General features: G+C 32.6%; 2 protein-coding genes and 1 pseudogene across 4 annotated transcripts in view; all 3 read left to right on the top strand.

The window, feature by feature from the left end:
* Window positions 1-21417: 21417 nt before the first annotated feature.
* Window positions 21418-59268, top strand: LOC129221208 (putative sodium-dependent multivitamin transporter). 3 transcript variants are annotated; one of them, XM_054855664.1, is made up of 12 exons: window positions 21418-21665; window positions 30935-31304; window positions 34768-34833; window positions 35941-36060; window positions 38275-38429; window positions 40527-40667; window positions 42331-42466; window positions 45015-45225; window positions 48020-48174; window positions 51195-51430; window positions 53825-53934; window positions 59132-59268. In XM_054855664.1, exons 2-8 carry the CDS (start codon window positions 30960-30962, stop codon window positions 45123-45125), a joined length of 1074 nt encoding a protein of 357 aa, XP_054711639.1. In that variant the 5' UTR covers window positions 21418-21665; window positions 30935-30959; the 3' UTR covers window positions 45126-45225; window positions 48020-48174; window positions 51195-51430; window positions 53825-53934; window positions 59132-59268. The 3 variants fall into 3 exon arrangements, with proteins under 3 accessions (XP_054711639.1, XP_054711637.1, XP_054711638.1); XM_054855662.1 differs by lacking the exon at window positions 21418-21665 and adding an exon at window positions 27070-27195; XM_054855663.1 differs by lacking the exons at window positions 21418-21665; window positions 48020-48174; window positions 51195-51430 and adding an exon at window positions 27070-27195.
* Window positions 59269-70652: 11384 nt separating this feature from the next.
* LOC129220889 (putative sodium-dependent multivitamin transporter) lies at window positions 70653-112249 on the top strand (annotated as a pseudogene).
* A 13791-nt stretch (window positions 112250-126040) lies between these two features.
* Window positions 126041-144179, top strand: part of LOC129221098 (putative sodium-dependent multivitamin transporter) — a gene marked incomplete in the record, with an annotated part of 32421 nt that continues 14282 nt past the window's right edge. Inside the window, 7 exon segments of the mRNA XM_054855544.1 lie at window positions 126041-126267; window positions 133772-134122; window positions 136403-136468; window positions 138333-138452; window positions 138612-138766; window positions 141306-141446; window positions 143406-143541. Coding sequence (XP_054711519.1) covers window positions 133778-134122; window positions 136403-136468; window positions 138333-138452; window positions 138612-138766; window positions 141306-141446; window positions 143406-143541 — 963 coding nt within the window.

Below are 144179 nucleotides of genomic sequence, written 5' to 3' on the forward strand. Positions count from 1 at the left end.
GGGGCACTATTTTAGTGGTCATCATAAACAAGTGGTCAACTTATAGAGGTTGAATTATATGATATAGATCTAATTCTGTGCCTGAAAATAGCGGTCAACTTAGAGAGGTGGTCAATTTACAAGGGTGGTCAACTTTACAGGTTTTACTGAAACTGAATTTTTGATAGATGAATGTTACTGGCAGAAATTATGCACCATAGCTGCCTAATGTTTCCAAGGAGCATTTCTAATTCATTTTTTTTAGATTGCATTTATTAAATCCTAGGAATTTCAAGATACTCCTTTAATTATACGTATATCATCATACAGGGGGTTCCGTTTTAACCTACAAGATCTAAATTTTAGCAACCGTTAGTCCTAGATGCATACTTCCCATTGCAAAAATGTTCAAAATCAGATGCAAGGTTAAGATGTTGAAAGTTTGAGGCAAATATAAAAATGAGTCAAACAAATACAAAATGTAACTTTTTATACGGAATCTATGTCCCGTACCTTATACTCAGGAAAGTAATATCCATTGAAAAATAATTCCAACAGAAAAAGTTTGACATTAGTATGACCAATATTCACCGAGATGTGAAACGCAGCGTTTTGTAACTTACACCATTTTACACTCGCTGTCGTCAATAACACCTTTTGGGGGAAAATATAGCGGTTAACAAGAGTTTAAATTATATGTGTGTATAGAGTGGTTTTACAAATTCTTCAAGGTTTTGTAATGAGTTTTTGACTATCATGGCATAACATTTGCATTTATTTTTGAATAGCAATGAAAAATATAAATACTTTGGTTTTTTGCTTCGACAACCTGTCCGTCTTCAGAAAGGACGATAAGTTCCAATTTCATCTTCTGTATGGTTGCTTAAAACTTCGAGCTCGAATATCTCCTTGAGCTTTGGTCGCACAAGTGGCAAGTTTTTTGTGTCAGTAATATTTTTCAGTGAAGATCATTTCCCTAACTATAAATAAGGGGACCTGCTGTCCGTATAAAAGTGAAATTTTGTATTTTTTGACTGATTTTTATTTTTGCTTCAAACTTTCAATATCTAAACTCTGCATCTGATTTTGAAAATTTTTGAAAACGGTAGCATGCATCTAGTACTAAAGGTTGTGAAAATAAAGGTCTTGCAGGTTGAAGCGGAGCGCCTTGAATATAAAATGTATCATAGAAATCATGCATCACTACCAAAGACTTCAATGATACTACGCGGAACAAAATATAGTTTTGAATTGAAGATTGATAAAGACGTTGCTTTTGGAGAACTATTCTACTCTTCTAATAAAGAATGGCTTATCTCAAAACAATATTTTTTTTTCTGACGAAAAAACAATATCCTGATTAGTTTTTTTTACGCTTTTAACAGTTATTTTGGCCTAGCAGTAAATGTTTTTTTACATTTAATGCATTTAGCTCTAATTTGATTTGTTTATAATTACATAATATGTTTATATTTTTAGATTAAATCTACCAAACAACCCTAAATGGTAAAGAAATATTTTTAGAAAATGATGAGATACGCTCATCTCGTTTAAAAGTCAATATTGATTCTCTTATGTCATTTAAATACATTTTGTATGCATTGTGATAAATAAAATTTTGCCTAAAAAATTAGGTGTTTGAATTCCTTGTTGCTCGATAAACACTGAAGATTTTTCATTCAATGCATTGGAAAGATTCATTCATGCAAAGTGAAATATTTGTAAACTATGTTATTAAAATTTTCTCAGCAAATTATAAGCAAAGATATGCTCATACAGTATGCTTATAACTTTTCACAGTAAAATCAGGTGCTTCCTTACTTACATTTGTTCTACATATCACAATATACAGCGCATAAGTACGCTACACTTATATTCGAGTGCTCCGTATGATCTTATGTATCACAACAGAGCAAATTTGCACCAACTTCTCTAGCAATTTATTATAAAACCGTACAGTAAACGCTAATAGCGTATAATGAAAATATTGATTGCTATACACTAAAACTTTGTTACTAAACCCTTGTCCCTTGAAGCCTTCCTTGAAGTTTTCCTTTGAAATTATAACAAAGATTTTTCAAATTTGACGAAGAAAGTATAATTACGTATTTAAAAAGTTAATACCAACTGAAAGAACAAATTATTCTTCATAAGATGAAATATATTCTGAGTTTCTTAGTTCCTAAAACTGAAATTAAACTTTTTTCTTTCAACACATATTTTGAGGCTATAATTATATTGCAAATTTTAAATCGTTTAGCTGCTTGGTGATCATTTCATTTTCTCAGACAATCGAAAAATGGGCTGTTTTGGGCAAAAGTACGTCGATTTCAATTTTATCTGTTGCCACTTTGTTCAATTGTTCATAAATAAAAGTAAAATTTGTTAATAGCACACAGTAACACAATTATTCAGGAAACACATGATTTAAAAAAAAAAATCTGATTTTTATCTTTTTTCGTGGGTTCACCGAAGAAAAAATTGTTTTAGAACAAAGTATTTAAGCTTTAGGTATTTTTCTTTTCAAGGAAAGAAAGAGAAAGTTTCACTATGTAAAGTTTCCTTCTTTTTATTTTATATGAGTCACATTCTGTTTTCAAAAGATGTTATAGCTCCTTAAAAGGTATGTTCGAAATAATTTAAAGCCTAAGACAGTAAAGAGATAGATTGAGACAGCTGCTGTCCAAAAATCGATGTAACATCCGAGAACGTAGGATCGTTTCAGACTAGTTAAACTTTTTGATTATTTACATAACACTAAAAACTATCAAATTTTAATAAAAACACTTGGCTGCTTTGTAAGTTACAAAGGAACTGAAAGAAATCAAATTTTAAATATTTTCAAACTCAGGACCTGACTAATGGTTTGTTTATTTATAGCGTAGTTGTAAATTGGTTCTCCATCCATCCCTTAGCTGGCACCCTTTCTTTCAGTTGACATTGCTACTTACAAATGGCCATTGCCGCTTGAAAATTTTGACGTTAAGTTATTCACCAGAGGAGGTTTTACCATGTTACATTTGACACCCCCCTCCCCCGTGCCGTAGAAAACTCAAAAGGGGATACGAAAATGTGTATAATAAACGTTTCACATAGTTCTGTGACTGATAAAGGAGCCTTAAAATTCGCCATTGAGCCTCACCAGATCTATTTGTCTGATGGGAATTCAGAAATTGGTACACAAATTTAATGTGGAGATGATATTTTAAAAGTACTTGTGATTTGAAGCCAAATGTGTTCTACAACACATTTGGACCTAAAATCACTAACCCTTTAAAATATTAGTTTATCATAAAACGAAAAATTAATCTGCTATTGTGGTTTCGGATTTTGTAAAACTTTAACATTTAAGCCTATTTTGTTCTGCCGACCTCTTGCAAATTTTTTTTTGTTTTTCGCGAAACCACTTCGTTCGAAAATCAGTTTGGCGCTGTAAAATAATTATATATGAACGTTCCAAAACTGAGTGAATTTGATGGTAACATTTTGTCCAAGGTGTCATAAAACGAAAGCAGAATACATGAAAATCAAAACCGTCTTTAAGTGTGACCGAATAAAAATTTTCCCCCTGCAAAGAGAAAGAGAGATTTCTTTTCCTCAAGTTTTAAACACATTTTTGAGATTTTTTCGGGGGGTTCGGTGGGAGGGGGATTTCGTTTTTCTGTGGTGTAAAAACTTGCAATGTTAAAAAAATAAGTATTATGTAAGTGAATCTATACATATAATAAGTAATAATTTTGTATGATACTTGTAAAGCACATATAAAATGCATAAATATGTTAATAATAACTTGCTGATGAAGGATTCAGGCTCGTTCAATCTTTTTTTTTTTTTGGTTTGACGTTTGAGATCAGAAATATCCATTAGGATGGTCCTTTAAATGAATTTTTGAAATTTGAACGGGCCACCCTCCCATTTTTGTTTACGGCCTAAATTAAGACTTCCACAAAAATTTCAGACAAAAAAAAATGTATTTTAGGGATCGCTACCAAACTTCAAAGTTGTGAAAAATCAGCATTCCCCCCAAAATTCAAATAAACTTTACTGTAAACTGAAAAATCCATAAATAAAATTCAATAACCTGTTGTTTACACAAGAAGACTACCTTCCCCCTTACATTATTTCTGCCTTAGCCCTGGCTTTAGGGCGGTAATTTACTACAAAATACCTTCCCCCTTGTACAAAGAAGAAGGGAGTAAAATTCAAGTTTAATGTTTTGATGTGAGATTTCGCGACCGTATATTCAGAGTATTTCTTTTCTTTCATTGGGGAGTAATACTAATAATTGCGCCGCTTTTTTTTTTTGGTAAAATGGGTAAAGTAGATGCAAACCAGGAAGCAATGCTCATTAAAAAAGGGATAAGTTTCGAAAACGTGAGGAAGAAAATACAAGACTGCTGTTTGAACGAGTACCGTAAAACGGTACAACTTTGTGCCAAGGAGGGGGGACAACAATGGGCCACTGTTGCCATGGCGATGATTTTGCTCTCTAGTGGTATATTTTTCAACTTTCGAGCTAAAACAAATCACCAGTTAGTGTAACCATTTAGGTAGTTAAAAACGCTTTATCAGAGAATGCCATTGATTTTGCATGTCTCAGATAATTTAGTCGTTCTTAGTGCGTGATTCGACTCACTCGTGGAAGAGACAAAAGTTTCCTTTGGCCAGACCACTAAAACTTTTTTCCAAGAGTTGGTAAGTTCAGATTTGCTTTACTAATTTCTCGGTTATGAATTAAGCCACTTGTTGACTAAAAATGTTTCGTTATTTTCACAAACTCTCAACATTTATCGAAAATGGGAGTGTTGGGGTACAACAATGGGCCACCTTTTTTTCACTGTTTTTAGTGGCTTGGAGCTTCATTTTATTCTTTGTAGGGATGCTTTCGTCATATTTTGTGTTATTTATTGTAAAAAATGGCAAGAAAAGAAAAAAGAAGGCTTAGGGTTCGCCGTATTGCCCGTATTTATGATCCCGTACTAGGAGTTTTTGAAGAAGGTGCTGACTAAAAGCAGGACTAAATACAAACTGAGATAATTTTTAACAATTATTTATTTTGATGAGATTTGGAATAAAAAATGTGATTTCGCATTTTGGTTTTCAAAATTTTTTTTGATCTCGTTTAAAATTTATTAGACCTACGTATTTTCTGAGACCTATGTATAGGTACCTAGCCTATAGTTGGTGAGATTTTTCTAGTTTTCAAATGTTTCTATGTTAAAACTGAGGCAGATAATAAAGAACGTTTCCTACGTTTACCATGTTGAACTTAATTAATCACTCAAAACTACAAGTGATGATTAAGTCTTAAAAAACTGAAAAAAAAAGGTAATTGACGGGACAAAAATTTTTTTTATAGTTTCAAGCAGAGGACAATATGTAGTCTCAGACAACAATAGGTCAGATCACGTTTTCACTGTGTTTTCTAAGTTAAAATGAGGTGGCCCATAGTTGTACCCAATAGGGGTACAACTATGGGCCACGGGGAAAAAATTCCACTTCCTCGTCTTTCCAACTTAGATATTTTTTAAATCTTTCATTCGAAATACGAGATGTATAGTTACCATTGCTAAAGTCCTCAAATTTATAAATCAAAGATATACACGGAATTTTCATTGAAAACATCGAAAAGTGACCCATAGTTGGATCATTTTACGGTACCAACTCCTTTAGAGGAAAATGAAGGTAAATGTGGTAAATGTAAAGGCAGCGAAACTTTTAACCGAATACCAATCACGAAAAGGCTATTGAGTAATTACTTTCGGTACCGAAAATCCAATCGAGAATAGGAGAAGCAATAACTTCGGTTGTTTGCGAGACCCTATAACCCTGTGAAATCAGTGACCTAGTCAAATGCCTGTGTTTTGATATGACTTCGACAAACACAGTACCACGAAAGGAAGCATGTGTCCTCCTTGAGAAAAAACTTAAAAGAGAATCACTCTGGATGGCTTGTTGCTGTCATGTTCTTGAAATAATGCTTGAGGCTGTTGTTTTTAAATCTATTGGATCATCCACAGGGCCTGAAATACTGATATTCAAAAGATTTAAACATTTTTGAAGCTCCATCGGTCACAGTAGTTTTTAAACTGCAATATCTGATGTTTTTATCCACGAGAAAGTAATCCAAAATGCACCAGATATTATCGAGTTTGCCAAGAATAAACTTGACCAGTTCCAACCTCAAGACCACTGCAAAGAACTTTTAAATTTGACCATCATATTTCTTGGAGCTCCGTAGTGGTTACATCGTGCTTGATAGATGGCAAAGGCAATTTACGCTGTTGAAATTTATTTATTTAGAAATCAATTGGAACTTTCCGAACAAGAAAATGCTGGCATTAGCTATGTAATATGCGTTCGTAGTAAAATGCTATGTAAAGAGCTGGTTTCATGCAGCAACAGCCTGTTTTGCCCCCAAAAAATAATTTGCAACTCTTAAAAAGCTTAAAGAAGTGTGAAAGAAATAATTATGGGGTTTCAAAATGTAATAAGTTTGTTCGCCATTTGTGATATCTATCAGAGGAGCTCGTCACTGTTGCGTTTTTCGACGATTGTGTTCCTCAAAAAATGAAAGGGAAGATGGTGGACGCTGTAAAAAGAAAAGGAGATGATAAAATCTTAAAGAGAGCCCAAATAGATCCAGTCCTTAGAAAGGGTTTGAATGAATTTGCACGAAGCAACACAATGCGGTTTTTTAAACCTTAGAGTATATCTTCAGAATTTTTACAAAATGATGTGACAAAATGGAAAGACGAATCCTAGAAGCACTGTAAAGAAATTTTTAGTTTATTATATATATATATATATATATATATATATATATATATATATATATATATATATATATATATATATATATATATATATATATATATATATATATATATATATATATATATATATATATATATATATATATATATATATATATATATATATATATATATATATATATATATATATATATATATATATATATATTAGGGTGGTCCTTACTTATATGGGAATTTTTTTTTTTTTTTCAGAATTCAACAAGTGACGCCCCCTAGTTTTGTGACACTATAATAAAAAGTAACGTGTGCAAAATTTGAACTCGATTGGTCAATAATAACACGTGCCCCTAGGCCGTTGAACTTTAACACTTTTGATAATTTTCTCACAAATCTTCGGGTTTTTACTTCAGACCCAGTACATCGTTTCTCCTAGGTTTAAAAAATATTTTTACAGTGAAGTAGAGCTAAATTTAATCTTTTTAATTACTTTATATCATCTAAATATTTTACGTTGAATAAGAATGAAATAATGCTTTAGAAACTTTCTTTAATCGTACGCTTTTCTCAAAGTATCTCGATAGTGAGTATTTTTTTCCTATAGTCTTGGACGGTCTGTAAAATAAATTGTTTTTGTGACTCATATTTGGTAAATTAGTTGTGAAATTCTTCGTTTAATATTGTGCTCCTCTTTCAATTGTATCATTCACAATTTTCAGCATTTTAACGATCTCTCTTCCCTTTAAATAGTTTCCTTCATTTTGCCGTGAATCAGGATCAAATAGGAAAAAACTTATCAAACAGTTTTATTGACAAGTAATTGATTCTATAAAGAGGAAGATCTTTACTAAAAAAGTATTCCAATCATCTACTGTTATCTGAAATTTGTTAAACAGTCGTCAGACACGTCTTCCTTACCACAAGCATTTTTTTGGATTAGTCATTTCCTATCTTCAAAGTTAATTCCTTCATCTATTATCGACAAAGCTACTAGTTTAACCTCCTAAAATACCATAAGTGATTTATGAATTTTAAAATCACTGCTTCTGCTGCATTTTTTGTCACTATTATGTACCCTGCTAGTTTTTTAGACATATTATATTATTCAAAGGAGCCTCGATTGGATTGCTGCAAAAAACCATATCTTCATATAGCATTTAATTGTAAAACAGCTTTGTAAAACAGCATTGAAGGGCTTTCTTTTCATGTAAGGTCAATTTAAATTGTTTCCTAACTATAAAAATTTTCAAACAAAAATTCCTTTTGCCACCCATGTGGCTCAGGGATAAGCTCCAGTTTTCCGAAAACAAATCCCTGTAGGAGAAAATTCGCCAGGAAATATTATTACAAGTTACAAGAATTCTCTGTAATCTTTCTCAATTCCGCTTTTTACAAACAATAATATGTCATCAACTCCGTCTTTTAGAATTTAAGTGGTATGTGTACTTGAATGAAATGTTATAAGTTCTGAATGATGGAGATCTTTCCACAAAGTTTTGAAGCGCTTAAATAATTGAATATCTGATCTAGAACTATGAAAGGCAAGAACTTCTTAAAAGACACACTCTGCAGTACGATTTCAAGCAATAAAGAACTATTATCTAAGATATCATATACAACTGAAGAAATATCTAAGGAATTTCGAGTAGCTGTTCAATATTAGGACCTGAAGCTATCACTGTAATCCTGTCGGCGTTCTTTTTCCAGTTACATCTGGATGTAACTTTGCATCCCAGTGAATAACAACAAAATCTAAATTTAAATTCATGAAATTTAATTTTACCTCTCGAAGAATTTCTCTTGCTCTCATAAGGAATATACCATTGATCACTAGGTTATTTGGATTTAAATTTACTGCATCTACATAGGCTGTAAATAAATGAACAACATCTTTATCCCCAATATGGCATTTGTCTAACAATGTTGAAAGGCGAGCATATATCAATAGTTGTCAAGCTTTTTTGCATTGTTGTAGACCAGCTGCAGAAAACAAAAGTTCAACAGGTTAGGATAGATACCCATTTCGGTTTCTAAATCTTGTGAATCGCAAGAATTTGATGATAATAAAGGACTATGTACTGAAACAGAAGAAAATTAATTTAAAGCATAGATTTCTATATTGTTCCGATCTGAATATTTTTTTTAATTTATATTTTAGCTATGGAAAATAGAGTATATTTTTATGTTAGGAGTAATCGAGGATTTTTCGAAATTTATATTTTAAAAATTAAAAATTGCGTAAGCATTTAGGTATGTTTATAACTAAAGAACAGCGAATTAAAATATGATTGCAATTACTTATATTTATAGCATTGAAACTTTGCAACTCTATTTGCCACACCTATTACATACACACGGAATTTTGTAAATACACCCCCCACAGCCTGGAGAAGGCAATTTGTTGTTGTCAAAGATCATTCTTTAATGGCCTATAGAACCCCTTGTGTTCATCTTGGTGGGAGGAAACGTTCCCCTGCCGCTTGGTTGGAACAAGCGCAGAAAAGCGGTTCGATTGACCCAAGGTCATTGGTGTACATGTACCCTCTGTAACATGTTAAATTTTACAGAATGAAAGTGAGAGAAAGGTCAGTTTGGAAGTAGCAGCACCTATTGAGGTTCAAAATTACTTTAAATGTAAAACGTTATAATATTTTTACATAAAAATGAGAAAATTCACAATTTTTTCTTCGAAACTCAAAAAAGGGGGCCCTAGGGGCACGTGTTAATATTCGTGGATTTACTTAACATTTTGCAAGGATCATTTATTTGTATAATGGAACAAATTGAAGGGTCGTCGCGTAAAATATCTGATATATATATATATATATATATATATATATATATATATATATATATATATATAAAGAAAAAAACAAATATCCGGACTCTAAATGCACTTATTGTCTTAAAAGGCAATATACTGTGATTTGGTTTTTTATTTATGTTAATTGAAAGAGTTCTTTAAAATCTTAATAGATGTGCTTAGTTATGAATTGTAAGAAATGTTCAATGAATACTGTTTTTTTTTTAAACTAAAAATGCGAAAATTCGAAATTGTTTCTAAAAATTCAAAAATCTGAGTTACGGTAGCGACCATTAAAATTTGTCTTAAAAATCTCAAAAAAATTACTGCAATTCTTTTGTATATACTCGATCAAAACTAGGGAGTGGCCCGTTGAAAATTCACAATTTTATTTTTTAACCTCATATAAGGACCATCATCCCATGTTGGACCACTTTGGGAACCGCTGTTCAACACGATGGTTTTCGTGGCGCCATCTGTTATACTTTCCTGATGGCAGAAAATAAACTATTATCTGCTGTAAATATTTTGCCTTTAAGGTTCGAAAGGAACGATGGAACTTAAGAAATTAACTCAAATGTCAGTATTCCCCTTCTTTTAAGAACAGTGGTTAACCACACTCAAGTGCTACGCAGTATCCCCCAGAATGAGAACTCCCCCCAAATGAGACGGCAACCTCTCTAAAAGTAGTATCCCCCTCACCTTAAAATGTAAATGGCGCATCCTGTGCTATGAATTCCTCTTCGTAGGTACCCTTGCTATTAAGGAGATAGAAAAGAGCTAAAACTATTTTTCAATAAAAAAAACTTCTTGCTCTAAATTTAAAAACATCTGAACGCTTTTACTTCGGTGTCGCCATCTGTCGTCAAAAAGAAAAGAAGAAACAAAATATAGCTTGTTCTTTGCAATTTTTTGAAACCGAGTTTAGTTACTCGTTAACTGACATTCACATCAGCAATGGAATGTGATATGAATGCAGTTTAAAAGTAACATTAAGATTTTTTGAATTTCCAGCAGACATCGAAATTTTTGAGTCTTCTTTCAACTTGCGCTTTACTCAAGAAATCTTTTTTAATTTTATTTTATCAATAATTTTAATAGATTAAGAGAACTAAAAGAATTATAAACTAATCAAAATTTTGGAGACAACTATATCAGAGGAGAAAATGATATTGTATGTAGAGAGGGAGTTATGGTGATCTTTCGATCGTTTGAAACCATGGACAACACGCATTTTGGTGATTATATCAATTTTTAGCTTCTCACACTCCAAAATTAAGAAAGACCATTTACGAAATAAAACAAAATTAAGCAAATAAAATAAAAATAATATAAACGAAACGAAATAAAATTTAAAACAAAATAAAATTGCGTTTTTTTTTTGCATTGACACAAAGAAAATACCACCAGTAGTTCACTTTAAGGATTTTATTTTTTGTTTCTTAACATAGCTTGGGGTGAATTCACCCTAAGGTGAACTTTCAATAAGTGATAGCTGCACCAACTATTCCCCTATTATAATGCCACAAAAGTTCAATAAATAAACTGATTGTGAACATTTTTTTTTTTTTTGAAGAAAAAAAAAGCATTGTGTCAGAAATTGACACCAGACAAAAGAAAGAATATCTAGTAGTTGCCACTCTTTGTTTTTAGTAGTTAACCCGTACTTTGAGCCTAAAAAAAAAAAAAAAAAAAAAAAAAAAAAAAAAAAAAAACAGAAATTTTTTTATAAATGAATTTGTGCCTGCTTGGTATGAATAAACCGAAGTAGTGCCTGGTCATCATCTGCCCGATCCAGAGGAAGTAAACCGGAGTCCTTGGCTTGTTGTCCCCCTAGTTGCCCTGGCGGCAACTCATCTTTAGTTGCCGCCAGGGCAACTAAATCCATCCTATTTCACCCGTATTTAAGTCAGAACTGTCTTCGCAACGAAGCAATCATTTGCAGTCTTTTTCATACTATATTTGGCATCCACTGAATTATGGCGTATTTAACAAAGTTATTATTAAAGAAACATTGATAATCCCGTGGGATCTAGTAGTCAGGAGCGCTTCGATGAGAAGCCACAGAAGGACAGTGTAACCTCTCCAAAAAATTCTCATTTGAAAAATTTGGAGAAAATATTGCAATATTGAGATTTTTTTTCAAAATTTTTAAAATTGTTTATAATGATGCATAATGATGCTTCTCATTAGATGTTATGTTTGTATGATATAATGTGAATGCTTATGTTTATCATTCGGTAAAAGTAGAACTTCATTCGAAAATTTAAGAAATGACCTCCCCCCCCCCTCTTATTTTATTTCGGAGTGCCCCTGCTAGTAGCTAAGACCTAAAGTGATCGAGCTAGGTATCAAATCAAAGTTAAGAAAACACAATTAAAACATAAAATAGTAAACAACGAAATACTTTTCAATTATAGTGGTAAAAAAAGTAGCAGCAAAAAGTTGTTAAAATAATTTTACTAATTTTCATCCCAGTAAAAGGTTTGTTAATTAGTATAAGGCACGAATTATGTATTCAGATTGCCTACAAAAATTACGACCTGTAAATCACAGTTATTGAAAAAATGCCTGTATTTTGCCATTTTATGCATTTTAAGATTTTTTTTTTGTTATTTTATGTTTAATATTTATTTATTTATTCTGATAAGATTTAAAAATAAAAATCAAAAAGATTGATTTGTGAACAAAGATTGGGAGATGAACGAAGAGGTTAACTAAAATCCATGTTTTATTCCGAAAACTTCAAAAACTAAAAACTATGTTTTTCATTACAGTACCTGACACTAAGCTAAAGGGCTCCTTCCCTCTCTCTCTCTCTCTCATATCAAATGATTCCTGATATGAATTTCGTTCTAATTTCAGAATAATATAGGGGACACGTGCTCCCCCCCCCCCCCTTCGACGCTGCGCCTATATTGATCACTCACTCAGGGACTTATCCGAAAAGGAGAGGTACTCGATATTATTTTTCCCCTCCCTGAAACTTAGAAAAGTTTCTTTTTTGACCACATAGAAAAGGACTGAAATTTCTCAAATTCCTCCTCCCTAAATTTAAGCGATGTCTCCCGCCCCCACTTTTTTATTTTTATGACTACGCTAGTGCGACTCACTTGAGCATATATACATGTTAATTTCAAGTATGATTACAAATGTACTTGTACTATGAATATATTTTTTTCAAACTTCAATTGCAGTAATACTTTATTTTGTTATTATTATTATTATTATTATTATTATTATTATTATTATTATTATTATTATTATTATTATTATTATTATTATTATTATTATTATTTTATTTTTTAAAATTTTATCTCTCTATATACTCAACTATCTATATCTGACTATATTTATCAATCCATATCCATCTATACATATAAATATGAAATTCAAGAAAACATAGTATCCAAAACAGTTTGAGAACTTAAATTCCTACGCCAGTTGTGTGTAGTAAATAGATACTCTATAAAGTAACACGGAATTCGCATGGGCTACGAAGCAAAAAATGCTTTCATTGTAGAAATACTGTAACAGAAGTAAAAGCACTAAAATGCAGACATGCAACTCAAAAAAAAAGCTTTTATTACCAAAAACAGTGTAGATAAAACTCTCTATTAAAAGTACAAACACAAATTTTCTGTACATCCACACCATCTCTAGTTCTTTGTTGAGTTCTGTGCTGTTTAACCGTAATTTTGATCGCAGCTGCACAAAGTTTTCGAATAGCACATTTCAAATTTAAAATTTTATACGCAATAATTAGTTAATTTATGACACACCACGCATCTAAAAATGCATTACATGTGATAAAACTACATAATTATGGCAGAAAAATATGGTGAAAACAAAATTTTCACTATTTAAGAAAATTTATTAAAAACGTTAAAAAACTGCAAATTGTCAAAACTTCTACTTATTTGTGGCAAAGGAAAGAATTATACCACACATCTCAAAATTTTTATGGGAATTTAGTACCACCAATGCAATTTTTTCCACGCAACTCATCATCGAAAATAAAGCACATACTATTTTTACTAATTTTGGCAAAAAACATGAAAAAACAGCATTTTTTCGAAATTTCAACCCAATGACGGCAGATCGAGAAATCGTCAAAAAAAAAAAAAAAAAAAAAAAAAAAATAAATAAAATAAAATAAAATAAATTTTTTGTGTGCACTTTGCTCCACCAATGGCACCTTTTCCGCACTACCCATCATCGAAAAGGAAAAAAAAAAGTTGTCTTTCGGTCCACCCTAATATGGAGGGCCCCGTAATTCACAACGTTAAATGTAGGCGGTGCACTAGCGGGGATAATCTTACTATCTCCTTTAGTATATTGATATTAGGAAGAGAAAAAGAATGAAGTTCCATATGATTCTGGACAAAGAAATATACTATCCTTCTACAAATGTCTTTTAGAAGTACAATGCCAGAATGGGCATGCATTTTGTAGGTTTTTTCACTAACCGTAAATAAAATATGTCCTTGAAGCTATCGAAGGCAAAAGCTCTTTTTTGTAAAACTTCCAGATAAATGCCATGAGTGTAGTACAATATGTTTTTGGAATAGAATTTCTGCTTGATTTTTTTCCGTTGGTTACACGATTTTCTTTTTTTTTCAACATAGCCATTATTATTTCATTACTATCATTTGTTAATCTTTTTATTTTTTGATCGTTTAAAATTTTGCTAAAAAAATTGGTCTCAGAGATTTCTCTTTGATATTTATTACGAAAAATAATAATTAAATAAAAGCGTTTAAATTGAGCTAAAAAAAAAGTCAAATCACATGGTTAACAAACGCGGTCACTTTATCACGCTTGTTGGAAAAGAAGCAAAATATATAAGTCAAAAAAAAAAAAAAAAAAAAAACTGAAAAATATGGTCACTTTTCTATTTCGATTTTCTCCGTTTATCTTTCAATTTTCATTAGACTGATGAAAAGCGCAGGTCGCGTCTAAACGCGCGATATAATAAAAGTTCCATAAAATTTTTAGAAAAATCTGCCAGATCAATAAAAAAAAATATAAAAAAAAACACACACACACTTATCACAAGAAAAATTCTATTGAAATGTAAAATATTCCCCCAAATCAACTATTTATCGCTTTTTTCGCTAAGAGACCCATTTACCGGAATGCAATTTTATTCATAACTACTACGTATCTAAGCGCTCAAAGTTGAGTAAAATGTCTCATCTTTGAAAAATCCAAATTCTATAATAAACTGCAGAGTAAACTGAGATATATTTGGATGTGTTGTGTTGTGTGTGGAGGGGGGGGGGGGGGGGAGGGGGTTCCACATTTTGCAAACCTTTTCAATTATCAACACGCAATCATATTTCTGGACTGATTTATAATGAAAAGATGTCTTGATGGTAGCTAACTTTTATTGCAATGGCATTGAAGATTTTCTTATGTCAAAGTGTAGAAGATGGTTAATTTTTCAAAATAATTGAACTTTTTGAGAAAATTTAAATTTTATCAATCAAAAATTATGACTGAATTTCCGATGAATTTTTCTATAAAAATCAAGGTAGTATAGTTATTTTTGCATAAGTTGTTCCAAGGAATTGAAAGATCATATGATTAAACAGTGATTTGAAATCAATATCACGCTTTGGGCAAAGTGAGATCAATGAGCATTCTGGATTGCTTAATAAAGTACAAATAGCTAAGCTATACTGAAGTTTTATTTTAATTATGTAACGGTTTAAACTTTTACGTATTTTTCTCTATTTATTATTATTGATTTTTTTAATGTAACAAATAGTTTTAAATTCACACTTAACCTTTTCCCCATTTCCATCTTCCTACAAAATACTGTAGATCTCAAGCAACTCCATAGAAATTTCCTTTACTAAGAGTCAGGTCCCATTCTTCTGAATTTCTTCCCCTCCCAATGAAAATAATTCCGAGGCGCTCTATTTTTTATTGAAAAAAAAGAGCTACAAACGATTTGATTTTTGAATTCTTTTTTTTTTTTTGAAAACTATTCATTTTCATATGCTTTTCCATTTTTAATAATAATAAAAATGAAAATAATTATTATTGTTCTTTGTTATTAATTGAAGTTTTTTTTTTTTTTTTTTTTGTATAAAAGTTAACACAATAACTGCCTTGTGTTGTGCAAAATTTTTGCTCTTAGTTTTTTTTTTACTTGGTTTAGCTTTTTTTACTTATACAGAATTGAAATTGTATGCTAAATGATATTTTTTTTTTGTGTGTGTGTGATTAAAATAATTATAAGCATAAGTATCATGCAGAATCGCTGAATTTAAAATGTTTCTGATATTAACGATTGAAATTTGCGACAAAACTAAGACCGATCAGTCGGAGTAAATGAATTTGATAAAATATTTATACCATTTTTTTAAAATTTTTTACAATGTTTCGAGTACAACATTTGCCTAAATGTGTGCGTAAAACGCGACGTAAGTGCACATAAGGTTTAAAATTGATCGTTCGCTTTTTCTTTGCTTTTCTTCACAGCATTGTGATTTTATAACATTAAAAATTAATAAATTATATGTTAGTAGCGAATAAAGCCGTAGCTTTATAAATTTATTTCCAAAAGAATACTTAGTTTATTTTCGTTCAATTTAAAATCTCAGGGCTTTTATTTATTTGAAATGTAATTGAAAGCCATTGCTTTCGATTAAATAATGTTGCATCCATTTACAACACAATCATTAATCAAATGTAAATTTTAAGCTTAGAAGAAAGAGAAGTGAATATTTCATTCTTGGAATAAAGTTTTGCTTTTAGCAGTTGTTTACAATAAATAGCAAGAAGGTTTGCATAGAAATCTTTGCATTGATAAGAAGGATGCACTGAACCTTGAAACCCCAACCTGATGAATGGGCATTGTTTGCATCTGTGAATACAGGAGGTGGAGCCCTGCGCTCCGGGATGCCGCTCTCAGGAGGGGGGGAAGGAAAGGCAGGATTCTACGCTTTGGACCGTTTGACAACAAACATTTAGTGTCAGAAAAAACCGTGTAAAACCCTTTCGACGCGTGCTTGCTACGGCATGATAAGACGTGCAAAACAGCCGGTAAGTTAATGTCGTACTCTACCCCATGAACCTTCCTTTGTGGGTGTCTCTAATTTTAGGGTATTTTAAACTATCATTTTTACTACATATTTCTTACTATGTTTGACTTCAAAAAAAAAAAAAAAAAACTGTACCCACTGTTATCAGGGTAATTTTCCCTGTTTTTTTACTTTTTTTTTTTTTGGAAAATAAGATGACAACATTTCACACAGTTTTTAATAAAGTTCATTAGTTTGGAAGCTACTGTTTAGAAGTCATTCTTGTATGTTGATTTGAGGTTGCTAAAATATTTTATCCTGCATTGCAATGCTCTGTGCAAAAAATAAATGGTAGAAATCTTGTTAGGCCATGCAATAAGAATGCGAATCTTTTCAAAATTTATAAATTTTATTTTTTCTAGATCAAAGTTGCATAACTTGGAAAAAAAAAAGAAAAGAAAAAGAAAAGAAAAAAATCATTCTTCTAACATGATTCAAAGATAACCTAAGTGGCGTGATAGTTTTAAGCCAGGCCGATAGTTATATTTTTAAATGATATGTAAAATTATTAATGTTGTATGTTTGTTAACCTTACAATAGGCAGGCTGTAGGGGTTCTTCTATAGATAATGGATGCAATAAGTAGCTTTGATCGACTGTGGATCAAACCTACTTTGAAGGACGATACACACAGAATTTTTTTTTAAAGAAACGCCGTAAAAAAAAAAAAAAAAAAAAAAAAAAACAAACAAACAAACAAACAATCGTTAACAAATAAAATTTGGAATTGCGCTATCGATAGAAATCGCCTAAACATGTCTTTAAGTTACGAAAGGATTTTTCAATAAAAGTGTAAATATAATACAGCGGTTCCCAACCTTCCCCCCCCCCCTTGCGAACCCCTTCCAAATCCGAATGAAGTCCGTGCTAATCCCTTGGGTACTAAGTTACAAGGAAAAAAAAACGCACGCACACAATCACACAAACAATTTATATTTTGGAGATTTTTTTTAGTTTGATGCTGCTCCATAGTTTATTACAAGAACGGAAAGATAATTGCAAAATATATAATTACAAATAATTGCTACGAGCTAAAACGATAGCTAAAAATATATGTATGCAAAACAAATTCACCAAAAAATGTACCCAGTGAATACTTTTTTCGAGCTTCTGTCAACTTTGAAAAAGCTTTTGAATTAGTATATTTGGAAAACAAAGAAGTTTAAAATTTGGCTCAAATATCTGACATTTTCAATCTTACCTTAGTTTCAGCACTAAATTTGTTTCAGTATTTATCTCTGAATGATGAAAATCCTTCTTCACATAAAAACGTAGTCCAAAAGGTAATACAATTTAAAGTATCTTTTTCCGACATAGGATACACTTCTCTCTATCGCTAAATCAAAAGTCAATTAAAAAATTATTTTTAGAAATACCTTCAAAGAAATTTCTCAGATTAACCAAATGGTCGTATTTCTTCCATTAAAATCAGAAAGGTTTCTAAATGTATGTCTTCTTGAAAAAGACTACGAGTTCCGCTGTTTTATAAGTATATATTGCCTACAACAATTATTTGATTGCTGAAGAAATTTCTTGTCCCATTGTTGCTATAAGTGAGGAATAAAATGCGTGTATTGAAAAATAATAGAAACGCCTATAATCAATTCTAATTAATTACAGAAAAGTAATTTTTACGAAAGCAAATATTTTTAAACTCCACTTACTACAGGAAGAAATTTATGCACAATTTTTATGAATTCTTTATTTATATATAAGTTATTATTTATATAATAGTAACTGTTCAGCTGTAAAAAATAATAATGAAAAAACTACCCGCATTACAAAAGAAAATCACACTTACAAAAAAATATATTTTTTTTTCAAAACCAACAAGTTAAATACCGAATTATTTGAAGATGAAGGACTTCCGGGCCACTACAGGAGTTGTATCACGTATTACCATCGGGCTACGTGAATTCAGAAAGAATATTTTCAACTGTGGGAATTTTTTTTCACTTAAATAAGTTCCACGCTTAGTGACAATTAAATAGGTGCATTGTGTTTCTCGCTATTATTGATTTTTCATTGCGATATTTGTTCCTTCATTTTATATTTGAGGGTGAAAAAAGCAAAGGGGTGTAAGTGGTTTTTTTCTAGTTTTGAGTAAAATGCGTTTAAAGATAACTTCATAGGTAGGCTTCAATTAAATTTTTTTTTCTAAATCATGCTATGCAGCAGCACCCTAGAAAAACTACTAGTACCATCTCTTTTCCCAAGACAGAGGATAGGTCCAGCTGCCATTTGTACTGGTTAGCTCTATTTTTTTACTTTTGGCGCTTACATCCCTTTGTTTCTTACTATACCTCATTTGTTCACAATAGCCGCGTTTATAACGCACTTTTCGACCCGATAAATCCCCGCTCTGACTCCACAAAAAAAGATTGAAAAATTCCCCGTTTCCATGTAAAAAGAGGTTCTCTCATTATACCAGAGAAAGCTGTTTTTACCCAGCATCCTTAGCGGCTAGTAGACAAACTTGTTTCGCGTAATGCATTCTGGGTAAAAACACCGCTTTCACTCCAGAAGTTAGTAGGAGTAGAAAGATTCCACATAAACCCCGCAAAAATAACCGGAATGCGGTGCAAAGCAGGTTTTTTCCGGGGTCGAAAGTGTCCATGGAAACGGTCCTAATAAGTAAACAATGCACGTTTTGCACAAAATAATAAAATATGGCAACGAGACATTGGGTTTTTTGAATGTTTTTTTTTTGGAAATTTCTAATACCGGTATTAATACCGGTATACCGGTACAATGTTAAAAATGTACCGAATACCGGTATTGAATTTTTGGTACGGTATTGCAATCCCTATTTAGGACTATTTAAAGGCAGTACCAGCTGGTTAAAAATAAACGATTTTTAAACGTTAAATCTATTTAGAACTAATTAACCCGATCTTGACTGGCACAACATTTAGTATAATTACTTTTTTCAGCATAGAATGCTTTGGTAAGTTATTTCTGTGCCATTTCAGGGAAAAAATGGACATTGTTTCCCGAACGCGATCAACGCTGTGGAGAAGAAGGAAAAATGGAGGACTCCGACTCCTAGTTCTGGAACTGAAGAGTTCTCGACTCCGACTCTTTTCCCCTAAAATCAGTAGGACCGACTCCAACTGATGAAATCTTAACCTTTTAACATCTGACTCCGGCTCATTTACCCCGAAATTAACCTAGAACTCCACGACTCGGCAGCACTGCAAGCGACAGTTCATATTATTCATTAAAACAAAAAATTCAAAATCGTAATGAAAAAAAAATGTTATTTTTTGAAATTATTACTTTTTAAATAAAATATATATGAGCTGTCTTGTGCGTGACCAGATGATGGCAGTTTCGTGAAATGGCCGTTCAGATAAATTTTAATAAACTAAATAGTGAAGAAAATAATACTATATTTTTCACTAGCACTAGATTTGAAATAAGAAATAATGCCATTTGTTTATTCCGGAAGAAAGACGTTTCATTATTTTTTAAAAATGCTTGGCTATTTCTTTTACTGAAAATATAAAGGATATTAAAGTTTCAGAAATAAATATAAATACTTAACTACCCATTCAGCATTCAAATTGACTATTTCTATTGCGTGGAGCACGAGATTTCACATTACATATCATTTAATTAGCTACGTCGCTCGGCTTTGCACGGTCCAACTCGAAAATAAAAGTTACGTCAAGTGACGCATGTTCAACAATCAGGATTGAACGAAAAAAAAAAAAAAACAGAAAAAACCATAAACATTAAAATTTTGCGGCAGATTGCGTAAAAAAAACCAAAAGGGAAACATTTTAAATCCCCCGATTATAGGAGAAGCTTTTAAAACAAAACCGAGAATTTTATTTGCTCATATTCGAGACAAAAAATGGCGACAGATCTTTCGTCTCAATGATTTTCTTCACGCTATAAATTTTAATAAAAGCATTGTCGCGGAAAGTTGAGGTGAAGCACTGAATAATAATTTGAATTTAGGAAAGCCTTCGATAAATAGGGATTTTATGTCGAAATCTAAGTGTCATTAATTAAATCTAAGTGTCATTAGTTTTTCGTTGATATCTCCACTAATTATTATCGGAGGATTATGTTAAGTAGCCAAGCATAAAGACGGGAAGATTACGAATCCATCGATACCTGGTTCGATGATCAGTTCATTGTCGTTTGGGAGAAGGAACTTGGATATAAATGACTACATAGATACATAGGTACATACATAGATACATACGCTCAGTTTTTAATTATATAAGATTGTTCTGAAAAGTTAAAGACTAAGAAACGCTGCACTTCACAACACTTCATTTTATCCTGGGGGAAAAAAACTGCTTTATTAGGATGGAGAAAATAATGAGCTGATTCTTCTTCTTTAAAAATATGCTTCCTCTACTTTGTGGGCGATGAGATATGTCAGAGAAGATTTATATTATCCGCACAACAAAGGATGTAGTAAATTGATAACAGAGATTATCTTTAAATTATCCATATCACAGGACAAAAATATCTTGCTGGTCTTCATTTGTATCTAGCCTGCATTTTTTTTTGTTATTGCACAAAACGTATGAACGTATTTCCTTTTATAATATTGTTCATGATTAAGGATGAATATTTCATGCTATGAGGTCAAAAATGACAAACTAAATTTATGGATCTTTTTTGTTGTGTTTTACTACGGCTTATTTCAAGATAAAAATGTCATGAGAACTTACAGTTATTATTTCTTTCGGTTTATCGAAAAACTTCAAATTTTATAACGACGTTGCAGAGTGGTATTTATTGGATTGGTGAAGGATTGTGTCGAGCAATTTTTTCTCTTTTTGAGCAATCAAGATTGCGTCTAGTCGTCATTTTGTCCAACTCCTGACGTTTCCCAAAATCTTCTCTTTGTGATTGGTAGAAAAAGAGGGACGCGGTTTATGACTCGGTTTCTGATAGGTAAATAACTAGTCACGTGATCCATTGCTCGCTTTTTGATTGGTAAATTGCTATTGCTTCATGTGGTGAGCGGATGTTGTAACTGTTCTGCGACAAGGTAAGCTATAAATTATGATTTTTCAAATCATTTCTGAATTTTGTTTATAGAGAGTTTGCATAAAAAAATATCCTGGCATTAAAAATTTATATTTCATAAACTATTACATTCAGCACTATAAATGATACATAAAAATAAAGATAAACTGTTAAAGTTTTTTTTCACGCACAAATGTTCAATGAGTGTGCCTTTCGTAACGCGACACTTATCTAACATACATTTTGAAATGTTTAACTGTCAATTTTTCGTAATGCTACACACATGCGATTTTTCAGTTCTTGCAATGTTCTAGGCAACGGTGGTGTATAACCACTTTGACGAAACCCCATAAAAAAATCTCATGGGGTTAGGTTTGGGGATCTGGCTGGGCAAAGAATAAAGAGTAAATCATCCTCACCTGCACGACCCATCCAGCGTTGCGGAGCGTCAGAAGCGCAGCGAAGGGGGGGGGGGAGGTCGGGGGATATCCCCTCGCTCCAGAGGTCTTGGTTTTAATATTGTTGACAATCCTAATATAGTAGTTAATGCACGAGTAAGGCCTGTTATGACGAACCCCCTCCCCCAGAAGGGATTTCTGGATGCGCCAGTGCGGAACGTACACGTTTTCGTACGTTAAAAAAAAATTGGACATTTTATCTCTATTTTTATGTATTATCTATAGTTTCTTAGCGTAATAGTTTATGAATTATAATGTTTTAAAACCCGGCTATTCTTTCATGTTAACCCTGTATTATATATTTTTGTTACTGAACTCTATTTGCGTGTGTGTGTGTCATTTATAGTTTGTGTGCTTAAAAAAAACGCATTTTTAAAATATTTTTACAGTTTTTTTAAAATCTTTTATTTCTTAAAATTTCAATTGCGGTAATTTCTTACTGCTTAGCTAATTTAATTTTTGATCATTGTTTCATTTTTTAGGTAGAACAGCTAAAACACGGCAATATATGTTTGTACTTTTAGAATGATATTAAATATGAACAAAATATATCAAAGCATAAACTAAACTTTATGCAAAATTTATCTTTTATAAACGTGAAATAGAGCACAGAAATTCGAAAAGAAAAGAAGAATGTCGAAAAATAAATAAAATAAATATATAAATAAAAAAGTCCTTTAAAACCTGGTTGCAATTCTTAATTGCGAAAATTTTAGTTTGTGAGAAATAATATTCCTTTTCTCTTTTCCACCCCCTCCCCCTTATTTCATTCTTTCTCTTCCTTTTTATGGAGAATTAGAGGATTAGCAGTAAAAACATTTTAAATCTGAGCTTTCAGAAGCTTTGTTTTACTTTGGTATAAGCTGCCTGATAAAAAAAAATAGTCTTTGTATAGTAAGGGAATGTGGAGCAAAGTGAAATAGTTAGGATAACTTTGCTTTTTCAAAATGATCAAATCAAAAATTTGCTTTGAAAACAACAGTACACAGTGAACCCCCCCCGGTTAATGAATTTTAAAACAATATCATCATTAAAACATTATTTTTACTCTTTCAGTTAGTTTTCACCTTAAAAAAGAGCGAAAAAATCCCTTCTCTTCTAATGGAGCAAAGAAAAAAAAAATATATTTCCTGCGAAATATTTTCTATTTGATTATTAAAAAAAATGATCAAATGAAGGAGTAAGTAAAAGAATGAATGAATAAATATATTAATAATTAAACAATAAATACAGTCGAACTTCTTATAACGAGCGCAAAGAAACCACGATATTTTCTCGTAATAACCAAGTGCTCGTAAAAAGCGAGTTCATGATAAAAAACATAAAAATTCAGTATAGTTGCTTTTTTCTTATATTTAATCGCCGTACAGTACCAAACAAGTTGGTTACTTTGCTTTGAACTGTCTGGATGTTTGTTTCTAATGAGTAGGGTAAGTGCTCCAGTAGTCGCTCACAAGGACATAAAACTGCTTATAAATATTATATAAATAATTAAAAATCGGATATGACGCGTTCCCACATTCATTTACCTGTCCGCAATTATCATCCAATAACAGTTAAGTTGTGGGTACATTTTCTTAAGTAGTAACGAGTCATTTTATTTTGAATGATGTGCCCGTCATCCTAGTTTACGATTCTGCTTATTTCTTTGTTAAGAAGACACATCATCGTAAAAAGCGAGTTCGTGATAAAAACCATAAAAATTCAGTATAGTTGCTTTTTTCTTATTTTTAATCGCTGTACAGTACCAAACAAGTTGGTTACTTTGCTTTGAACTGTCTGAATGTTTGTTTCTTACGAGTAGGGTAAGGGTTCCAGTAATCGGCCAGGCTCCAATAGTCGGCCACAAGGACATAAAACTGCTTATAAATATTATATGAATAATGGAAAATCGGATATGACGCATTCCCATATTCATTTACCTGCCCTCAATTATCATTTAATAACAGTTAAGTTGTGGGTACATTTTCTTAAGTAGTAACGATTCATTTTTTGTTAAGAAGACACATCATCTTTAAACGTTAAGTACCCTTCATTTTTTCGTTCTACTGTAAATTTGCTTTTGCTTTAATGGATTGTCAAACATAACGTTTTAATTTAAAAATAAACTCAAAGTTAGACTCAATGGTTTTTAGAGGGGTGGCCGACCATTGGGTACTGAATTCTTACGCATTTCCAACAGTCGGCCATGGCAGATTGATCACTGGTTCTATATTGTTTGGTTGATATACCCAGAAGTCGGCTACGTCCTTAATATGGATTTTCTAATGTTCATCAAATAGTAATTAAAATAAAGTATTGACACAGCGACAATTTAGTTGTTTTGAGTAGAAATTCCTTTTTTATCGTTATTTCTTCTAAAGAAAATGCTTAAATTTTCTGCTTTAACTTTTTTCGACAAAAATTATTTTCAAATAAAAAAAGAACCAACTTCAAAAAACAAAGAGGAACTAAAAAGCAAAAAATAATGGGTCATACTTACATATGATTTCTTATCCAAACGTATAAATCAAATTTATTTTACAATTCCAGTATAAAAATCAACTAAACTAAACATCCAATTATAAAATAAACACTGCTTTTAATTATTAAATGATGTATTAATTTTAAAACCAAACTAATTGTATACGATCTCTTAATTTTTAATAACATTTTGAAGTCGGGGCCTCCTGTAAACTACTACCTAACGTAACTGACAACCCACCTGAGTTGAACACTAATTTAAACTAAACGCGACATTAGTCTTTAAATCTAAACCTATTCAGTTACGTTAGGAGGCCCCGACTTCAAAACGTTATTAAAAATTAAGAGATCGTATATAATTAGTTAGGTATTAAAATAATTCATCGTATAGTAATTAAAATCAGTGTTTATTTTATAATTGGGTGTTTAGTTTACTTGATTTTTGTACTGGAATTGTAAAATAAATTTGATTTATACGTTTGGTTAAGAAATCGTATGTAAGTATACCCATTGTTTTTTACTTTTAAGTTCCTCTTTATTTTTTGAAGTCGGTTCTTTTTTATTTGAAAATAATTTATTCTTTGCTTTTTATTGGTGTAAATATAAAATAAGTACGTAGAGTAGAGTACGTGGTGCACACTTTACGTACATCTCGAGTGAGAAAGCGTCGAGCACAGGAATCTGAAAACAGCTAAGATGAGCAAAATAGGACATACAAAAAGATTCCGACGAATTGAGAACGTCTTTTTTGAAGTCGGTTAAAAAAAGAAATAATCTTAATGCGCATAGCATTTTATACGATTGGCAATTGCCATCAAAAACTGATCTTTGTTCCTCTCAAGAATTTATTTGTGCGCTAATTTAGGAGCATTTAAGAGTCAAAGGTTTTCCTAACTATTTTATATTTCACAATAATACGTGTCACGTAACTAAGATGAAATGTGAAAAAAGTCACATTTCTCTTTACTTGGCTCCGATAAAGATCACCACCACACTAGTAACAGAGTATCTACTGTGATGTTGTATCTATGAAGATCAAAATACTACTACAGCAATGATACTAAATGAATTTCCTGTTTGCTTCAAAGGAGATTTTATTCAAAATTTGCGATATGACTATTAATGATTAATGTAGAGGAAATATTTAGGGGGGGAGGTACTCCTAAAGCAAGAATCCACATAAGAAGGAAAAATGTCCCTCAAAACACCCCCCTCCGCTCTTAAGGAGCACCCCTAATTAATATTAATCTTTTATGGTACTTTCTTTAACACTGAGTAAAGAAAGTAATTTTGTTTTACGGGGCACTTTCTTTGACAATGGATTTTATATTGAATCGTTTGATATTGAAATTAAATGAAGTTTATTGTTTTTTGCCCATAGCTTTTTTCTAAAGAAAAAATATAGGGAAGCAAAGGTTTAGGTCCTAAGTTAGATCACTCCTACCCATTAAAAAAAAAAAAAAAACATAAAAATCTTTTCTTTAAGTGAAACGCTATGAATTTACAAACAACAAAGCGCGAGTATGAAATTTGAAGAGTTCCCTCGATTTTTCCAGGATTCCTTATACTCGGACTTGAAGACCATTAGACGACCGGAAGAAGTATACCGTTTCAAACAGAAAAAGAATTTTTTTAATCGGTCCATGCATCTTCTAGTAATCGGGGAGCATAATACATAAAAAAATTTCCAACGAAGTCTGTTAATTAGTATTGCCATAACTGTAAATTGAACTGACGGCATCATGAAATATTGAATCAAGAATACTTGTCAAACTTCAGAAATCGGACACCAGTTACGATATATTTATTAAGGAATGTAAATTTAATCGTCGGAGGGGGGATTTTTGTCTTCAATTCCCCTTGAATTAAATACTTGTATATATTTCAAAACTGAAATATTTATATATTAAAAAAAAAAAACTTTTATGAGTAAATGAAGTTATTTATTAGCAAAAAGAACTTTATATTAAATTAATTATTTCAACTATTTTCGTAGCAAAATACATTTAATTTATTGATTTGCTACATGAGTAATAAATACATTAGTGAGACTATAATTAAAATTAACAGGCGGTGCCGTGAAAATCAAATATTCCGCTGCGTGAGAATTAAATATTGTACAAAACAAGATTCCTCCGTTGAAAAAAATGCACCGTTCACGCTAAAACCACGTGACCTCCAGTGACGTATCGCGCAGCTGACGAAATCTTGTCTACATAGCCACAACGTATGAAATTTAAAGTTTCTTAGATTTCTCCGAGACCCCTCATTAGATCCAGACAAAATTAACATGGGACCATCTGGAAAGCATACCCTTCCAAACAAAAAAAAGAATTTTTAAAATCGGTCCAGTATTCTTGAAATAATACGAAAAATGCATAAAAAGCCGCAAGACAAAATCATAATCTCCTTTTTTGAAGTCGGTTAATAAAAAGAGTCGTTTCCTCATTTTATTGCTTCTAATGTGGATTTTAGTTTAGAGTTCTTGAAAACAGGTGTTGTACATGTACATTCAGGCCATCGTAGCGTTTAGAATAAAAGTTCTATTACCTAACGTGTCAAATGGTGATTTATCGTCTTTCTTATCAAACCATCTTACGTTGATCATACTAAAGACTAATTATTTCAAATGTTGGTAACACTTTTTATTACTTCTTTTATAACCAAATATTTAATTCCTCGGGTTTCCTTCTCTACGAAATCAAAATTTATTAGTTGTTGAAAATAATGGTGACTGTGCTTCAAAATTGCATTACGTAGATAGATACTAATTCCATTTTAGTTTATTCATCGTTTACTAATATTCTTGTTGAACGCATCTTCATGACACCACAAATTTCTCAAATTCAATTTACTTACATACAGGCCCGTAATTTGAGCAATCATGGGGCGTGGGGAGGGCAATTGACCGCTCTGGATTTTCAAAACATAATGCAATTATATATTTTTGCTTGTATTTTGATGCTTTTTTCCTATAAAATGAATTGGATTCATACCCTTTGCCCCTCCCCCTTGAAAATTTTTGAAAATACGGACGAGCCTATATAATTCATCTTACTGCAGTTCGTTCACAACAAAGTGCGATTGTTTTTATGATAAATTTTGCTTTAGACGTGACTTTGATTGCTAATCTTTAAAGTAAAACGGATTTTTACTTGCATCGTTTTGTACTAGTATTCAATAGAAATTTCACAGATCACAAAAATATTGCTCGCTTTAAGCGAGGTTTGCTCGTTAAAAGCGAGTTATGCTCCCATAGACTTAACATTGTACTAACCAAGTATTTCTGATTTCCTCGCCAAATCCGGGACCTCGTTAAATCAAGGTTCTTTATAAGCGAGTTCGACTGTGCACTTATTACGAGGGTTTTTTTTTTCAAGGTCCGATCGATAGCGAAATGGAGATCACAAAGACAATGGAATTTCTTTTGTTTGAAATATGTACATGCACCTTCCAACTACTTCTCGACATAGTCACTGTATATTTGTCGTAGCATGGTACCAATTTTTCGATACCCTCGTCATGGAAGGCAGCCGCCTAAGCTTTCAGCCAATTCTGTACACTGATCAGCAGCTCGGCATCGGAGCCAAACGTCTGTCCTCCTAGCCAGCGTTTCATGAGGCCAAAGAGATGGTAATTGGAAGGAGCGCCAAGTCTTGACTGTATAGAGTTATGGTCAAACGCTGTCCAGCGAAACTGTTGCAGGAGATTTTTGGTTAAAGCAGCAGTGTTCGGGCGCGCATTGTCGTGCAGAATGACAATGCCTGATGACAACATTCCTTTACGTTTGTTCTGAGTTGCCATTTTTTTCAGCATTCAGAAATCGAACTACAGCACTCACTTCACACTTGGCGGGAGACGCAATTGTTCGAGGCATGTTTCTTCGTTCACTGCGTACTCCGAAATTACCACAGCAACCTGATACCCTGCACAATCTTGAGAGACTGCGCAACAAATCTATCCACAGCGTAATCGGCTTGACTTTCTGGTTTTCACTCCGCGATCGATCGGACCTTGAAAAAAAAAAAAAAAAAAACCCTGGTATTAAATGAGAAAACATAAGTGAGAATAAAAGAATGAATAAAAAAGTAAACATGCGAGTCAATGGATAAATAAGTGAATTAATAAATGAAAGAATCAAAATGAGTTAATTAATGAATGAATATATTTCATTAAAAACAAAAAATTTAAATCGTACTTATAAATGTCGGGGAATGTGGAGCAAAGTAAAAGAGTTAAACTGACTAAGCTTTTTAATAATGAACAAATTTTAAATTTGTTTGAAAAATTACAGTATGTAAAGAAACAACATTGTATTTTATTATAAAAATTGCATTGATACATTATTTCTGGGTAGTAAAATTGTTCCTTCAAAAAAAAAAAAAAAAAAAAAAGTGGAAAATTTTCACTTTTTTTATTGGGCGAAGGGAAAAATGAAATATTTTTCGAATGAAATACGTTCTAATTGATTGTGAAAATTTTTTTTTCACATGACTGAGTAAATAAAAGAATGATTGAATCAATGAAAAGATAATGAAACGATAAACTAATAAAATAAATTAATTAATTCACATATACATGAGAGAAAATAAAGGAGCGAATGAATTAATTAATAAGATAATTGTTAAATGAAACAATGTAAATAAATTAGCTTATAATTGAATGCGTGAGAGTTTTATCAAATGATTGAATGATTATACGAAATAAACAATTTTACTTTGCCCCGGATGCACTTAACTACTGGTGAAAAATATTAAAAATAGAAATAAGTTAAATATTAACTACATAAATACTGCACCGAATATTAGAGGGTCCCAATTAATATTTAAAATGTTAACACCAAGAACTTTACCATTTAATAAGATTAAAATTGCTTTTGACATAACCCTACGAAATCTGAGTATTAATTTTTGAAAATTACTTGTATTATCATATTATTCGATTTTAAAGGTAATATTTTCTTGACTGGACTGGACTACTCATGTTACTACACATGTTAGTTAAAATATTGCTAGGTAAGTAGCGCTAAAAGCGGAGCAAATATTTCATCATTTCACATTGCCCCACATTCTCCTACTGGTATTGTCTTAAATCTGAATTTGTCGCAATGTCAAACAATTGTTTAAAAAATGTACAACATTTTAATACGTTTTAAATTTTTGCTTTCATTTTTATTTAATACCCATTTTATTATGGGTTCAGGAAAGGTAAATCCTGTTCTACTAATTAATTGCATGTCTACGACAAGATTACCTTGGTTTTAGATAACAATAGTGTGTGGATGTTGTTTATATTGATTTTTAAAAAGCTTTTGATAAGGTACCCCATGTTGCTCTTCTCAGCGAACTAACTGATATTGGAATAGGGGGAAAAACTTGACTTGGGGCTAGAAATTGGCTGACTGGAAGGACTTGACTGACATCAATGAAAATATTTCCAGAAGCATGAATTGTTTTGCTGATGATGTAAAAGTTATGGGGATTGTAGAAAATGAAGAGCAAATAAAACAACTTCAAGAGGATTTTGGTCATATTACTAAGTGGGCGGATAGGTGGGGTATGGCAGTTAATGTAGGAAAATGTCAAGTGCTACACTTAACTCATGGAAATAAGCGTACGAGTTATCGTTTACATGGTTCAATCATTTGTCAGGCAGAAAATGTTATTGATCTGGGTATCTTAATAAATCAGGACTTCAAGTTTAGTCAACAGTGCAGCATTGCAAGTAACAAAACCAACAGAAAGCTTGGGTTTATCAATAGATCTATTTCAAACAAATCAAAGAAGGTTCTTCTGCCTTTATGTAGGAGTTTAGTAAGATCCCGTTGGGACTATGCTGTGCAGCCTTACATGAGGAAAGATATTTCTGTATTGGAAAGGGTTCAAAGGAGGATAACTAGACTAGAAGGGGACTCTCAGATTTAGATTATGATATCAGACTTAATAGGCTTAATATGTATAGGCTGGAGCAAAGAAGGGTCAGAAGGGACATGATTGACTTGTTTAAGTTTATCAAAATGAATGATGTTAACGGATTAAATGCTTGCACGGAAAGCAGGACAATTGATCATTGTTTTAAGCTATTTAAATCCCAGGCAAACCTGGAAATTAGGAAAACTACTACTTTAGTTGGGTTGTGTGCACTTGGAGCAGCTTACCGGAGGAAGTGGTAGTGAGCAAGGGGGTGGATAGCTTTAAGAGAGCCATTGATCTTCATTGGGGACTAATAAATTGACTAAGACCAGCCTAGCTGGGTAAAGAGCCTGTTGCTGGTCGTCATATTTGTATTTGTATTTTTCAGCCAAATCTTGGACAAAAAGTTAGAATTAGATTTGAAACGCAATTGACAGAAACAAAATATCTTCTTTTAGGTACTTTGACTGGCATCAAATAACAATGAGAGAACACAAAGCCATGTTAGGAATAGTTGATTACATCGTCATCCTCGTCATGCTTCTAATGTCAGGCGGTATCGGTGTCTATTTCCGTTTTGCAGGACGAAAGCAAAAAACGGCAGTGGAATATTTGCTAGCGGGAAAGAATATGGCCATCTTCCCTGTGACATTTTCTTTGATGGCCTCTTTCTTATCATCTGCTACAATTCTTGGGATGCCGGCCGAGATGTACCGGTATGGAACTCAGTACGCATTGAAAATCGTTGGTGTCGCAATTGGAATACTTCTCTCATCCTTTCTTTTCTTACCAGTGTTCTTCCAGATTCAAGTTCCAACCGCATATGAGGTAAGAAATTGCTCTTTTTTATGTCGTGTTTTAATTTGCAGAAATTGGAACTCATTCTCGCTGCTCTACTTCGATTGGAGTAATAAGCATACATGCAACATCACACACACACGCATATAGAGTGTCTACCATTTGCCTGGAGGACCTCTATTTTTGTAGCCACTAGGTATGCACTGCTAAATGCAAACTCCTTACTGCAAAAACGGTCAAATTCTAATTCGGAAATCTGGAGTGTCATTTATGCAGGGTCGATCAGGTCTCTCCTCGATATGCACTCAAGTGCTTAAACTTCACAGTGTTTGAGATTTTAGGATCCAAAAATTTATTTCTGGACTTTTTGGAGTTTTATGGTTTCATGGAGATTTTGTAGCTAAGTTACGCCACCCGGGATTAGTTACAACAACAGAAGCAATATATTATTTTATGGTAATACATTTTCTTTTTATTCTCTCTACAAAACTGTTTTGTAATTGTCTTGCTTCATTTCATTAAACAAAGCATTTCATTGCATTTTAGCGTACAATAACTCAAATCAAAAAACAAAACGTAGGAAGATATTTTAAAGAGTTTCAGGATTAGGAATAATACTTTTTACCATGTAATACTGCTATAAAAGTCTTACGTAGGATCAATTTTTTTTTGGCTCCAAAGAATAATATTTGTACAGGTTTAGAAAAAATATATTATAATAAAAATGAAAAAAAAATAAAACACGTGAAATTAAATTGTCCACATTTAAATAAACTCTCTTGATAATACTAATCCTCAGAATCTAACTTAAAAGATTGCCTTTTCAAGTACAATTTCCCATGTTTCATCATGATTCGTCACAATAGTAACACCTATAAGAATAATCAAAATGACGCAGTTGCTATCATTGGACCGCTAGGTGTTTTCACGAATGGACAAAGTGGTTCTCCTGACAAGTAGTTCATTCATAGAAAATCTCAAATATTGTTGTAACTTCAGCTCAATTACCTTAAAAAATTGCTCAACTGCTTTAAAGCAAAGATGAGAATGAAAAAAAGTATCTCAGTAATTCATGAAAACTCTTATACTTTATTATAATTTCAAGTCAAAGTTTTTAATAAAATTGATTAAAAATGTAAAACATAATAATACAGTTTCAAATACTTTTGCTGTTCCAGAAAAATGCAAAAAATGATAAAATAAGGCCAATGGACAAGTGAGAGCATGTAACGTGCTACAGTAGTAGAGTAAATTTAGGAGATAAGACCTCCAAAAGAGGGATGGGATTAGTGAATCAAATTTTGAAACTAGAGAAGACGTTTTTGGAATTACTTACGAAAAATTGCGGGAATTGGCCTTTCAAGAGGCTGAGAAAAATAACATGTCCCACTAGTTTTATTCAGACAAAAGGTTTGCTGTGTAAGTTGACCACTTGCGGTGCAGTAATTTGGTGGTCAACTTAGACAGGTGGTCAACTTATAAAGGGGGTAATGATTTTTTTTTTGTCATTTTTTGCACTATGTATTCATTTTTTGACTAATTGACACTTACTATTTCTGTTCAACTCACTTTCATTGTTTAGTATTACTTCGAAACAATAATTTAAAATGTTATTCAAATATTTTTAGAGATTATTTTCCCAGAATGACGTATAATGTGTCACGCAAATTTAAAATTTCAGTAAATTGATCAAAAAAAAATCTTATTGTTTATGAAAAGTTACTCATTTGACATTAATAGTTCCTAAAAATTCATAGGTAATCAAAAATTACAAATTTTTCGCTTTATTTTTTTCTCATATACATTTATAACCCCATGATGATATAATTTTCAACAAAATAACTCCTTATTGAAGTTTGGCGCACTTATTAGACCAGTTTTGGAAATTCCATATGTCTCCCAGCTAATTTTCTCTGGATTTCTCCCTTTTCAATTAATTTTAATATTTCATACTTTTTATCAATCTCAAGTTCAACTAACTTTCTTTTTGAAGCCATTTTATGTAAAACTATAACACAAAGAGCAACAAGTTGGACTCTCATAGTTCAAAAAGGCAGTTGAAAATGAAAATGTCCTATCTCTTAATCCCTTGCACCAAAAATACTGCAATGCAAGTAACTTTATTCTTTAGCACAATTCCATTGTTGCCAAAATATTGCAACTAGAAAAAAATACTTTGTGTTTTTCTATTGACACATGTTTTCATTGAACATAGAATACAAAAGTCAGTCTCAAATAAAGCAACAAAAGAAAAACAAGTTTGGAGAAAAAAAGGGGTCTTAGTAGTTTTTACATGTGGTTAAACTCAAAAGGAGGTTTAGTTATGCTGCTGTTTCATTTAGTTGGTTAAATGTTGGTCTGGTATCAAAAATATTCTTGGAAAGCTATAAAAAAATAATAATGAAATAATAATTTGCTAAATAAAATTTTAAAAAATAAATCAAGTGGTCAACTTATAAAGGGTATTTTACAATACTCCAAACCAAATTTGGTGTTCATTAATGGTCAAGATAGACAGGTGGTCAAGATAGAGAGGTGGTCAAGTTACAGAGGTTTTCCTTCATTATATAAGATAGGACTAATTCCGTTCCTAACAAAAGCGGTCAACATAGACAGGTGGTCAACTTACAAAGGTGGTCAACTTTACAGGTTTTACTGTACTATAATTCTCCGGTAGTTTGAGACTTCTGGTTTCAGTATTAAAATGGTCAATAAGTTCTCTGACATTTTAGAGAGCAAATACAATCTTGCGTCGAACGATAATTTTCGAAATCGATTTAACAAAATTCTCAACAGTTCAAAAGAGGTTGAAAAGATATTAGCTAAGAACAGTGTTGCAAATTTTGGGAATATATCAAGTGGTGAACGAAGTGTGATGACAACAGCTGTGTGTTGTGTGAGTGCTGGGTTTTTTTATGTTCCTCTTATCCGAAAATAAAATATTTTATAAAATAAATCTATTTTTCTATAACTTATTGTTATTTTTAGTGTTTATTGATCACTTGTTATAAATTCTTGTAAGTTACGTATTCATTTTTTTAATTTGAGAATGTGGTCCACCAATGGAAACTCGATGGTACATCCATAATAACCGGTAGCCAGGAATGGACCACATGCTAAAATATTTATTTTTAATTGTCATTATTTATTGTGTGTATTTATTATGAAAGTGAGTACTATTATTAAAAGAGAAATATACTGAGAAATCGTTCCTTTAATTACGTGAAATTTGAGTTGGATTTCCTTTCTAAAAAAAAACGAAAGCTGTTATGTGGTTTATTGACCGCAACCTTCCCCTAAATAAATAAATACATGTTAACTTCTCGACATTTCACAGCAAAAATCATACACTTTCTTGAAGTATTAATAAAAAACAACATTCTTTTGATTTGAGCACATTTTAATTTGGGGATTTTTGTAATTTATTCATTTTTATTTCTTGTCTGTCATTATTTTTTGTCTGTCAACTATATATCTGTGTTGTTTTTTATAGTACATACAGAGGCGCTTTGGAAAACTAACAAGAAATGTGTGCTCTTTTTTCTTTGTACTGCAATCGGTAAGTACCAACTGAAAAAAGTATGTACATAATGTCATTGACCAATTGTTTTTTTTCTGGTTAAGGAGTAAGCAATCTCCCTACTATTTTTTTAAATTTTATGTAGAGAAAATTCACATTTTGTGAATCAGCATTAATTTTTCCAATGAGCAAAAATTGGTTACTGAAATATTTTTCATGCGCAGGAATAGCTATGATTTCACTTCAAAAGAAGCATTGCTGTAGACCGATGAAACGTTTATGAAGATATTTGTCAAAAATTAAAAATAAATTGAATAAGTAAATTATAAAAAAATGGTATTTCAGGTAAATAGTTCTGAACTTTTCAAATTGATTGATAACAGAAAAAAAACCGTAGCTATTATGCATAGCAGCTTACTTTTTAACATTTACAAAGAACCCTGTACTAAAATAACGAAACGCTACTGATTACTTACTTGGAACGATGTCACAAGCTTTCATCCTCTTACTGAGAAATTGAATCGCTGCAAGTTGCACGAATGCAGACATCTCACTGTTGTGAAAAATACTTTTAGTTTTAAGTTCAAAGATTAACTGAGCTTATTTATGAAGTGTATCGGCTCCAGTTCGATTGTGGCCCGTTTAGACTGATAAGCTCTCAAAGAGAGCAAATAAGTTTCTGGATTCCGCAGCTTTGCAAGAACTGCAAGCGAGTTAAATTCCTAAAACTCACCTGGACTTTTGACTTACCTTTGGCCACGTTTGCAATAACGCTTCGGGTGCTTCCTTGGTAAATCAGGAAGATGCTAAGCTTTTATATGAAACAAACCTAAGTTTTCTCTGAAGGTTCCAGAGACACGACTGGCTTTAAGAAGAGATTTCTATAATTCTTCATAAAGCTTCCAGGATAACTTTAGGAAGGTTATGAATATTAGGGGAAAACATTCCGGTTTTTTTTAGCAGAAATTGTGCACATTAGCTGCCCATCATTTTCCAGAAACGTTTCTCTATTTATTTTGCAGTAAATAATATAAATTATTCTTTATTTTTGATTATGGATTTTGTAGCAGTTTCACAAAACATTGTTGAATTTAGTTAACTAGAGGTTTACAATAATACGAAGCGATTTGTTACTATTTTTTTCAGATTCTGTACCTGGCTGTCGTACTTTATGGTCCGGGTCTTGCTTTAAGTGCAGTTACAAATCTGTCCGTCTGGGTGTCTGTGATTTCCATAGGAACAGTTTGTACGTTCTATTGCACGCTAGTAAGTACCTTTTACCTTATTCTAAGCTTGTTGAAAGATTAAATTTAAATATGTTTTGTAAATTAGAGGATCAGACCTCGTCAATTTGTCTTGTTAATGCAAGCAGTCATGGACCGGAGACATATTATTTCAAGTTGAGGGTTTCAAAACGCCAGACGTTTTGAGCAATCACGATTGCTTATTGTTCTCATTTGACTTTTTTCGGCGTGCTATGATTTTATTCCCCCCCCCCGCCTCCCACTGCAGCTCCACCCGTCGACCGGCCTCAGGATGCTGCTCCTCTAGTGAAAACCATCTCCAGATTGCGTCCATATCCTACACGCATACATACACACACGCATGCCTACACACTCACACACACATACACACATATACACAAACACACATACCCACACACTCATGCCTGCACACAGACACAAACACACACCTACACACACACTCACACACATACCCACACACATACACACACACATGCCTGCACACACGCAAAAAAAAACACGTGATTGCGAAAAACATAATTTGAATTCAAGATGCCAAAATTCAAATTAATTATTATTTTATTATTATTATTTATTTATTTTTTGCAAGAATTGAGGCGAAGTAAAATCTTAATGTTAATTCAGTTCGAAATGGAAGAATCATATTTGTATGACAAGAGAAAGAAAAGAAAACACATTGTTTAATTTTGCTGGAAGAAAATCAAACTGTCTTCTGATCAAACTGCATGAACAAGAACAATGCTTATGTATGGTAACATTAAAATTGAAGGGATTGGGGCAAGAATGTGGTATGCCACATGATTCGAATTTTTCAGTAGTCAAATTTCCAACTATAAAAAATATTTGTAGAATTTTTCAAGAGTATTATACATTCTATATCCTGCAATACTGAAATCAGATATGTTTTTATCCAAATGCATTATCTGCTGTTATGTTTATTTCAATTTTAGTTATAAGAAACAAACTTTTTGATCAAGAAATCACTTCTTGTGGTTTGTAACATTTTTGCCCCGAGACCTTCAATTGTATCAATGTAATGATACGAGGCTGAAATGATAGTACAGCTTGATCCTATGTTTTACTGGATATTCACTTCAATTCGAAAGTGGCTAAGTTTGGCTTTAAAGACCAGTTTTGTCTCTGGTTAAATTAGTGTTTAATTCAGGATTCGGTGGGTAGTCAGTAGTTAGGTTAGGTAGTAGTTTATAGGAGGCATACACTTCCAAAGTCGTGCATAATTAGTTTGGGATTAAAATAATTTGTCGGACAGTTAAAATGAGTGTTTATTTTATGATTATATTTTTAGTTTAGTTTTATTTTTGTACTGGGATTGTAAAATAAATTTGATTTGTAGGTTTGAGTAAGTAATCGCATGTAAATAAGTATGATCAATTAATTTTTGCTTTTTAGTTCCCGGGTGTTTATTCAAGGCGTTTTATTTTTGTTTAAAATTAGTTGAAAAATCAAAAGCTTTTTAAATTCAATTCTATCTGAGGTTAAATAACACGTTGAGTCACTTATGTAGATATTATTATTTTAAACTTGACTTTGGGACGGAATTGAATATTATCTTTTAAAATGTAAAATTATTTAACAAATAAATAAATAAATAAATGAAAATGCAGTTTTTTCGTCATCGAAAAGTTTTTAATTTTTCTAAAAGAAGCAATAAAACTTTAGAATGTGCAAAAAACTTTATATTCATGCCTTTTCCCAACATTTAAAAAGTATTGTACTATATTTTTCATTAGGGTATTCCGTCCAGGTATGGGACATAACATAATTAAATATTCAAATTAGTGTAAATTTGAATATATAATTAAATAATAAATATTCAAATTTACACTAATGTAATTAGTGTAAATTTGAAAAAAAAAATCGACAACGGAAATCAAGACAAGCACAAAAACACTATTCCATGATATAGCCTTGATTGCAAATGACAGCTGGAAAAAATTTAAATTCGTAAACAACTATTTACAAAATGAGTGCAACTAACAATTTATCGGGTACCTTACTATGAATGTTTACAGATATTATACAAATTACATTATCTCGCTAAAATTGTATTTTGTATTTCATTTACTATTGTTTAGTCGATGACATTAAATAACGTAAGTACTAATCTCACAAATATACTGTGACTCTAATGTGTAAACTAAACCAATTTCAGAAATAGCTGAACAAAATAATAATTTCCATTTTTATTTTTTAGGGCGGTATGAAAGCTGTATTGTGGACAGATGTTTTCCAAAGCGTGTTAATGTTTTTTACTATGTTTGCTGTTATTATCAAAGGTTGCATCGACTTGGGAGGAGTCCCAGAAGTTGTAAATATTGCTAATGAAGGAGGAAGGCTTCTGTGGCCAGGGTATGGATAAACGAAACAAAATAATTGAAGTTTAATTCTTTTGCAATTCATTTGATTCAATTGTCTATAATATTATTCTTTATTATTTATTAATATTTATTATAAGTATTGCACACTACAGAAAAATCCAATTACAGTAGCAAAAATAGTATAAAAATAGCAATTAAAACAAATTATACATTTAAAATATTAAAACATATATATTTAAAATTGTAAAATGACATGTTAAAAATATCTAAATCACGACAGTAAATGTTAAAAAGCTTGTAAAATTTAGACAAAGTTTTGTAAATATTAGACAAAGGATACTACGGCGAATAATTTAACGCCCGATCAACTAAACGGAACCATAATGTCGCTGACTCTTTTCAACGACGTCATATTAAAAAACTTGATTTTTCTGGAGAGTGGTTTTAAACATTAAATGTAAGATATCATGTAGTAGGGCGATTCTTGAAAAAAATGCCCCGTGTCCAATTTATTGTCATTTCCTCATTATTGACAATTTTAATGTGATTCAATTGTTTACTCTCTAAATATCACCAACAATGGCCATATTAAAACCAAATTTTAAAATTAAAAAAAAAAATCGCAAAATTTGTCGCCAAGTTGGCGACAAAATTTGGCGACCAAAAGACTGGCGATGTATCGCCAAGTGTCTGACAAATTATAACACCACTTGAGTTTACATCAAAATTAATAATGATTTCCCCCCAAAAAGGGGCAAAAGACCCCCTTAGGAACATCCGAATGCAAACAAAATTGAAGGTGTACAACTAGACCCCACTTGGAATCTACATATCAAATTTCAACTTTCTAGGGCATGCCGTTTTTGAGTTATTCGAGATACATACACACATACACACATACGCACATACATTCGTACATGCAGACGTCACGAGAAATTTCGTTGTAATTAACTCGGGGGTCGTCAAAATGGATATTTTCGGTGTCTGTAGGTTCCAGGTTTCTAGGCATATATCCACGTGTGGTGAGGTCGAAAATAAAACTTAACATTCATTCGAGGGTGAGAAAAATGGAAATTAAGGCCGATTTTTGAGTGAATTTTTTTTCGAGAATACAATACTTCCTTTTTTGTAAAAGGAAGTAAAAAGTGTACCGCAAGTGGTCAACTTACACAGGTTTCACTGTACTATCATAGCATAACAGTTAATCCCATATTTAATTAATAGTTACTTGAATAAAATAAAACACTTAACGCTGCGCACGTCACATTTTTTCGAGAATCGTCGAGTAAAATTATGTTTCAAGCCACTGATTGAACTGTTTCTTACGCATAAGGTCTTTTTCAAGAAAAGGTGTTACTTCTCTGATTCATGAAGAAGTGTGAAAAGTGTAACCTTTTAAAAGATGCGTTTTATTTATGACATTCTTACACTAAAGTTCAAATATGCTGTATGAAATATCTCAAAATATGTCATTATTGTTAATAATTGTTCTCCTTAGAATACCGACAATACCGACACAAATGCTAATAGTGCATTTTTGGTCAAAAATTAAGACTGAAATTTTTGTGAGCAATACTGTTTTCGGAATAATTATTGGCTTCAATCAGTCATCTCCCCCCCCCCCCCCCCCCAAATGCTTGTAATAAAATTATAAATGTTGTTTCCTTGCCTCAAATCATAAAAGAAGCAAAGCCAGATAAAACATTTATAGCATTGCGAGCTGGTAACAAAACAATTGCAGTATTTTATTTTTGCCCAAAATAACTTTTACCTTTACTTACAAAATTTTACTTTTTTCCCAAAATTAGGAAATTCGGCATAGAAACAATTTTTTTTGATCATTTTCTAAGAATTTCCTATTACCGGAATTAATACCGTTATTCCAGTATCGAGTTTTTAAAGATAGCGAGTATCGGTATTGCAATCCCCATGCCCAACCCCTTAGTTTTAAATGTTTTACATCATTTATGGACAATCCCAAATGTAAAAATTTTGAAATTTCATGGAAATATTTAAATGGCTTAAGTCTGCCTATTGAGCTAGTTTTTACAAATATCAATCTTTGGATGCACCTGGTTTTTTTTTAAATATAAGTGCTAAAATATTAGCATATTTCATTTTTGTTTAGAGTGGAATTGGATCCCAAAGTTCGCTATACCATATTCAATCTTCTTCTTCAAGGTGCAATCAGTGGTCTAGCTGGCTACGGTACAAGCCAAGTTCAAGTTCAAAGATTGTTGACGGTTAAAAGTCTTGCACGATCAAGAATGTACGTATACGGCGAATCCTTTGTTCATTCTTAAATGTCAAGGAGAAATAATTTTTGGAAACTGCTGTTTTGAATGAAAATGTACTTGATAAAAACCTTTATACATCTACAAAAAATCTGATGTAGACACTATGTAAAGGCTTTGCACCCTTATGATTATTATATATTCCCAAATTAATTTCATCAGATAAATATTTTTTCCCCCGAGTGTAAAAAATCGAATTTTAAATGTGAAAATAAATATTTCAGAACGAACACATACTTGTTATCGCTATTATTTAATCTCTTTATACTTAAAAAACACAGACAATGTCATGTCTTTAATAGATTATTTACTTAGCAAGCTTTATAAGTAGATATACATTGATAAGTTAAGAGATATTTCGATGAACAAACACGAGGAAAAAAAAAATGACACAAAATCATTTTTTACAAATTACACTTGCGTCTATAGAAAGAGATGGATAAATATAGAAAATTGAGATAAATAGCAAGAAATATAAATAAAAAGCTCACTTTTCGCTTTTGAGACAAAACATGATAGCCGAAGTCTGCTAGTACTCTGAGTATAAGCAACAAATATACCTTCAGTTTTCTTCATAAATGAACTATTATGATTAAGAAAGATACATGTGGTTATCAAAATAATGGAAACACCTGTGAATAAAACTGACATTTTTGAATGCGCTTTGTAAGTAATAAAGAATAAAACTAGATATCTATTTTTTTTTATAAATAGCAATGTATATGATCTGGTAGTATTTGGTAGTTTAACGGAATTTCTGGAAGTTTTGGATTTTTTTTCAAGCGCGTAAAATGTCGGACCTCTCAAATTTTTTAAGAGGCCAAATTGTTGGAACGCGTCTAGCTGAAGCAAATGTAACTGAAACATCTCGATTTTTTGGCGTTTCTAGAGGTACCGTATTTAAAGTCATGCTGGTTTACACACATCACGGTAAGACAAGCTTGGCAAAGCAAAACAGTGGAAGGAAAGAGAAGCTCACTAAAAGAAACCGACGTATGTTGAAGTGGATTGTAGCGTCTAAAAAGTGAACAACAGCAGCAAAAGTGACCACAGAACTCAATCACGATCTGGGTTCACCGGTGTGAGTGATTATAGTTAGCAGGCTCTTTTATAAACAGAACATTTACGGCGAGTAGCTATTCCGAAATTTTTTTTCCAAGTGTTTTCATTCTTTTGATAACTACCTGTATACTGTTGTGCTTAAAATGAAATTAAGGATTCCTGGATTGGAAACGTAACACAATTTGTTAACTGCCTTTTTGATTGCTAATAACTGGCGAAATTATTAATCCCTACTATCCCTACTGCTTAAAAAAAGGTACATACACATTTTCATATTTTAAAGATTATTTGCGTAATGCATAGATTGATAAACATGTTGAGATTTGATAAATAAGAGGAAGATATATTGTGTTTTAAAGAATGTTCTCTTATTGCTAATATCCTTGAAAATCTCCTACATGGTTTAAAAAAGTTTAAACTTGCCCATAAATGGATATTAGTATAAATATATGAAGATTTATGGGGTTAGAAGCATAATGCTCTTTTGATAAATATTTAATTTTGTTCATTAGATGTACTTCATATCAGTACTTTTTCATAATGTGATTCCATTTTCTGGAATATCTATATTTTTAGGGCGTTGTATTTGAGTATTCCTCTGTGTTGTGCTTTTATGTTCCTGAACTGTTTTACTGGTATTGTTATCTACGCTTATTATGCCAAATGTAATCCGATGACGTCTCCCAGTAAGCCTATATCATCTGCGGATCAGGTGAGTAGAATTTATGCTCTATTTATTACCTTAAACGTAATGGCTGTCGAATTTTTGCATGTACTTTTCCGCATTGTTAGTTTTAAACCTTGAATAGTTTATGAAGGTTAGAAATGGATGGATGGCTCCTTCATTTATGCTCAAAATTATGGAAAGAAACTTTTGTACTTTAAATACCTAAACTGAACAATTAGCGCAAAATGAGAATCTTGTAAATTAAAGTGAAATATATAAATGAAGTATTTTCCGAGCGTAATGCGCTATTATAGAAATTATTAAATTAGTCGTAAATTTAACTATTAAGTATTAGGTTATTTTACGAATGAACTGAAAAAAAAATAATCAAAGTTTTTAGATTTTACGCTGCAATACGGAAAAGGCCTAGAGATAGAAACAAAACGGAATAAAATATACTAAATCCTACAGATGATTAAACTTGTATCGATGAAAAAACAATCACGTCATAAAGATACGGGATAGAAGTGAAAATTTTATCTATACTTTATTTTTTTTCACTCTGAACTGTCACTTCACCCGCACGTTTTCTTTCATGCCACGTTCTTCTTGCTTCTGCACATAACGTGCTTATTTACTACAAATTTGTATATTTTAATGAAGAAAAATATATTATAAACAACAAGAAAACCATAGAGTAAAGAAATATACATAGAGAGGTCCCGTCTATGGTAAAAAAGAGATGAAATTGAAGCCTTAAATTATGGGATACAGCAGCGGTGCAATGATGAGCGGGGTTATGATTACATGATCGCTTCGCGAGAATAGTTTTTACCAATCTCGAAAAGGGGACCGTATAAAGTAGCTGGCGGATTGGTTTGCATTTCAATTCATGTTTTAATGCAATTTCGAAAACGTGCTTCATAAACTCGCAACGATATCTAAGATTAAATTAACAACCAATTGAGATTCAGCAATGCAGTGTTTTTGAATCAAGATGTATCTCAAGAAGCTAATTATCTTGGGATACAGCTGTGCAAATTCCGGCTTCAATTTCTTAGTATAGCGGGGCCTCTCTATGTAATTTCTTTACTCTATAAAGAAAACTAAGCACTGCTCCAAATCCGCTTTTTAACTATTGCCAAAAAACAATTTAAAAAAAAAATAGTATTTATAAAGTAAATTTCGTTAAAATGAAAGTTAACCAACTAATTTCAAGGCTGAACCTAAGCAATATGGATTACGCTTTAAACTGATAACTTGACTTGAATTATATGTTGCTTCATTTTTGTCTTGATATCGATTTGTTAAATTTATTAACAAAACTAAGTTCATAATTACTATTATTTTTTAATTTTTATCAGCAATAAAAACACTAAATCACTGCCGCTATACAAAAAGCTTGTGGATCAGAATTTCGAAGCCATCGCAGAAGATGTTTCACTTCAAAAGTAGAAAACATTTTATGAAAGTTTTCAAAATATATTTCAATTGCTAGGAATTTATTCCTTGAAAAATGCTTCTGAGAAAATTGAAAGTGAACTTTATGTTACTCGTTTCTTCTCGGAGATCATTGCTTGACTTCTGGTCACCGCAGAAAAAAAAAAAAAAAAAAAAAAAAAAAAAAAAAAAAAACGACAAGCTATTCCTAATGAGAAACATTAGGAGCTATTTTCGGGGTAAGAAAAACATTTTGGGGACATTCACTGAGGCGGTGTGTTTTACCTCAAAATCAGCTTAGGGAGAAACAAATTTACATTACAATCTGATCAATATTGACTTACAATTGCAGCAGAGGAAAAAAATTGTATTATGCATTTACTTACATAACTGCGTTAAAGCTTACAGTGGTGGTAAAAAAAAAAATTGCATCACCCGCGCCGCAAAGGTGAGGAATATCATCCCGACTGCATTCAACACACGGTCAAGCATCCCGTATCCCAGATGATTTTGGGTATGTAATTCTAGTCAAGGAGTTGGTGCGCTTCATTTTGTGCAAGGAATAGTAAACGCTCAGGTGTATATTGGCATTTTGGAGGAGAAATTGTTTCCTTCTATCCGGGATCACTTTACTTCAGTCCCAAACGTCATTTTCCAGAATGATTCTGCTCCGTACCATAGGGCAAAACTGGTAAGTAACAATTTAAAAACCTTTATCCTGCCATTAGACTTAAATTGACATAGGGTTAAGTAATTTTTTTTCTCTAAACTCATACGCAGGTTCAGAAATGGAAAAATGAGCATACAATCAGCAGTTTGCCTTGGCCCGGAAACAGCTCCGATCTACCTAAACAATTATCGGATTCCGGCTGTTAAATGTTCATTTCATAAGTTTGCAGAATTTCATACATTCATCGTTAATCGGTCGACCAAAACTTCTCACATAATCCCATTGTTGTGAAAATTTGAGGATGAAGCAATTTCTTTTACCAGCACTGTAAAAAAGTGTCTTAGTGTTAATAATGAAGCAAATTTTAGTGAGGATGACAAATAAAAATTTGGAAAAAATTAATAAAAAAATGCAATCTACTTTTAAAAATTTTTCTTTAAATGTTTTTACGAATAAAAAAAAAAACACATTGTTTATTTTCAGTTACTTCCATACTTCATTATGTCTACTCTGAGCAATTATCCAGGTTTGGCAGGATTGTGCATCTGTGGAATTTTTAGTGCTGCACTAAGCACTTTGGTCTTCCGGGATTAACTCTTTAGAGTGCTGTAACAACAGAAGACCTAATTCGTCCTTTCTGCATATCTCGGAAAAATTTCAGAAGCAAAGATAGCTGTTTCTGCAAAAGTTGCTAGTGAGTTTTGAACAATAACTACACAATTCAATATCCTCATGTAATAAGTAATTCGAAGAAGAGAGGTATACAATGATTGTTTTTTTTTTTTTTGAGAGAGAAATAAAAGTAGCATAATATTTTTATTACCAATTTCTTTTTCCTTAACTTAGCTTTTAAAGAAGAAAATATCAATATACTTTTAATGAAAGTAACGTAAAGTCAATCGCTGAATTTCAAAAGCGAACAAATGCTACATGTCTCCTACTCCCAATTAGTAATTAGATTCTCTCTCTTCAAACTGCTTTTCCATCTATGATTCCTCCCTCCATAAATATTTCAAGTTTCAGAAACACACAAATGACGAATTCATAGTTAAAAAAAATATTTACACGCTCTTTCCTAAATGAGTCGTAGCATGTTATTCCTAGAGCGAACACTAAGTGAAACTAGTGTGAGGCAAATGTGACAGCAATAACTGTGTCAATAAGATAAAAAAACATTTTCCGTTAACTGTCCATTATTTTTTCTTAATCATCCCTTCCAATTTGTTAAATATAATAAAGAATATTTTTAAAAATACGTAATTCGTTTAATTACACTGATAAGACAAAAAAAAAAAGAAAAGTTTCGGCAGATATCTTGGTATCCCAACACTTGTTTTAAGACGATTGAGACAAGCTGATTAAAATGTGCAAACCGTTTGTCTTTATCACCCATCGTTTCTGACATATATTTCATTAACCATTTATTTATGTTTAACAATGTATCAAGGCAAACATCTACATAGCATCATCAAGGTTTAAAGTATAATACACATATAAAATACATAGCTGTGCATAAAGTTCCTTAATTCAAAGTTAGTTTGGTTTGAATTTCTTTGCTGTAGACTTGCGTTTGTGCTGAGTATTTGGCATGTTGCGCTGAATGATTTAGCAGTAGTCAGCCAACATTACTGCACTCTATCGACTCTGATAGCGTGACTCCATAACCGATGTGTCCCTGATGAAAACGTTCGTCATGTTCATCAATTACAGAACCTAGGTTCTCGGGAAAGAAGTCAAGACGGGAGTCGAGAAGATAAATCTTGAGGGACACGTTGCAACCCATCAAGCTGTACGCACTAATGCACTTATGCACAATATTTACATACATGAAATACACCGCCAGCTCAGTCAATTCAGCCGAGGACTAGAGTTTCGTGCTTATTAGCACTCATCAGCCCGGCATAGGAAAGTGATTGAGGTGGAGATGGAAAACCTCTTAGGAAGTCAAGAGTGTCAATTCAGGAAATTTTTTATTTAAAAGAAAATTGACTGTTACAGACTTGAATGCCAATTATGCTTCTTTTTCAGTAAGTACTGCTGAGTAAGTTTTCGAAGTGACTGCCTACAATGATCTTCCTTATTTGTAAACCTATGAACACATCTTCTTTACTTTCGCATAGCTCAACTTTGGAAAATTGTTGGATAGGTGCCTAAAAGCATCTGAGTTGCTGTCTAGTGCCTACACGAAGTTCTTGATGAGTCCCAGCTTTATATGAAGTGGAGACATAATATTGGAAATGTGAAGGGGGACTAAACATTTTTAAATATCATAGTAGCTTATAACATTTTTATTGGGGCATTAACATTTTCGGGTTTCTCTGAAGAGTACTCACAATCAAAGGGAAAATTCGGCTTTGCATTAAAAAAAAAATCCAATGAAAGTGGAGCAAAAAATGTATGTTTTTTGCTGATAGCTTGAAAACCTGACATGATAGAGCAAAATAGTTTTCATATTTGTAATCAGCATGAAAAACTGCATGAGAGAAAGTATGCATCATACCAGGTATTATATTTAGAAGAAGCATAATTTTGTAATTCAGCAGCAATACTATGTAGAGCAGAAGCATACTTTTGTAAATATGTATTACGCTGCAAGCAACGTCGTATTATACGGCAATATTATGATGCTGCAACGTAATTTACTTGTTGATTTCTAATTCTTAAGAAAATCAAACCTGGAATATTGATTTGATTATGTATTTTTTAATGCCTTCGGTAAAACTGCAAACAGAAATGTTATTTTTACATTAATTTTAAGCTGCATACCGTACAGATGTTCAAGAAGACCAACAAATTATATAATATTAAACCGTGACTAATTTTCATTCGATAGCTGAAAGAAAGAGAGTCAGTAAATTTCTTATTGTAAGCATGAAAGCAATGGGGTGATTTCCTTCAGTCAAAAGTGCTACTTTTAGTCACTGAAATTGATAGAATGAGTAAAAAAATAACATGGACCTAGAAAATACTTTCATTTTCCCAACAGTTATTTTTTAACAAATTTTTTGAACTGTCCGATTTTGAAAAGAAGGCGTGGTCTTCATGACGTCACAAATGATGCAATTTGGCGCATCTTTCTACCTCGTTTCCACGTTATGATAATCAAGAAGCGAATGAAATATTGCGCTCTACACTTGCTATCAACCATATCGTTGCCAATTCACGTGAGTAAAGATTCGAATTAAATATTTTGTTCTGTGATTGGCAACACTGAATGGCATTTCATCATTTGTGATGCCACACGACACAAGCGTAAACAATGAAAGCGAACCGATTTAAGTAATTTTTAAAAAATATTAAACTTAAACAATTTATTTAAAAAGTGGTCAGATCCTATGTTTTTAAGCATGCTCTTTCATAAAAAAATGCTTTTAAAATTTTGGAAACGACCCCTATTTTCTAAAATGTTATCTTTCGATTATAATAAAATTATTTTGAAAAATAGTTGTTTTTTCTCTGTTTTAAAGATTTTTAAATTTTATTTTCAGCTGTGTTTTATGGTCTTCTATGCTTTTGTTTCACTGCCGTTGTCTCTAAGTTTGGCAATTTAGTTCAAATAACTTTGACAGTTTATAGTTTGATCAATGTGCCAATCATGGGAGTTTTCTTTCTTGGGATGATGACACGAAGATCTAATGAAAAAGTAAGAACAACGATCATTTAAATCCATGGTTTGTTTTCTTATTGTTACCAAATTCTTTCTTATCGTTTGGTGTATAAAAAATTATTCTTACAAATGCATTCGAAATCATTAGCAAAAAACATTTAAAAGTATTTTTTTGTGACATTTCTGTTTGCATGTCAGATAAAATGGCCTTACTTGGTTTCTCCTTTCATCATTAACTAAGTTTCAGCTCTGATAAAAAACACTCGAAGTATTTTTGTTAATACTACGAATGTATTAAAATGAATTTCTTTAAATGTAATAAAAGAAACATGCTTCTTTGGTTTCTACTGCTTAGTGTCGTAAGCTCAAGACTTTTTTTTTCCTTGAGAAAACAGTTCCTTGTTGATAAAGAACATGGTTATGTAACAAGTTTGGTTCCACTTCTAAAAAAAAATTATTTACACATTTTTAAAAATAGGTTATTCCATAACTAATCGAGAAAAATGTATGAATAGTACATATACTAGCTGTACCCACACGGGTGTGCTCCTGCTATAAAGTTTTTAAAAAAAGGTATTTGAATGTACATAAATTTCCCTTCGCACTCCGAAATTTAATTAAAAAAAAAAGTTCTGTTTCGCTAGTTAAAATGACGTAATAAAAAAAAATAATGTCGAAACAATGATGGCAATTTTTTGTCAAATCTTCCTCTTCCAAAGAAAGAAAGAACATCTAATTTCATTATGCTTAGGATCATTCACAACCAACGTGGTTAACAGTTTAAAGTTGAAGAGCAAAATAATAACCCGCAACATCCAATCCGAAAGAAATTGCTAGTTAAAAATTCAATGAATAAAAAATATCAATGAATAAAATAAAGTTAAGATTTATTGGCTAAAAATATTTATAAAAAAATAAAAACAATCAATGAATATAAACACTATTGATGCATGAAAAGAAAAAACAAATGATAATATTTAGTTCGATCGAATGAATTTCATTTACCACACAGAGAAGAATCACGTGGCTCACTATCTACCAATGGGAAATAGAACAGATGTTGACAAATGTCAGGCATTGGGCAAAGAGACGACAATAAGAAATCTTAATTTCTGGATCAGACCATGTGAAAATGTCCCACCAAAAAGAATAAAGAATCCAATTGAAATACTTTGTGCAGTAAGAGCAAAATCAAAATCCGTGTTTACCCTGAAGAATAATAATTTAATTGAAAAATGTGTTAGTTACAACGAATGAAAATCATCCCCAACCATAAGAAAAAATAAAATGCACATCCCGGCTGAACATCGATCAGTTGAAAAATGCGCAGATATTCCTACCAAAAATAATCACGGCAGTTATGAAAAACTGCATTTTCAATGAGCCTCTAATTTCGGTGAAGGGCAATTCCCCGAAAACGAAAACAATTTTTTTTTTGTCATGAACTTGATTGGAATTACTTAATAATTTTTTTCACTTATTATTCAGTAGCGTTATATGAGCTAAGTAAAACACATTTTTTAATTCTGTTAAAAATATGGTGAATTTTATTGCAATAAATACACTTTAAAAATTCATTTCATTTCGCCGGTCATTCCGTCATAACAAATAAACTTGAACTAATCAACACAATGCATGAAAAATTATTCAAATTAACCGTTTCTTATTGTTACTTCCCTAGCTTCTAAGTATTTCACCAGTTGAAAGATTGAATTAACGCATAATTCACAAAAAATTTGTTTTGTGCAGATAAAATAAATATAAGTTTCAATGAATCTAATTTGACTGTAAAAACATAAGCTTTGGTTGTTGTTTTTTTAAATCAAAACTAACATCGTTTTGTAATAATTGGAATACCCTGAGCTAAAAGGAATTCTTTTCTTTGTTATAATCAGTATAGCAGAGCTGAGGATAATTATAAAGTTAAATGCTTTTGAGAATTCAAAATAAGAAAGGAGAAACAAACGAAGAATTTAGTAGACATAACCTTGTCAACACAATTCAACGTTAATAACTTGAATGGAGAAGATATTTTCGAAATTAATTTAAAACGCTGGTAACTTTTCTTCTAATTGATATAGAAGCTTGGATCTTCAACCGTAGTTCTGGTTATATATGGGGTGAAAATAAATCGCTCTTTCTAATGGTGTCAAAACGAAAAGAGTGAAACATTTTGTTCCCTTTTTATTGACTGCTTTAATGAAAAACTAAAATGATTGGATACGGGTGAAGCCTTGGAAAAGTAGAGTTAAAAGTGTAAATTATTCCGACCATAATTAAGTTAGAGAACTGGAACACATTGCATCGAAAGCAGAAAAAATCTGCTTTTTCAAATGATACATAATATTAGTGCGTGCAAGTAATTTTCACCCCCATATTCGGGATGTTGTATGAAAATTGTGTCCTAAATTGGAATAAAAAAAAAACTGTAGATCAAAAATTTTTTGAACTGGTTACCAAACCTCTCCGGTGCTATAACAAATGCTCTGTGAAATCTTCAGTGAACTCGGCCGGGTAGGTCTCGAGTTCTGTGCGTTCAAACAGATAGACACTCTTTGGAGGCTTCATTTTATATTATGTAGATATGTGTATTTTTCAGTCAATTTCTTAACATATTGCTTACGTGTTGCAACTTTTAAACCAAAAAACGAAACTCCGTAGAATTTTCAGGCTTTTACTTTTTGAGTAACAATTTTTTGAAAATGAAAAAAAAATGGCAGAATCCTTTATTTTATTTACATTTAATAATTTTTTTACGTAGATGACATCCATTAGCGTTTAAATCTGTAATTTTGGTGCAATATTATTATTGTTGCAGTCATTCAAACGTTATTATAAACATGTGTAATCATTCTAGTAACATGTGTATGTATGCATGAATAAAATATTAATAGAGAAAAGAGTGAGTGGAGTCACAAGGGCACAGTTTTATAACAATCAGCCTCGTAAAGTAGACATTTATTTCTTCACATTCTATTGTATTTGTATGATTCATTTATTTCTGAAGAAACTCTTTGCAGTTCTAAATAAAGAAAGGAAAACTTTTCTTATTCTAGGGTGTAATTGTGGGCTTAGTTGTTTCCATCGCTTTAACAACGTGGATTAGTTTTGCATCAGCTGTCAACGGTCCACCATCAAAACCTCTTCCAGTGTCCATAGAAGAATGCAGTTTAAGTGAATTCGTAAATTCAACTGTGTTGGCGTACAATAATCTTTCGAATCCAGAGGATTATGTGACAAAGGAAATGACACTGCCCACGAATGTTACATCAGTATCAGGAAAAGATTTCAAGTAAGTTACTTGTGTTATGCTTCGTCTGCCAACGTGTAGAGATGATGGAACAAATGATGTGGCTAGAGAAATAACATAATGTTGCTTTTGTCGTGTATGACAAAGTGCACAGGCAGAAAATAGATGTAGTTTCTAGATGCACAACGAGAAACCAGTATCGGGGACGAACGAGATAGCCCACTAAACGAACAGGCATCTGAAAACAGTTTTAAAACAAGATAATCTGAGTGAAATTTCAATAAGAAAATTCTTACTGTAAAAATTTCAAAACAAACAAAAGCGAATTGTAATCGACGAGCGCAAGATCTCTTTATCTAATAGGACGCAAACAACTTTTGCCCGTTTACTCCCGAGATTTGCCAATCCCCCCTCTTTCAATGGTGGCCAAGAGAGGGTGATAAAACTTTTTTTTTTATTGAAAAAGCACTTAATTTTACATCATGGGCCTTCATGTATCACAGATACATGAGATTAGAGTTAAAAGCTGAGTTATAGAAACTAAGATAACAAATTTTAAAATGTATAAATCAGTAACATTTTCAACAACAAGGGAAAAAATTAGATAGTGGAATGAACCACGACCTTGGCAATGTCATCGGATTTGTCTGTGTGTAATGTGTCCGTGTTACAGTCAATGCCAATTTAGAAATGGACACGAGCAATGGAAAGAAAGTTAAGAAGGTGTTTGGGATCCTGATTTACTCGTACGGGCGGGCATTGCTTACAGTCTACATTAGGGTGGTTCCAAAAAACTTTTTTTCAGCTAGAGTCCAGGACACCCCCCCCCCTTTTTTTAGACTTGCTAATAGTATTACGCTGTAAAAGTTTTATCTTCTTACTCAAATTTTAAGAGAGTGCTCAATGACCCCTTCATTTAACACCCTACCATAGAAAATGCCCCGAATTTAGAAACATTTAATTTCCTCAGCTGTTTTTTTTTTGTAAATAATTATTTTATTGCAATGTATATGCATATTGCTCGAGTATATTATGATATGTAGCATTGTTTTGTCAGTTTAATGTATTTTTTAAAATCTACTCCCCATATTTAAGACGTTTGATGGAAGGGGTTGATCATCCATTTTCAGTTGAAAAAGGAAGCTGAAATTCTTCGAGTATATTACTATCCACAAGTCGATAAATATTGAGAGATGTCCCGTTATCTAGGAGAAACTTTTTTTTTTACATGTATTTTTGAACCACCCTAGTCGACATATGAGGAAGTGAGAAGCAAAGCGATGTAAGTGCCAAAACTAAAAACATTAAAGAGAACTAGTGCATGCAAATGTTAGGAGAACGTCTTTGTCATGGGGCAAGAGATGGTGTTTGTAATCCGTGTAGGTGCTGCTATACAGCAAAATTTATATAAAAAAATCAATAAAAACCTACCTAAGACCTAATCTTTAAATGCGTTTTACCCAAAACTTTATTAAGTCCACTTACACCCCTTTGCTTCTCACTGCCTAAAATGTTCTTAAGCCATTGGTCAGGATCTTTATGCTTTGAAGTGTTTTGTCCTCGGTGTGGTTATGGTCGTCGTTATCTCTCGATTGTAGTTTAATTCTTTTTTTATGTTAATAATTGGAAATGTAATGTTTGTAAAAAGTAGCCCTAAAGAAATCGGGAATAAATTAAAATGTTTGTTCTCTCTTGATGATTTACTTTCCAATAATTTCTGATTTTTTTAAGCATACAAATGAAAATTGAAATGCTTACAATTGCTATGATTAACTTAAAAAATATTTTCTTAATTATATTTTTGTCTTCCTCTAGCTAGAAAAACTACAACCACCATAACATATTTTTCACATATGAACGTAATGAAGATGAAGAGAGTGGTATTTTGGGTGCAGAGGTGTATAAATCTACAAATAAGTTAAATGTGTTCGCTATTCTTAGAAGAAACTTCAAACGTGCGCTAGAGGTCAAAATGCTTTCGAAACTCAAATAAAACCAATGCATGTATTAACCATATGCTTTAATCTAGGGAGTGTATCGGAAACTGATTATTATTTGAATGCATAAACATTATAGAGCTAATCGAGCAATATTATATTTTAACAAAATTTTGACGCATTTTTTAAAATTGAAATCCACTATTATAGAATAATAAAACGATGAAAAATATTTTAGAACATTTCCTAGAAAACTATTCAAAGGAAGTTTTCATCAGGTATCTGAACGATAAATTTTAAAAATTTTCCTGCAAAAATACAGCGCATATTTAACTTTTTGGCAAATTTACTTACATTGAAAAATAATGCCCTATTGTCTCTCTTTATCAAGTTTAAATCTGGAAAAAGTGTCATATAGTTCTATTTTATAAGTTGAGAAAAAGTTGCTCCAAAGGTGTTTGGAATCTTTAATAAACTATTTTTTTTTAATTTATTTCAGCGATGCATTTTACCTCTATAAAATTTCATTCATGTGGTATCCGCCTATTGCATTTGTGACCTGCATAGCAATAGGTTACTTGTCAAGCATTTTATTAAATTTGTTTACTGGTAAGTATTTTGAAAATTTATTATTAATAGCAATGATATTAGTAAGCATCAATAGATTTATCATTGACGTATAAAAAAATATAGTCGATTTGATTTAATGCATGCATTTATAAAATGAACACAAAACGGACGAAATGAAAGAAAAATGTCATTTAGTTTTAAAGAACATCAGTTTTTCAAAAATAACTAAAGATGGAATAAAATCTTATAAATTGTCTTAAACACCAAGCAAAAATTGCGTCCAAATATTTCCGGTAATAGTAATTATTTGGAATGGAACTAGTAAATGAATGAGGAAGGTCGATGTTTTTTTAAAAATTAAATCTAGTTTTCATGAAAACTTAAAAATCGTAATTTCGTATTATACAATGACATATTATTTTTTCAAACTAAAGTGCCAGTTAAAAAACAATTGTTTGAAAATTTCTAAGTGCATCAATTTTTTAGATTTTCACAACGCTATTTGTTAGCTTTACTATTGTATAAGTGGTGCCCAACCTACTACATCCCTTAGAGCAGGAATTAGTAAATGGAGGGAGAGCAAGTCCAATAATTGGCTTAACAAGCGCTGAGGCAAAAACCCACAATTCACTTAAATCAACGACGACGAGTAGTTGACACATTTTGCGTGAAACTAGCAAAAAAAAAAAAAAAAACCTCACTTCTTACAATGCTTTGCTTTAAAATCTGTCCCGTGATTTGGAGTCTTAGCTTTACGAATCAAAGTCTTCTATCCATTGAGAAGAGATAAAATAGAGGGAGTGAAGAATTTCATTCAGGAAACCAAGACCCCAAGACACGCGATAGATTTTAAAGCAAATTATTGGAAGAAATCTAGTTTCTTTCGCTTGTTTCACGCAAAACGTGCCAATTATTCGTCGTTGTTGAGTCACGTGACTTGGGGTCTTTGGGTCAGCTTTTGCTAAATCAATGATTGGACTTGCTCCCTCAATTTTAATTCCAGCTCTAAGATTCCTCCATTTTACCTTTTCTCAAAGCTACATCCGGGCTACATATGGCCCGCGAAGATGATCCGTGTTGTTCAATATTGTAAATAGAAAATCGTGATTAGTCGCAATGTCACAAATACAGAACTAAATACTCAGAAATTCGTTTCTGGAAAACATATGCAAACTTCGATTTAATAAAATAAACATCTAGTAATGATAGCAAATTCTTAGTATTTAGGTTTTCTGTCCCTTTCAATTTTTTCATATATTATTTTTTAAAAAACTAAATATTTTTAAAACTTTGTGTGTTCTGATTGTGGCCGGCGAGAAAAGTCTGAATTTGAGGTTTGGCCCTCAGGTAAAAAGGTTGAGCACCACTAGGTAGTACATTGGCGATAATGCACCTGAAACAATTTTTTTTTTCAGAATCTCTTCTTTTTGCAACAGTGTTATTCCATAGTGACTAACGTAACATTCGCAGCTGATTTCCAAACTCTTTTTACTTACACCGGGAGTAAAAATAAATGTATTTTGATTTAATATGAAGATTTAAAATATACGAGGTGACTATTTTTCATTTCTACCAAAAATTTGAAGCAAAATAAGCGCTGGCAGGTATTTTTTCACCAAAAAAGGCATCGTGACTAACGTAACATTTTTGCAACCCTGAGAAACAATGCTTATGTTACGAGGCAAATTTTTCTGAAATTTACGCAGGCATTTAAAATTGGTTGATATATTTGTAAAAAGTAAACAATCTATTTTTTAAAATGTACTACAGATTTGTTACAGATGAATCTTTTTTGGCCCTTAGCGGTACCTTTACGAAAAACTGTGTGTGACTAACGTAACGTGACTAACGTAACCATCGAATAACAAGCAATGAATGCATATAAAAAACTTTTTCTAATTAATTTCTTGCTCTTATATTGTTTTTACACTTTTTAGGAACCTTCTTTGTGTTGCATTATGGTTCTTTCTTTACTTTTTTTCTATATTAGTTTAAGGAATTGAATGAAAGGATTCAGTTCAATTAACTCAATTTGAATGTGCGGAAAAAATAAACAAATAAAAAAACTGCTTTTACAAACTGAATAACATCATTTTTGTCATCTAATTAAATCCTAAATATCTCTCTTTTAAAAAATTAACTTTATGCAAAATGATAGTTTCACCGAATACTAGTATTCTGCCGATATACTAGTTATCGTCATAAGAAACTCCGTAATACTTTTCGATGGCAAATTATTTTTTAAGGTTTATTGATTCATCGAACGAATAGTGTTGTGCATGCTTTCGAATTAAAATGTAATATTGAAAAAAAAATTATTCGAATATTTTTGCAGAATGCATTTTAATTTCAGATATCACCGCAAATGTTTGAATTTCTAAATGATCATTCTTGCATTTTCTGAAATATATGGCAGCAGCACTTATTGTCACTGTATCATGTAACATCTTCAAATGTTTTCCAACGAGCAGCCATTACTTCATTTTAATAATAGGTGGAGATGTATTTTCTAAAAAATAGAGACTTTCTCCTTTGTTAAGGCTGTTTTTCTCTAATCTTAATTCTTAAGCTTGGATTCTTGTGTTGAATGCATATTCAGCAGAGTACTCATTTAGCTTTACTCACCTTTTTTTCTTTTTCAATAATTCTTTAAACTGGAAGTATTTTTATAAAGACCTTTAAAAAAGTATTTTTCTAAGTAAACAGAAGGTCTATACAATGTAATTTTACTTGTATTTTTCACCCTTTATATTTTTAATCAATATAGAATGCCTGCATATTCAAAATTGTGCATGAAAATGCACATTAAATTAAATACCTTTTAAATATTAACAGTCATTTTTAAAATGTTACGTTAGTCTTATGCAAACTGTTACGTTAGTCACAGCTCAAATGTTACGTTAGTCACACTAATTATTTTATATCTACTGATACTGAAATAAATGTTTTGCACTTTTTAAGTAGATATGACACAGATGTAAGAAAATAAAAAGTGCTGTTTGGTTCAATCATCTGGTTTAGTTTTTAAGCAGAAAATAGTACATTTTCGTGACTAACGTAACCTAAATATTTTCAGTGAAATAACCAAACTAATTAAAATACTTAACTTATAATGTATGCAAAAAGAACAGTCAATTTTATTGGGCCAACATCTAATCATTTAGAATAAACATAGTTCTTTTAAAGATTTTCAAAAAAAATTATATTATACAAGAAAACTTAGACGCATGTTTTTTGCGTATGCTAAGCCTTTTCTACAACCTTGCACGTTTAGAGCCAGAAGAAAAACACCAAATGAAATTTTTGCAAACTGTTACTGGATTTATGTACTAGAAAGTATGCTGAATGAAATGATAGGTCACAATTGAGACTTTGTAGAAAAAAAAATTCTGAGGTTGAGGTTGACATTTCTATGGAATGACCCAACAGCAAAACTCTCTGTGCTACATGTGTAACTGTGAGTAAAACGACAACAACGTGCATAAACTACAAAGTAATAAAATAAAGTTAAAACTCTGCAAACAGCTGTTTCGGGGCTGTCAAATGCAAGCCCCTTCATCAGTGCATAAAAGAAGAACGAAAAGTCAACACAATGTGAACCGAACGACAAATAAACAAAATTTTTTTTCATTCAGAACCATATTTTTTTTCGATCTGCAACAGGATCATGTCGGCTAAACTAGAAACGAACGTGAATTTCTTGCTGAAGAGAAATAAAAAAACCTTTATTTCGAATATTTTCCTATACAACACACGACGATGCTTACCACTCCATGCGATTGCTGCTCTTCAAATGGCAGGCATACCTAAATCTGTCATTATCATCTTCACCGCCGTATCCGCATCACAACTCACACAACCAACTCCCTTTTCTCACGCGGGAGGTTAATACATACACTGGCTAATGAATTAGAACCTTTGAGATATCAGATTGAGTCTTGAGGAAGTATCATGACAGTATGTTCTGCTGGCATGGAGGTGATGCCCTTGTCTTTCTCGAGGGTAAACAAACAACCGTTCGATACCTAGATGTACTGGTAGATCAAGTGCACCTTGCAATGTTGCATTTTGATCCTGATGGCGACGGATACTTCATGGTCGATAATGCAACTACGATAAAACCTGTCTACAACGATACTGTTGGGACCTAAAAATGATATTGTTATAGACAGGTTATCGTTATAGACAGTTTGATTATTTATTGCTGCCATTCTGCATGAGACGAAGGAAAATATCTTTATAGACAGGTTTCACTGTATACATCGTGCCAGAAGTGTTGAAAATTGGTTTGCTGAGCATCAGTCTGACTTCAAACACCTTTCTTTGCCTCCGCATATCCCGGATCTTTACTCTCTATAAAATGTGTGGGATATGGGGGAAAGACGCATTCGACAGCACTCTCTTTTTCCATCTAATTTACAAGATCTAAAAAGCTGCGCAGCCAAAATGCATGGCATTCTCTAGATGTAACCGCATTCCAGAAGCTTGTAGGTTCAATGCCGGAACGAATCAGAGCAGTTATTTGCGCAAAAGGTGGTCCAATAAATTATTGATCTTCTGTTTCTAACTCATTGGCCTATGAGTGTATGTCCGTCTAACCTGAAATAACGTAAACGCCTCGTGCATTTACGCTAGAGATCACCCAAGCAGGATACAAAAAAACTCCATTCATTTGTGAGTTTTGGTGCATCAAATGAGCATTTAGCTTTAATTTTGAACGTAAGTACTTATAACAACGTTGTGGTACTTACTAAGGCAAAATTTTGTTTCATTATGACAACTCTTTCTTGGTTTGTGCGTTCGACGAGCTCAACCGGTCGCTACCAGTTAACCGATCACGTTACAGCTACTAATCACGTGTTTCAATTAACCAATCAACAGCTCAAAATGGTAACCGGTGAAGTAACCTATAGATGATAGAACGCTGAGGTTAGTAACCGGTTACTCACCGGTCGACCGGCGAGGCTCGTCGAACGCAACCTTGGTGTTCAAGTTTAATGGCAGTTAGTGTACGTGGCATTGAAAACTTTGGGATGGAAAGATAAAAACAATCTTCCCACATGTTAAACACTTTTTTATTTACTTTAACGTTTTAACAAGATTTAAATTAAATGATCTTATTAGACTGAATAGGATTTCTATAGATCATTTATGCACTTGACATTTTAAAAACACTTACACTATTTGCTTTTTTCCACTAAAAATCATTAATTCAAATGCATATACATCTTTTTAGGTGAAACAAAAAGCACTTCTGAAGAACTACTAAGCCCTGTCTTTAAGTTTTTCTCCAAAAAATCTGATGGAGAGGAAAAAGAGCAAATTGAAATGTAACTAAAGAAAAGGAAAAAGAGTGACATCAAAGAAAGTTCTTAGATTCTATGCACAAATTGTGAAATCCATCGTTTGTAGTAAAATATTTTTTAAACACATTGTATTTTTTTCAAAAATAAATAATTGAATTAAAAATCAAAATGTCATTATATGCAATTTCTTTGTCCATTTATCCATATCAATCACATAAAAGTAACCATATTATAATCTAATTATCTTAAGAAATTTAAAAATGTTTTTTGTCGAAGCACTGTATAAATAATTAATACTGTTTTCTAATAATATTGACAACACGTCATACAGTGGAGTATTTTACGGAAAATCTTGGTCGAAAATGGTTTTATATTTTCAATCCTTTGAAGGAAAAAAACCTGCTGTGTGTTTGTGCGCTGTGTAGCAAGTTGTCTGAAAGGTCAGATGTTGCTAGTTGAAACTCTATTTTCAGAATTCAATTTAGCAAATAAAATATCTAAATGTTTTACACTTGTTTTACATTTTTGCAAGTTTACGACACTAAAAACGTTCTTAATTCACCTAGAAAAGAAAAGCATGCATCACCGCGCAGTTAGAATAAATAATTTTCTTTAAAGGTCTAATTGATTGGAGTTGTAACGTAAGTCAACAAATTTCCAGTAATTTACAAAGGGAGGTCACCTTCTCGACTTTTTTTTTATTTATTCATTTAATGCAAAGTAAAATTTCTGCATCCAAGATTCTAATGATGTTGGGGCTCGGAATTTTTTTAAGGAAATAATATCAACACATTAACTTTATTTAAGAAGCCCAATGGCTCAGTGGTAGTGCTTCGCGCTTTCACGTCACCTGTCTGAGTTCTATCCCCGGGTCGGGCATGGTCGACTCAGTCGTTCATCCCTTTAGTGGGTCACCAAGCGTGCTTGGTAGATAAACCCTGGTGATTGCGCGTTAAGCTAACCCTTTAACAAGAACATCTATCTGCTTAGCACCCCAGAGCCGTTCGTCAGGACAACAGAGATGAGCGCAGCAGGCTCACATGGCCTTGGTCCCCACGGGCTGTTGTGCCACTGGGTTTGATTTGGTTTACCTTCAATACAGCAAAAAAAAGTAAGATCTTATTTCACTGATTGAAAATGATTTTTTTACATTGAGTTAAAATAAAAATGTGCACTGATTTCCCCTGTTTCACAATAGTTGACTGCTTGACGAAAAAGTTGGCTGCTAAAGAAAGTAAACTAACAAGTAAAGCGTGTTTGCTGTTAAGTATTTTTTTTTCTTTTGAGGGAATATACGTTCGCTGGCCAATGAATTAGAAACCCAAGATCAATATTTTATTGGACCACTTTTAGCACGGATAACTGCTCTGATTCTTTTGTGAATCGAGTCTTTTTCAGAGCATTTATATCAAGAGAACATAATGAGTCGGCTACGCAGCGTTTTAGATCTTGCAAATTAGATAGAAGAGGAGAGTGCTGAAGGATGCGTCTTTCCCCCATATCCCACACATTTTCTATGGGGTTAAGATCCGGAATTTGCGATGGCCGGAGAAGGTGTTGGAAGTCAGACTCATACTCATCGAACCAATTTTCAACACTTCTGGCACGATGTATAGTTGCATTATTGTACATGAAGTATCCGTCATTATCAGGATAAAAATGCAACATTGCAGTGTGCACTTTATCTGCCAGTATATCTAGGTATTGCATGGCTGTTTGTTCACCCTTGAGGAACACCAGGGCACCACTTCCATGCCAGCAGAGTACGCTTCATATCATGATACACCGTCCAGATCGTTGCACAAAGCACGCATTCAAATGCAAATCTTAAAGGTTTGTGTAATTCATTGGCCAGTCAGTGTAATGAGTATACTTAGTTCCAAAGAAAAAAAAATGCGATTAATTAAATCCCAGTATTCTCAGCAAGACATAAGTTTGAATTGGAGAAAAAAAAATCAGTCATAACACTTGATCATTAGGGTACAATCGTTAAAACACAAAGTGAATCTGGGGCGGATACAGACTACCATTTTAGGGGAGAGGGATATGGCTGAGGAATGACCCTCCCCACCCTGCCACTGGTCTGTGAACAGACCTACGGTTTTGGGTTCGAAATTTTAAAAATCTGTTTAGGTGTAATAAAAAACACCAAATCTACCAGGAAAAATGCTCTTAATATGGCATAAATGTTAGAAACTAATTTCATAAACGATGAAAATAAGTAGTATTTCAAAGTGTGTAGTCTTGACAAACTGTATTTTTCATTATTTTGACTTCTACCGTGACTCTGAAAATTTTTTGAACCTAATGTTTTACCGTCAGTTAAGTAAAGAAAATTAACTATTAGCTGAATTGTCTTTAAGATTAAAGCTGATCAAGCAGGAAGACACAACTTATATGATTGTAATTTATAAGAAACGAATCCGCTTCTCAATTAAACATTAAATTATGATTTGCTGAAGTAAATAATTTTAAAATGCTTATAAAAGGTTTGAGACAGTATGGGGAAAAGAAGCTTCAGGGGTACATTTACTCATTAAGAACGTGCGTGAAGATGCCCCGATGTCAAAGCATAAACGTGCCCCGACAGCATTTTGATTTTTATTTTCAAAGTCTAATGAAATTTAATAACATTTTTGTTCATACAAATACAGTTCACAAAAAAGAATAAAATTCTTATATTTAACTAAATATTTTTAGTTCGTCATAAGTTTCGATAAGTACAACACACAATTTACTCACCTTGACAGAAAGCAGGTTTTTTCTTTCTGCATGCTATACCGAAGCTCAGTTAATGCTCAAAAATATCTGAGAATAATTACTAGTGAGCAGGATCAAAATCGGCCATGACTGATGAAGCACCATTTATGACACGCTTTGAAAAAAGTGCGCTGCGTAAACGTGCCCGGTCTACCCTACAGACGATCAAACCGACTCCTCTCGTTGTTGCATAATGCATAGTATTTGATGAAAAGAATACTAATTCTTAAAGTATTTGCTTTAAAAAGCAGCTGTATGTGTAGTTCGCGTCTGTCAGTGATTGAGTTTAGGTATGAGAAAGTTTTGAAACTTTTACGAACTTCTTGTCTGATTTTAGGGGTTGAAGATCATATTTTATATCAGAAGAATCATGCTTTTATGTGGAGTAAGTATGTATACAAAGTATATATACTTGCTCCACATAAGTAAGTATATATACAAATTCACTCTATTTAGTGTTATATTTCAGTTTAGTAATGAAATTCAGAGTTTTGCACTAAAACCCTACGTTATAGTTAACAAAATGTATTTCGTAAAGGTGGACAAAAAATCAATAATAAAAAATATTATGAACATAAACACTTCCAAGCTCTTCGCCTCGTATGCTAAATAATTTCTAACGTAAAAATATCTCTAAATATATTTTAGTTTCTTCTAAAAGCTTTAAAATGCAGTTTTGCCCCACTTTTTTCTTAAAATACAGGTACATTTGCTTACTTACAGGATGCTCAAGAAAAAAGAGCAGACAACTTCAAGAAAACAATTAACAATCTGTGATTACACAAAAAAAAAAAAAGAAATTTATCACAATGTGTGTATTTTTACCTACATCATGATTTGCGAGTTAGATTATTATGCTTAGATAATAGTACATGGCTTTTATATCTCATTTTTCTTTGATAATTACTCTCCCGTATCGTACTTGTGAGTTAGATAATTGCACTTGGCTTTTATATCTCATTTCTCTTTGATAATTATTCCTCGGGGTTAACATTCCGATTCCCCGTGTTGCAGTTGATGCCGCGATGTTTCCGATTCCGATTGACGGTTTTATAAAAGGCATACACTATATAATATATCCTAAAAAAGGATTCTGATGAACATGGGAGGAAAATAATTATATTTACTTTAAAAATACGTCAATATTAAAGCACAATTTCGAAATGTGACAGTAAAATGGTAAGCTAGATATTTTTGTTACTTATATTATGTGTATGTTCAACTTAAAATTCCTAATCTAATTATTATTTAAGATTTTATACTTGGATATACAATGAAATAACGATTTTACGTCCTCCAAAGCTACACTTTTCGCGCATTTAATATTTTTTTCATCGAGTTCCATCATCAGATTTGCTGCCTTGTATTTCCCGTATTTTACGTTTTTTTAACCCAGTCCCTTGAGAAACGTGAAATTGGGGTTTCACTGTATTTGTATTACATTTGGATAAAAAAAATTTTACTACTGAAATGTTTCTTTCTCTTTGCAATCCGTGGTTTATTTTGCATTAAATACGTCATTATTTTTGCTTTGGGTAATTGATTAGTTAAATTGTATTTAAGAAGGAATATCACATTTGTACCGCAGATTTGCTATTTTAAAACTATACAGAATTATTGAGAAAAAATAAAAATGTTAAAATATATAAGAAATGGAAGAAAGGAACATACAAATATAATGAAAAAGCAAAAACTACGAATAAATCCTTGAATCACTGCAGCAATTAAAACTTGCTGTCAGATACAATAAATAAAGTAATGCACATTACTTTATTATTATTCTCCAAAAAAGGTCTGTGCTCCGTTTAAGTGAAATATTAATAGTGATTGAAACAAAAGTCGAGTTCCTTTGTCATCGACATTTATTTATGTCCTAATCAATTACTCAATTTACCATGTGGTATACGTCCAAGTTTAAGGTTATTTTTCTCTCATTATCTACACATACCAGCTCTGCTATAGAAGTATGTATTAAACTTTTTACAAAGTAAAATGTTTTGTTTGATACATTTTAGTACAAAAAAATAGAAATGTAAGTTATTAGGGTAGAACATTACATTTGTGCGAATAAGTTACTTGTTTTGTTAAAATATCTTTGTCAAAGTACAGTGGAAAGATTCCTTTTTATTTAGCTATTTTAATGTTTTTTTTTTCTTTTTGAACGATTCAAATTTTAACACTATGACAACGCGAAAAATTATTTTTTGGCACCAAAAAATTGAAAATATTCTAATGATTTTTAATATGTTCTCAATTTATGTGTTCAGGAAATAGAATAAAATATACAGATAAAAATAAAAATACTGTATTTAGAGTCCTTTATGTTTCAACAGAAAATGCTGTGCAGATTTTTTTTTTTTTTTTTTGGATTATGATAATTATTTATTTTAGTGGACATTTTATTATTTCTTTTTTGTTTTCTAAAGTATGTTTATATATATTTTTAAATTAATTTTTGGCACTAGGGAAAAAAGATATCCTAGGTGCTTTATTTTCATTCGGACAATGTGTTACTTTTGAAGAGTTTTTTACTGTTAATGTTTTAAAATGTTTTAAAAACGAATAAAGATTTTTTTAATGTATGTTTGATATAGTTTTTACTTTTAACTAATTAAAGAGAAGATTTATTAGATGCTAGAAAGTCGATGTTGGTAAATGGGAAAGTAGACGCGTTTGTTCTGAACTGAACTTATTGTTTTATGCAGAGATAGCGAGGAGTTTTCAAAGCCAGGAGTGGAAATGACGATACGTCGAGAACAATAACCCAAAATAGAAAAAATTGAACCAACTACTTTTATGTAACACGAGGTATATCCATAAAAAAATGGTGATTTGGAAGTAGGAATAAAGATATGATTTTTGTGATCAATTTGCAGCACTCGCAAAATTATCAAAAAGATTATATTTACAGCGTATTCCGTTATGGTATTTTTATTTCTTATCAACCTTAAATTATGTGAATTATTAATCTAGATTTTCTTTTTATTTAGATGAAGTTTTGCAATTTAGTTTATCTGCATAGTTTTTTTCCTTAAAAAACGTGATTTTAAACAAAAGGAAAAAGTGTTTTTTTTTTTTTAATGTAAAATCTGCTTGACTTAAGCCTTGGGGAAAAAAAAACTGAACGAAGTAATACCACAGACGATTTATTCGACGAAAATTAGTCTCTCTAACTAAATATTAAAACAACGAGCTATAGTTAAAAACATCGAACCTGGCAGCATTGTGAAGGCTACGTAAATCCTAATCGCAGCATTAAAAAACTACTAGGTGAAGTTTGCAACAACAGTAGACTTTCTCGTCGTCATGGTAGGGTAGACCGGGGCAGGTTTACGCAGTGTCCTTTTTAACCGACTTCAAAAAGGAGGCGGTTATCAGTTCATACCGTATGTATGTTTTTTTTTTGTTTGTCCACTCACAGAGTCTCACCTAGAGAACCGATTTTGATGATTCTTTTTTTGATGGATAGGGGACGGTTTAACTTAGGTCCCAATACTTTGTTTGGCCATATTTGTTCTTTAGAAAAAAAGTTATGGTGGAAAAACAGTAAATTTCATGCAATTTCAATATTAAATGATTAAATATAAAACCGATTGTTACAAAAGTTTGGTGCCATACAACAGTAACATTAATATTATGTGTAATGTAAGCAACATTTACTAAAAGAAAAATCAGAGGTATAAAAAATTTTGAAAAAAAAAAAAATAGAACCGACTTCAAAATTGCTCTAAAAAGTGAAAAATAATTTTATTCTTTAAACTCCATCGATAATGCTTTTAAACATAATTTTTGAAGTTGGTGCAAAAACAAAACGTAAAATCCAGTGTAACCATGCTTCGTTCATATATTTTTTTTTTCAGAAAAGCATCCAAAGTTACGAACGAAACATTTATATCGCTATTCAAATATGCTGTCATCAATGCATAATGTATGTGATAGTGAAGAAACTGGTCCTGGTTAAATTTATAGTTGTATTTGAGTTATGGCTGTGAATGATTTTATCTATCGTTTTTGCGCCAACTTCAAAAATTATGTTTAAAAGCATTATCGATGGTGTTTAAAGAATAAAATTATTTTTCACTTTTTAGAGCAATTTTGAAGTCGGTTCTATTTTTTTTTTTTTTCAAAATTTTTTTCAAAACGAATTATAACGGGAGAGCCTACAGTCAGAACAGATTTCTCACAAGTTTGTGCGCATTAGTCGAGCTTCGGTCCAGCATACATAAAGAATAATCTGTTTTCTACCAAGTTGAGTAAATTTGGTGTTGAACGTTTTAAAGCTTATTGTGAATAAATAATACTTAGATAAAAAAAAATACATATATAAAAATAGGCAGAATTTCATCCCTTTTTAACTGACTTCAAAAAAGGAGGTTGTGATTGCGTCTTGCGGTTTTTTATGTATGTTTTCGTATCACTCAAAGAATACTGGACCGATTTGAAAAATTCTTTTTTTGTTTGGAAGGGTATACTTTCCAGATGGTTCCATGTTAATTTTGTCAGGATCTGATGAAGGGTCCCGGAGAAATCTTAAGAGACTTTAAACTTCATACGTTGTAGCTACATAGACCAGCTTTTGTCACCTGCGTGCAACGTCACAGGTCACGTGGTTTTGGCGTGAACGGTGCATTCTTCCGACGGAGGAATCTTGTCTTGAACAATATTTAATTCTCACGCATCAGGAAGTTTGATTTTCTGGGCACCGCCTGTGTTAGATTTAATTATAGTCTTATTAATGTATTTATTACTCATGTAGCAAAACAGTAAATAAAATGCATTTTGCTACGGAAATAATTGAATTAATTAATTTAATATAAAAATTTTTTGCTAATAAATAACTTGATTTAGTCATTAAAGATTTTTTTTTTAATATTTAGATTTTGAAATATATTTAGTGTTCAATTCAAGGGGAATTGAAGACAAAAATGCTCCCCGCCCCCATCGACGATTAAATTTATATTCCTTTATGAATATATTGTAACTGATGTCCAATTTCTAAAGTTTGACAAGTATTCTGGATTTAATATTTAATGACGCCGTCAGTCTAATTTACAGTTTTGCAAGACTAATTAACAGACTTCGTTGGAATTTTCTTATATACTATGCTCCCCGATTACTAGAAGACGCCTGGACTGATTAGGAAAATTCTTTTTCTGTTTGAAACGGTATACTTCTCCCGGTCGTCTAATGGTTTTCAAGTCCGGGTGTTAAGGATCCTGGAGAAATCGAGAGCACTCTTCAAATTTCATACTCGCGCTTTGTTCTTTGTAAATTCATAACGTCTCACTAAACAATTTTTGTTACTTTTTTGTTTAATGGATAGGAGTGATCTTAGGTTCCCAAACCTTTGCTTTCCAATACGTAATCTTTAAAAAAAAGGTGTGGGCAAAAAACAATAAACTTTATTTAATTTCAATATTAAACGATTAAATATAAAATCCATTGCTGAAGAAAGTGCCATAAAACAAATGTACTTTCTTTCCTCTGCGTTAAAGAAAGTACCATAAAACATTAATATTAATCAGGGGTGCCCTCTTAACGGCGGGGGGATTTGGGTTGAGGGATATTTTTTTCTTTTTAGAGGGGCTCTTGCTTAGGGGGAGTAACCTCCCTCCTAAATATTTCCCCTGTATTAATCATTAGTAGTCATATCGCAAGTTTTGAATCAAGACTCCTCTGAGGATAACGGGAAATTCATTTAGTATCATTGCTCTTGTAGTATTTATCTTCATATATACAACAGCACAGTAGATACTCTGTTTCTAGTGTGGTATTGATCTCTATAACGAGGCCAAGTAAAGAGAAATAAGACTTTTTTCATGATTACTTGACACGTATTAGTGTGAAACATAAAATAGTTAGGAAAACCATTGACATTTAAATGGCTCTAACTAAATTAGAGCGCAAATAAATCCTGGAGAGGAACAAAATTCAGTTTTTAGTGCCAATCGTATAAAATGCCATGCGCATTAAGATTTTTTCTTTTTTTAACCGGCTTCGAAAAAGATGTTCTCAATTCGTCGGAATCTTTTTATGTATGTCCCCCGTAAACTCAAAGATGTATAGCCCAATTTGAAAAATTCTTTTTTTTCCCCCGTTTGAAAAGGTATATACTTCCCAGATGATATCATGGTCAACAAGTCAGTATCTAAAGAAGAAATCAAGAAAACTCTTCAAATTCTATGGGAAAGTTAATGCGATTTCTGTTATCTTTTAGTGACTCTTGAATTTTCTTCAGAAAGCCTACTTTGATAAAGTCAAACTGATGATGAAGACAATTTTCTTTGTAAATAACTGCGCATTTGAAAAAGCCATTCTTCATAGTCTTCGGAGGTTCGCAATGCTCTATTTCTTTCTCTATTTTGCTCATCTTAGTTGTTTTCAGACACCTGTGCTCGACGCTTTCTCACTCGAGATGTACGTAAGGAGTGTACCACATACTCTACCCTACGTACTTATTTTATATTTACACCACTAAAGAGCAAAAAATAAATTATTTTCAAATAAAAAAAGAACCGACTTCAAAAAACAAAGAGGAACTAAAAAGTAAAAAATAATTGGTCATACTTACATACGTTTTCCTACTCAAACGTATAAATCAAATTTATTTTACAATTCCCGTGCAAAAGTCAACTAACCTAAACACCTAACTATAAAATAAACACTGATTTTAATTACTATACGATGAGTTATTTTAATACCAAACTAATTCTATACGATCTCATACTTTTTAATAAGCATTTGGAGTCGGGGGCCTCCTATAAACAAATAACGTAACTGACAACCCACCAAATCCTGAGTTAAACACTAATTTAACAAAACGTGCAAGTCTTTCAAACGAAACCTGCTCAGTTACGTTAGGTAGTAGTTTATAGGAGGCCCCGACTTCAAATGGTTATTAAAAATTAAGAGATCGTATATAATTAGTTAGGTATTAAAATAACTCATCGTGTAGTAATTAAAATCAGTGTTTATTTTATAGTTAGGTGTTTAGGTTAGTTGACTTTTGCACGGGAATTGTAAAATAAATTTGATTTATACGTTTGAGTAGGAAAACGTATGTAAGTATGACCAATTATTTTTTACTTTTTAGTTCCTCTTTGTTTTTTGAAGTCGGTTCTTCTTTTATTTGAAAAATATTGAGAATTGTATTTTCATGAACTGAAACGTTATTATTTTTTTGCACGTTAAAAATAAATCCAAACATGGCGACGGGGCAAGTTTACACGTTGAACGTCGGATCACCTTTACGATCGTTCTTATTGTGTCTTACTTAAACGTGCTCCTGACCATTTTTTTTTTTTGGGCTCCAAATTGTCTCAATCCTTTTTAGTATTTTCCGGATATTTAGTTTTAAAAATTACCATTAGTTTTTTTTTATTAAGTTACAAATTCGTATCCTATAGCTTACAATCATACAGTGCTATCTTCATGCCCCTTCAGCTTCAACTTTATACACTATTTAATCTGTAATAAATTTGCTTTATTTTATCGATGGTAAGACATTATGTTAAAAACATTACCAGAACTACATTAGGTGTCAAAATAAATATGCGTAAACGTTCCCAGTTACCGGGGCAAGTTTACGCAACCGACTTGAACTCAAAAATAATTTTTTTAACGGTTAAAAACACAATTTGAGCAACAACTGATTATACCAATTTCGACTCCATTAACTGCTACAGATAACCGCAATGCCTAAAATTTCCTTTTTTTTTTGTCTTTGGTAGTAATTTATTTACGATCGTTTTCCATTGGCACGTAGATATTCCATTAGAAGTTACAATCCTCTGTTGTAAAACAAAAGTACAGTATGAACTCGTTTCTCAGGGCTAACTGGAACCAAAGACAATCTGGATAAACCGGTAATAAGAGCAATAAGCAAAACTAATTTTTAAACAAGCAGATGTACTTTTTATTACAGAAAATAGCAATGTTTCGTAACGAAAATACGTAGGATTGTTTCGCGCCAACACTTAATCATTTATAGTTTAACAGCACTGGTATCGGATTGATGTTCCAAGTAGTGGTTGTAAGATTACTGTAATTTATTTCGTGATCCATAAAGGAGTTTTACGTTTAATTAAAATAAAAAACGAATGTTTGGCGCACACATATATTCAGTTATCATAGTTTATAATTAATATTTAAGTGAACATGAAACTTTAACTAATTCTACAAACATCTACCAGACTACTAGTACCATCTCTTGCTCCAAGACAGAGGAGAGGTTCACCTACCATTTTTAATGGTTATCATCAAACTTTTAATTTTGCCACTTACATCCGTTTGCTTCTCACTACCTCATATGTCAAACACGTTACTTTAGTTCACAAAACGTTTGTTTCTTTCTGAAAATTAAAAGAAAAAGTTCTGTACGCCACAAACAAACGTTTGATTGTTAAATCAGCTTAAGAATACATAATGCTTCTAAAGTAACATTCAACTTATTGTTTCTTTTTATTTTCAGAATAATCAAATGCTTCCACCTGGAAAGAAACTTTGCTAAATACTTCTTCACGATGGTCCAAAGAGCAGTCCTAGGCATTATGGATTACATTGCAATCATTGCTGTTCGTTTCATCAGGTATTGGGATTTTTTATAGTTGTTTTGGCAACAAGCAGAAAACGACAAATGAATACCTCTTGGCAGGAAGGAACATGTCTATCTTCCCTGTGGCATTTTCGATTATGGCCTCTTTCTTCTCATCCGTCACATCCCTCGGAGTACCTTCAGAAATGTACCGGTTTGGTACGCAATATGCTTTTTATATCTTTGGGGTCATGTTAGGGTATTTGTTGGGTGCTTACGTGTGTTTACCAGTCTTCTTTCGAATTCAAATCCCTTCAGCATACGAAGTAAGTGCTAAGCTCTTTATCTTATATATTAAAAACCGAGTGTCTTTGCATGTATATTACCTACGTTATTGCTACTCCTGGTGAACGACAGAAAACTGAGCATCGAACCAGGTTTCAATAGATTCGTTATTTTCTTGGCTACATGTTTAACTATGTGGCACAGCTGTGCGACTTTAATTAGCGAAGATATTAATAAAAACGATTAAAAACCAAACTTTTTCCGCTAACGGTTTTTCTTTCGGAATCACTTTTCCTCAGTGTTCGTAATTTCTCTCATTTTTCTGCTTAAAGCGGAAATTATTGAATAGTTCAAGTAAATGGTTTTGTTGCAAAGTGCCCGGAGCGGAATCGAATGATTTTAGATCTGTGCCGCGCAAAACTAACTCGATGATCACTATGATTTTTCATTGTTATTGGAAACAATTGAAAAGGGCAAGTAATTTGAATTCATTCATTACTATTATTTTTCCTTGTTTTTGGCAACTATTAAAAAACAACAACGTCACTTCCGTCACACAGAAAGTTTGCGGATCAGAATTTCAAAGCCCTCGCATAAACGTTTCACAAAATCATTTTAAAAGCAAGTATAATTTCTTCAAACATTTTGCAAAGTTTTTTTTAACAATATTATATGTTTTTCTATCAAATTCGCGGAAGTCAATAAAAATGTTTTTTTTTTTTTAAATTTTTTTTCTTTTTGCCATGTAAAACAATTATAGCCAGCCATTAGCTCTTAAAAACGTTAAAAAATTCATTTCAAAAAGATTTTGCACTTATATGTCTTTTTGAATTTAGATTTCTTGATTGTTATATGACTTTTATGAGACAGTTTCATTTGTATTTTATTGGTTAAATACTCTGTAACCGTGTTTCTTAAATTGTGTTCCGCGGAACCCCAGGGTTCCACGAGCTCTCTCGGGGGTTCCATGAGACTTGAATGTTGTCTTTTCACATATTTCAAATTTTTAACTTAAAAAATTGATAAAAAATAATGTCTTGTCAATTTTAAAATTAAAATCTCTTTTACTTTCCTACACTAATCTGAGCATTGTTACTCATCACTTCTCACCTCATGGCTCCAAAAGTAGCCTAAAAGTGAGTTTTTAAAACTTAAATTTTGAAAAAATTCCGGGTTCTATTGACTCCCGAATATTACCATAGACAGTTTAAAAGTGACTTCAATGTTGAAAATGTTTCGGGAGGACATCCCAAACTCCCTTTCCTACAACACTATAATCTGCCTATTACGTCAATTTCAAATTTTCTGCTCTTCATACTGGCCACTTTCTCAATGTTTATGACAGCAGTTGAAAGGACAATTTTTATATTCAACGAGTGAGAACCAGTTTAGTACTCAGTCGCAATAAGCACAAAAGTCATATGTGTACTTTTTATCAAAATTAAATTATTGTCATGGGATGGTTCTCAAATTATTCTACCTGTATACCAGGGGTTCTCAAACTTTTTCGACTTGCGGCACCCTTTGCAGATTTAAATTTTTCTTGTAGCACCCTAGTCCGTCTTTATTATGTTAACAACTAATAAGTCGCTATTTTCAGGGGGGTTTTCCAACATCTGCGCATATTCCGTACACATATGTGCAGCATATGCAGCACAGGATCATATCCTCCTCAACTGGTGCAACCGTGAAGATAGGCTCCAATATTGTAAGGCAAGGCGTAAATTTAATGTATTTGGTACGGATTCAGAAAAGAGAGTTGGAGCAAAGACTGGCAGATAACATAGACAGGAATCCTAAAAGGTTTTTTTGCGTACGCTAATTCCTGAGTCCTGAGTAACGGAGTCCTGACTACGCCATTGACGAAAAACCAAGGATTCCACGAGTGAGCATTAAAAAGGATTCCACTGATCAAGGAAATTAAGAAACGCTGCTCTAAAGCAAAGGCGCCGATATGGGGGAACTGGGGACTCAAGTCCCCCCCCCCCTTTGACAGAACTTCCTTGCTTTTAGTACTTATTTCTTTGCAAAAATGTAAAAAAATTTCTTCTCCACCAATTAATGACTAAGTTATTAAAAATGCCTAATTTTAATAACTCTAATCCGTACTGAAATCGGTTTCTGACTAGAAAATATCCTGCTAAGCCATGGGGAAAATATCTGAGTCCACCCTTTAAATTTTGCATACGGGCGCCCTTGCTCTAAAGTTCTCTTTAATACTCATTAAAATTAATTTATCTGGTGTTACTACTGGTCTTACTACTCTTCTGGATTGGAACCCCCCCCCCCCCCCCATCAGGGTATGACAAGCAAAATTGCTAAAATCTACAACTTATCATCTAATTTGGCAATTTTTGTCAGGTGAAACTCCCAAAACTTTCAACTTCAAAAGAAAATTCTTAAAAACTATATTTTTTGTTTGTTGGTATAACATCCCGTTCACCCCTCGGACTGGTGCCTTTGTACCCATAGACATACAAAAAAGTAATATATATATAGAGAGAGCTGAGGAACTCAACTATACTCGAAACATTTTCATAAGGCATTTTACATTGAAATACTTCAAACATCCGTTGAAAATAACATTAAATAAAATAGCCAACAGAAATTAAACTTTAAAAATTAGCCGAAGGTTTTTTCCCCTTTCTTTTTAATTTTCCTTAATTTTTAACATCAGTGAACTCTAAAAAAGTTATTACTCTTAAGAGAGTTAATAGTGTTTTGAATAATTAATATATTTTTAAACAAAAAAATAACTAGATTCATGACATTATGGCTCTCTATTTACCTACATACTTACTTCAATTTATATGCAAATTGAAACCTTTAACCAAAATTAACCCATTACAAAAAAAAAAAAAAAATCAGTTTAGATTAAACCAACAAAATCTAGAAAAATCGACTTCAAATGAAAACAGGTGGGATTGACGGTCTGTAGATTCTACAACAGGTGGGGGTTACTTCAACACTATATCTTTAAACCCTACTTCAAATTCATCAACATTGTTGAAAGCAAATTTCGGACGTTGATGACAAGGCAACATTTTGAGGTACTTCACATTGTAAGAAGACTCACGTGTGACCCAAGGAGACTAAAAATTGCCGTCCGTGGGTACATATGGCTATGTGTCCTTGAGTACAAAGGCACACCATTTTGGTTTTGCACGCCTATCACATCGACAGGAGCAGTTTTACAGCATTAAAAATCGAAACAAAACCTTCAAAATATAGGGAATCATGATATCTAGTACAAAAATGGATAACACAATCCTCCACGGATTAAAAAAAAAAAGAAATTGCTCATGTTTTTTTTTACTTAGATCCAACCAAAACCGTAAAAATGTGATAGAATCTTAAATGTTCCTTTGATGGCGTTGAAACTTCCTGGAGTGCTGGAGAGGGCTGTGGCACACACGTTGAACCCCAATTAGGATCTCTCTCGACGATTCCCGGAATTTCCCGACCAGCGTCCGTAGGTACAACCGTCCGTGGGTACAGCAGTTTCCCCTATGTATAAAATCTCTGAGGACTGGTTAGAGCTCCGGGTCGAACCAGGTATTAAACGATTCGTAATTTTACGAGGATCACTAACAGCGCTGTCTCATCTGCACAGGAACAAATTAACGGATATATGAACGAGAAACTAATTCTTGCATAATTTTAAATCTTTGCCGAGAAATTTATCAATGTTCTCGAATTTAGTACCGTTAAAAGCCCGTAAAAATCAATTAGAATATTTTCTCAATGCTTCGAAACTAGAAGAGCCTAACTTGGCTATAAAAGAGCTATATGCGTTTTTGAGTAAGTAGAAATTAATTTCTAAAAGGAATTAACTCCCGCGTCTTCTGAACGAGATTAATTAGCGTAAAGACTAGATGAACAATACTATTTGTGCAGTTTCTAGCTTGAATGATTTTCAGCACCCCTTAACATTCTATGTCATTCGAAAGAGCTTTCTTTTCTGCATAGGAATAAGCTTGTTCCAATTTTCTCAAATAATTTAAACAGCAAATATAAGGTTTCTAACTTAGCGAAATGCTAGTCTAAATTCAATGTGAGTAAAGAGATAAAAAGCAAAATGCTACTGGAGACCACGAATTTGAAAACGACTTTTCAAGCGTACACATGGCCGTTTTCCTAGGCTCAGTAGCCTCTTAACACCTATAGCTGAGATGTTTTTTTTTTTAAATAATTTTGTCAGGTGCAATTTCATCTAGTTCTTTTTCTCCTCTAGGCAAGAGGGGGGGGGTGGCAATTTTATTTTCTGCTTGTTGAGGTGCAAGATTTTTATTTTGTTCAAACCATAACGTGTATTTAAATCTGATTCTTCCCAACAGAGGTTTTAAATATTCGCGAACCAAATAAGAATGCGAATTAATCTTTGAGTGGTTGGTGAGCAGAGGACGAAGCATTCTAGTGATTCAAGAAATTTACAAGAAATAATGAGAAAAGGAAACGAAAATCAAGTACACCTGACCAGTAAATTGTAGGTATTATACTAATCAGAAAAAAAATACATCTCAAAATATAGCAGCTGAATAGAGATATAGAGATAGGTAAGGTGGAACTTCAGTCTAAATAATCAAGCAGGTCAATCAGAATTGTAATATTCACACCCACATCTACACAACAGTTTATATTATTCAATATTAATGAGTACAATTGGAGAAAATTTTATTTCCATTAAAACTCAATGATTAATCTTTGGCAATTTGATTCATTTCAATTATTTTTTTTGTATTTGTCTTGAAATCGAGATTGTTGTTGAAATTATTTAACTTTTGAAATTTATTTCAATTATTCATTTTTTTAGTACATCGAGAGAAGGTTTGGGGTATTTTCCAGGAAAGTGTGTTCTTTCTCTCTTATTGTACAAATGGTAAGTGTTCTTTAAAAAAAACTGATTAAGGATGTATAAGTATATCTATACATATAAAAAAAACTTTTCCTTGCTGATCTATCAACGCATTACCAAAACTATTACGCCTAGAAAGCTGAAATTTGAAACATAGGATTATGATACAAAGTAAGCACTAAGCACCCACTGAAAATAAATTAAAAAAAATATATTTAAAAAAGAAAGGGGATGTGGTATGGAATAAGTCTCCTTGCAGACCTATGTATAAAATCCCCGAGGACAGGCAAGAGCTGCGGGTCGAACAGGGTTTAAAACTATTCATAATTTTACGAGGATCACTAATAGTACTGTCTCATCTGCGCTGGAACAAATTAACGGATATATGAAGTAAAAACTAATTTTTGCGTTCAGGTGAACGTACGTCTCTGCCGAAAAAATTGCCAATCTTCTCGCATTTAGTATCGTTAAAAAGTCCGTGAAAACCCTTAGGAAATTTTCTCAATGCTTCGAAGAACCTAAATTAGCTATAAAAAAGCTATATGCGTTTTCAAGTAAGAATAAATTAATTTTTAAAAGGAATTAACTCCTCCGTCTTCTGTACGAGATTAGTTAGCCTAAAGAATCGATGAACAATACTATTTGTGCCGTTTTAGCTTAAGTATCTAGATTTAAAATTCCTCACTATCGGGTTTTTTTATCTAAAAGCGGTCGCGGCCTCTTTACCAATATGATAAATCGTACGTAGGGTGATTCGCCAGCGTTTGACCACCAACCGGTAGTTGGCAACTCGAGCACGAATATGTAAAAAAACAAGAACAAATCAGGAAATATTTTCAATATATGATTGCCTGAATTGAAGGGCGACCGGAGCGCTCCTCATCATGGACATTGTCAAAACTATCTTTGAATTCTTTTAACTATTTACGCACTTTGCTTTCACTCATAACAGTACCACCGTACGGTTCGCAATACTGTCCATGAATTTCTGCAGCATACAGGTTCCCTGCTGACAAAAAGCGTATCACTGAGTGAATCTCACATGCGGCGGGCGAGTTGATAGCCTTAAACATTATGAAAGCATAGAACAGAACTGTACAGGTTAACTACAGAGCTGAAAGTGAACACAGTTGTTCCCGAGTAATGCCGGTACACGACGCACGTGTTCGTTGCAGTATGCTTGCGAACTACTGGTGTCTATAACAAAACGGACCTGACTTCAAAAACACGCCTCGTATGTGAAATACTATTGAATGTTATGTTTCTATACAGGGTGCTTCACATAAGCCGTTTTTGGCGCATAGGATATCTGCATCAAAGTTTTTACTCAAATCTTGGTTGGGGATGAAATTCAAAAGAGCATTTACGAACAGTATTAAGTTAAACCAAGTTTTCAAAAATGAGAAAAAGTGCTTCCTAAGACAACACAGCGGACTATATTCATTAAAGTCCCATAAATGAATAATAATCTTGAGTGCAACTAGAAAATATATCACCGGTATCGATACTTAGTTTGAGGCAGAATATCGTTTCTAATAATGAAAATTACCTCTGAAATTCATCTCTCCAAGACATTTAATAGAATACCTAATTTTGACATAGTCTATGCAGTCTTTATACATTTCCCGCTAACATTGTGGTAATTGCGTATTTATGTAAAGTCGTAGAATAACATTTACATTTTTGCAGATGCTTTTTATGTCCGTGGTAATTTATGCGCCTGCTCTAGCGCTGAGCGCTGTGACTAATCTTTCTACTTGGCTGTCCGTTATTTCCATTGGCGCTGTTTGCACTTTCTATTGCACATTGGTAAGACATATTTATGTTTGTTCCTTCGGTGATACGAAAATTATTGATGTGTCCTTTTTAAATGCTTTGATTGTTAGAATTACAGGGTGATTCAAAAAGATTGCTGATGTTTCATGACGCTACCGATTTAAGAATATTCGGCTCACAACTCTCCGGTGGAATTTGATTGAAATCGAGTTGTGAATTTTCAATTAGCTACTATTTTCGGAATATTGGACTTAAAGCTCTCTGGGGAAGTTTGAATGAAACATAGTTTTAAAGTTTAATTTTGCTACCCCTAGATGTTTTTGCGTGTTACTCTATGTGTTTCACATGTTATTTATTATTCATCTCGTCAAAATGGTGATTAAAATAGAAGTGGTCAAATGCTTTATGATTGCTCACCTTGGTAACCAGACTAACACCGTGCGGTTTTTTCCTGTGGGAATACGCAAATAATACTGTGTGTATACTTCCCTTACCTTTTAATCTTGATGAACTGAAAAAGTAGATTACTGCGCTGTGTATCCTTGCATGTTTGAAAGGATGTGAAGGGAGTTTGAGTACTACTCGTGGGATATTGCTCAGACAGCAAGAGTTGGTCAAATTGGGAATCTTTGGGATGATTTAAGCATGCACGCAAAATTTAGTTTTTGTTATATTTTTACTCTTAGAAACATTATAATTGCGTTTGAAACAGGGCTGCGGAGTCGTAAAAAAAAAAAGACCGACCCTGACTCTGGCTCCAGGGATATTAGACCTTTGACTCCCGATTCCGACATCTTTACTCTCAAATTAGTCCGACTCTAACTCTGCACTCCTGCACTGTGCGGCACTCTCTATGGACAAAAGTGGAAAATGTGACTTTTTTTCCCAAATTGTTTTATTTTACTAATACTTTCATAGTGACCTTAGTGAAATGGAATTTGAGCTTTTAATCCGATGTCCTAAACACAAAGGATAGAAATCGTGTTTAAAAAAGTGGCAGATGGCATTTCTCTATCAGTGAAACAAGTTTAATTTAGTTGACTCTTCTTTCGTGTTGAATACACATCGGCAATTTTTATAAATTTTATTATATTTATATTCCATTTAGAATGAAAGGCATCAAAGAAGTGAGTAAGATCCATTCTTTCGTTAATATCTTTGAATGAAACATTTTAGTTAATATCATTAAATAATGTTTAAAAAAAAACTTCGAATAAATATTTTTCAATTTTGACCCCCCCCCCCCCCCCCAAAAAAAAATCTGAGTTTCTGAAATATTTTGATTTAATAACTATCATACATCATAAACATACAAATATTTCTTACTTTAAACTGCTTTGAATAGTTCTGGGTGATTCTGCAAAAACCTAAAATTCTCCAATATTTGTTTTTAAATTAAAAATGCTAAAGAAAAATAATAAAAAAAAAACCGAAAAAAATGTATATTTACTCTTTGTTAAGAACTTATTAAGAGAAAAATAGAGAAAACTTACTTTAACTATGCTATAATAACATACATTAAAAAATGCCGTTAAGAACGACTTTCGTCTACTTCGACAGTAAGAGCGCCGCACTGTGCCCTGGTTTGGAACCCCACAGTTCTTTTTGAATCACTCTGAATATGAACAGAATAATTGCCTATTTCATATTAAGAGCTAGATTCAATAATTTAGTATTAACTAGAACGACAGAAAATATCAATACAAAATCAAAAATTATCAAATGGAACACTAATTGTTTCCAGGAAATCAAAACTTTAAAATGCAAGTAAAATCAGTGGCGTAGCTACAGTGCTTGCCGCCCTTTCGTTGTGAAATAGCTGGTGCATTAAATTGTCAGAGGTGTTTAAATTTGCGTGAAGAACAAAAGACGTAATTAATTTTTACATACTTGCAAAAGAAAAAAAAAAGAAGGAGACACAAGTGTTTGTTTGTTGATGTTAGAGGATCGGTGTGCACCGAAAGACAATTTTCCGAAATCAAAGTTTTAAAATGCAGCTTACTAGTAAGCTACTTTGGAGAGCTTAAGACAATTCAAAAACTTTTAGCTCTGAAATATGAAATTTTAGGCTATTTTTTGCAACGCAATTGCATGTGTTGAAACTCAATTGTAGTCGTAAGGAGAGAGATTGTCGCTAAAGTTTCTTACTGAAATATATTAAAAAGGGAAATCAATTTTAAGGGTTTTTTTTTGGTGTTTTGGTGGAATGGGGAAGGTTCGGGTTCTTTCTTTGGAAATTTTTCGGCATCGAAGTCTCAAAAGTGCAATTCTAGGCTATCTTTGGTGACGTTAAAGGGTTCCATAACACCTAACGGCACCAAAAATGTGAAGCCAGGCGGCTCTCTCATGGAAAATTTTCGTAATTGACGACTGACTTTAGGCTTTGTTTGATAATGTTAGGAGCAAGAGGGGCAGAGTTAGGCCTCCCACTCAAAATCTTTCTTAAAGCTGAAGTTCATTTTAGGTATCTTTGAGAAGGAAGGGTCAGCGAGCTCTCCCACCTACGCAAATTTCTGAGAAAGAAAACTTGGCCTATCTTTGACGACGTTAGGAAAAAGATTGAATAGTTCGGTTTCCTTCCTCGGAAAATTTTCAAAATTGAAGTTTTCTAAATACAGTTTTAATCTTTGGAGACGTTAGGTAAGAGAAGGGAGCTGGGGTTTTAAAAAATCTCTCTTAGAAAAAATACGAAATTGAAGTCCTTAAAACGTATTTTAGGTTATCTTTAGTCACGTTAGGATATCAACGATAGTCAAAGTTCAAATGCTGTTTTCAGAAATTAGTATTGAAGCATCAAAGTTGCAAAAATGTTATTTTAGGCTATATACTGAGACTTTAGAAGGGAGGGTGGGAGTTTTCTCTAGAAAAATTTTCAGAATTGGAAGGTCCTGATCTTTGGTGATATTAGGAAAAAGAATCAAATACTCGAGAGCTCTCCTGCCTAAAAACATTTTGAAGCAATCTTTCATGCTGTTAGACTTCAGAGTGGAGGTGGGAGAAGTTCCCAACCGGAATTATTTGAAACTAAATACGCTAGAACGCAGTTTTAGGCTATGTTTGTCCAAGTTGAGGGACCAATGACCAAACCAAATGTTGAAAAATGAAATTCGCTTACCTTCCACAAGGAATAGACTAACATGTGATACAAAGTTGTGGGACAGATTTTCTACTCTCAAAAGTGCAAAAACAGAGATCCTTTTACTTCTTTTGAATTAGAGAACTCTTGTAATGAATGAGAAATCAACGCAAACTCTGAAACATATAAAGCCACCCCTGTGATAAGCAATAAATTGTTTCGTGTACCATTTTTCACCTCTTCTCCCCTTCTTACTTCTAAAAAAAAGAGGTTTTTATTCGACGAAGAGGTTTTTAAGAAACTCTCTTAAAATCCAATGTTAACTTTTTTTTTATAACGAAAATTAGAAAACTTCATTGTGTTCTCCCTCCTGGAGTTAACTTCTACAGTCTAAAAAAACATTGGTCGCATGAGCTTTCCACTGCCGTCCCCTCAGAGAAAAACAAGAATTATATTGATATGCTCTCAAGAAAGACTTATTTTGTATCAAAGTAATTTTAATCCGGTAGTGATACAAAAATCTTAAATTTCAAAGATTTTCTTTTTGCTTGTAGTAGCAGATTAAAACCATTATGGAAAATGCGCCTTTTTTCCACAACAAAAGGGTTAGTTTTCTGCCCCTAGAAAAGTGCCGCGTGGGGCGGACTGCTCCCTCCGCCCATCCCAAGCTACGCCATTGAGTAACATGTGTATTATTATCTGAATCAATGCATTCGCAGTTTGTCGTCTTTTCAGAATAAGCACATAAAGAAGTAAGTTTGTAGTTCATTTAACAAGAAGCAAATTAAAAGTAAAATAATGAATAGGTCAGAGAAATTATGAGATGTTTCAAATAAATTAACCATACAAGACTTTTTATACTATGGTCAACTGTTGTAAGAGCTTAACATTTCAATAATGAACAGGTAAACATTTTAAAAGCTATTCTCGTGAAATCAATAATTTGAGAATATTTAATAAAAATGTTCTTAAATTATTATGCTAAACATGTTTATAGACCAGAATGTCATTTTGTTTTATAGATTACTAGTGGTACACTTTGCCCGTAGTAAAAAATTTAAAGGTCATTGGTTCGGCTGTATATTTACAAAAAAATGACATTGATCGAATTTCTCGCCAATTTGCTATGTTCATTTGCTCGCCCATGTTATGGTAATTTGCTCGTTCACGTTATAGTAATTTGCTCGTCCACGTTATGGTCCCTATGCTACGAACTAATTTTGTGCCAAATTTCATGAAAATCGGTCGAACGGTCTATGCGCTATGCGCGTAACAGACATACAGAGACACAGATATCCAGACATCCAGAGATACAGATATCCAGACATCCAGAGATCCAGACACATAGACTTCCAGCTTTATTATTAGTAAAGAAAGGTTGGAGGTTTTATATTTTGTTTAAGTTATTTTTCATGCCACTAAAAATAAATGGTTTCACAAATCCATCTTGTGTAAAACTTCTTTTCTGCAGGGAGGCATGAAAGCAGTGTTATGGACAGATCTTTTCTAAAGTCTATTGATGTTTATTGGAATGTTTGCTGTTATCATAAAAGGTTGCATTGAGTTAGGTGGCGTTGCAGCTGTTTTTAGAATAGCGAGTGAAAGAGGACGGCTTCTTTTACCCGGGTAATCTAATCTTTAAAATAATCGTTGTGTGTAAAAGATAGATATGGGTGCCTCAGTTGCCAAATTGATTAACTCCACTTTTTAAAAAAATCCTCATTTTTGCTTTAATAGTCAATGCTTAGAATGTGAATTTCTATTAAACTTTTGGTTCAGTACATTTCTGATCCCGCGATGGTAGAAAATGTAACACGAGGGCCCCTTCACTCCTATAGATAACACTATCTTCTTCATCACTTTTCTCAACTTTTTGTTTTATGGAGTTAATCGATTTGGCAAGTGAAGCATCCATATATTGTTCTTCAATATAAAATCAGCATTCAAACTGCATTGACATAATTGATTTTAAATTTTTCAAATAATGGAAAATTACATAATAATTTAATGTGATATTTTTTATGTTTTTTTTTTTTTTTTTTTTTTTTTGTAGATTTGTTCCGTTTTGCATTTCTTTTTTATTTTGTAACATTACTACTCTTCCTTGTGTTTCTTCTATGCTCCTTCACTCTATTCTAAGTTATATTCTCATATTCGAATGAATTGGAGTTAAATTTTCGATTTATCTTATAATGACCTAATTAACGTTCAGCAAACATGCTTAACGCGTAATTTGGTTGGTGTTAAAATTGGCAAAATAGTAAGAATACAACAAAAAAATTAGAATGTTTCAACAATGCTACTAGCAGCCCTTGCTTAAGCAAATGATTAACATGATTAAAGCAAGAGGCTAATGAGAAAATATTTTCTTGAAAACAGTTCCTTATATCAAGATTCTATTTTATAAAAGTTAGTGGTTCACGTACTTCAAATATGTATTTAAAGTATTAGAGCTACAATTAAGTGCCTTTTAAATTACTTTTTAACCCGCGACGCAACAAGGAAGGGAGTTACAAAGTTACATGCAATATACCAAACATCTCGGTTATCACAGCAAGAGACTAGTTTCGATCTTGTCAGAACTCATCAGTCTGGAATAGTCAATAACCGAGCTGGAGGCAGGTGTCATCTCATTAGAGCTGAAAGGCCAGAAATTTTGAATTTAAAACTTAATTCATGCATGTTTAAAACTAAAGTTAACCCATTCTTCCATTTATTTCATTAACATGACTTCTAATTTTGTGCACGACCACTTAACCCGTACATCCTAACGGTCAAACATACTTTAAGCGTCGAAAATTTCAGGTTTCCAGTGTAATAAAATTTCCTGTAAACTTGGCAATTTGGCACCAAAAGCTAATCCGCCATCTTGGATCACATTTTCCCGAGATCCTAGATCTTCAGGATTTGCATCTAGGAAGCTGAAAATTTGCATAGATTAGTTTCAAAGGCATCTCTACTCTATAAAATTTTATCCAAATCGGAGATGGTCGAATGGTGACCACTAGGTAACTTGACATGGAGTGACTCACATGGTATTTTACGAAAGAATCTACGTATTTTAAAACATATTTTTACAGGCCTTCAATAGATCCAGAAGTTCGTTATTCCATCTGGAATGTTTTACTTCAGGGTGCAGTGATTTGTATGTCCATTGGCAGCGCAAATCAAGTACAAGTCCAGAGATTACTAACAGTTAAAAGTCTCTCGCGATCAAGGAAGTAAGTTTTAGTATACTTTATATTCAAATTCAATGATTTTTTTTAATACAACAGAACTTGCAGTAGAATTAAATCTCAACACCCAAAAATATTAATATACAGAAATGAAAACTCAGGTCAAGCAGCTGGATAATTAACATATATTCGTCACAATAATCACCAAAAGCTTTTGAATGCTTTTTAAGTCTGTTTTTAAACATTTAATTTTGTTAAGACCGATTTCGATTTGAAAAATGAAGTCAGTTGACGAGGAATGGCTCAAATATAAATTATAGAACATTGGATATAGCGAAAAAACAATGCATATTCAGAAAAGAGTATTATATATATATATATATATATATATATATATATATATATATATATATATATATATATATATATATATATATATATATATATATATATTTAGTTTGAATGTGCACTTTGTTTAAAATGCAATCATATTTTATTACATAAACAACCCAGAACTCACCACAAGTAGGTAGTTGTATATGTTTTAAACTGCATCTTTTTTGTTCTGTATTAAATGTTCTGTGATTTGAATTTGAGTCCACGTCATCTTTCATCCTTCGCGTCATAAAAAGTACTTGGCGCCTCCGTGGTTCTGTGGTATGAGCTTCGTCCTCTAAGACGGAGGTCGTGGGTTCGATCCCCGCCGGTCGTGCCCTGGGTGTTATTTCCTTCTCTTGTGTTGTAATTCTCTCCTTTGTATGTCTGGAGGTCAAGCGTTTTTTAAGCAGTCCTCTATGTATGTGAATCTGTTTAGCTTCTAAATAAATAAATAAATATATACTTAAATCATGAAAAAAAAAAATCATTTGTGTTTGTTAGTACTTTGTTAATATATTATCCATGTGTTTTGCACTGCTGATGTTACGAGAAATAACTTGTCCTTTTTTACTTTTATGACTACGCAGGGCAATTTATTTAAGTCTTCCCATAAGTGCATCTTTCGTCTTGCTGAACTGTTTCATAGGACTCATTATATTTGCTTACTTTGCCGACTGCGATCCAATGACTTCTCCTTCCAAACCAATAACTTCACCAGATCAGGTAAGGTTATCTTTTCTTCATCATTTTTACCTTTATTTTTTCGACTTTTTTTCATTACAAACTCCCAGGAGATTAGTAGCGCTGTTTTACTTTGTGACAAAAAAGTAAAAACTTCATTTCCCGCAAGTTTTCGTCTGTATTAGTCTAATGTTATATGTTTTCTGTCATGGAAGTTTTATTCTTTCATAAATTTACTGTATTCTTGATATGTATAGAGATTCTGGGCATAATTCGTATCGTTTTTTCGTAATCTCACTTTTATTTTAAGACTTTGGCTTGGGGTTAGTTTGAGCAAGCAAAGTTATAATTTTTGCTTTTGTTAAGATGCGGATTTATAAAAGGAAATCTGCACGATGTTCTTACACTACTGGTGACATTAATAATGCTGCAAAGGCTGTAAATGATGAGGGAAAAAGTGTGAATGACGCCTCAAAATAATTCGGTATCAATAAGGATAGCTCTGACAAGATTTTTTAAAGAAATTAAAAGTTGGTGATTCCTCCACGGGTTATGCAAAACCGAGGCAAATTTTTTCTTCCCAACAAGAGGACTCTATAAAAAAATAACTGCCGCAAATGGCATTAATCTATTATGGATATTCCCCAAAAGACGTTCGTCAACTTGCCTACAAATGTTCTGTTAAATTTAGCATTAAAATTCCATCCACCTGGACTCCAAATAAGATGTCCGGAAAAGATTGCCTTACAAAGCTTTTAAAAGGAAATCCGAAACTATCCATCCGAAAACAGTACCATTTCAGTTAATTTGAAAAAAAAAACTTTAAGTCTTGTTAATTTGTCACTAAAAGACTATACATACTACATAAAGAGTTATTTGTCAAACAGAAATTTTATTTGATCTCTAGTTATCATTTGTCTTATGGTTTGGTTAGACATTATAATTGCTCAACTTGCCCCATACCCTTGCTCAACGTACCCCATTTATGGGGTACGTTAAGCAAGTTCTTTTTGCATTCCGACAGCTGTAGCTCTTAAACGTGTGCTATTAGCAACAAGTTACTATGGACACTTTTGAAAAGGGATACATTACTAATCCATCAGGTTGCATAACAATCGATTAAGACTTACCGTCGAGAAGCTATATCCGCTCAAGTGAAAAAATGCTCAACTAGCCCCGCCGTTCCCTACTTGGTTATTTTACAATTTAAAAGGTATGATGTATGAAAAAAGAGGAGCAACGTTTCGTTCAATTCTTTTAATTTATCTACAAATCAGGACTGTATTCTTTATCATTTATCATATTGGAAGAGACTTTTTAACTAAATGAGCTGATGTGTGCATCACATGATTTCCTCTTACTCCAATTTGTTAAAGCGCCACCTATGTTTAGTTAAAAACCTCTGGCTGCAACCAATTCAGAGAGTTTAAGGTCAGAGCGGCTGAAAGAATGCTGCTCGCAAGTGTATGAAATTAATCATAATAAAAGTTATACAGTCCACTTTTGTTGTAGTTCAATGGTTGTGTTGCGTTGCAGAGTAGAGCCAACCGCAAGAAACCAGCTAATAGAAAAGGATAATCTTACCTAGAGGTAAGAACATGGTCCGTCGAACCGGACATTAAAAAGAATGGCTCGTGAAGAAATGTAACGCAAGTTGAAGACGCATGGAGTGAAATAACTTACGCATTACGATTCGAATCCTGTACATGAAAGGAGGTGAGTAGCAATTTCAAGTTTGAAATTAGTGACTGCTAAATAACCAGAAAATGTCTAAAGACGCGAAGGAAAGTGAAATTGAGTTGACACGCGTGAAAGCAAAACGTTCTATCGTAAGAAGAGCAGTGACAAATTACGTAAAGAAAATTGAAGGCAATCTAAAAGAACAAGACGTTAACTTTGAGGAAATATCTGAAAATTTAGAACTGTTAAAGCAAAAAGAGGCTGAATTGAAAGATATTGACTATAAGGTTGAAGCGCTAATTGAAAATCTTGAAGAATTAGATAGCGAGTTAGAAAGTGTTTTTGCGTATAACGAAAAAGTAATACTAATTAAATTTCGTGCTGAGAAAAAACTGAACGAGCAGAAGAAACCAGAGTTAAACGTCTCCAGTTTAAATAGCGCAGATAAAACAAATTACGGAAGTGAAACAATAAAGCTGCCGAAACTTTCCTTGCCCAATTTCAGTGGCAATATTATCGACTGGCTAACGTTTAAAGATCTTTTTAATGCAACAGTAACAAAAAATGAATCTCTATCTGATGCTCAAAAGCTTCAATATTTAAAAACCTCGTTAAAAGGTGATGCTGCAAAAATTGTAAATTCTATTCCAATATCTGATAGTAATTTTAAAATTGCGTATAATTTGTTAGATGAACGATACTCAAATACATGAGAGCAAACTTTTGCTCACATTAAACGCTTTTTGGATCTTCAAAGCATTCAAAATGAATCCGCTTCTGCTTTGTTGACTTTAGTAGATAATGTCAATGAAATAATTCGTTCATTAGAAACGCTGGGTCAATCGGTTGATAAATTTGGGGATACCTTAATGTTGTATTTAATATTACAAAAATTAGATACTTCCACTAAATTATGGTGGGAACGCCAGTCAAAGAATTCTGAAATTCCGAAACTTAGGGATTTAATAGAGTTTCTAAAAAGTTACGCTAGAACAATTCAAAACAGTAAGGGTTCAGTCGGTAAAGTTCAAAAGCCCACAAGTTCTAAAGTTAACGCTTTGGTTGCGGTTTCTGTATGTTCATATTGTAAAGATAATCATTACTTATCAAAGTGTGTAAAATTTCGCAGTCTATCCGTACCGCAAAGATTTGATTTCGTAAAACGAAATAAACTGTGTTTTAATTGCCTCTCTAATATGCATCTAATTAGAAAATGTAAAAGCGGTAATACTTGTTTCAAATGTGGGAAGAGGCACCACAGTATGTTACATCAAGAAAATGAAAATAGGTCGATACCTAGGTTTCCTTCTGTAAGTGCTAAAGAATTTATTCCTTGTTCAGTAGAAACGAGTTTAGATTTAAATCGCAAAAATGAAGTTACGTCTATAGTATGTGAAAATAGTTCATATGGTAATCAATTGGGAACTAGTATGAATAATAGCAATTCATCTGTTCTTTTATGCACTGCTGTAATTAAGATTAGAAATTCTAAAAATGAGTGGATAAGTTGTAAATGTTTGCTGGATACGGGCTCAGAAAAAAATTTCATTAGGAAAGAATGTGCCAAGCAATTGGGATTGAAAAGTAACCCTGCTCAAATTTCAGTTTCCTGTTTAGGAAGTTATAATACGCTAAGCAAGGGAGCAGTCGAGTTAGTATTTTCCTCTCATTTTGACACTGAATTTAAGATAGTAACCTCCGCTTACGTCATTGATAAAATTTTTGGGGAATTGCCCAATTCAACTACGCCTGTGAAGTGTTTTAATGAGTATAAGGATTTATTGTTAGCAGATCCCTCTTATTTTAAGAAAGAAAGCATAGACATTCTATTTGGGGTAAATGTATTTTTTTCGCTTGTAAACGGAGAGGTAATAAAACGGGGTGAAAATCTTCCGTTGGCAGTATGTTCTAGATTAGGGTGGATAATCGCAGGAGCCACAACACTCAGCTGTTGTGACTTATAATCTAGTTCTGTTAATAGTTTTTAGTGTTAGTACAGATGAGCTAGTTAAGTCGTTTTGGGAATTAGAACAAATTCCGTCAACACAGTCGCTTACAAGGGAAGAAAGGCTTTGTGAAACGCATTTCTTAGAAAATTATACGCGCAATAAAGTAGGAAGGTATTCTGTTAGACTTCCGTTTAAACCTAATAGAAAACCGTTAGGTAACTCCAAGGCCACCGCATTTAAAATGTTTCATAGTCTAGAAAAAAGACTTCTAAAAATGCCTGACATTTATTTGCAATACAAAAAGTTCATGACAGAGTATCTCGATCTTGGGCATATGGAAATCGACAATACGGTATGCAAAGAAAATGCTCATTATTGTATTCCGCACCATCATGTAATTAATGAGTCTAGTTCCACCACAAAATTAAGAGTTGTTTTTAATGCTAGTGCAAAAACTACATCTGGTGTATCATTAAATGATACGCTTATGAATGGTCCAAAGGTGCAGGACGATCTTTTCGCTATTTTATTGAGGTTTAGATGTCATAACATTGCAATTACAGGTGATTTACAAAAAATGTATCGCCAGATAGAGATTCATGATGCAGATAGAGATTTTCAAAAAATTCTGTGGAGGGATGACCCTACTAAACCAATTTCGACTTATAGGTCGTGTACTGTCACGTATGGTACCGCATCTGCTAGCTATTTAGCTACGCGAGTACTTAAACAGCTGGCAATTGATGAGGCAGCGAGATTTCCGAAGGCAGTTGATCTAATCATGCATAATTTTTACGTTTATGACTGCCTGTTTGGCGCTAAAACGCAAAAGGAGGCGATTGATCTTATCCATGAACTGAATGATCTCCTTAGAAGAGGACAATTTAAATTGCACAAGTGGTGTAATAACAATTCGTTTGTGTTGGAAAGACTACGCAAATCAGAGGGCTTGTCCGCATGTTCTTCTAGTACCGCTGATTCTAAATTTATTAAAGTATTGGGATTGAGATGGAACCCAACGCTCGACGACTTTACGTATAACATTCATTTTCCGGATAAGCACAGAGCCTTCCCTACAAAAAGATCTATTTTGTCTAGTGTGTCAAGCATTTTCGACCCCCTTGGGTGGTTGTCGCCATTTATTATAACTGCAAAAATTTTAATTCAAGATTTGTGGAAATGTCAGTTATCGTGGGATGATCCTGTGCCTCCGGAGCTTAAGGAGCGATGGATTAACTATAGCAACGATATTTCTCAACTTGAACCTGTAACTGTGCCTCGAAGAGTTCTTTTGCACGAAGCGTCTAATATTGAACTGTATTGTTTTTGTGATGCCTCTGACCAGGAAACATCACGATCAAGGAAATTCAAAAAAATTCCAAATTTGTGGCATTCGAAAGAGCATTGGAAAACATGTTTATGGCACTGAAACTACGTGCCCTCGTGACCACGTTATCGAAATATGATGTCTTAAAAATTGCCGAAATTTTTAGTTAAGTCGCCAAATTTAGCGAGTTTTGTTCAGAAATGGAAGGTACGGCGCGAATTCTACATCTGCATCTGACAAGACATTTCACTTCCATATTTGGTCACCACCAAAGCGCGTGAGAAATATCGCATTTTAATTCTTTACTCGGGGTGACTAATATGGCGCGGGGTGTCGTGGCACAGACTGCGGCATTGAAATTTTTAGGGGCTTGTGTTCCGGGATATTAACGTGCAACTGTATAGGGGAAAACGCCACAACCCGAAATATTTGTTTTATTTTATTGTAAAAACAATGGAATTTTTTGTTATTCTTAAGACTGCTAAAAAAACTGATGTTTAAAACTCTTATGCTTCTGCGGGTGAAATATTTCCACTGAAAGAGTTTTTTCGATGATGAAACTGTTTTGAAAAAAATATGATAACCATAGGGAAACGGTAAACACAATTTAAGGTTCTTTTTCTTTTTTTTTGAAAAGTCGTAAATCTGAAGTCTTCAACAGTATCTAAATACGAAGAAAACGACATTTTTAAAGATTTCAAACCCTGTTCTCAAATTAAAAAAAAACGATTTCTGTCAGTTATTTCCAGTGTGTTTTTCGTTATGTGTATCGTTTTCAAGTTATGTGTAAACCCCCTAACAAGTCAAATAAAAAAAAAAAACTGTATTAATTTTTGTTTTGCTCGTATTTGAATTCCCTTTTAACGTGAAACATAGTTGGTAAAAGTGACTTCAGTATTTTTAAAAATGACTAAATAACATGCAATATGATGTGCATTTACGTTATAGCGACTTTCAGTTGCAGTGACAGACTTTTTCGAACTACAGGGGTTGTCATAATGAACGTCGACTATAAAATTTTTGATAAGAATCTGTTATGAAGTAATTTCCGACATCGTTAGTTTTGCTGTGCAAATTTTTGACATTTACTATCCGTTGTTTTCTTTTTTTTAATTATTAATTTTTTCGATTTTAAATTAAACATTTTCGCTAGCAATGGTCAGACAATAAAACTTCATGAATGATAATAAATTTTGAAAAAATAAATAAGAGCTGGGATACTACAATCCATGATCATGTTCTTTCAACATCAAAAACTATCCATTTTATTTTCAATATATAAGCTTTAATAAGCATGTTTTTTTTTTTACTTATTCATATTAATTCTCGTACATAATTATTAATTACTTACAACACACTTCATTACAAGAGTACAAACTTAAATTAGTTAAGTAAAACACACTTGAAATGCACTTAAATTCTGAAATGCATTATTATCACGATTACAAAGTTAAATCCTACGTTCAATGTCGTTATAAAGTTTTAGCTCCTCTGGATAAAGCTCTCTAGTTTCCATTTCACAGGCTTCATAGTTACTTTTTAATTTTACTCACACAAGTAAAGGGTTAATTCGAAACATCGTTTACGCGCTTTGCAGATGACCAGAAATGGAAATGAGTCTTGCTAGACGCAGGCGATGAAATCACGTGGTATTTTCCATTTCTTGCCAAGTCTTTAAATTCGGCGAATTTTCGTAAGATTTCGACAGACTTTGACCCCCCATATCTCAAAAACAAAAGAACGAGGGCACACAATATTTGGGTCAAATTTTTTTCTAAAGATACTCTTTCGAATGCGACCATTTTTAACTTTTTTCATGATTACTGAACTCGTGATGTTTCCTGGTGAGAAGGCATACGCTGCAGTAATTTACTTAAAATCTTCTGATACGTCCAGTCATCAAGTTAGCCTGTTGACATCGAAGACTCGTGTTTCGCCATTGAAAACAATATCGATTCCGCGCCTTGAACTTTGCTCAGCTGTGTTGTTAGTGCATTTACTACAAATCGTTCTTTCGTCATTACATATTCAAATTGATGCAATACACGTCTTCACAGATTCCACAATCGTTTTAGCATGGTTAAGATCTGAGCCGTCACGTTGGCAAATATTTGTTGCTAACCGGGTTTCTGAAATACAAGGGATCCTTCCTATTCAACACTGGCGCTGGATTCCTTCAGACCAAAATCCAGCAGACTGTGCAAGTAGAGGACTTTTACCCTCTGAACTGCTTAAGTTTGACTTATGGTGGTCTGGTCCTCCTTGGCTTAGACACGAGGAAATTCCACATGTAGAAGTACCATTGTCAACGGACGCTCTAAAAGAAGAGCGAAAAAAGGCTTCGTGTTTATATGGAACATCGTCTGTTGATTTTCCAATAATTGTTAAAGTTTCATCATATGTTAAATTACGCCGCATGATAGCATGGTGCCTACGTTTCATTAAAAATGCTCGATATTCCAAAAATCGAAACATTGGCTATCTGACTAGTGATGAAATGAAAGCCGCTAGAAATATTTTGGTGAAGATAGTTCAAAAGCAAGAGTTTTCCACTGAGTATCTTCATTTGGAGAATAAAAAACCACTTCCTGCCAATAGTAAATTACTTTCCTTAAAGCCATTTATAAATGAAGATGGTGTAATACGTGTTGGTGGTAGACTGGAAAATGCTCCTTTTTCAAATGCAAGAAAACATCCCATTCTCCTGCCAAAGAATCACCACTTAACTACCATTATCATTCGCTCCTATCATGAAACATATTTACATGCGGGTACTATTCTTTTGTTATCTGTTATACGTAAGGAGTTTTGGATAATTAACGCTAAGTCGGTCATTAAAAAGGAAATTTGGAAATGCATTAAGTGTTTCAAACTCAAGGGAAAAACAGCAACCCAGGTGATGGCTGATTTGCCGCGTGCTAGAGTAATTCCATCACGAGTGTTTTCAAAAACCGGTCTAGACTTTGCAGGACCCTTTCTAGTAAAATCGCGATCTGGCCGCGGGGTTAGAACCTTAAAAGTTTACATTTGTATTTTTGTGTGTTTAGCCGTAAAGGCTGTGCACATTGAAATTGTTGGCAACTTATCTGCAGACTGTTTTATAGCTGCACTAAAACGATTTGTGGCGAGACGAGGAAAACCAAGTGAAGTATTTTCGGATTGTGGGTCAAATTTTGTAGCTGCAAATAAAGAATTGAATAGAGTTATTGCACTTCTCCAGAAGGAAGAACCCGTTCATAATTATTTCGCCAACGAGGGAATTAAATGGAACTTTAATCCTCCTTCCGCCCCTCATTTTGGAGGAATTTGGGTGGCAGCTGTCAAATCCGCTAAATCTCTCCTAAAACGTACAATAGGAGACCAAAAATTGACTTTGGAAGAATTTTCAACGCTAACGACACAAATTGAATCTTGTTTAAATTCCCGACCGTTGAGCCCTTTGTCAGAGGATCCATCCGAAATGTCTGCTCTTACTCATGGGCATTTCTTGGTTGGTACATCGCTTTCTTCAATACCAGAAGAAAATCTTCTCAACGAAAAAATTCCCCCTTCTTATCGCTGGAAATTAACTCAACAGATTTTTCAGAGTTTCTGGAAACGATGGTTACATGAATATGTTTCCGCGTTGCAACAGCGATCCAAATGGGTACGAGAACAACCAAATATTAAAGTAAATGATTTAGTTTTAATTAAAGAGGACAACGTTCCTCCTCTGAGGTGGAGGTTAGGTAGAGTAATGGAAATTTTCCCTGGTTCGGATCAGAATGTGCGAGTTGTTAACATAAAGACCGATACTGGATTTTTTCGCCGACCAATTCATAAATTAGCAGTTTTGCCTAATATGGACTGATGAACTTTAGGTGACTGTTACTAATGGATTGGTAAATAATTATGTTTTGTAAAAAGGCTTCTTTACATCTGTTTTATTATTCTACAAACATTAATAATGTGTATTTCATATTTGTTGCCAGTAATGTATACTTGATAGTAGTTAGTTCTCAATGGTTTGTTTTTCTATAGTTTATCATATAATTTTTGAAACCATATATGTTTCAACGTGGCCCGATATGTTAAAGTGCCACCTATGTTTAGTTAAAAACCTCTGGCTGCAACCAATTCAGAGAGTTTAAGGTCAGAGCGGCTGAAAGAATGCTGTTCTCAAGTGTATGAAATTAATCATATTAAAAGTTATACAGTCCACTTTTGTTGTAGTTCAATGGTTGTGTTGCGTTGCAGAGTAGAGCCAACCGCAAGAAACCAGCTAATAGAAAAGGATAATCTTACCTAGAGGTAAGAACACAATTTAAAGATAATAGTGCCTCGGAGTGAGCAAAAAAACACTTTAAATACTTTCATTCCAAGTCTGTTGCGAACCGAAGCAAAGAAAACTTTTTATACGGATAAATTTTTCCAATATTGGCAGAAACACAACAACAACTTCGTCGCCAAAACTTGGCGACAAAACTTTTCGACCAAAAGCTTGGTGATATATTGCCAAATGTTTGCCAAATTATTGAACCGCTTGAGTTTAAATTTTACCTCAAAAAGGTGTAAAAGACCTCCTTCGGAAAACCCGAATGCAACCAAAAGAGAAGGTGCTCAACTAGTCTCCACTTGGAGTCTATGCGCCAAATTTCAACTTTCTAGGACAAACCGTTCTTGAGTTATGTGAGATACATACACACATACGCACATACGCACATACATACGTACATACGGATGTCATGAGAAAACTCGTTGTAATTAACTCGAGGATCGTCAAAACGAACTCTTCAGGTGTCTATACGTTCTTAGGCATGTATCCACGTGTGGTCGGGATGAAAAAAAAAATCAATATTCATTCGGGGGCGAGCAAAATGGAAATTAAGGCCGATTTTTGAGTGAAAATTTTTTTGCGAATACAATACTTCCTTTTTTGTAAATGGAAGTAAAAATACAGTGACTGTTGGCTTAGTCGGAGTTTAAGAATGTATAGTTAATGTGAAAAAAACCTTAATAATTGTGAAAAGCAAAAGGTTTTATTTGTAGGTACTAGTATTGTTAGTACAAATGATTTCCATCAGTTCTCTTCAAATTGTAGCCTCATTGCAAGTAATTTCACACGAAAAAATTAAATTAAAGAAGTATATAGCTAGCAAATCAGACTGGCTTAATGCTGCACGTAAAAGGCTTAATACTGCACTAAAATAGCAGGCAGGGCAAAAATATCAGTTTTCTACTTTTTTAACATCATGAGTTGGCAACACTACAAATATCATTCTATAATCAAATACTGCATTATAATATTCCATGCTATGAAATATATTTAAAACGAGTTGATGTGTGCCTCATATGACTTCCTTTTACTCCAATTTAATGTCGTTTTCCCATTATTGGTAATTTTAATGTGATTCAATAGTTTACTCCCTAAACATCACCAACAGTGACCAAATTAAAACCAGATTTTTTTTAAAAAAATTGCCAAATTTGTCGCCAACATGGCGACAAAACAGCAACCAAAAGACTGGCGATATATCGCAAAGTGTCCGCCAAATTGTAACACCACTTCAGTTTACCTGGAGATTAACAATGATTTGAGGGTTTTTTTCGACCCGATCACCCGTGGATATATGCTTAGGAACGTACAGACACCTAAAATATCTATTTTGACGACCCCCGAGTTAATTACAACGAATTTTCTCGTGACGTCCGTTCGTGACGTATGTATGTGCGTATGTGTGTATGTATCTCGCATAACTCAAAAACGGTATGTCCTAGAAAGTTGAAATTTGGTACGTAGACTCCTAGTAAAGTCTAGTTGTGCACCTTCCATTTTGGTTGCATTCGGATGTTCCTGAGGGTTTTGTTTTGCCCCTTTTTGGGGGGAAATCGTTGTTAATTTCGATGTAAACTCAAGTTGTGTTATAATTTGTCGGACACTTGGTGATATATCACCAGTCCTTCGGTCGCCAAGTTTTGTCGCCAACTAGGTGACAAATTTGGCGACTTTTTTTCTTTTTCTTTTTTTTTCATTTTGGTTTCAATTTTTCCACTGTTGGTGATGTTTAGAGAATAAACAATTGAATCACATTAAAATTGCCAATAATGGGGAAATTGGAGTAAAAGGAAGTCATGTGATGCACACATCAGCTCGTTTTGTAAAAGGACGTAAAAATCATATTATGCATTGAATTAAAAGTACTAAACTTTCAAAAATTTATAAATCTTGTTTATCTGCTTCAATCTTCCACTTATTTTATTTAAAAACTTTATCTTTCAACGGCTAATTCTCATGCTTTAATGATTTTATCCTATTAACCTTTTTACTTCCTTTTACAAAGAAGGAAGTATTGTATTCGTGAAAATATTTTCACTCAAAAATCGGCCGTAATTTCCATTTTGCTCACCCCCGAATGAATGTTGAGTTTATTTTTCAACCCGACAACGCGTGGATATATGCCTAGGCACGTACAGATACCCGAAATATCCATTTTGACGATCCTCGAATTAATTACAACGAGTTTTCTCGTGACGTCTGTATGTACGTATGTATGTGCGTATGTGTGTATATGTGTATGTATGTCGCATAACTCAAGAACGGAAGGTCCTAGAACGTTGAAATTTGGTACTTAGACTCCTAGTGGGGTGTAGTTGTGCACCACTCTTTTTGGTTGCATTCGGATGTCCCAAAGGGGGTCTTTTGCCCCCTTTTGTGGGGAAATCATTGTTTATTTCGATGTAAATACAAGTGGTGTTATAATTTGGCGGACAATTGGCGATAAATCGCTAGTTTTTTGGTCGTCAAGTTTTGTCGCCAACTTGACGATAAATTTGCCGGGTTTTTTTTTTAAATCTGGTTTTAATTTGGCTGCTGTTGGTGATATTTAGAGGGTAAACTATTGAATCACATTAAAACTGCCAATAATGAGAAAATGACATTAAATTGCAGTAAAAGGAAGTCATGTGATGCACAGATCAACTCGTTTTAGCTTTACCAAACTGGTCAGTCTTTGTCTCTGCGTGTATTAAAAGCAGAAATATTGGCAATATTGGCCTTTTTATGTGCATAATGCATGGTAAAAATAAGAAAGTTTAAACTAAAAATACAATTTAATTGAGAGAAGTTTTGTATAATATCTTCTCGCTTAAAAAATGAATCTCGAAATACTCTTAACCCATTTTTATGAAACTTCGTGGTTTCCGCTTCTCTACTGGTTGCTAGGAGATAAGCTAAAGTATTCAACATAATCACAATATTATATTGGTTAGGAAGAGATCTTAGAATATGAATGCAATAAATTTGCCAAAAATATCACAAAACTTAAATGAGCTCGAAAAACCTTTATTTTCGAAATATATTCCAAAACCTTTTGATCGATTTCTAAGGCTACAAGTTATTTTGGCAGTAGTTTTACACAAATAAGTTCAAAACCTCAATTTGTTGGGTTTTTCAAGTTTTTAGAATTTTCTCGTATTCTATAAGTAATTACATTGTTTATGACGATTATGCAAGCAATTATACAAGCATTATACAAGCATTTTGCTAGATACTTGTGTTGTTTTTCTAAAACTCCGTCAGAAAATGTAACTACATCTTTTATACACATAGCTAAAAAAAAAAAAAGAAAAAACTCGGAGGAGGGGGGCTCCTGAACATTGTTTGGATACCTTAATAGTTGTGTTACGGTGCCCTCTCGTGAATCAACATTTTTCTGAATGGGTAAGAGTTTTAAGAGATTGGTTAAGAGCTTCAGTTCAGAGCGATTAGGAAGGAAATAAGATAATGAAATAATACTTCCAAAGATGTAAATCTGTCTGAAAAAGTGAGGGAGTTATTGCAGCTGCCAAAATTTTAGAATAGTTTGTTCAATGCCATTATCTAAGTGTTGTTAGTACGAAGTAAAAATAAACAATGAAAAGAGAAAAATAAAAACATTCATTTTTTTTACTCACATTATGATTGAAAAAAAAATCAACGCTGTTAAAGTACAAATAAGGATAAGATCAGATGAGTTCAAAGTCCTGGGAAAACTTTCTCCAATAAGGGAAATTTTCAGCTTTCAACAAAGAGTCATTTAATTGAATTTCAATTCATCGTTGAAAAAAAAATCATTGTTGATTTTGTGACTGTTAATTAGCTTCCGGGAGTTCGAATCGAAGAGAAAATGATTTCTTGTGACCCCAAAATACGTTATGCAATTGAGTGATTTAACAACATTGATTTCATCACTAAAGAAAAGAAAGTTTCTAACAAGAAGAAAAAATTCTCCAGCTGTTTTAACATAGCATACAAATTGAATGCATTGCTTTTCATGTCACATTTGTCCAAATGTTTTAATTTAATTTTAAAGGTTTTTTAAAATTAATTACAGTTGCTTCCATACTTTATCATACTTACTTTGAGCAAGTATCCCGGTGTGGCTGGTTTGTGTATTTGTGGTATTTTTAGTGCTTCTTTGAGCACCGTATCATCTGCAATTAACTCGCTCACTGCTGTAACGACGCAAGATTTAATCAAACCATATTTCATTGCTTGGGGTTTTTCTGAAAGGAAAATAGCCGCTAGTGCCAAATTTATCAGTAAGTAAAATTCTTAACTATTTTCATTGCAATAAAAATGAAATGATAAAGTACAGATGTTGTGTCTCTAGTGGATGAGAAATTCAGATATTTCGTTTTTCTGTCGTAATTAAATGTGCACGTCAAAAGTATAGAATCTAGCCACTTTGTAATTTTTGAATTAGGTTTCTAAAAGTGTTATGAAGCTTTAGTTCTCGCTAATATTATTTTGTGTTTTAAAATTGTAAACTTTAAACTATTTTATTATTTTTTAGAACGTTTTGTCGTTAGATTATTAACACTAGTTGATTTTTTTCAATAACGTATTAATTTGAACAAGGGTGCCCATCCTCCTAAGTTTTATGGCGCAATTCTCCCTCCCCCCTATTTTTTCTCATCCAGTTTTCCCTTATTCATTATTTATTTTGAGCCCTTTTTCATTGTATTAGTTTAAAAAAAGATATTTTTTAATTATTTATTTATTTATTCATATTAAATTATTATTATTCTTGGTTTCATGCTACACCCGTAACATACTCACACGCAAACACACACACACACAAGCACACACACACACAAGCACACACACACACAAGCACACACACACACACACACACATACGCACACAAAATAATTAAATAAATAAAATTTAATTAAGGGGTCACAGTACCTTTCAAACATTTTTTTTAAATTTAAGCAAATTTAATATTTCTTTGAAACCATAACATGCATACTTATTTCATAATCAATATTTTTTTTTTTTTTTAAATTTAAAAATATTGCCTACTTTTTTCAAAAATTCAAAAAATTGTGGAAAACTTCAAATTTTTAAAATCCCTAAGGCTTTTTTATTTTCGCACTAATTAAATAAAAGTTTTTTGCTAAACTATCACTATAATCATCTCTAAAAATCTGTGCATTCTTTTGGTTATGAGTTTATTAGAAAATTTTCTGTGATTAATTATGTAAAAAATCATAATTTTTTTTTAAATTTCGTTTTCAAAGGTTTAACATGCTTTAAAAATTTGAGTAATTTATAAAATGCTTATCCAATGCATAGTTTTGTCAAATATGTTATCTCAATTGCAAAAAGTATTACTTTAAAGCTGTATCTTTAATAGAAAAAAATCCTTAGGGATTCTAATGACACGAAAACACAAAAAAACCATCATCGAGAAAAAGTAAATTAAAGTTTTTTTTTTTGCATAAGAACACATAGCGAGCATGGCCTAAAACCACTCATAACTTTTTAAATATTTGAACAAAAGCAATGAAACTTTTCCCCTGTGTTCAGAATAGTTTTTAGTTTTGAAATAAGCAATAAAAGTTTTTTTTTTTTTTTGATCGTTTCATCATTTTTGAGGTACTGTGACCCCTTAAAATAAAATTAAAAAAAAATTTAAACTAAAAATTAATTAACAAATAAATTTAAATGAAAACTTTACCCTCCCCCCCCCCAAAAAAAAATCTTGAGGGTGCAACTTGCACCATAATCCCCTCTTCCCTCTCTGTGGGCACCCCTGAATTTGAAGAAACTCTAACACAAATATTACAACTTTAAAAGTAGATGATTGCTGGAGGTAATGTTTAGATTGTTTTGTTTACTTAAATTGAATTGTTTTGGCAAATTTTTCCTCGATAAAATGTTTTCTGAAATGCTGGAATTTATCATGTTTTGTAAAAATCTTTCTCTTTGCGTGGAATTTTCCTCATTTTTCTTTTCTCTTTTACTCAGCACTGTGCTATGGTATACTATGCATAGCTCTGACATTTCTAGTTTCAAAATTTTTAAACCTCGTCCAGATTACCTTGGTTATATTTGGAATGTTCAATGCTCCAATATTGGGAGTGTTCCTTTTGGGAATGTTGACACGACGAGCAAATGAAAAGGTAAGTACTCTACAGGGTTAAGAACATTAATCCTATGTTATTCACAACATGCGCATGGGTTACCCCAGATAAAAGGGGGGGGGGGAGATATTTAGTTAATAAATGGTGGTAAAAAGATAAATTTAAGAATCAGATTTTTCTTTTTTTCTCTCAGTCAAACAACTGTTAAAAAATACTAATCGTTAAATGTGCATGTACAATTTTGTATGCTATCAGAATAAATCTAGTTTAGAAATGTATTTATAAATTATTTGAATTAGATAAAATATAGGGTTGAATTAGATAAATATAGGGTGTTATTATAGGATTGCTGATCTCACTTATTCTTACTGGATGGATAAATTTTGGATCAGTTGCTCATGGACCCGCCCCTAAGTTTATTCCAGTATCAACGAAAGGGTGCAGTGAGTCGCTGAATTCAAGTATGCTGAATATTGGTGAAGCTCCATTATATGTTTCTGATAAATACAAACAAAGTTTTACAGTTAACGTCGGTAACTTTACATTGCCTTCAACAGAGACTCCAGAAAAGTGAGTTCTTAAAAATTGCTTTTGTGAGGAATTTTAGTAGCTATTTGATCTAGAATAACGTGTTTAACAATAAAATTCATGCTTTGGAGTTCATGCTCAGGCACATTCAAAACTTTTACTTATTTTTTTTGTGCCGTGTTCGAGAAGTACAGTCTGTTCATGGATTATGTGGAATTGGCAAACGTCCAGTTAAGACGAATCTACCTGAATGAGGGGGAAAGGAAAGAATTTGATGAGCGTATTCCGCTCATTTGAATGTGAAACTGCTAAAGATGGGAAACCAGTTTATGAGGAAGAAATGTTAGTGTTTTTCGGGATTTTTTCAACAGGAAAGGAGTAATCAGAATTTGTTCAAACGTATAGGATATTTTATTCATATTTTGAAGTACACTTTGCAATTTTTTTCAAGTCATTTCTGCCAAATGTAGAAGAGTTAGAAGCTGATGTCCATGGATGGACGCCATCAGAGGAGCTTGTTGCTGGTGTGCATTCCTGAAGTCACAATTTTTACCTGTAATCATTGCAAATATTTTTTCTATTGTTAACAACATATTTCCTCAGACTATAAACCTAATTCTGGTTAAAAAAAATTAAACGTTTCAGGTTTTTGAGGTGTTTGATCACAAAATTCATGTTTCTCTACCATTTTTGTTCACCTTTTTCGCATTGAAAAATATTTTTAAGAATAATTTCATCCCAGAATTAGGTTCATACTGAGTGTAATTCAGTAAAAAATATTCACACAAAATTTCAGAGCGATTGGCCAATAGCATTTTGCGCTAGAATGCCTACTAGTTGAAAATAAGTCGTTTCGAGACAAACGCGATTGAAAAAAACTGCTGCGAATATTTTCCAATCTTCACAGTTTTTAAAGTGGTCATAACATTGGAACTAAACAGAATTTTGAATTGAAATTTTGGCAACATATCCTTGAATAGCGCTACTAACATTTTATAACATTTAAAAAAAATAGATTTTTGACCCGTCTAAGCTGGTTAAAAAGTATAAGTTTAGAATTTTGAAGACGTTTAATTGTTGTTAATTTTGAAGACGTATGTTAGCCTTTAATTTAGAGGCTAGCATACGTCTTCAAAATCTAGCATCAATGAATACTAATCGATGCGTTCATTTCCGCCTATGTATCGGATGTTTGCCTTTCCATCAAATCGGTAATCAGATAGTTTTGATCCATTTTGTCTATTTCTAAAATTGTTAGGAAATATGCAACACTCCGAGAACGCTTCTTTAATGTTTCTTGACTTTCACTCATCAATAGTTAATTTTCCCCAAAAACCACCACAGTTCTGGTAATACAGTTTGTTACCATCTACCTCATGTTTCTGTTTACCCCAACTAACCCTAGTTTTTTTTTTTTTCCAGACACATCTTTTACTTGTATAACGTGTCTTATATGTGGATTGCTCCTGTGGGATTGTTCATCTCTCTAGTCGCAGGTTATTTGGCAAGCATTGTATGTAGTCTTATAACAGGTAAATATTTACACACTTAATACACATTGTACTGTAAAAAATTAAAATCCATAACATAAAGCTAATGGTAAAACGTATTCAGAACATTGTTATTTATTCAATGGAGAAATAAACGATACATTTTAAACCACATGTATCAAGTTGCAGAACCCAAACAGTTATAAAAATGTACACAAGAATATGTGCATCTCACCGCTCAAATTGCAAAACCTTAAGCAAAAAAAAAATTGAATTTTGACATTTGGAAATCAAATTATGTTTTTCGCAATCACGAGTGTGTGTGTATGTAGGCCTGTGTGTTTGTGTCTGTGTGCAGGCATGAGTGTGTGTGTGAGTGTGTAGGGATTGTGTATGTATGCGTGAGTGTGTGTGTGTGTGTATGATATGGACGCAACCTGGAGACAGTTTTCGCTAGAGGAGCAGCCTCATCGTGAGGCCGGTCGACGGTGGTGCTTCAGAGGGAGGCGGGGGGGGGGGGAATAAAATCATAGGACATCAAAACAGTCAAATGAGAACAATAAGTAATGTCATTGCTCAAAAAAAAATCACAGCCTATTTTACGGTAATATCGAATCCTTAAATTCGTCTTATTTTATCCTTTCACATATACACGTTTTCTTTTAAAATATAGAATTTTATATAAAAATTGATACTCATTAAAATACTTACAAATTTACTTCTATGTTTAAAATAGTTACAGGTGTAAACGGTCAAATTTTTCAAGTATATTATTGCAGCGCACCATGGATTAGAAGATACATTTCTATTAAGGTTACATGGAAAACATTTTTCAGTTCTAAGAAATTTTGAACTTTAAGAAGAAAAATTGATTGGTTTCAGAAATCTCATTACTTTTTGGAATAGAAAGGATGATCTTTTTAAGCACAAAGTTTGCAATATATTTTGCAGTTTGTGCATCACACACACTCAACATTGTTCTCGCACATTTATCCTTTACGCGAAGAAAGCCTTGGTTAATGGTTATCGACGTGAAATATACACTGTCCAGAAATCAAAATGTTTTAGGAATGCCGTTGCAAAACTTCTCTGGAAAAAGTATGCGCGTGCAAACTCAAAATGCAGCAAAGCATTGAACAAAGTTAAGCAGTAAAGTTTTGTGCAAAAGATTAAAGAGACGTGCCAAAACCGAGTGCAGTCAGAAATTGCCGATGATGGAAAGCTTCATAATGTCCGTGCCACACCTGCTTTGTGATTTCAGAGTACCTGACGAATAATGGAATCACAACGATTCCTCTTCCCTCCTTCAGGGCCAACGCTGCTCCAAAGATATTGCCCTTTTTCTCCGAGTAAAAAAGATCTTAAAGAACGCAACCACAGAATAATTGCTGTTTAAGTGTCTTGCACAAGTATTCTGAAGAATGTGTCATTTGTTGATTATCAGAAAGTGTATAAAGAAGTTTACTAATACTTAAGGAGTATAATGCTAAGATTACTGAAATTTGTAACGATATCTGTGAAACATTTTGATTTGCGGATTTATTCTCATTAATTTGTACACCGACTCTGTATCTATAAAAGTTTTCAATTATCATGTGCATAAAATAATTTTTAATTAAAATTTTACTTGAATGAAAAAGACGTGTCTTACCACTGTCAATGGTCTTAGCCCTTCGCAATAAAGATAACAAAAAATGAAAGATAACTAAGAGAACGCATCGTTAAACTAGTCAGAATCTTCGAACGGGCTTTACTTGTGTTACTTGCTATAAAATGAAATCGATCAGTACAACTTTTTTAGATTAATTTTCTGACAGGATGCCAAGAATTAAACATAACTTTTTCCTCTGCCTGGAATCCAAGATCTATCAAAGCATCTGACGCAATTCATTTTTTTTCTCTTTTAAACGTGACTTATATGTATTAAAAACTTGAATTTGATGAAGACAAGCGAAAAATGGTTATCGCACTTTAACATTTATAGATGTTTATTTCTTGTGCTTACGTTTCAAATTTTTATGTTGTGTCAGCTCCAGTTTTGAGAGAAGTATTGCAAAATAATTACAGCTGATTCTAGGTTTCATTTATCTGTAAGCATGATTTTTCAAGGCAATATCCAATATTCCAGAAGCCCATTTAATTTCTGCGAAGGAATATAATTGCGTTCACTTCTATTGTAAAATTCGTGGAACTTTCATAAAAATGAAATATCATTAAATAACTTCTCACAGTGCCAGTTGCAGCAGTTATCAATTCAAAAATTTGTAAGTGTTCACGTCAGCTTCGTATACACTATAGAAACATCGGATGAAGACGTAAGCAGAATACTGGATAAAAATTTAGAGGTGGTCTCACGAGAAGATAGTATGAACTTGTTTTTCCGGAAAGAAATTTGAAACGTGGTTCTTGTGTACATTGAGGGCTGTTTTTGTTGATGGAGGTTTAAATTTTCGCAGCTCTCTCGTTTTCGAAATGTACTTAATTAAAATATAGTACGATATTGAATCCCTCGTTTTTTTTTTTTTTTTCTTTTTTTTTTGAGCCACGTAGAAAAATAAATTTTGTGGACATCAGAGAAATTAAGTTTAAAACTATATACTGGTACGTAAATTGAGGCTGCAGCAAAAGTTTAAAAACAAAGAAGAATATGATAACGAATTTGAAGAATTTATGATTACACTCGTTCAATAAGTAGAAAAACTAGATTGGTAATCATACAAAAACAACAACAACAAACACAACTGGATTGGCACAGTAAAACGAATCTTATAATTTTTAGAACTTAGCAAGCAAATTATAATCATCTATTCTCTCATTATATAACATTAAAATGCTGGCAAACGGACAATATTTAGAAAACATACTAGCGAAACTAAGCTCAACAACCTAAATGCTTGCTAACAGATGATAGGGTCTGGTGGGGGAAAGTGGTCAATGGGGTAAAGTGACCATACGTCAAATAAATGGCTATAGCTTGGAAATAAATGTTCGAATGAATGTAAAAATTTTATTTTAGAGTAGGGCAATCAAAAACTACATTTTGAATACAAAATTTTACAACTTGCAAAATTTTATTTCGTTTAAAAAAATATTTTGCGTGAATATGAAATTTTTTTAAATCTAAACACCTATTTTAACTTTCTTAAGAAATTTTGTTTGTTAGAATTAGGAACAGATTGACTGCACAGGAAGCTTCCTACATGTCTCAAGAACTCTTACTCATTAGTAATTAGCTGAATCTATTTTAGGTAATTTTTTAGAACAATTTAAGTAAGATGGGGTAAAGTGGTCATAATATTAGGCTTAACGAATATTGTTCTTCTAATGTCACTTAATCTTTAAGTATGAAGCAGATACAGATTAAATATTAGTTTTACTTAATATTTATTGCTTTTACAGTAAGCGGGGTTAAATATACGAGTATATGCGTATATATACGCATAAATACTCGTGTAGGCACGTACATAGGCGTATTCACATAAATGCGCCAATAAATACGTATATGGGTATGTCCAAGTATTTTTTTACAGCTATACATTCTACTTTACACGTATATGTTCGCTTATACTCGTATGTACATGAAAACTTATATACTCAGGTAGACATGTAATACACGCAGTCGTACTCTAGTAGACACTTATCTACAAGCATAAGAAATACAAGTATACAGGGTGAGTTTAAACTCTTGAGCAAATTATTAAAAGGTGTTAGAAGGGAGGATAAGAAGCAAAAATCATAAGGAACATATGGTCGTGCCAGAAACTGATGGATGCAAAAAAAGTCACAAATTTATTACACAAAGACAATTTTACACAACATTTTAGGTCTCAAGAAAGTTTTCAAGAGATTGATGAAATTTGCGGCCTGCAGCTGTAATACATGCGCGTCGCAATCACAAAGCACTCTCTGTTGCAATAACGAGACTTTTGAAAAACTTTCATCAGCCGCTGCGCCTTTGTTGCGATGCTACTACAGGCCGTAACTTTTAACAACTGCTCTAAATATTCTTAAAAACTAAAATATTAGGTAAATTAAAATTTGTGCAACAAATTTCTGCCCTGCTTTGCATCCATCAGTTTCTGGCTTTTTGTGCATGTAGTGCGTCAGTGATTATAACTTCCTTATGATTCTTAGCTTCTTATCCTTCCCTCTCACACCCCTTTGATTTTTGCCCAAGAGCTTAAATTCACTCTGTAGGCCGACATGTATATAAGCGTATATTCTCGTGTATACATACATGTACTGGTGTATGCATGTAAATGTACGTTATACGTCTATACAGGTATATGATCGTGTTTACGCGTTTACATGCAAAAATACTTGTGCTTCCATATTATATATATGTGAGTAGATACATACCAAAGACGCACTGGATGTATCCACGAATTAACTAGTGTATACCCGTATATGTATGTATGTACACATATATGCGTATATACGCCTACTATACACATATATACTCAAGTATGAACGTATTTTCTCGAGATACAAGTGCATACGCGCATATGATGTTCGTTTATACGCGTATATACTCGTATACACATGACACGTATAGACACGTGACACGTATGTACTCATGTAGACATGTATACACTCCTGTAGGTAATCACGTATACGTAATTATGTACTCGTATATATGCTTATATACACGTATATACTTGAGTAGGCAAGTGCATGCATATATCGGATGTATACATGTATCTGCTCATATAGGAACGTGTTTACTCGTGTATAACCACGAAACGAATATATTCGTGTATACACGCATGTACTCGTAAATATACTTGTAACTATAAAAACATCCGAAATATACAAGTTTTAGGGTTATTTAAAATGGTTTTGCATCTATTTTTAACTATGACCACTTTACCCCATGCTATGACCACTTTCCCCCACCCCATGGGGTAAAGTGGTCATAAAACCATAGGGAAAGGAAAATGCTATAAAACTAATAAAATCAATGTTTTTCTTCCTAAAATTCAATGTACCGTGTTCTTTAATAATGCAATGTAAAATAACAATAAAAAAATTTAAGTGTTTAAAAAATTTGTTGTATTTATTGTCCACGTAAGTTGAAAACCTGCGATTTTATGACCAATTTACCCCACCAGACCCTACCCAATGCGCCGCACCATTAACCATAGTTCGACACTGTCTACAAAATTTTTAATGCTCAATTTGTATATTAAAGACTGATCCACTTTTTGTATTATTACATATATACTAGCAAAAAAACCCGGCGTTGCCTGGGTCAGTAATAATTATGAGAAACAATAATTACTTGTATTTGTTTTCTGTTTTCAGTGCAAGAATTCAAAACACACCTTTTTTACGTGATATAAAATCGGCTTCTTCCTTACTCATGAAACTATTGGGTTGTTCGGAAAGTCATTTCGTTTTTTTTTGGGGAACATGAAAGACAGTTTTCGTATAATGAATAAATATTTTATTAAATTATATATTGGCCATTCTGGTCCAACACCTTTTGCCATCTTTCTAGCAGTAACATAATTCTCCTCTCATAAAAGTTTTGGTCCTTGCTGGCAAAAAACTGGTTTAGGTGGTTTTTGACATCTTCATTTGAGGTAAAGGTTTTGCCATTGAAAAAATTTTGCAGGGACCGGAACAAATAGTAGTCGGAAGGCGCCAGATCTGGAGAATATGGTGGTTGTTGCAGTACGTCCCATTCAAGCTGTAAAAGTTTTTGGCGAGTGACCAAACCTGTGTGAGGCTCCGTAAGGACATGGGGCACCCACACATCGAGCTTCGAAGTTAAGCCCATGCCTTTCAAATGACCATAAACAGTCGAATTCGACAAATTTAATCTCTCACCGATCTCTCGTGTGGTTATTCGCCGATTTGCATCAACTAATGCCTTTATCGCATCTTTGTCAGCTTCGACCGGCCTTCCAGACCGTGGTGCATCTTCGACATCAAAATTGCCGGATCGAAATTTTGCAAACCAGTTCTGGCACCGGCGTACTGTTAACACGCCTTCTCCATACACATCCGTCAATTTTTTTCTCGCTTGGACAGCATTTTTACCTTTTCTGAAGCAAAAAAGTAAAATATGACGAAAATGCTGCTTATTGCTCTCCATATTTAAAAGGGCACCAACCAAAAACTACTGCGTAGAATTAATAGAACTTTTTCACACACAAGCCTTGCAATATCAGCTCTCAAGACATATAATGGTTATGCGGCTTAAGTGTGAAGTTGGTTTCGAAAAAACGTAATTAAGTCCTCTGACGGGAAAAAACGAAATTACTTTCCGAACAACCCAATAAAATAGCAATAAGTATAAAGAACAAAATAGTATTTATTTAGAAACGATAGCACGACATTTAAGCATATACAAATTCGAAGAATTTCCAAAATTTGAAATTAATCTTCACATGTTTAGAAAGATTTATCTGTTAATATCTTTTTTTTTAACATGGAGTCTAAAACCTTCTCTATTTGGCTATTGCAGTACGAACTGTTTAAAAAAATGTAGCCGCCCGTAATCTCCTTATACTTCTTTTGGTTATTTTGGAAAATTTCAATCATTGTGGGCTCTTGGTGCGATTTTCCCAAATTTGCGGGGATTTTGCTTCGATAATGCTCCCTCTCCTTGCTTTGTAAAACGATATGTTACTAATTTTCGTTACAGAGATATTGTCGCCAGATGCTGAGATACTTTTGGTCACCATAAAATGGCGCTAAACAGTTTCCTCCAAATTTTTTCCAAAATAAGTTGTAAAATTTGGCGATTGTTTGAAAGTGCGCAAACATAAAAATTAATGGAAGTTTTTGTGCTGTTTATGGATCTGCTTATCAATTTTTTTTTTTGAACTGGTCTATAAACCTTTCCAGTACCAAAAAGAACAAACGGTGAAAGTTTCAACCAAATCTGCCGGGTAGTATCTGAGATCTTAGGGAACAAACATACCCACACAATTACCAACATCCATTTATATATATATATATATATATATATATATATATATATATATATATATATATATATATATATATATATATATATATATATATATATATATATATATATATATATATATATATATATATATATATATATAGATAGATAGATATACATCCTCATAACATTTAATAGCCAATTCGCCGATTGAGTAATGCTCTGACGTCATCAACAATGAAACACGCGCCATAGCATGCGTAATGACATTATTTCATTGTTGAAGCACCAAAAAGTCAGTAAGTTTTTTTATAATTTGATAATATTTTTTGTCATATTTGACATGCAGGGAAATATGCTTTATTTTGACAAAGCTGAACTAGATTCGGCAACTTAACTGTTTTACTGGTAAGACTGTAATTTAAAGAAAATTAAGAAACTAACAAGTGATCAACAATGAACGCTATCTACTGGAGTTTAGGATTAATTCACTGGAGTTAGGGTTAAAATTCCAAAATATTAACCAACACGCAATTGTTTCCTTCAATTGTAGAAGCAATTTTCACCGTTCATACCTTGACACGCTATTTTCTAAAATATATATATATATATATATATATATACTAGTCGACCCGTGCGGAACTCCGCACTGTACTTCGAATCGTTTCATAAGGCATTTCGCTCTTTAAAAATTTCAAAGAAAGAATATTATGAAGAAAAACCGAAAAAAGTAAGCGCAAAAGAGAAGGCATGTAATTTGAAGACATCAGTAACAAAACCTCGTTAAATACAACGTTGTGATAATTTGATCATCGCTCCCCTTTTGGTTGTACGTATTTTCAATGCAAATATAAATATCATTAAAAGTGTGGCTGAGTGACACGTGAAGAATCAGATGTGAAAAAACAGGTTGTGGCAAATACAGTCCTGCCCATGTGAGCATCTGACGGAAAAAAAAGAAACATTAAAGAGATATTTAGTAGCACGGATTCGAACTGGCGCCATTCTGATGAACAGTACGACGCTCCAACAAACCTAGCAACTGTGCCTTCCTTTTTGAATGCTATTCATTGAAGTAATGCGTAATAAAACACAGTAAAAAAGTTTTTCGCCGAAAAAAATAATAAGATTATGCGTCTATGTTTCGTCATTAGCCAGCATGATACGATTTAAAATTATTCGTAAAACATAGAATTTGATTAAAGAATGAAGAAGATCTCACGTAGCGATTGAAAAAAACATTCTAGAGAAGTAATAATTTCGGTTGAAAAAATAAGTGATTTTATTTTTGAATATTCAACACTTTCCCATAGCAGGCATCTTTTACCTGTACGGCTTAAAAGCCCGCACTTGTTTTTCTTTCAATCGAACACTTAAAATTCAAAACCAGAACCAGTTGAACTGAGTCCGTTTTTTAAGTGTAATTTTTCGAACGTAGACAAAGTGTTTTTTTTTTTTTTTCAGCCGAAAGCAGAGGAGTAGAAAGTGATTTCTTACTAATGAAGTTGATAATAATTTTAATGTTTTATATCGTATTAGAATAAATAATTGAAGATTTACTGGTTGAAACTCGTAGTTTTAATTTGGCATAGTATTTTTTCATTTGTACAAAAGTTCGAACACTGCTATTAGAAAAATCTACATTTCAGCATACAATGAAAATGTTTTTCTGCACAAAAAGAATTACCTTGAGGTATATCTAATTCTTTTTTTATGCTTACATTATGCTCAGTGGTCTGGACGGAGTCAAAGCTTAAAGAAATAAAGGGAAGAACACCCTTCGATTAGCAGTCAACTTATCTGAATGATAACTGTAGCCTGCATAAAGGAATCGAAACTCCAAATAGCATTCCCACTGCAATTTATTTTATTACATGTGTTATCTGTTGTATGTTATGAGTACATGCAATGCGTAATATTACTGTAAATTTGCTATTATGTCAGACAGTCCGAACTGGCGCGAAGTTCATACAGTTTATAGCCGAACGCTCTACCAAAAAAAAAAAAAAAAATAACCACAGGTAATTTTAAATTTTTTTTCTTGCCGAGAAGTGTTTTTATTTATTTATTTATTTATTTATTTTTTTTACAATTTGTTATCGCAGGCTGTTTGAACCGTTATGACTTAGATGGCAGCACGTGTTCATCATTTAACACCACGGTTAAAATACAAAATAATTTGAAATAAGTTCTTTTTTAAGCGTAGCTTTTCAAATGTAGTAAAAATGTGATACGCTATTTGTTTTTTTTTTTTTGCAAAAAGAAGAAATATATATATATTACCCTTTAAATTGAGGTAGTATTTTTTTTATTTGTACAAGGAGTCAAAAACCCATTAGAAGAATCTATGTTTCAACATACAATTTATTATATTTTACTGAACAAAAAACAATTCCAATGTAGTCTGAAATCTTAAACCTGATACTTATATTTTCTCTTACATTATGCTTTAATTTCCCTCCCGGAGCAAAAGCTTAAAAAAAAACCCTTACAATTGAGTATTAACTTAGCTCCGTGTTGCATCAAGTTTTCATAACAGCTAGGAGCGTTTCTACCTCATGTATTCCCTCATATTTATTATTCATGTAATGCGCGATATTTTTCTAATTTTTTGATGCAGATTGTCCGGACGTGGGCCCGAACACGCATTCTCCTGGTTCCGAAGAGAACGCTCTGCCGATCAAGCTATTCAGCTCTGTCGGTCATAGCGCAAATTAAAGTTATAAGTTTAACTGAAAACCTCACCCTTCTGGTTCTTTAAAACAGGTTTTTTCGGCTGAAAAACACAATTTTTAGACTGTGGGTCTATTTTTCGTCAGTAGTCAGCACCATAAGGCTTAAATCAAAGAATTCGATCAAGAATTGAGGAAAATCTGGCGTAGAAACCAAAAACAGGCTACAGAAATAATATATAAGGATATATATATATATATATATATATATATATATATATATATATATTTATTTATTTATTTATTTATTTATTTATTTATGTATTGAAAATAAGCTGAACTATCTTGCAATTGTACCTTTTGACCTTTTTTTGAAAAGAATTGTGCTTTTATAACTATTTATAGGAGAATCCAAAAATGTTCCTGAAGAGTTACTGAGTCCAGTTGTAAAATACTTCATGAGAAAAAAGGGTAAAGGCTCTGCTTCGAACCACCAGTGTGTCGAAACAGTGGTAGGAAAAAAATTTGAAAACAAAGATTATATACTTTCCTTTTTTCTTAGGTTCTAGAATAGTACGTTCTTTGTCAAACAATACGTTTTTCAACGTAATCAATAATACTTTTATCTCTCACACTATTAGCGGGAATATTGATTGTTACATGTTTTTCCCCAATGTACGCAAATTTATACTACACTGTAAAAAAATTCCGAAACGTTCCTGAGTGTTTCCGTGTAACGTTTCGGGATTTCAATGGTTTTTATCCACTTCCTGGAAATATCAAGTATCATTGTCAGAAAGTTTCCTGAATTGCTACAAGTTGTCCAAATGCAGACTTCTCTCACTTGCAAAAAATATTTTAAGCTCCCAGTTTAAAGATTAACTAAGAGTATTTATAAGGTGTATCGACTTCAATTCAATTATGGCTCGTCCATGCTGATTAACTCCAAAAGGAGCAAATAAGTATGGACTACGTAGCTTTGCAAGAATTGCAGCTAAGCGAGATGCTTAACTTGTAATTTGGCTTAGCGTTGGCAATACTGCTTTTGCAACTGTCTTCATTAATCAGGAAGGGGCCAAGCTGTATATTATCACTACTTAAGATTACTCGGAAGTTCTGGAGGCACAACTGGCTTTAAATGCGAAGATTTCTGAATTTTTAGGAAGATTACTGGATTCTATCGGAAAACTTTCCTGGTTTTTGCGAGATATGTTACTGGCAGAAATTGGGCACATCAGCTGCCTATTATCTTCCAGGAACGTTTCTGAATCGTTTTTACAGTGTATAGTTTTTCTTCAATATATACGTATGAGAATGAACATATATTATAGCGACATCTTTTCAATTAATCCTTCACTTAAAAGTTCAATTTCATATTTAAATATTTACTACACTTTTACTACTAGTACATATTTCAAATCGCCATGCAAATTTTATAATTTTGCAAAATATTTTGTGTTTAAAATGTAATTTGTGCATTTCTGAGAAATTAATTGGGTACATAAGCTTGAACAACTATTTATTGCAGTATTTATTTTCTTTCTTTGTCTGTGTGTGTGTGTGTTATCTCTTTTGAAAAATATTAAAAATTCCTTAAATTGATTTGCATGAAATATTATATAACTTATTTTCTTAGTATTACTTAGTGTTTTAATTTTGAAATGCTGATAGTTTATCATCATTCTTACTGTTAATTTTTTTGTTTAAATAAAAAATCTTATTTTCAAATTAATAAATACAGGTTTTGAATTCAGTTACAGCATTAAAACATTTATTGGAGCTTATTTTGTGGAAAAAGGCATGTAAAAGTTCGATGTTTGAGAATATCGTTGTTTCAAAATTTCAATAGTTTGGGATAGATACTATAATTTTTTTAATTTTGTAAAACTTTGCCACACCCTCTTCGTATAAAGATCCATAATGATTTTATCTTACGTTTAAACAAAATAACATATCTTTTCAACGGATAAATAATAACATGGTAATTGCTTGTTGTGGCTCTAGTTAACTGTACTGTTAAAACGGTGTATTTTTCTCCGCTTATCATCATACTTCAGATAGTGACAACTATTTTGTCAGTTGTAGGGGAAATGTAAACTGTTAAAACACTTACTTCCACGAGGCTTTAATGTTCACAATTTTCACTAGTCTGTTGTAATCGCGAAAACTTAAGCCTCGTAAAATATTTTTTTTCTTTCACTTTCGTTGCTGTTTATTCAAAATTCGAGAAATTTTCAAAACGCAAGATTTCACCGATATCTTCATTTTTATGAAACTGAGTGCTTTTACAGTTTGTACTTAAGTAAGGCAACGTAGTACATGTTCAATTACCATGCTTTTTATTTTAATTTATAACCAAAAGTATCTTTTCCCAAAATAAAAGCTTTTTTGAACATCCAACCCTCCCCCCCCCCCCAAAAAAAAAAACTATCGTCTGATGTAAACCAATTCTGTAGTTACAATATAATGTTAATGAAATGTAAATAAAAATGTAAAAACACACTAATACTTTCAATTTACCTTATACATTTCGCTCAAAGATTTGTATTTCAAACATATCACTATATCTTCAGAATGCAATAATGGAGCGGGATTTCTAATGCTGTCTTTAGTTTTTCGGAGTAAATAAAACTGCTCAAAAACTTTTTTTTGTGTGAATTTCTTAATTTTTTGTTTACATTTTGTACCATGTTTTTTTTTCTCTTTTTTTCTTTTTTTTTTATACTAACTAGAATTTTTCGTATTAAAAATGTGTATAATTTATTTATCTTTATGTTTAGGAATCAACTGATCTGCATAAGTTGATTACAGAATCAGCTGAATATTTTAAGCCAATTAACTTGGACGAATTTTAGAATATGGAACCGATCACTATTCTTTGTACTATTGATTTGTATGGACTAATAAATGTGCTTATTTTTTTATGTTTGTAATTCATAATCACTGCTAAATTATTATTATCTTTTAAACGCATTAATGTTAGTATCTTTAAAAAATAACATTTATCTTGTAATAAAATGATTATTTTACTATTTCTATGCATTGGTACGAAATTAGCACCACAAAATTCTCGATTTTTATTATTTTTATCAGCTGAAATTACATTTAAAATAATTATCATTCATTTTAAAACCAAAATACCATATGCTGTTTTAGAACAGTTAGTAATCCTTTCAGCCTCATTTTACTTTAAATGAAGTAACATAATCTGGAGTTACATTTAGTATCTCAAGTTCTTGGATTAAAGGGTGAATTTATTTTACGAATTTCAAACTCTACCCGTTTGATACAAGGAATTATGTTTAACCCACGTATTTCCTTTTAACCTTTGAAAAAATCTTTGAAGCCGTATCTGAAAGGCTTCAGACTTGCAACTTCAAAAACTTTGAGGCACAGCTGTATGTTAAGTCGATGATGTGTAGTTTAAGGGGTAGGATCGAAACTCATGATATCTCACTTTTTTAATTATACGATCTCAAGGCTTGTAATTTGAAATTAAAAGATTCAAGGTTTTAGGTAAATTACTCTAAAAGACCGGAGTCAATAACTAGGAGCAAGAGATGTAGTTATACTCTGCGTGGTGCAGTTTTAGACTCAGATCAGAAACTCACGACATCTAAACAACTTGTCAAAATAAATGGTTTCAAAGTTGATAATTTAAAAATAAAGGCTAGTCTTCAGATCAGTGGCTTTGTAAGCCACAGGTCAAAACCTTTGAAACAAAGCTGTATCATGGGCAGTTTCAACAGCAGGGTGCAGTTCGTTTGAATCTTTGAGTTCAAGTGTGTTGAATATTATGGAAACTCCATTCCTTTTTTCTAACAAATACGATCAAAACTTTACATGGAATGCCCACAGTAACCCAGCTACATTTCCAACAAATTCTCCATCAAAGTAATTTCTTATTAAAAATTGCTTTTTAAAAGCATTGCACAAAGTTTTTCTTTGGCAGTGATGTTTGCATTTTAGAATTTATGTTTAAATGCAATTAGAGGACCTAAGCTTATTTTTTAGGTAGACGACCAGTACGTACACTATTTTCAAATATATATATATATATATATATATATATATAAAAATCTCGTGTCACGATGTTTGTTCGGGGTAAACTCCGAAACTACTCAACCGATTTTTTTCAAATTTCATATCTATGTGTCATTTGGTCCAACTTAAAAGGTAGGATAGTTTTCATAATTTTTTTATTGCAAATTTCATATTAATTATGCAATAATAGTGTGAATTAATTGTTTAGTTCTAAAATTTCTTAATAGATGGCGTTGTAAGTTAATTAATCGATATAATTCTAGCATCGTATGACTTACTGCTAAAAACACCATGATAAAAAATCTCGGAAATGTTGCTTAGAATTTCCATATAACGTTTCGGGATATTACAGGTTATTATTCACTTCCTGAGAAAACCAACTATATTTTTCAAAACGTTTCCTTGAATTGCTACAAATTGCAGATTTCACACCTTTGTGAAAAATATTTTTCTCCACCAGTATCAAGATTAACTAAACGTATTTAATAGGTGTATCGGTTTCGGGGCGATTACGGTTCGTCCAGATTGACTCAACACCCAATGAGTGCGAAAAGATATCTGGATCACGAGGAGTTACATTCGAGCAACGTGCTTAAAAGTTTGTCTTCGCGTTGGCAATGCGTGCATTAATGCTTTGAGAGCTTTCTTAGAAAAGCAGGGAGTTTCTAGGCTATAATATTAAACCTGCGTTAGGCTTTCTGAAGGTGCCAGAATCATAACTGCCTTTAACCAAGAAGACTACTAAATTCTTCAAAAATAGTCCAGGTTAATTTCGGGAAGGTTAGTGAATTTAAGCGGAAAACAATTATTTTCTTTATTTTGTTCCCCAAGAAATTTTTAATATCATTAATTCTTGCAAAGATACGTTCGCAACAGAAAATTGCAGTGACAGTTGCATCGTCAGGCATTGCTGCTACTTTTTTTAGATGATAGACGAACAGCACATTCAGCTTTAAAGTTACCTATTAGATATTCATAAGAAACTAAACGCAATGTGTAACATTAAAGAAAAAAAAACTTGGAATGGCTTTTGTGTTGCAAGAGAGTAAAGTTATAATTTGGGATAAGTGTACTATGGCTCATGAGTAAAAGCATTCATTCGAAGCACATCATAGGATTGTGCAAGATTTGAACGGCAACGATAAACTTTTAGGCGAAATTGTCTGAACACTCTCTGGGGACTTCCGGCAGACATTACCAGTTATTCCGATGAAATCAACACATGTTTAAAACAATCGTTTTTATAGCCAACTTAAAAGATAGTATAATTTAATAATTTTTTATTGCAAATTAAATATTAATTATACACTAATAGTGTGAATTTATTGTTTGGTTCTAAAACATCTCATCTATGGCGATGAGCATTCGAAGCACATCAGAGGATGCAAGATTTGAACGGCAACGATAAATTTTCAATGAAATTGTCTGAATACTTATTGGGGATTTCCGGGAGACTTTTACTAGTTATTCCGATGAAATCAACGCATGTTTGAAACAATCATTTTTATAGCGTAATCTCAAGATAATGTGATTGGCCATGAACATGCGAGTATAAACGCAAAATAATCTAATCCCACAAGTATTTTCTAAGCAATTGCTGGGTATTGGAAACGGTGAAACTGAACTGTATCAAAATATACAGTACAACAAACAGCCAGGCAATTTCTACACTGCCGTTGGGACGAAAAGTGAACTAATTGAGAGTCTATTCCCAGATAAATTTAATTTTTTTAAAAATCATAATTGCCTCTGTAATCGCGCTGGTTGTGTAGCAGTTTTGTTTTCGGTAAACATTCCCGAACAGACAGGAATATTTGTGGATCGTCAATTGGTCGACTGTCAAATACATATCCCGATGCATGTCACATTGTATTTATTGGTCGCACAAAGTCATTGGGAGTTGACGCTTTCTAATGCAGGTTTGACATAAGGAGAAACAGTTTTCTACAACTGTTTAAAACAATTTTGACGACATACTATCCAACACAATCATCATTTTTTAAGGAGAAACTATATAACTTTCACGTTTGAAGACGTATTTCATAAAGTTTAACAAACACACAAATATCCAAATCCAGATTTTTACACCAGAGATGAATATGAAGCTTTACTACTACGGTTGCGACTACGGTTTCCGGTTGAAAATTGGCTCAACAATTTATTCTTTTTCGCAATTTAAACCCACCTAAATTACGCAACGGTACACGTTTCTTCATCAAAAGTCAGCAATTTTGTCGGGAAAGTTTAAAGGAGAAATGTTTGTGTTGCCACGTAATCCATTAATAGCGTCATAATTTTCAAACACATTTGAAAGGCTTCAATTTCTGATTCGTTTAGCTTTTGCAAAGACCATAAATAGATTTCAAGAACAAACAATGTCTTCTTTCGGTTTGGACATGAAACATAAATATTTCTCTTATGGGCAACCATATATCGCCTACTCACACGTGGAAAGGTATCATACTTTTCGTATTAGTAAAAGACTGGTTAAGCAAGAACATTATGCACAACTTAGTGCTTAGACAGTTTTCAGTTTTCAAATAATAGAAACAATAGTTCGAAGTCAATGTTATCTACTTCATTGAAAAAAATTTAATTTTTATAAGTTTTTAATTTAGTTAGTGTATTTTGTAAAGAAGTTTTTGATTACAAACTATAGAGAAAGCTGAGGTGAATAAAATGTAGTGTAGAATCTAAAAGTGTATGGTGGTTTACGCTTAGTTTCTACATTTGGTATTTTACAATCAGTTTCGATATTTACTATCACTTTCAAGTTTTTTTTTTTTTTTTTTTGCGGAAGTCATACTTACAAAATTTACTAAGCGTAAGTATAGTGCTTTTTCCATAGAAAATTTAGTTAGTACTTACTGAATTCAATAAGTACTTTCTTCAGCCTGCACTGTACAAAAAAAAAAAAAAAAAAACCGAAACGTTACTAAGTAAAAAGTTTCGATACTTACTTGCAGTTCTGGCTAAGCTTGGACTATGTTTGCATTACTGCTTATAGAAGTTCCTTAGTAAATCAGAAAGGTGCTAAGCTTTTTTTTTTTTGTATCCCTTTCTAAGTTTACACTAAAGTTCCAGAAACACGACTAACTTCAAAACGGGAAGATCTTCGAATTTTTCAAGAGGCTTCCGAGATGATTTCAGGAAGGTGAAGGAATGGTCAGGAAGGGAACTTTTATCGGAAAACTTTCCGGGTTTTGGCATGACATGTTATTGGCAGAAATTGGCCACATCAGCTGCCCATAATTTTCCAGGAGCATTTAGGAATCCTTTTTACATTGAATCACGCCCATTATCAATCTCATATGTTTTAAAATCGGCTATACTATTTTAAGCTCTAATAAAAATATTTATTTGATTCTATCAAAATAATGAGTAAAAATTTATTTTAATCCAACTTTTTTGCCACAGCACGCGTGGCTGAGTCAGCTAGTATACATATATACTATATATATATATTATATATATAGCTTGATTCCCTCCCCCCACCCCAAGCCTCGCGTGTGTGTGGGAACCATTTTTGTATTGCTTTAAAAGTTGGGTACATATTAATAAATGCACTGTTAGACAATGATACTGATCAAAAAGAATTTCCATTCGAAGGCTCCTACACAGTTTAGCATAAAATTAGTTGAAAACAATTATAACTACTGTTTTAATTGCCTCGGAACACTGGAACAAATTTCATCTGGTGCCGAAAAAGAGGGGTTTCTACAGATATTTTATCTAAACTCGGTCAAACATTCTTTACAAGAAAAAAGAGAAAGAAAAAGAATCGCCTAAGCTTAAAAGGCAAAAAAGAAAAGAAACGCTCAAAAAATTTTCTTTTTAAAAAAAAAGCAAAAAAAAAAAAAAAAAACTGAAAATCCCTAGGCGACTACATTATTTGTCAGCAGATGAGTCAATGTTTTATGACTTAAATGCATTAATTTATTTTGTTCTTCTAAATTTTCTCACTTCATTAAAAAGAAAAATGGTTTCATTATAAGAAGTCCATTACTTTATTTTTTTTATTTCCGACTTCTTCGTTTTTTCCACTAGGCAGCTATTTAATTCCTTTGTATAAAGCTTTAAAATGTAATTTCTACTCATAATGTTTGCTTTTAAGCACTCATCATCAGGCCCACCTCCCATCATCATCTTACCCGTTAGGTGGGGGTAAGATGAAGAAAATACTTTTTGTTTTTTAATGACATATTTTTCCCCTTATAAAAGAAGATAATTAGGGTTTAATTTTTTGAATAAATAAAATGATGTATAAAAGTCATGGATTTAAATTTTTGGTTTTTAATTTATATTCTAACACGAGAAAAAATTTTCAAGCTTAAGTTAGTCATCTTACCCTACCTTCCCCTATTATTTAATTTTTTTTTGCAGATATATCTTTTACTTGTACAAAGTTTCATACATGTGGACAGCTACTGTTGGAGTGCTCACCTGTTTAGTCGTTGGTTATTTGTCAAGCATTGTATGCAGTCTATTAAGTGGTAAATATTTATTTGTGTATTTAGTATTGCTTAGGTGAAAATACTTTAAAGGAATTAACATTTCCCAAATATTGCTGTTTAGTCATAGGGAAAAAAAAGCTTGGTTTTTGTCGCATCAATCTTTAGCTTGCCTTTTCTTCATATTTATCTCTCGTAGAGCGTATCTGGTTAACTAAACAGTAAGTTACCACCCCTAAGCTTTAAAATTAATTACAACTCGCACAGCGATCGACTTAAATTTAACCCCTTGAAGAAATTGGTGCCAAAAACAGATCAGCGTCTATTTCCATTCAGGTTCCTATTATATGATTTTATTTATTTATTTATTATTATTATTATTATTTGAATCCTCGTATTACTTCCTGAGATATAGTAGTTACAATTTAAGCTCATATGAGGCATTGAGAAGCAAAGGGATGTAAGCGGACATTTTCAAGTTTTGAGTAACACGGGTTTTAAGAATAAAACCCTGGGTAGGCTTTCGTCGAAAAGTTTTTCTTAACCATGCTGTATAGCAGCAACTACTAGGGCTACTAGTCCTATCTCTTGCCCTAATACAGACAAGCAGTTCACCTAACTGGCTTTCTAAAAATTTTTAATGTTGCCGCTTATATCCCTTTGCTTTTCACTCTCTCATATGTGTATCCACTTTTCAGTTATTCAGTGTTCGATATCCAAATGTATACTGGATAGTTATCAAATTTTTTCATGTTATATTTTTATTACTTAGGAAAAGAAATGTATTTTGGATACATGTATCTGAAAAATCCGTTTTGTAGATGAAAATGTAACTGTAATTAAATCGTGTGCTTTTCTTTATGAGGTTAGAGCAGTTATGAGTCAAAATACTAAATCATATGAAATCTATAATATTCTACAAAAGTTCTTATTTAGATTTTTTTTTTTGCAAATTGCATTATTTCAAGAGTAATTTTGTCCTGAAGAACAATACCGTTATTTCAATTACAAAAATTGCATTTGACCCGTAAAAAGTTTTTTAATAATGCAAGGATTTTACAGGTATAACATTTTATCTTTAATCTTATAAAAATTACAATCAAACTTAAGCTGGCTGCCAACAATTTAAAAACATGTTTGCTGAGCCAGGCATAACAACTGTGGTTTTGCTTACAGATCCTACCAACGAGCTGGTAAAGCTTGTCCACGGAGAGATGGCGTATGACTTTGGAGCGGAAACATCATTTGTATTATTTGTAATGGGTAGATTCAGCCAGAAGGCACCTAAAACTTGGAGGGATGTTCTCGCTGATCCTATCTATTCCAAAATAATAACCAACAGCATACAACAAATAATGTTTCCACATGAAGGTCATACGCCATCACTCGGTGGTCAAGCTTTAAGTTTGTATGTAAAAGGTGTTTCAATTTTTGTGTTTATTATGTACATGACTTTGAAAAAAAAAATCAAGTATCAAAACATCTCATTTGTCGAATGTTCTCGTAAAATGCGTCGAATGCTCTCGTTATGTTCTCGTAAAATTTTTACAACTATTTACAGAAGAATGTAATTCGCAACTCCAGCTCTCGAATACGCTACCTTGCGGTGATTTACAAAATTAAATAAAAAGGTAAAACATTGCGTTCCACGTGTGTCTGTTGGTACACATAGGCAGTTTGTTGCAGTTTGTTATGAGTAGCTATAAACGCATTCGATGTATCTTAGATTGCTTTCAGAAAATGAAATTGTTTCGTCCCGTAATGGTATTCTCGAGAGTCGGAAAATAATGTTAGTTTGAATTATTTCCCTCTAAAAAGCGAGTTGATTTTCGTAAATGGCGAAAGCGTAAACACAAAGAAAACTCTAGATTAACAAACTTCGCATTATCAACGAATATGCTCGCTTGTTCGATGCATTTTTCTTTTTTTTTTGAAAGAGGATAGCATTATACCAGGTAGATTTATTTTTATTGTTTTGTGTGAATTTGTAACAATATGGATTTTTTAAAATCTTAATATCAAAAGAAGGATATGATAACATTAGCAGAAGAATTAGGGATTTCATCCTTGCCTAGTTCAAAAATAAGTAATTTAACTAATCTTATTTTACTGCTGCATTTAGTTGGAATAGACACTATGCAAAATATTTTCTTGAATATATTATCGTAGAATGAAATGAAAAATGTTTAACGCTGAGAATTTTCATCGCCAAAATAGTGCACCAACTTCACTTTATTGCTTACATTATCATCTGAAGAGTTTCGCAAAAAGTGTTTGGTTATAGTTTTAGTATTGTACGAGCTAAAAACCCTTGGCAAGATTTTGTATGTCAGTTATAAACCATTTTTATTTTTTATCATGTGTGAATTAAAATTATAGAAAGATTACAGAATTTGATAAGTTTAGGTAGATCAATTAAAAAGAAAACTACCACCGTGAGAATTTTATTGATGATTTGCATAGCATGACAGAATTAAATCATAATTCAGAAATTAGAAACGTAGGAAATAGAAAAAAATAAAATTAACCGATTTTGAAATTTGAGAAATAACTTAGCTACAAATGTAAAACAATGAGCACTAGCCAAAGAAAACAAAGAAGTATCATCTTCCTCTTTTGATAACACTGGTAAACAAAAGTTTTGTTACATGAACATGTAACAAAACCTTTTAGACAAGGAAACATTTGTTTAGTGATTGAAGAAGAAGTGTTTCATTTTCAGCAAGAGTAAGAGTACGTTTCTTGAGTTATACATTATGCAAAAATATAATAAGTCCACTATTGTATTAGTAAATTGATCAAGTATAGAAGTGCAGACCTAAATGCATAATATTTAAATCAACTTGTCTAGCCATGCCCTTCTTCCGCGAAAAGTCTCTTCTTCAATTTTAAAAAAGAAATAAATGTAAAAGTTCATAAAAAAATTGTCAATACAGAACAAGTTTACCACATAAATTACTTTTAAATAAAAACAAAATCGCCTTCAAAAAACACCAAGGAACTTAAAAGCAAAATATAACTGATTTCACTTACATACTATTTCCTATCCAAAACAAGAAATCAAATTTATTTTACAATTCCAGCACAAAAATCAACTAAACTAAACACTCAATCATAAAATAAACACTGATTTTAACTACTACACGATGAATTATTTTAAATACCTTTTTAATTATATACGATCTCTTAATTTTTAATAACCTTTTGAAGTCGGGGCCTCTTATAAACTACTACCTAACGTAACTAACAACCCATTGAATCCTGCATTAAACTCTAATTTAACTATAGACGAAAACTAAACCTACTCAGTCGTGCTGAGTCACTTTTTTGCTTTTTAGTGGTGCAAATATAAAATAAGTTCGTAAGATAGAATATGTGGTACATGGCGTTAACGCTTTTCTTACGCGCATGTCGAGTAAGAAAACATCGAGCACATGAGTCTGAAAACAACTAACACGATAGAACACTTTCTGAAAACGAATGCACGAGTCACTAAAAAACAACAGAAATCGCTTTAAGTGTAAAATTGTAAAGTGTAAAATTTAAAATTGTAACATTGTAAATTGTATTTCACAACATTACGTATCACACAACTCTCGATAAAGCTGTCATAGAATTAGGAAAATAGAACGTTGCGAAAGGACGAGTATACTTAGCTCTCAGCATAGTCAAAACTTGAAGTGATAGCTCGATCTGATTTAGAACCCTTTAAACTTTTAACTAAACCTCCCGATGAACGAGCGTTATCAGAAATGCAACAATTGATACATCTTATTCCTGATGAAAAGTATAGACTGGATTCAGTATTTGGTTAGAACCATTTAAATGTTTGCGGTTTCCCAAACTACAAAGAAACTGTAAATTGCAAGTCGTAAAACTAAATCATAAATTGTAACATTGTAACTTGTAAAATTGTAATTTGTAATTTGTGTTTCAAAAGAATACTTGTCACGTAACTCGTGATAAAAGATGGTTCTTCAAGCACCCCAATATAGATGAAGATAAAAAAATCCGCTAGTATGAATTTTATGTTTGCTTCAGAGAATCCTTAATTCAAAATTTTTATTATGATTACTCTTAATAATAATGATTTTACTATTGGTAAAGAAAACACCTACCTTTGTTTTATGGCATTTGTTTTTAACAATGGGTTTTATATTTAATCGTTCGTTAGGGAAATTACATGAAATTTATGGTTTGTTACCCATAACTTTTCTCTTAAGAACAAATAGGGTAAATCAAAGATTTGGAACCTCAGAGTAACGTTAGACCACCCCCTATCCACTAAACAAAAAAAAAAAAAAAAATCATTAGTCAAAATTAACTAAGAGAGACGATATACTAAGTTAATGAAGTACAAATCGCATTAAATCTAAGTATGTTATTTGAAGAGTTTTCACAATTTCATCAAACCCGAACTTGATTACCATTAGACCGCCGGGGAAGTATAACGTTTCAAACAAGAAAAAAAAAAATCCAAATCCAATCCTCTCCATATTGTTTACCCCTGTAGTTCATCCCTAGTTTTAAAAATGTTGTGCTCCCTTCATTCTCAGGACCAGACCAACAGGAGCTCTTTCTCAAGCCCCCCCCCCTCCCTTGTGCACGCTCCTGGATACAGCTGTCGTACAGTATTTATAGAGCATTGTACAAAGAAAAAACTAATCCGACGAGTTCAGAACCTGGACTTAATTACCATTAGATCGCCGGGGAAGAATACCGTTTCGAACAAAATAAGAATTTTCTTAATCGGTATAGGTGCCTTTGAGTATTTATGGAACATTGTACAAAGCAAAAACAAATGCGACGAGTTCAGAACTTCCTCCTTTTTTGAAGCCTGCTAATTAGTATAGCCCTAACTTCAAATTAAACTGTCGGTATGTGAAAGAGTAAATCAGGAATACTGGTCAAACTTGAGAAATCAGTCACCAGTTACAACATATTATTAAAGAATATAAGTTAAATCATCAAGGGAAGAGTGTTCTGTATTCAATTCCCCTTGGATTGAACACTATATATGTTTAAAAACTGAAATATCGAAAAAAAAACATTTTAGTGCATAAATTAAGCTATTTTAATTTAAAATAATATTAAGGTAATTGATTCAGCTGTTAAAGTAGCAAAATATATTTAATTTGCTGCAGTAAAACATTAGTAACACATATAAGTAAAAATTAAGCGGCAAAAATTAATCATCCATATGCCGCGAGAATTCTCGTTCAAGACGAAGGCAAAACCTTTGCTGTGAAAATACACTGGTCACGGGAAAACCACGTGACCTCTGATGCATTCCGCCCGTTGACGTAAGCTGGATTACGTATCGACAACGTGTGAAATTCAAACTTTCTTGGATTTCTCCGGGACTCCTAATCAGATCCAGAACAAATGACAATAGGACAATCTGGAAAGTATACCCTTCCAAACAAAAAAATAATTTTTCAAATCGGTCCACTAGTCTTGGAACAATTCGAAAACATTCGTAAAAAGCCTCATGACGAAATCATAACCTCATATTTTTGAAGTCGGCTAAAAAGCAAAAGGAGCTGTCAGTGCATTTTTGAAAACAGTGCTAGCAAAAGCGTCATGACATGATAGATCACCGGAAATTAATTCAGAAGTTTTCGAGAAAATTGTTACAGTCCAAGGCTTTAGCTGATAATTAAAGCAAATTAGGAACTAGAATCGAGGATACATGAATAACGGAGAATGTATCTAAGTCCTTTTTCGTGAACACATCAGTCATATATCTCAATTAGAAACATATCCATACGCACATTCTGATTAAATAACTAGTTTTTTTTCTCTCCTTTCTCCCTTGTGCTGTTAAGTTAAAAGAAATAGTCTTCTGAACTAAACATGAGGTTATAGCTAAGGAATTTCTTCCCCGTTAGTATTTTTTGTTTAAGGTTGATCTTATCATACATTGATGCGTTTACATTTAGAGTAAGAGAAAATGAACAATGAAGACATCTCTTCTAACTTAAGCAAGAAGCTAGTGCACTTTTTTTTTTATTAGAGACTAACAAACACTGTTTGCGCGCTCTTAGACCTTGTATAACCTTTAGTAGCCGAAAAGTTTGCGAGATTGAACTTAAAGGTAAGCTAGTGTTTCATGTTCTCAATATTTCAGAACTATTCTTATTTTACTACTGCATCACAGGAAATTATAACTTTCAAAAATGTGTTTGAAAATTTCAACAGAAAACTTGCTAAGTGACAGAAAAAAAGAAAAAGAAAAAAAAAACTACTGCAACTGAAACTATTTTATGACTAAATTATTATTTTTTTTTAAATTTCATTTGTGATCAAGTTTTTTAATAGCATATGAGTGAAGAATTTTCATACACCATTGCTTTACTGATGCATGAATTTCATATTTAATTGTATTTTAGTTTATGTCACGTTCAATTATTATTATTTTTTTTTACCTGAACTTGGAATGCTGCTGGGTTTTTGACATTGATTATTCAGTAGTCTTTATACAGCAACAATTCGCAGAGTATTTTCGATGCCAACAAAAGGCAAATATTAAAGACCCATTAAGTTCAAACTTTAAGTTTAAACTACATTGTTGAGGTCGAAATAAAATTTAAAGAGTACCTGGTACTTGTAATTTTATGTTTCCCGTTATACATTAAATTACGTAAAGATTTTTTCTCTAAATAATAAACGTTTAAGTATTATAAAATGAATAACCTAACTATAATGTTTAAGAAATGAGACATTAACTATTCAAAACAGATATTGATCTAATAATGTAGCTGGAAAATGAATTAATGAAAGATATCCCCCAAAAAAATGTCATGCTATAAGTTTTATCATACTTTCCCCGCTTTTTCCGTAAAAACTATAGCATACTTTGATTTTTTCAATTTTAAAAATGATGAAATATTTTAGCATTCTTATCGGGTCATTCCATGTGAACTGACATGGTTTTTCAAAACTTCCCCGCCTCACCATCTCCGATTTGGAAGAAATTTTACAGCAAGTAGACATGTCTTTGAAATTTACCTGAAATAATTTTTCAGTTTCCAAAATCTAAGTTCTAAGAACCAAGGATTAGTTAGAAAAACAGGGCTACAAAATAGCCCGACAGCTTTGGGAAACGAATTTTCAAGATTTAAGCTAAGCTAGCAGAAATTTTTATTTCACTGCAGGTTTGAAATTTTGGAAGCTTGAGGTACTTTTGGCTATTAATACTTTTCAGTAATTTTGTAAATTTATCCTCATTAGCTTTTGTGTAGAACACATGTAAAGCATGTTTTAGAAAGAAGGCAAGAAAAACGATATGATTTTTCCCCACCACCCTAGTGTAGCACGCATATAAACTTTCGACAAAATCTGGTTGAGAGATTTCCCCCCGGATTTTGGGTTCCTATGAACTGTAAGCAAAAATGCTTCAAAGACTTGTAGTTTGTAATTCTAAGGTCAAAATAAGCTTTTAATGGCTACAATTGGGGAGGGTAACTATTAATTTCGCAATTATATTGTCATCCAAAGTGGCTAACAAAATCCTTCACATGCAATATGGTCTGCTTCAAAACGCTGTAGCGCAAAATGGCCACCTTCTTTTTTTTTTCAGCACCATCAGAAAAAAAAAACAGATTTTATCCTATGAGAATTTTTTTATGGTATTCTTTCAGAAAAGAATTAAAAAAAATGAGCTTGAAAAACCGTTAATCTTTGTATAACAGATGATGATTGCTATGAAAACGAGTTTGTAGTTTTATCATATTCTTCACTAAAAATATCTGTTGTCAACACGAAAACATATTAAATCACATTTGATAAAATCAAAAATAATATTGAAAGTTTCATAGTGCCTTCAATGGAAAGGAGAAAATCATTGCTCACATTCGGGGCGCTGATAACAAATTCTTTGGTTTTTTTGGTCACTCCTGCACACAGTTCGTGTACATATGTGCAGCATATTCAGCACTAGATCATATCCTTGACCGGACCCTTAAGTGTCTTAATAAGGAGACCAGACACCAGAGTCCTAATAGTGTCAACCATGGCCTTATTAAACTGTTAAAAGCAGGGGTTCCAGACGAGTGAAAATATTCCCTCTAAGGTGAAAGCATAGTGCCTGAAGGTGCATCACAGGCTAGAAAATAGAGCAGAGGAGCCAGAACATCATGCAATCGCAGAAAGACTCATTGCGCATGCGCTTTTTGCCTTAGACATACATTCAACCACCTCAATATGGCGGACAAATGATGATTGCGTTTGTGTGTCTTCCACATTGAATGAAGTACACTATTGGATTAAAACCCAACTTTTCTAGGATTAATTATCCGAAATTACAAGTAAGTACAGCTTTTGATCACTTTGTAGCTTTTAGGGCTTTCAAACATAGTTAAGTGTTTAAAAGTGCATTTATTGCTTTTCACAGTAACCGTTAGTCTTCTAGTTCTCGTTTACCGTTACTATCGTGAAATTTCCATCATTCAAAACGCTACTAAAAATATCTGTCATTATTTTCTTGAATACTCGATAAGCAGCTTTTATTAGTCACCAAAAGAACCTTAATAAAAATGTTTCTTGTGCTTCGTAGATTATAACATAAAGATAGCGAAAAAAAAAAATCTCTCTCAGTCTAGCTCTTTTTTTCTTTTTTTTGCTTTTTCATTCAAGTGTTAGAATTATTTCCTGTTAGCAGTCCTCGAGAGCGTTAGAACTTTCTTTTGGTTTTTTATTTAACTGTTGAAAAACTTTATGTGCAGTTTCTTTTGTTACTCTTGATTAACGTTTATGAAACGATTTTGTTTTTCCGTAATTGTAATATCCCTGAATATTTTTGGCTCATCATTTAAATAATCCATAAGTACAGCTATGCTTCATTTTCGGAATACGTCAAGTTTTAGTAAATGTATAATTTCTCACATGTTTTAAATAATTACTCGTTTTTAAATTATAACGTATTTGTGACAGATCTTTGATACAAGTGAAGGGGTAGATATTTATTGTTTTATTAATTTTTAACATTACTTTTTGTAAAAAAAAAAAAAAAAAAAAAAAAACATCAGAACCCTGAATTTTTTCACATGTTTTTTAACGACCCCAGAGTTATTATTCATATTATTTATTTTATGATTCTTTAAGAAAACGATAAAGATTTCACCGGTCCGCAAAGTTTTTCATTTGCTTTTACCGCGCCCGTGGGTCAAAAGAGGTTGAGAAACACTGAGTTAGAGCACGATCAGATGAATTAACGCTATGAGCACTTCTTAACTATGTTGAAAACTCTGAAATATGATCAAATGCTGTAATTACATGTTTTAATCATTTCCAATACCGAGTTCAATGTGAAAAATGTCCAAAACGTAGAATATCATAAATCAAAACAAAACTAAAAAAAAAAAAGGTACACAACTGTATTTAAAAACGCACACAATACGGGGGAGGGGGGAGGAGGATCTATAGTAAGGGTGCCATTTCTCTCTCCGAAGGATCCTTTTTTTCACTCCGGCTGTCTAGTTTTTAAAAGGTGCCTGTTTTTCACCCTATTTAGAGGTGCGATTTCGGCTCCGTATTGGGTGCCGCTGGTGAACAAGCGTTTCTCCCCTGAAAGGTGCCGAATGCATCCTGTAGTTTTAACAGTGAGGCTACAGTCTACTTTTTTAGGTTTATCAAATCGGCGACATTTTTCTTTTTGAATCTGTCTACTAAATAAATAAGGCTTTCTAGAACAATCAACTTTTTTTTAAATCCAGTAAACTACAGTGTAATAAGAAGAAACAGAATTTACTATAAAATAAGATCAGGCAATTTCAACAAGACCCTTTTGTAATAACGGTTGCTAAACTGTTGTCTGTTGATAACAAATAACTTCTTGAACGCTGTATCATCAGTTTAGTTTTCTGATAACGATAAAATCACGACCTAATGAATTTTTGCTAACCAATATAGAAAAATGGGGAGAGGAGCCTTATTGGTCTACATTGGCGTTATTTGATTCATCCACTTTACTGTAAAACTAGATTTTCTCGTAAACGGCAGACATTTTTTTCTCTCATAATATGAAAGAACACCATTGAAAAAAAATTGTATCCCGATAGGAGCATTTACGCTCGGCAACTGCAACGCATTGACAGCGAGTGTTTTGAAAACTGAATTACGAAAAATGTGATTTTGAGTTATTTTTGTTTAGAGTTTATGACAAACTATAATACAAGAAAAAAATCTCCACTGCGATTTGTTCATGCGCACTACCTAAAAGTTAATAAGCTGAAACTCACACAAAAATACTATAACATATTAACAAACAAAATTATTGTAAGCTCTCTAGATTTCAGGCATCTAATTTAATAAAATGTTCTGCAAGCTTCTAAGCATGACAATTCGTTACTATAAGCTAATTCCCAATTTTGGTGCAATTTATTTGAGGGATCTCAGATCCCCAAGATTTGGATCTTGAAAGTTGAAAACTATCGTATGTTAGTTTCGTTTCTATAGCATGTCTACATCTCTGTAAAATTTCATCTAAATTGGAGATGGTTGGTTGCTGACAATGTTAAAAATCAGTTGACGTGGAATGACTCTATACCTGCATATTGAAGTATTGTTGCCAATCAAATATTAAACCTCGTCCATCGTTCAATTGTAGAACAGTTACATACTGCTCTGATTGGACTTCCATGTTGACACTGAGGAGATTTTCTCAAGCTCGAGAAGATAATTTTAGGAAGGCCGAACTGCTTTGGAACCAAGTTGTTGTTTAAGAGCACGTCATTGATGATTTTTGAGAAAATATACTATACATTAATTGGTAATTGAATTATAAAAATACAAACACAACGTCGAAATATTAGTGCCAGTAACAGTTAAATATCTGGCAATTTATTGCTGTGGTACAGAATTAAGCCACAAGGATTGCGGAGAATTTTCTGCTAAGACAGGCATTTGTAAATGCTGATATTCTACTTAATGGGTGTTCGGTTGGAGTATATTTCCTATTATTACGCAAAACTAATCACACAAGGCCCTTTGTTTTCAAGCTGTGCTGAATATGGGCAATATCGTCCACATGGCCAATTGTATTACGGGGGCAAGAAAATATAAGGGCACATAATTACATTAATGCGCAAAATTCGACCACTTTCTCTAATTAGTCTGTATCTAGTGCGCCATATACACATATATATACTACAGTAAAACCTGTAAAGTTGACCACCTTTGTAAGTTGACCACCCGTCTATGTTGACCGCTTTTGTCAGGAACGGAATTAGTCCTATCTTATATAATGAAAGAAAACCTCTGTAACTTGACCACCTCTCTATCTTGACCACCTGTCTATCTTGACCACTAATAAACCCCAAGTTTGGTTTGGAGTATTGTAAAAAACCCTTTGTAAGTTGACCACTTGGTTTATTTTTAAAAATTTTATTCAACAAATTATTATTTTTATTATTTTTTTTATAACTTTCCAAGAATATTTTTGATGCCAGACCAGCATTTTACCAACTAATGAAACAGCAGCATAACTAAACCTCCTTTTGAGTTTAACCACATGGGAAAACTACTAAGAACCCTTTTATTCTCCAAACTTGTTTTCCTTTTGTTGTTAAACGAAAAAAAATTTATTTTTTGATTAACTATAATTTTTTAGGAACTATTAATATAAAATGATTAACTTTTCATAAACAATAAGACTTTTTTTTGATCAATTTACTGAAATTTTAAATTTTCATAACATACTATACATCATTCTGGGAAAATAATCTCTAAAAATATTCGAATAACATTTTATATTATTGATTCAAAGTAATGCTAAACAATGAAAGTGAGTTGAACAGAAAGAGTAAGTGTCAATTAGGCAAAAAATGAATGCATGGTGCAAGACTTACAAAAAAATAAATAAATAAATAAATAAATAAATAATAATAATCATCATCGTTACCCCCTTTATAAGTTGACCACCTGTCTAAGTTGACCACCAAAGTATTGCACCGCAAGTGGTCAACTTACACAGGTTTCACTGTATTTGCTTTCGTTCAAAAAAAAAAAAAAAAAATACTGCATAGATATGTAGCATAAATTACACCAATGCATCTTTATTTTCTACTTAAACGAATTTCGCTATTCACAATACTCTAATAAACGATACACGTTTATCGGAAATAGGGTAAAGAGGAATAAATAATAGGCAAAAACCACATCTATGAAACAAATTTTATATTCAATGGTCTTACCGTTTTCCCGGAGCTCACACGTAGACAAACAAACATACAAGAATCTTATTTATAATTAATATTCAGGGTTCGGCAAAAAAAAAAAAAAAAAAACCGGACAAGCAATTTTTCATTTGTTTTTATTAAAAATAAATAAATTTAAAAAAACAGTAGTAATATGAGTAGATCTTAAGTAATCAATAAATGCAATTCTTTTCTAACTGGCCGACGTTTACAGTTATACAGATGCGCAATCGCTTATTGAAATTTTCAGACTTTGGTCTCAAGTCTTTTACCTTAATCTGTCCTATTCCTGCCAAAGCAATTGATTTAGAGAGTCCATGCTTTTGTGTCATTTAGGCTAGATCCTAGACTCGAAAACAGGCCATACACTGTAATCCATGAGATTGAGGTCTATACAGTAGAATCCCTTCTCTACAGATATATTATCAAGAAAATGCACCTTACACCACTCTGGTATGTTTGGGGTAGTGAGCTGGTGAAAAGTTTTTAAAAGGAACGTTCAGTCTACATTGCTTAAGTACTTATTGGCTCACAGAAGTACAACAAGTTCTAAAATGCCCCGCGGGTGCACTTTTTGATTCATTTTGACGAATTCATCCACAAAAACCAGATTTTTGTTTTGCCGCTTGTACAAATTCCGCCACACACCACGACCAATTTCGAATTTTGGTGATATTCAGCATTTGCCAAGGTGCATGGAGTGTCTGTATACCAACTTCTATCGTTTTGAGAGTTATGAGCTGGTTGAACAGTAAAGAGTTTTCTCAGCAATGAAAGGAATATCTCCCAGCGGTGACTTGCGGTCCGTCTCAAAATTTTCTGGCATCTTAGGAGCAGCACGAGTTTGTTGTTTTAATATAAAGACTGAACTTTTGGAATCTGTAAAATGTTTGTCTGAGCTCCATTTTTGCCCTTAGCCGCACTGATCGGTCATATATTCCCGTTTCACCATAGACCGCTCTCATGGAAACTCAGGGATTTCATTGTTGCTTTTTGTTGGCCTCACAATGAACATAAGTGTTCACTCTTCGTTTTTGTGCCCTTTCTGGACGCCGACTATCATTTCCAGGCTCCTTGAAACAGCATATTGCATCGAACCCCATTTTCTGAGGTACATCAAGCAAACAAACTGTCGTTGTCCTTGGTAAAACAGCTTTAAAATAACAGATATTTTGCTTGACATTGTAAAAATCACCCCCTCCCCCAAATAAAAATCTAGGAGATTGATTATAAATTGATTTCTAACTGAAGTGAGAGACAAAGAGAAAAAAACACACTCATTGAAAAGAAATTAGCTTACTTCCATTTAATGTTGCAAAGTTTACCGCACCTTGTATTTATTACCTATGCAATATGTAGAGATAGATCTCATTTGGTAATTTTTATTAATTTCTTATGTTTCAGAAAATTATGGAACATCATAAAGTTATCCTGGGAACATTGGATTACATCATTATCGTATTCATGCTTCTCGTTTCAGTAGGCATTGGTATTTATTTCCGCTTTGCAGGACAAAAGCAAAGAACAATTGATGAATATCTGTTGGCAGGGAAGAATATGACCATCTTTCCTGTAGCATTTTCTCTCATGGCTTCTTATATATCAGGTGTTGTAGTACTTGGTTTACCAGCTGAGATTTACCGGTTTGGAACTGCTTTTAGTTTTATTATTATCGGTGCTGTGGTTGGCACGTTTCTGGCATCAGTTATCTTCCTACCAGTATTTTTTCAAATTCAAGCACCAACAACATATGAAGTAAGTATTCCGTTTCGATAATTCTCATGAATGCATTATTTTTTAATTTACCACCATTTGCTTTTTTGTGGAATGCTATATACATATGATACAAAACCTCAGGATGGGCCCATAAATGCTTGAAAAAAGAAGAAAAAAAGTACAAATGAGGGAGCGAGCCTGCTCATTCGTTTTAATGGAGAGATATCATAAAACTACTTTATGCAGCACAATTTTAAACATCAACCCTCTATAGGTACACACGTGAACGGTTGAAAACTTTTTTAGAAATATCAGAAAGTAAAAAAATAATTTTTAAAAATGTCTCAGTAATTCCATGTCACAAAAAAAAGATTATTCAATCATGGGGACATTTTCATGCTGACAATTTGATAATGTTTTTTGAAATATAAAGAAAGGGAAAAATATTTATATGTGTCTTCCCTTTCCTTGTAATACAAGTTAATGACTTTTTAATTTTTTGGCGGTTTTTACACTTATTTATTACACAAACGTCAATGGATTTTAAGAAAACAAATTGCTGAAGGATTTCAATAACTGAACTCTAGGCAATTTTTTTAATTGTCACCGTTTTTTGATGCCAACGACTACATATTAATGTTTCTCGACTTTGACAACGTAAACAAAATAAAACAATTAGTGTTTGAAATTTGCCGGTAGCGCCAAAATCTTAGTAACCGAAACAACATTGCCTAAAGTGCAAAACATATACTTTTAGTTGTTTATTTATTTATTTATTTAGTATTATTATTATTATTTTTTTTTTCTTTTTTGACTGATTCCTTAACCACCAACAAAAGAACCTAAAAGCTTTAGTCAATATATAAAGTACTCCGCCTTTTAAAAATAGTTCGAACAACAATTTTTAGCTCCATTTTCTGAACTCCGCAATCGGTGACATATTCTTTTGGACTAAAATTAGTGCCAAAATAATATGTAAGTACCTTTTTCAAAGTAGGGTAGATGGGGCACTATGCAAAGCATCCCAAAACGATTGTAGCAAATTAAGTCACATTTTCAATGCAAGAACCCAGAATAAATGAAGTTTTCCAAAATGATTAAGAGAAATATCGCGGGATTACATACCGCTACGTTTTTAACAGTTCCTACTCAAAGACCACATAAGAAAAGTTAGATACAATGTGCAATAAATAAATAAATAAAATAAAATAAATAAATAAATATTAATAACAATTATAAATACGTAATCATTTTAAACAAGGAATTTTAATTTCATATTTTGAAAATTCTTTAATACGAGTCCATGCATAAATAAATAAATGTCGTATAAATGTCGTGCTTTCACTTTTCAACGACTATTATTTGGCTCTTTCAAACTTACTTAGGATTCACATTAAAAAGTGGAATTGCTCAATGCTCGCAAAGATTTCCAAAATCCCACTCAAAAAAATCCATTTACATAATGTTATCATTAAATTTCCACCTAACATTTCGGCTAAAGTAAACTATTGCTGCTTGGAATTTTCCTAAGTGATAAATTAACTTATTGCTGTTTTAGTTTTATGGTAAGGATGGAGCTCTATTTTTTTTTTATCGCGTAAGTGCGATGTGTTATGAGTTCTTTTCATTGAGAAAGGAAACAAACGCAAATAACTATTGTTTTTCATAATTATTACTAGTGCAAGTAGCACCGAGTATTTTTGAATAAATTATATGCAAAAACAGTAGTTTTTCAAAAGCCGGGGAGAGGGGCAATTGACCCCCCCCCCCCCTAAATGACGGGCTTGCTAGCTAGTTTATTTAGAAATTCACCATTGGACCTAGGAGAGAAGGGGAGGGGTGAATGAAGAAAACTTAAATTATGTATTGGAGGAAAAAATATTTGGTATTAGGACCTTGCCATCTTAGAAAACGTCTATGTTGCTATAGCTTCAGAGTAGGAACATCAAAAACTCTGTACATTTGTACGCCGAATCAGGACACCAAAAATATTGTTTATCCTCATAAGTTAAGCTAACTGTAAGTATTATATTAAACCATTTAAATTTCTTTCGATTGCATAAAAATAGTCTCAATAGTTGTTCATTCATGAAAATTATATTTTAATTGTTTATTATTCATCAATTTCTACCAGCAAGAGAAAGTCTATTATTATGATTAATTCCTCATCTTGCCACATTTTGTGAAACGCATTATAGATTAAAACATCCAAACCCACCATAAAGAAATAAAATATGTATCTATAGATAGGCAAACATCTGCCAGGTTCTTCTAGTATATATATTTAATACAAAAACAAATCTTTATTCTCTTTTTTAGTACCTTGAAAGACGGTTTGGAAAATTAGCCCGAAAATTGTGCTCTTTTGCTTTTGTTGTACAATCGGTAAGTATTACAATAAAATAACTACTATAAATTCTTATTCTTTACGATTCTAAAAAAACTTACAATTCAATACATTGAAACATATATTTTTTACATTACACACAAAACATAGCATCTCACTTCCCTTTTTGTTTGAGCAATCAATTGTGCTGATTATTTTCACAGTACCAGAGACTGGGTACAGTGACAAGTAAATTGTTAAACATAAAAGCAGTTACGGTGATCACTGAAAGACGGGCTTTTTCTATAAAATCTTATGTATTTTATATTTCCATTTTTCTTATTTTTTTCACTTATATTAAGCACCAATACAAAACTTTATGTAATATTCTTACTATTTTTAAATCAAATAATGAAATCAAAACCTTTCTAGACATAATTTTTTCATATACGAAATTGTTAACAATTTTTTTCGACTGTATCAACTTGACCAACGCGGGTCAAGTTATACACATTAATAAACTGTTATACTCACGTAATAAGCTACAAGATGAAGTTTTTAAGAGTTGTTCATAAAGAGAAATCGCATGAGATGTTTGAAGTGTTAATCCGAGATAGATGAAAATTGTAAATCTGATTTACAGCTAACTCAAACAAAAAAAAAAAAAAAAAAAAAACGGATACATTCTTAGCATTACGCTCTTTCAATGACTTTAGAAATAGTTCCTATCTTCAAGGGTTTTTTTTTTTTTTTGGTAATTTCTCAGCAATTCTGAAAGAAAAAACGCTTAAATTGTGGAGTGGAATCCCCCCCCCCCTGTCAACTTGATCCAAACGCGCAAAATCAATTTAACCCAAAAATCGCAGTTAGGCTAACTCAGAAAAGGTTAAAAGACAGCTGTGAATATAAACAACTTCTCTAGGGTAAAATCATACCTCCGAACCAAGGAACACAGTGGTACATTGCTTAACATGATAAAATTACTTAAACACCCTGTACGACGGTTGAAATCCAATCAAAAGAATTTACTTTGGTGCACAAGAAATGACTTCTTTAGAATAAATCTCAGACAAAAGAAGACTGAAGTAGGTCAAAACAGTCTATAGTGTGGGCAAACCTAACCTAGCATCATTATAATGGTGTGATTAGGAACTGCGTAGTCTTCACAACGCTGACAGGTTGAGTTTTTCTCAACCATTTGTCTGTTACTTTCTCATAAGACTCTTAGTTCTGTGTGCATATACACTAAAGAAATGAAGCTAGTGTATCACCTGGAGCCGGTTTTCCCTGATCATCTACCGTAACTGACGTTCGCGTCTTTTTTAAACCCATTCTTTAAATAAGTACATAACTTGTGTCGTTTTTTTATTGTGTCTCTTCGAGAATGGTTATGACTTACGGTTCAAACCAGTGTTTGGAGTTAGTAGTTCTTTTCGGTAAATATTTAGTGCGACTGAAACATTCGAGAAATTAGTATGAATTTCTTTAGCAATGTATAAATGAAGAAGTTGAAGGAGAATTCGTATCTATAATAAAATTCATGGAAAAGAATATTTGACGTAAAAAAATTACAAAAACACTTTCCAATTATTTTTTTTTTCTAAGGCATTGTGCAAACTTTTGGTCGGTTTCAAAAAAAAATTACCACTTGTTTCTTACTAACAGTTAAAGCACGTATAATGCCTGAACTCCCAGGAGGATTTGTTTTTAACACATTTTATTGGAGGTATCTTTTGACCTAAGTACTAAAAGATACATTTTTAAAAGTATTTTTTGAACAATTAAAAAACTAACATTAGCTGCTACTATACGTCGGTTTGAGTTTTATAAAATGTTAACCCATAATAACGGAAATTAAAAAAGCGTTTAATGTATCATTAATTCTGCATTCTATATGTTGTTTCAAAACATTTGCTATTTCAGGTACTTTTTATGGCCGTAGTAATTTATGCTCCAGGTCTTGCTTTAAATGCAGTAACGAATCTGTCCATGTGGGTGTCTGTTGTATCCATAACTGCTGTTTGCACCTTCTACTGCGCTTTAGTAAGTACTCTTCACACTAAATATACAATACTAGTGCGACATGCTGTAAATGTAATATGCAAAAATTTCTTTTGAGGAATCTTTGCATAAAATTTTTCATACAACTAAATGCATAAAATTGAGAACAAAAAAGTTAACTGTATTTTCTTTGAATTTTAGGGGGGAATGAAAGCTGTGCTGTGGACAGATGTTTTTCAAGTTTTTCTTATGTTTTTGTGCGTTATTGCAGTTGTAATTAAAGGCTGCATTGAAGTTGGAGGCCTCAAATCCGTTTTTAAAATCGCTGATGAAGGAGAAAGACTTTCAGTGCCGGGGTCTGTGATGTTATGTTTTTCTTTTAGTTTATGTTTAGTTTCACTTTCACACAAAAAGACAAAATTTATCGTATTTTTTAAGTTAAGTTAGCTTTGTTTTTTCATAAAAATGTAGGGTAAGGTTGCCATCAATGAACCGGATGACCACTAAAGTAGTGCAGCGCAAGTGGTCAACTTACACAGGTTTTACTGTACTACATTTCTAAACCATCACCATTACATTCCAGCTATATTTTTAAAATCTGACCCAACTCGATATGTAATGTAAGACGAACAACGTTAAAAGAAGCACAAATTTGCAAATTACAGCAGACATTACTGTTCAGCACAAAGGTATTTATTTATCCAACTCTATATGGTTTTACAAGCATCCAATTCAGCAATAAAAAGTATACTTAAACTAAAAAACGATCAGTGAGTCAGCTCGTGCTAATATTTTATCTTCGAAACATGGGACTCCTGTGAAAATATCGCTAAAAATAAAATAAATGAGCAAAACAAATTTTTGAAAAGAAAAAAACTCGGAACCTGCAATCAAAAATGTGCTTAAAGGGGAAAAGAAAGTGAAAAAACGAGAAATTCTTAAAAGTTGAAAAAGAAAAAAAAAACTATTTTTCCTTCAGAAGTGTATAAATAACTCATACGAGCAAAAACGGTACAAAATGGTTGTTAACAAGCAAAAGAACATCAAGATATAAGAACAATTTTTTTCTTGTTTTAACTTAAATTAAAAACTTTTTAATCAACCAAGAAATTTCGAATGAAAATCATGATGCTTTAAAAAATCAGTTCTATCTATTGGAATGAAAATTAAAAACGTGCGAGGCGTTTTTGGCTCCAAAACAGGAATTTTATTAGAAAATTTTAACCTTAAATTGTAAATAAAAAAGAACAAAATGGATTGAAAAACTAACCCCCCCCCCTTTTTTTTGTAAATCTACGGCGAAACCATTTGAATTGCATACATTTCGCTCCTCTTCTCTTGTATTTTTCTAAAACCTTAGGAGGGGCATGTTGAAATTATTGCAAAAAAAAAAAAAAAAAGATGCAGAACTTCAACATGGAAAAATTTATTATCAATTTTAATTAGGTGTTAAATATGATTAAATTATTTTAATATGCGTTAGACACAGATCATTTTAGCAATAATTATTATAAATCAGTTCAACATTTTTTGTGTCTTAAAATAAGGGTCCACAAAAAAAAAAAAAATCTCTGGTCCCCACAGGAACTAAGGTTTCCCCTTAAGACACAAGGTTTATTTTTCGGACCATTCTAAGAAAAAGCAGACATTTTGTCTGAAGATTTCCAAACGAAATACGTATTTATCAAGAGCAAGACAAATTTAATTTTCTGTGGTACGTTCACTATGTGTTTTTTCTTAAAACTAGAACTAAAAAATAATTATTTAGGGAAGCAAAATAAGTAAAAACACAATTTACAACAGTAGGGGAGACTGTTGTACCTTGGACCGCTTCTAAAATTTTTTGGTTTGGCGCAAGGTACACCATTGGTCAAGGTACAACAGTCTCCCCTGTATTTGGAGGGCATATTGCTAAAATTGAGAATTCTAAAGCTATCCAAAATTGTGTGAGTGCTCGTGAGAAATGAACTTTCATTCAAAATGTAAAAAATACAAGATGTATTCAAAAAACATTTTTTGCTGAACAAGTCACATAAGTGAAGTCCTTTTACTTGGTTAACTTTTATACATTTATTTTTTAACTTTAAACTTTATTCCTTAAAGTTAAGGAATAACCTTAAAGTTCAGTCTTTATTACTAATTTGTATTATACAGCTTCTAACATTAAAGTGCAGTGAATGAAGTCAGAACAGCCGAACTGGCAACACTAGCGAAACAAAAGGCTGTACTGACGTAGCGGCAAGTATTGACCATCCGCCCCATCCACCATTGCTCAGTTTTGCGTCGTTTGGGTTCCATGTAAGACTTGTTCATTGCTTAGAGCGTTGGTTCTCAACTGAGAAAATTATAATAAATAAAGAAAAGATTCATTTAAAATCTATCTAAACAGTTCCTGGCAAAAAAACGAGAGTGCGGCAAATTCAACAGCCACCGTACTCACCAGATCTCAATCATCCTGACTTCTTCTTATTCCCACGACTCAAACTGGCTTTGAAAGGAAAAAGATTTGATAATATGACTGTTGTCCTATGAAAAGGGGCTAGGCTTTTAAACTCATTCATGAATAAGGCTTCTTGCAAAGTTTACAACAAATCTCAGCGGTATACTATGGGAGGTTACTAATTCAGCAACGTAAATGTTAAAGGATTATTCGCCGAATTTATTGTCAGCGGTTGTATATAAAATATGAGGTAAAATTGAGTTCAAATTGTCCCCACACGTGACGGTGGAGTTACTCACTACCAGGTATAGTTCGTAAACTTAAGCAGTTAATCTACTGCTTTTAAGCGAAGAGAACATTAATTTCTGGAATCAAAATCGTCAAATAAAGTGAGTTTTCTGAAAAACAAATAAAACCCAATACGAATCTATTTATTATTGTTTTTTTATTTACAGAATGAAATTTGATCCTGTTATTCGCTATACTATGATCAACTTGTTTCTATACGGAATGATTAATTCTTTATCGATTTATGGAACAAGTCAAATTCAAGTGCAAAGACTACTGACAATTCAAAATCTTTCAAGATCTAGAAAGTAAGTACCACTTCAAAATATTACCTTATTCTAAATGCGTAGTTTTTTCAGATGTAAATACGTACTTTGTTCTGTAAAGTAAAAATTAAGAACTACTTGAAAAAAATTCCAGAGACGGGAGCTCCATCCAAAAGCATTATACAAGTATTAGTTTTCATTGCTTATGCTCATCTACTTAATACTTAACACTCCGGGGATCGTCGTACCTACCACTATTTTGTGGTTTAATTAATTGGATGGGGCTTAGAAGACAGCTTTGATTTCCTAATCGAAAATCAGAACCCGAATAATCCCTGATCCAGGACCCCCAGAGGCATCGTTTCACTTGGAGGACTTTCTGACCAAGACATATTTAACGTAACCCATTAACCAATGGCGAACACGGAGGATCTTGGGCCGGCTGGCATCGAACCTTTGGTTACAAGTCCGATGCCTTATCGATCAGGTCACCACGACTTTAATTGAGTTAAGTTACAGTAACTTACGATAAATTATATTTTATTGCATATGTATTTAATTCTACTGCTCTTATTGCCCTCAGGAGCAACTTTTTTGAAATTTCGTTACATATTTCAACACTGTAAAAAAATGTGCAAGGTTACCAGTATTAACGGGTGTAACGTTAAACAAATTCTGAAGTGTGTAGTATCATTGTTTAAAAAACTCAAATTGTTGGAGGGACCTTGCACAATGGTTTCAGTAGAATTCAAAGTGCAGCTGTAAAGATCCGAATCGACGCAGAGCAAGAAATCTCTTATCAGCGAAAAAAAAAAGAAAATTGGCCTTTGTGGCCGAGCGGTAAAATTTCTTGCTTTGCGACCTGTCTGTGAGATTCGCGGTGTGGGTTTGCACACCATTTAGGTTATTTCATTTCTTAGTTCAATGAAACTGTCTTGTTTTTATATTGAAATAACTTTAAAATAATAGATGTACATACATTGTGAAAAAGCATAAACTTGGTAAATCTTTACTAATAATAAAGCTCAAAGTCCCTCTGTCTGTAGGATGTCTGGATGTCTGGATCTCTGTGACGCGCAAAGCGCCTAGACCGTTCGGCCGATTTTCATAGAATTTGGCACAAAGTTAGTTTGTAGCATGGGGGTGTGTACCTCAAAGCGATTTTTCGCAAATTCGATGTGGTTCTTTTTATATTCAAATTATAAGAACAAAATTTTTATAAAATGGACGAGTAAATTACGAAATTATCATAACGTGGAACTGTAAATTGGGCACAAGCCAATTGGCGAGATACGAAATTATCATAACGTGTGACTGTGACATGGGTACAAGCCAACTGATGAGAAAATTCACCATACATTATTTGTAAATATACAGGCGAACCAAAAGATCTTTTAATTTTTCTATTACGGACAAAGCCGTGCGGGTACCACTAGTACTGAATAAACGAATAATTAAAAGTGAGCTGTAAATCTAATCCCCTAGATCAATTTTTGTTTTTTTATTGTTTTAACGAAGTTTCATGAATTGTAACCTATTAATTTATTTTTGTACTTTATAAAGAAATTATTACTTGCCCATTTAATATATCTGGATAATTTAAACCATCGAATAGTGAACATGAAGTATAAGTCTACTTACAATGAAAATGAGTACCCGTTCAAGAAAGTCAGATGAAAGCTTTATTTGTGCTACTGTGTAACCTTTCGTGCACTTACAGAAAATACGGTTGTAACCTTGCGTAGAAATGAGTGAGACGTTACGTTATAGTTACATTACCATGGTGTAACATTCCACAAGCGATGTGTAACTTTATTCCAGTTATATCAGTTAAGTTACCCCAGAGCAGTGGAAACATTTAAGCTGCCACCGATTTTATCGAGAAAGTTTGCTCATTTTTTTACAGTGAAATTATGCTATTTAATGTTGCTTCTTTTGTTTCTCACTTCAAGGATTTAAAAGGTATTTAACGTGTATCGTGTTTTTCTTTTCTCTTTCTAGAGCAATTTATTTGAACATTCCGCTTATGGCAGTCTTTGCAGTACTTAACTGCTTCATAGGTGTTGTACTGTACGCCTATTATGCTAAATGTAACCCCATGACATCTCCAGAAAAACCCATATCTTCTGCAGATCAGGTGATATTAATTTCTTTGTCTTTAAAACAAAATTAATAATACATAGGATATTGACAATTTCAATATCAAATTTCGGATTTGCTACAGTTTAATTTTTAACTAACTACAAAAAAGGGATTTCCTTCCGTAATGCAGTGTTTATTGTATTCATTTGTTTCGTGCAATAAAAGTTTCTTATTGAATAAAATGAGTTTGCTGATCATCTTTTAATACAGAGGTGGCTAACCCATTGCCCGCGGGACGTATTCAACCAGCAAAAATAACCCATGTTTGGCCTCTTTGGTCAAGTAATGGAATAGCCTGCTTGGATCAGTAATTTGAATCGAATACCGTCCAAAACAATCACGAAATAGTGCTAAATAATTCGGTAGCAACCTTCACTGAAGCACAACCAGTCAAATTGCTTCCGCAGCATACTACTGCTATTCACTAAAATGATAAAAGCAGTAAATGTTCGGAATTACAAATTTGGAGCCACATGTTTAGAATTTGTTTTCTAAAAAACAGATGCATATTTTGCTTAAATAAATAATACACATCAAGTAGAGATAAAATAACTTGGTTTGTAATTTCCTACCTTTCCCGTGTTATCTGGAAAAATATTCAAATTTTATATCTTCCGTTATACATCCACTTTA

The sequence above is a fragment of the Uloborus diversus genome, chromosome 4 (genome assembly GCF_026930045.1).
Source record: "Uloborus diversus isolate 005 chromosome 4, Udiv.v.3.1, whole genome shotgun sequence".
NCBI classification, from domain to species: domain Eukaryota; kingdom Metazoa; phylum Arthropoda; class Arachnida; order Araneae; family Uloboridae; genus Uloborus; species Uloborus diversus.

What these genes read in the sequence shown, in the direction of transcription:
- LOC129221208 (XM_054855662.1), top strand. An exon ending in AAGTTCCAACCGCATATGAG is followed by an intron (nt 31,305 to 34,767) that starts GTAAGAAATTGC and finishes TGTTTTTTATAG; the next exon opens with TACATACAGAGGCGCTTTGG. An exon ending in GTACGTTCTATTGCACGCTA is followed by an intron (nt 36,061 to 38,274) that starts GTAAGTACCTTT and finishes TTTATTTTTTAG; the next exon opens with GGCGGTATGAAAGCTGTATT.